Source organism: Alligator mississippiensis, chromosome 9 (assembly GCF_030867095.1).
Source record: "Alligator mississippiensis isolate rAllMis1 chromosome 9, rAllMis1, whole genome shotgun sequence".
Classification (NCBI taxonomy): Eukaryota; Metazoa; Chordata; order Crocodylia; family Alligatoridae; genus Alligator; species Alligator mississippiensis.
Genome location: NC_081832.1, coordinates 4,367,592 through 4,511,770, shown reverse-complemented (window position 1 = coordinate 4,511,770; position 144,179 = coordinate 4,367,592). Strand labels below are relative to the sequence as shown.

At 44.0% G+C, this 144,179-nt stretch overlaps 1 long non-coding RNA gene across 1 annotated transcript; it reads right to left on the bottom strand.

Moving 5' to 3' along the window:
- Positions 1-53,477: 53,477 nt before the first annotated feature.
- LOC106738225 (uncharacterized) lies at positions 53,478-140,167 on the bottom strand. The gene is made up of 3 exons (XR_002089395.2): positions 140,111-140,167; positions 65,828-65,947; positions 53,478-53,659 (listed from the first exon to the last, which is right to left on the bottom strand). It is a non-coding gene; the product is annotated as an uncharacterized LOC106738225 (long non-coding RNA).
- Between the last annotated feature and the right edge of the window lie 4,012 nt (positions 140,168-144,179).

Genomic DNA, 144,179 nt, shown 5'->3' with positions numbered 1-144,179 from the left:
TTTTAAAGAACCACAACTTAATATTTGAGATACAGCAGTTGCCTTCATATTACACGATACAAAAAAAAATCTAGGAACGGTATAGTAGACCCTAAAATGAATATATTCCCAATGTCCTTGGACTGCACGGTCGCCATTTTTATTGTAGACCGCTGATTTCCCAAAATCATGCGTGCAATCGTTTGGTTGAAATTTATAACTAACTTGATTCTTATTTGAGCAAGATCTGAGGCTAGCAAACCACGAAGAAATGTTATATTGCAGAATGCAACAAGCAGAGGTCTCTCTAGCAAAGGCATTGTTTTACAAAATGATGGATGTGCATATTTATTTGCTCGGTGCCTTCTATGTCAGGTTTGTCATACTTCCTCAAATTACTAGTTAAACCAAGGTTTTGTGTTTTGTTTTGTTTTTGTAACTACTGAAGCCTTCAGGCTCAACATACCTTATAAAAATCAAGCTGTAATTTATCTGCTCCATAGATCAAGTGCAACAATAATCGCTCCGGAGTCTGAGCTCAGTTCTGATGTCTGGCTTTGTTGCCGTCAATGTATGAAGTGCGCAAGGAGCGGTCTGATTTTCATACTCTGCAATAAACCTGCAACACAGAGAGAAACCAAACATGTATTTGAATTAAACTGTAGAAACAGGACCTAGGGAGTCACAGGGAGTGTTATGTACACATTATGCGATGGCAGAGGCACTATTTTCCAGCAGATGGACATTGTATCTGCTGTATATTATGCATATAGATCTAGCACAGGGAAGCTGGAGTAGTATAGCACTTCTCAACCTGAACTTATGCCGGTTAAAACTGCTCATATATAAATTTGCACTTTGCAGAGGCAAACATCTGCACGCACACTGGCACATGCAGGTACCAACTAAATAGCTTTGTATCTACCAACACCGAGGACGTCAGTGAAGCAATCGCTCCCACCAAACACATTGCTCTGCGGGTGCGTTGGAGGGGAAGGTTTAACACTCATGTACATACATGAAAAGGCTGAGAGCAAATGCAATAATTTTTGCAAGTGTTTTCCCCTGCATAGTAAGGGCACAGATTGCTGTGTGTACTATTTCATCCACACACAAGTGGAAACTGGATGAAAGCCCTTCTAAAGATAATGCCCAAATCCCCGTATTTAGGGCAACTTAAAAGTATTTCCCTGTCTCTGTCACTAAACTATCATGTGATATAACAAACCTCATCTCGCTAATGTTTATGGAGCACTCTCAGGGCAAGGGGGCTATCTAAAAAGATTGATGGACTTCATGTAAAGTGAGGTGAAGAGGCTTGTCAGTGTGGCATTATTTCCTTTTTTTCCTGAATGAATTAATAAGCACTGAAATGCAGTAAAAAAACTATTACCCTCAGATAATGTTTGCAATAGATAGTCTTTTAGTGCTTATGATATGTAATGGTGATGATGAGTGTGATGTTGAGACCCTCATTTTGCAAAGGAAGTTTCTTTTTTAAATTAGGTATGTTTTTCAGCATTTCCTTTTACTCCACAAACAGTAATGTATAATGGGGTAAACTTTCAGCAAAGCTTTATGTTGTGTCTTCCGTCTGAATCATGGAAGAAACTTTGAATTAGTCCCTCTTTCACCCCACATTTCCTTCTCGCTGATTTAGAGTCTTTAGAGTGAGTTATGACGTTTTAAAAACTGAAAATGCAGTTACACGCGGTCATGAATAGATCCAGAAGTCTGCACAAAGAGATCAGTAGATCCCAGAGCAGAGTAATAAGGCTGCAGGGAAGACGGAAAAACACACAACCTGTGTGCCATGCACCATTAAAAGTACAGGTCGGCAAATGTTCATGACAACTAAATAGTCGCAGAGGGACTCATTCTGAATTTGCTCATGCCAATGTCAAGCCAGTGATTTCAGTGCAGACACCTCGGATGTGCAGCACCCGAATCAGAAATCAAAAGCAATCCACGAAGCTAGTCTTGGACACCTTGCAGACGTATGGTAACAGCGCAGAATGAAAGCTGAAAACATATTTTGGTCAATGGGTCTTTCCCATTGTTTGCTCCAGTCAGCTGAGCTCAGAGCTCAAGTGCCTACAAACACTTCCAGGCTCAGCTCCAAGCATTATCCTGTGCAAAAGGGCTGTTTTCATGTGGAAGGATGGCCATGGCTGTGGCCATGCGGCTGTGGCTGGCTCCAGACCTTTGCATGTCCGAAGCTGGACCAGATTTGTGCAATCTGCATGATGGTGAGATAGTGGAAGGGGTTATTTTTAACGCTTCGCTTTCACATAAAAGAAAAGACACCACCTAACGCACATCTTGTCCTTGCTGTGTGCGGAGCCAGGCAGGCACTAGTATGGTACCAGGATGAAATCCTAGCCCTATTGAAGTCAGCAGCAAAACTTCAGTGGGAGGGGGATTTCCTCTCGGAAACTCGCCCTTCTTGCCATTTAAAATGTGCTGGTTAGCCAAATTGCAGGGAAAGAGCAAAGCCTGGACAAAAGGGCTTTCCGCTGTGCTAAAATGCTGCCAGATTTAAACATGTAATTTTTCAGTCACAGGTAGATGAGTGATCTGCAAAAGCTGGTTGCTGCTGCTCCAAGGGGAGATGGGACTGAAGAGAGCACGCAGTCCCTTCCTCTTCCTCTTCCTCGCTGCAGGCCTTCGGGCCAGGGACTCAGTGTGGTGTGGACATGAGGGCCACCTCCTGGCTATACTCTCCATCCTGGCCCCCCATGTTGCAGTGATTTTCAAAAAGGCGGTGCTGGATTTTCACTACGCAAAGAGCTCTGCATTATTTCTGCAAGGGGTGCAGGGCCAGATTAAATCCTACCTATTAGACAGGGAAGTGAATTTAAATGCATGCATGTGATTCTCTCCCACCCTGCTCCTATCCTTGAAAAACAGTTAATGCAAGACGTGGGTGGGTAGGTGGGTCCTTCTTCTCCTCACTGTTTTTTGTGACTCCAGGGTCAAATAACTGCGTGCTACAAAAGTGGATGCATTAACAGATTTTCAGGATTCGAAGAGGGTGGAGCAGAAGTGTACTTAGGTGCCTAAATACACGTGGACACCTACTAGGTGGAACAGGACCTGACACTGTCTCCAATTTCTGCTTGCCTCCTTGCTGTATCAGGCATTAAGCTGCTTGTAGGCTTTCCAGTCCCCTTCAGCTCCAACACCATTGCGAGGGAGGAGGGAGGCTTGTATCAGTGGTTTATAAATCTAGCACTACTGCTGCATGGTCTGAAACCTAAAGGTCTGAGACAGACGTTGCATAAACCAGTTTGACCCAAATCAGTTAAGTCTGATACTACATTCAACCAGGTTTATCTCAAACCAGGTTTGGCCTTTTTGAAGCTAGCTTATGTGCACCGAATGTCTGTTCGGTTACAGGTTTAAACCAGTTTCTGATCACTTAAACTGGTTCACATGCAATGTCCGTCCCTAGCCAAAAAGGCAACTCTGAACCTGGTCTGCACCTTGACTTGTTTGGAGTCACAGTCAGCGTCCACCCGAGAAACAGCACGGTGCTTCACCCATTTGGCATTTTCCTTCGCTGGGATTAGTGCATCCGACTGCGGGTGTACAACTGTACGACACTAACAGGATGTTGCTACACGATGCATTGCCTTAAGGATTCAAACAATCATTCCCATTTTTCTGCCTGTGGTTAGCAACACCCTCCCCCTCCCAACACCTTCTCCTCACCCCTTTTTTTTTTTTACGTGCATCTGCATATAATTATCACTCTCAAAAATGTAGCATCGTTCCACTAACAAGCTACTGAAGAAACTGTAGAACCAAAAATAAGCCATTTGGACTGAAAATGTCTTAATGCCTCAGATTTCCATTGGCTTGCAATAAGTGAGGCATGAACTGTGAAGTTTTGCACTTGTTTCAGATACAAGATCCCATCGTTCAGACACCCATCTCAAACTGGCCCTTGTTGGTGAACAGCCGAGGTTGGGAAGACCGCGCGAAGAAGGTGTCTCCGAAGATTACCAGGATTTCCTCCTACCGGTAGGGTCAAGAGTACAGTGAGAATAATGTTTCCCCCGCCATACGCTACGCTCCAATTTTCTATCCTGGCTGAAAGCAGAACGGAGGCGCACACCCTCCCTGCGCTGTATTCTTCTGGCTTTTAGAAATGTTGAGGATGACATTGGTGTGGTTCAAATTTTGGAGAAAGGTTTTTGTTATGACGTGGCCAGTTTATTCTTCTGAGTGAAAAGCATGTCAGAGGGAATCAGTCATCGTATAATTGCTTCACTTGGCGCTTGCAGGTTTGCTGGGCAGAGGCAGAGAGATGAGCACTTACATGTAGAAAGGCGGGGATCTGGCCCTATTTTTATACAGCACTCGGAAGAGGGGAAAATTCTTAAGTATTATGATGATTATTATTTCAAAGCATCAAGGGGCTTTAAAGCAGATTTTAATTTTAAAGTTAATGCAGCCTGAGGAGCTAATGATCAGCTAAAAACCAGGGGCAATACATTATCTTTTGGAGTAGGGAACTGAAGAAGTACTTGGTGGCTAAAGGGTTGATTCGGGAAAGCATTTAAGAAAAGGTTTAACTCGTCTGCTAACAAAGACACAAAAGAGCAAGAGCCCAAAGCGAAGCATATTTTTTTTAATTCCCTGCATTAAAAGTAGAAGAGAATAAAATCTGCTAACCTTATCTAGCAACCAAGAGGGAAAACCTGTCCCCATTGAATTCACTGGAAGAAGTCCCATCGCCTCTAATGGGGGTGAAATTCAGCAGGGACTAACCAGAGCTAATTGAGACCTCAGCCCTGTAAATGGATCTGGGTGGGTGAAGCCTAGATGTGGTCACAGCAAAGTCCACGAAGCTCCCTGGACTTCACGCCACGAACCTGCAGGGACCTGCATGCTGGGATCAGCTTGCACCATGGGGATTTTAATCTCTGGTTTGCATAGTTTTATAAGTCTCCGTTTTATATTTGATGTGAAAGTTGACTAGGAACTAAAGCCATGCAAAAGCATAAAAAGCATAAAAATCACCAGAAAAAACAGAAACAAAAGCACTATTCAGGCAAGAATCATTTCTGCGACTAGATGGAAATTCACTTTTTATTACCTTTATTATGTTTATGACATTTTATTTTGCCTGTCATTACAGTGTATATAGACAGTATTCCCCAGCTACAAAACCAGCTGTAATAAGATGTTATTGTTCAAAAGCATGAATGTGCAACAGTTTGAAATTCTCAGTTGAGATCACTATATTAATATTAATTTACATTATTTTCTGCTTAATTTATAAACCTCACACTACAAAATTAACTCTCAAGCTCACCTCTTAACATGCAATTTTCAACAGTGATTAATTCTCATTCACATTCCCCTCTGCTTTCTATATTGTACGGTATAGGAGGACGCTCAATTGCTATTATACATTAGCCAAGATATCAAAGTGATAGAGATGCTGAGGAAACTTAGAGGAGCTGAGCAAATGAGTTACAATGAACATTTTATTCATTCAATTTTTCCAGGTTTTCTATCTGCAAAACAGTTGGGACAGATTATGAAATTTTTGAATTTCTTCTTTATGCAAAATATTTTCAGACTTTTTTTGTGGCTACTTTATCTACCTAAATAACTTCTACATAGTATTATGATCATCCAATATTCAAATTTTAATTTGTCTGCAGTATTGATTAGCTAAATCACGCAGCCATTATTGAATATTTTCTGGAAGAGCCATAAAACTAAAGGTCTGAATGTCAAAAATCACAAGCGGTCTGTGATGTAAAAGCCACGTTGGTAAATATTGGCAGCTGAACTCAACATGCGTCATCTGTGAGTATTCTTCCTAGTAAAGACTGAATGGAAAGGGAATAAAAACAGAATTTGAACAAGGCTGAACTGAAAATTGTATTCAAAATCCAAGGATTCATAGCAAAAATGCTTGCACTACTTGCTCAGCTGTTATAAATAGAACTAATGTTCATACAGCGAGGTTACTTCTACAGCTGCCTGGGAAAGAGAAAAATGCACTTTTTCTTTTTCTTTTTAAATAGTATCATGTTCAGTAAATATTCTGACCTGCTGAATTAGGACAGAAAATGGGGCCAGGACAGAAATGCTAAAGATTTTCCTAAATTTTGCTTTTGCTTTTAATAATAATAGCGCTGTGACAGAACCAGCTCTCTTTATTTCTCAGAGACATTTTGCACTTAATTCTCCAATCTATTACTACAATTGCACCCTCGGGAAACCCCATCGATTCAAGTCGGGTTATGTTGGTGGGAACCTTGAGCCACAAAGTGTAGAATCAAATCCTCCGATGGCAACACAAGGTTTATTTACTTAAGAGAGGGTGCGGGATGCACATTTATTATTATTTAATTGTGATACAGTGGAAGGGCCTCTAGGCCATGATCAGGTGATGCTCCATTATGCTGGGGTTTGTGCAAATGCTTAACAAATTATAGTCACTGCCCCCAAAGACTGCACATATAACTACAAGGTCAGTAGAAAGGATCTGGGATGTGTTCCCTATGAAGAACTGAGGCTTTTACAACATGAAATAACTTTGATGGGACATGAACCTGAGAGATGAGAGTTTGGCTTCTACTTCGTATGTCACTTTTCTGGGAAAATTCCACAAAATGGTACAATTTGCTGTCTGCGGTCACAATTGCAGAGCTGCTGACACTGTCTCAGCATCCCGGCGTCAAAATACTGTGCTCGGCACTGACTGCAAGTCGTTAATCCAGAAATCGAATGCCAGTAAGAGAAGCATTTACAATACGTAATGAAGGCTGTTTTGTTTCCCCGCTACCTCTGAGATTCTTCGGCTCAGTTCATCATGCCTGATTCAAAATCCACTGGAGTCAACAGAAAGACTTTGGCTGACTGGAATGGCTTTCAATCTGTCCCACTGGCAAAGGACAGAAGTTACACGTAAACTGGTATAAGCGATCGGAAATTGGTAACGCAACAGAAGTTCAGTTCGCGTAAACCATTTTCAAAATGGCCCAAACCAGTTTAAGAGAAACCTGGATCAATGTAGTGTCAGACTGAACTGATTTAGGTGAAATCGGTTTATTGAACTTCTGTCCCAGATCCCCTCCAGATTCAAGTTAATTCACAAGCATCCCAAGATGCTTTGCACCACCCCTGCAATGCCCCCTTGCAGGGCGGGCGGGCTAGCCTTGGTCCAAGCTGTCTGCACCAGCCCAGCAGGGAGGTGTGCTCTAGTGCCCCCCGGCTTCTGGCCTGGGCCACTGCAGGCATCTGGCTGCATTTCTGGAATCAAAAGTGAATGTCTGTTCACTTGCTTATGGGTTCAATCTACGCCGCTTAGACTAACATGTGAAAGTTGAATTGATTCATCCCGGGGCTTTTTGACTGTCTGCATTTAGCCTTAGAGTTTGTCTAGAATAGGAAAGAGCTAACACCTTTTAGCCTAGCTAATGCTTACCCTAGCACAGGCACCTGAAAACATCTTTTAGGTGGACCCGGGTTAAAAGATATTAATTTGCATCTATGCTTGGGTGGTTTCACACAGATTTTTAGTTACCCTGACATACCTTCATCCACTTCACCTGCTTGAGACAAGTCCTAAGAGAAGCAATGTGGTCCAGTGGGCTGGGCACTGAAATGGGACTCGAGAAATATTATGAGTAGCTTTGTCCCTGATCTATTGATTGATCTTGGACAAATCATTTCAATTTCCCTTGAACACAGTTCCACACTGATCCTCTGGCTAGTTAGGCTGCAATCTCTAAGGCCGGGTACAGATATTACAAGGGTATAAGTGACTGGAGACTGGTCTCTACCCATAACAGAACAGAAGTTTAGCATACAAAACTGGTTTATATCTATAACAGAAGTTCAGCACACACTGATTGGTTTAAAAATGGTGGAACCCAGTCTAAGATTTGCCCTCCACAACCAAAGAGCGAATGTATGTCCTATTCACCACCGGTCTAAGCTATGCCGTTTGCAGAAACCCGTGCAATTTAGAGTGATTCTGCCTCGGGGGTTTTGAAACGTCTGCACCTAGCCTAAGGGACAAGAACTGGCTCTCACCATGCCTTTGTACAGCACCTAGTACAGTGGGCCTTTATGTTCATCAGGGCATGCATGTGCTACTACCATGCACATTATAACAATACCCCTGCTAATTCCAAGCTGTAACACAGACATCAGGCAAGCTGAATTACTTTAGATACACGTTGTGCATTTTCAAATGTTCCACCCATGTTCAAAGTGAGCCTGAAATATTTGCTCTCAACCCTGCAATTAATACGCACCCTCTTTGGGGCAGAACAGCACCCTCCCCTGCCCCCCAGCTCTGCCTCTCACAGCAATAAGAGCAAAATGCTCACTCTGAGCTGAGCGGTGATTGAATTTGTTCAGATTAGACCCGGAGCTGAGCAAACTTGAAATGCCTTCATTTGACTGAAGCGCTCATTTTTATGGAGATGTTTAGCTGTCTTCATATCTAATTTAAGGTCCAAACATTCCAATTTCCACATAAGAGGGTATTCAAACACCAGCTCCATCTCTATTCTTTTCCCTCTTTGCAGAATTGAGAAGTCATCATGTCTGATGAGAATTCATTATAAAGTTGACAATTTGAGATTTGCCCCTTCCCTTCAATAAACCTCTGCAGAGCTTCATTCCTTTCAGCCCACGCTGGCTTCCCTGCCGCTCCCGTGCAACCTAAAATATCTGAACTGGAGGATTCGAGCTATCCCTCCCCCTGCAAACAAACAAATAAATAACAAAAAAGGGAGGAAATGATCTCTATAGGGGAATGATAAATGTAAAGAGCTTATATGTTAATCATTAGCACAAAATTCTGGACTTGTCTTCTAGTACTATAGGCAGAAGGGGAGACAGGGAGAGATAAAGGAAAAAATATGAGGATCAAAAGGAGCAAGAATGGCAAATAGAGAGCGTTGCCATCAAGAATGCTGTTTTTCGACAGTGCAATATTGATCCCCGAGTCCCGGCGTGTCCGTCCCCGTTCAGACCGATTGACTAGATTATACAACTTCTTACAAACTTATTAGCTCCTATAATGAATGCTACTTCGTTTATAAGCTTCCTTCACACCTGGTCAGAGGCCACCCATCTGCAATCCGTTTCTGAAGCATCTCCTGTTTATTTGCAAATAAATGATCGTGGCAGTCAAGGCAGTAACGGTGGGAGTTAAAAATAGGGGAGCGAGTCCCTGATTTTTGAGATGCATATTTTTGTGCTGGAAATCGGAGCGCCTCTCGCCCTCTCCCCCCCGCACACCCACACACCTTTATGCCTGGTTTGGAAGGAGTTAAGGTAATTATCCCCTTGAATGTCCATAGCAGCAACACATCCCTGCTGTGCTCTATCAGAACTGCTGGGGCAGTTTCAGCAATGACTTCACCTCACTGCATTGCAACACTGCACAGTGCCCGACTGCTGGAGTTTGCTAATTTGTGTGTTTTCACTCGAGGCCTGCTGATTCAATCATTTTAAAGATGCCCATTTCTTCCAAGCCAGGGATTTTATGACTCTAAGGATTAGAAGCTGTTATCCCAACAAACCCTGGAGCTCTATATATTCTGATTTTATGGTAAGCTTCACTAATAAACTGTTTAAAACATATGCTAATTGTGTTTATTGTATTCTTTAATTATCATATGTATCATTAAAGATGTACTATCCTGTTTGGAATCTTAATACCTAATGCCCTTCTTTTTTTGTACCAAGACGCAGTACAGCGTTACCTTCAAAAATAAGAAGGGAAAATATAGAGACATATCTTTTAACAAGGAAGCCTGTTTTCAATTTCCATTGTTTATTTAAAAGTAGAGGCTTTGAATTCAATTTAAAATCCCTCTCCTGAAGGAAGGAAAGCAGAGAATGACACAACAAAACATGCCATCCTGTCTCTCTGCATTTTATTCCTTAATTTATTTTTAAATATGTCTCCCTCACATCGATTGTACTCAGCTTTCTCTGCTTCAAGACTGCTCAAAACACGATAATTTCTGCAGCCAAGATGGATTACAAATGATCAGAATAGCTGTCGCCTGATTTTGGTTACTGCTTTTTAAATAAGAATTACTCAAATTCTACACATATACCTATATACACCCCCCACACAAATGTATGCACCCATCCATGCGTATGTCACATGTCTGCATGTGTATTATATATGACCTCTGCCTCATTTGATGTCAAGTAGCTCACAATTAATTAAGAACTTCCCAAAAGAGGCTACAAGTTGTCATAGGGGCCATTTTTGACATTTTGCAGACTGATCCTTAATGTGACATTATTGCCCCATTAAAATGAGGTTTTCCCTATGTAATAAGATGTTTGTGCTTTGAACTCATGACATATTTCACTCGACTGCCCTACTGCAAACAGGTCACACATCTCCCTGGTGCCCTTTGCGACTGATCACAATTCTCTCCACCAATCTATCCACATATGCTTTGCCTGGGAAAATGAATGTGAACATGGACATTTAGCTCATTGTTTCAAAACACAACCAAAAATCCAGTTGCTCTTCATTTGCAAAAGCTTAGTAAAAATTGTACTTGGAGAAGGTCATCCATGCACTTAAATCAGTCCTTGCTCCTCTATATGGGAGATTAGAATAATAAACACATACAAGCACAAGGCAGCAAAACGTGTGCACACGCATTTATCACAAACTCATTCTTCCTTTTCATTGAGTAGTATGCAGGCATATGCTTTCACCTCTTAAATGGGAAGCCCTTGCACAGAACTAACTGCCAATGGGAGGAACTCTAAACTCGTTATTGGCATACACAGAGAGAAAATGGTTGAAAGTTAAACCAGAAGCTAACGCAGAGGAATATTAATTCTGTGTCTTATAAATAACAGCTGTCTTAAAACTAGTCCTTTATACTACTGGGGTTTTTTTTTTTAACTTACTGGACACCCTAAACAAAAAGACTATCAACCGACGGGTGCTCTGTCCGATTATAAGGAACATGGAAAATAGTGGAGTTTTCTTTCTGAGGACTTCATCAGATTTTTTTAAGTCTTGGGGGAATATTTTCTCTCGGGTGCCAGATGCTAATGCTGCATCATGAATGAAACATCTTCAGCAACTTGAATAACGTTATTTATATTCTCCCACGAAAAATATTATTGAAAAATGAAAATGAAGTTACACAGCTTTGCTAGAACGTATTTATTTATGCTCTATAGGATGGAGACAGTGCCTGCTAGTAGGGTTATGCAATGTTGAAAACAGTGAGGGTTTGATTTTCATTGAGGTTTCTATAATGTTCCTGTTAGATAATAATGCCATTGGCCCAATTAAGCATAATTATCTCTCTCTATATATAGATCTATATCTATATGTATCTATAGATCTATGATCTATATAGATAGAAAGAACTATATAGATCTATAAATATGGAGATATAGAGATAGATCTATATAAATCCATAAGTCTATCTCTATATCTCTATATTTTTAGATCTCTATAGATCTATCTCTATAAATCTATATAGATCTATGTAGGTAGAACAAAAATAAATACATTCTAGCAATGCTGTGTAAGTTCATTTTCATTTTTCAACAATATTTTTAATGGGAGAATAGATATCTATCTATCTATCTATCTATCTATCTATCTATCTATCTATCTATCGTTCTGCTTGGATGGGCCAATTACATTATTAACAGGAATATTATTATAGAAAGCTCAATCAAAATAAACTCTCATTGTTTTCAACACTGCATAAACTTACCAGTAGTCACCATCTCCATCCTACAGAACATATATATACACACATACATATATATATATAGATAGATATATTTATATATATATAAACTCCCAGTCCCATAAGCAGAGAACTTATTTAGTACTCAGATTTTAATTTAAGGGCATACTCCCAATATAGTTGGGGAGACGCTTTAGCGACTGCAGTGAGGTCACTTTAGGTTTATACCAAGATTACTGAGACCACAACCATGATTTTTGCCTAGGCTGGCATTAATCCTTTGAAAACATCTAAAAGTCTACAAGACAGTGGGCTTGTGTTTGCTACAATGAAATGTAAACACGGGGTTTTATTTTCAACTACAAGAAAAGTCCAGGTTATCTGGCCTAAAAACAAATTTAGAAAAGTGCAAAAGCTGTCCGGGCGAGAGAGCGTGTTTTGGACAGCACGGCTTTCATTTCAGAGGAAGGAAAACAAAATCAGGAAGGAACAAAAGTCAAGTCTCTTCAAGACAACACAGCACGTGGTTCTCCACTTCAGTCTGCTGCAACCCCAAGAACAAAATGGCAACTCCCTTTGGACTTGGCCAAGGCTTTTAGAAACGTAAAGGTACACGGTACAGGAAACAGAAGCCTCACATTTTTTCCTAGCTATATAAAAATACACAGGGTGAAACCTTTGCACCGCTGGGGTCAATAGGCATCTCACACTGACCTCAGTGGGGCTGGGTGATTGCCCAGAGGGTCTGGTTATCCTTTTGCTGCGGGGTAGTTACTCAGGATCCACCTGGGGTGTTGTGAGAGATGCACTACAGCACAGACAGGATGGAAGCGCGCACCTCATACAGGTCTGTGTTAGGGCTGTCAAACAATTAGAAAAAATGTGATCGTGATTAGTTGAGCGACTAAAAAAACGAGTCACAATTCATCGCGGTTTTAATTGCACTGCTAAAAACTCAAAATTATGCACAGAAAAATTCAAAATTATGCAGGTACTTTGTATGGTTGGGAGTGGGTGTGCGGTGTGTGCCCACACACTGTATATGGCACTCACTCCCCAGTGAAAGGAGGGTTTTGTGAAGGTGTGGGGGCCTGTGGAGTTTGAAGCCCGGGGGGGGGGGGGGTCCCGCACGCCCTGGCAGGATGCAGGGGGACGGTGGGTCAGGAGTGAGGGGCAGCAGCAGGGCTGAGGGGGTTGTGGCTTGGGAGAGAATGGCAGACCGACACACACATGCACAGACACACACAGCGCCCGGCAGGCCTTGTCCAGGGGAAGGCGGGGTATGGCTTCCTGCTGCTGTGTGCACCCCTGGATTTGTGTGCAGGGCAGAGGCAGGTTGCCCGCTGCAGGATGGGGCTCTGCATCCTGCTGCCATTGCCCCAGGAGGAGCGGCATGACACCACTTTGTGCCTCTCACTATCGGGTGGGCAGAGGACTCACGGCTCCCAGAGCCAAGGCAGCAGGGTGCAGAGCCCCAGCCCGCAGCACACATTAACTGTGATTAATCGACAGTCCTAGCCTGTATGCATGCTTGGGAGGAGAGAATGGGCGCCAACGAGCAGATACCACCATGGGCTCTCTAACGGGGCAGTGGGAAGCAGTGATGCACTGAAAGCACTGCACCGCAGTTCGAATGTCGGGGCAGCTTTGCACACTGGGGAGGACATGGGGACATTAAAGGGTGCACTGTTCTCTCCTGGCGTGGCTATACTGGCATGCTTTGCACTCCCTGAGCGCAGCTGTGGTCTAACGTGCCGGTTTGCCCTTTATGGAGCCGCTGGAAATTACCGTTCTGCACAGCCCCTAGCAAATGCAAGCATCACCCTCTCTCCCTATTATATTAATGGATTTTATGCTACTTTTTAAATTATGCTGTTTTCAAATATGAATACATTTGAATGTCAGATGCTTGCACCCAAATATAAATGTCAGGACCTCTGTGCACCTCTGGCATGTAGGAGCTAATTTAATCATCTCGGCGAAGTGATTTCAGTTCACACAATCATTTTGTTAAAGTGGAAGGGTTAGGAGGAGAGAGCACAGCGAAGGCAGAGCTGTTCTGTGTGGCTAAGGGCCACGTTGCATAAGAAGACCGGGTAGAAAACAGCATTTGCACACAAACACGAGGCTGCCTTTGCCAATGCTGCCGCTGCTAATCTGCAGCTGCCTGTTCAGGCTGACGCAGTGGAGGCACAAACAAAACCAGGTGTAATTTGGCATCCAGCCGAGGCCTCCAATCTCCAAAATTTAAGGTCTCGTTCCTCCTCGTGCACTTCGGACTTCAAATAAGACAGGATGCACAGCCCATGTGTTTTTAAAGGAATAACTCTGTTAGGTGAGAATAGCTTGGCGGTTCCTTTATTCATGTGAGAGAGACTAATTTTCCCAGTTTTACCCAGCCCTTTCCACACTTCTCATTAGGGAAAGCTCATTCTGGGTCTAAGGCTGGTGGAGTTCAAATCTCCATGCAGCCCATCCGTCAATATAGAAATCCTCCTACAAATGATCAGATGGGTTTTGTTAGCACAAAAGCCACTGTCCCCTACCGACTGAGTTCAAGGAATAATTTGGTTCCAGATCCAAAGAGTTATTTAAGTGTTGTTCAGCTCGTATTAGTGCAGCTCTGACCTTAAATCCACACAGGCTATTTTAGCATACTAAAAAATAAATAAAACCCTGAAAAATTGTGGGGGTTTATTTTGTGCAGATCCTAATATTTTTTGTCAGGGTCACTTTTTGCTAGGGTCATTTTCACTGTGGCACAGAGCTGGGTTTCTTCCCCATTTGTGCTGCTTTCTTCCAGTGAACTGGTTTTACCATCTCCCAGTGCATTTGCATCGGTGACTACATAAAATGCTTATGCAGTGGCACTGCACAAGGCTGCAGCCTGTATCATGCACGTCGCAAGAGCGGATGTCTCTTTGGAGCCTCTCTAGGAGGAAAGACATGGCTTATGATGAGTAAGGACACAAGGAGACTAGAAAGACTGTAGAGAACAGGAGAGATGGAGGAAACTGGTGGATGGCCATGGAGAATGTGAAGCAGCAGGAGACAGAAGAGACAATACAGATGGGGATTTGGGAGAAGGCCTCTCTAGGGCTGGCTGTCAGGAGCTGAAGCTCAGTAGGCTGGCGGTCAAGAGGATTGAAAGGACGTGCTCATGTTGAGAAGCCTGTGATGGAAAAGTCCCTGCTTGGTGCATGCCTGCGTGTTGTTCGCACTTCTGCCTGCTGCATGTGCAATTATCCCATCCGCATCTGTGGATCTAATAAATGCACATGCAAAACCAGGTGCATTTCTGTGCACAGAGCGTGGTATTAATCAAGTCTGCTCATGTGTGAGAGGTGTTTGCAATTGCAGGGGAAAGGAAGGGTCCTGTGTCGCTCCTCTCCCAAACTGCAGGATCTCCCAAACACCATATAAGTGATCCGTTTCCCATTCAGTGCATTGTAAGAGTCCTGCGGTGCCTGGACTGGATCGGGCCCATACTAAGTGAAGCTGTTCCCAGCAAACTGTTCACAGTCCACAGAGCTGAACAAAATTAGCAACAATATTTGTCGAATCACTTCAAACATCCCCACAGAAATGTCAAAGGAATTGCAATCTGGTTTGAAGATCGCTGGAGAGCAGGAAAAAAAGAAGCTAAATCCAATGGATTATTTGTGACAATTACAGGCTATAGATGTTATATAAAATTATATTAACAAGCTCTAACGTTTTGTAAGCGTTGGCGCGAACGGTACACGGCGGCGGTAATGAAAACATGCGCAGGCAAGCTTTGTAAAACAATCAAAAAATCAATCTGACATGTCAAGCTGAACATATCAATGAGACAGTTTGCAGTCAGAGGGTTTTCTTATGAAGTGCTGTCAACAGTCAATGCCACATTTGTCTGATCAGTCCGGCTCCTCTAAGTGGAAGGATTTTTTTTTTCCCCTTCCCCAATAGAAGAGAAAGGAAAAACAGGAAAATGCAAGCCACGGTAATTCATCTCAAGTATCCTAAACGACAATTAGTAACAATGGCTAGCAGTGGTAAGCCTGCTCTTTGGTGTGGTTTGGAGATCTGGGCTGTAATTATTGAGCCATCCTGCTGAATAGCACAATCAGTCCTTGATGGCTGCATGGCAGAGCGCCGGTGTGACGGCTTGAGCTCTTGTGTAAATGAAACGTCAGGATCAGGAAAATGGGGCCATTGTGTTTACGCTGGCTTTGATTAGCTTTTAGGGAACAATGCATCTTAAAGCAAATGCAGAGGACCTGAATGGTGATCCCCCTTAATGAGAGGGCCGTGAGGAGGGGAGGGGGAGGGAAAATGCAGGAAATGCAACCCCGAAGAGGACTGAGATTTCCCATAAAACCCCCTGGCTGTGACCTACTCTTGGTAACAGCACTCGTTTTCTACAATGGCCCGGCATGAACATTGCCATCAACACGAGGACGTAGCTGAACCAAAACCAGCCACTCCACAAAGGATCGAGGGGGAAATTTCAGGGCTCTGCCAAGTGGGCTCAACAGAGGTATCGCATCCATCGGAGACGACCAAGACAGCTTTTGCATCCATCTCAGCCTCCATTCACCCAATCGCCCCACTTCCTTTCCTATCAGAGTCCTCCCCATCCTCTATACTTGTAGCCTCGTGTCTCATGCCCTCCTTGCTTCTACTCCCACTGAAACCTGCCACTTTTGCCTCTACCTCTTTCAAAATCCACTCTTGTGTCTCCTTTCGATGAATTCCCCACCTGTGCTTTGGTCATCTTTTGCTTCCCCATCCCGCCCTATGGCTTCCCCACATCCCATCTTACTCTTCAATTGTCTGTACAAAATGATGCTGCAACCATCTAGCACTCGTGCCGCTCTCTCAGTCACTCTCCTCTTCAGATCTCTCAGCAGCCTCTTCTCACCTTCAACCTCAAATTCAAGCTTTTCACCCTTACCTTCAAAGTCCTGCCTAACTCTCTTCTGACTCACATCTCTGCTTTCATTCCCTATTATTTTTCTCTTTTGCTCCATAAATATTTATCAGCCTGCCCTCCTCTCTAGCCTTTGTAGCTTTCTTCCATTCTCATCACTTTTTCTCTTCCTAGGCAGCCCCTTGTATCGCACAAATCCTCCCTTTCCCTTGTGCACCAAATGGCCTCACAGCCTGCATTTAAACTAGAGCTGAGAATAACTTGCAAGGAACAATGTATTCGGGATCTGTCAGCAGCTTGTGATTGCAGCAGATTTTGTTTTCATTATTCAAATGTATTTGACAATCTTCCTTCCAAATCAATTGTGGACGTTCTAAATTCAGACCATGCTGCCTCCCGGTGATTGGGCAGGGAAGTCACATGGCACTGTTTTGGCTCCCGGATTGGGGGAGCTTGCAAGTGTCTCCTGCATAAATACTGAAATGTATTTTCTGCCAACATTTATGCCAGTCAGCAGAATGCTCTTGCATTCATGGAAAGGAAGCACAGAAAGGTGCAGTGCATAAACAAGGCTGAAAGTCAAATCACTTAATTATCGTTATTTATATTACAGCAGTGCCTAGGAACTCTAGCCAGCGAGAGGAGCTCTGTTCTGTTAAGCTTTCTAGCACACATAGCCGAGAAAATAGTTCAGATCCCAAAGAGGTGTTATTTGGGGAAAGGCTTTTGCTCTGTTCACTCGTATCTAATTTGCACACACTTTGGGTTTGTCTGTATGGCACAAGAGATACCTAATCTGAGCTAGTTCTGGAGCCTAAGACATTAGTGTGGTCCTATGCCCAGGTTAATTCTGAGAAGCAACATTTTTAAGCCTGTCTCAATTTAATCCTGTCCTAAAGGCACTGCACTAACAAAGCTATAGTGTTTCCAGGTCAGGACCTGGTGCGTGCAGAGGTCGCTTTGCATGTCGCAGTGAGGTGCTGCCTGGCATTGCAAAGAGATACCTCTTTTGAGTAAAACCTTTCGATTCTAATTCACCGATCAGGAGACAACATCATGTGTCCACCCTGGCCTCTGATCAGAACCAGCAATTCTGCCCTTTAGGTCTGATCAAGGCTTCAGTCTGTAAGAATAGTAGTGCTGTTGGCTTTACTAAACTAGAGGCAATCAGTGAGGAAGAGTTTGCAAGACAAACCTGTAGATTTGTAAGCTTCTTGGGGCAGGTACCACGTCTTGCATTATAAATAACCACAACGTGCTCTGTAAATACAGCGCAAACTCCATAGATGTAATTGATTAGTAACTATCATGTAATTACAGAGTAATCACATGGTTAATTTTTGCTTTGCAAATTAAATTGTTACCATGAGATTGAATAATTATACAGGGTAATTTTCCACTAATTCACATACTAATGCCAAGTAAAATCAGGTAATCCAAAGGTCATGTATCTATATATGGTAAGTGCGAAGCATTATTATTATTTTATTACTATTACTGTATAAAGCTAGAGTGCATATTATATAATCATGCATTAATGACAGGATGTTTGCATCCTATATGATAAAGTAGAGCTGACAGAGAAGAAGTTATTTCAGTTATTTCAGGTTTCCCCCAGTCTTTCTTATACTGCAGTTCTTGTTGGAGCTCTATGCAAAATAGGCTTATGTGAAATACTACTGACCACCAGCTGGTCCAGCTCCATTGCGATGGTTTATCCCAGCTGATGGTCTCATCCTATATCTCCATTTTTAATTATGAAAAATTAGAACAAGACATTATGTCTGTTGAATTTGCTTTGTAACGGTCACCTGAGATCCTGGCTAAAATCAGTGTCTGTTGGGAAACTGTCATGTTCAGCAACTCCCTCAAATACTTCTGGATCAGACAGTACAGCTATGAAACGTCTGTGGGTTCACAGGTTTTCCCTGAATCTTTTCTTTGCAATGGGTTCATGTACTACAATAGTTTAGGTCCAACGTCTTATCACATTCCACTCAAAATGGACCTCAGTTTTTGCAGGACTTTATTTTGCACTGAAAATTGCACCCCTTATATTATATCCTTAACAAACAGCTGGGAAAAAGCATTAGCACACTGTAGGTGTTGAACCACTGCTAAAATTCATTGTAGGTGCAAAAAAGGTACCTCCACAAACAGGGGCCTGGTTTAAAAGCTCACCCTGGGGAGTGACACAAGTGCCTGCAATGGTGTGATGAATAAGCAGCTGATGAATATCTTTTCTTTTTTCTTCCGCCCATTCCTTCTCTTGCTGTCAGCATGCATGAATGCTTCTACTTGGTTGGTGAATCAAGGGCCACATTTTCAATCCAGCCTTAAGCAGATTTCTGATCTTTTTTGCCCAAATCTCAGTGTGTGGGGAAATAACTACACCCTAACACCTGGAGAGGCAGATTTGTTATCAATCTTAACCTTAACCTATACCTGGGATCCTTATTACATTTTCAAACTAACTTAGACATCTAAGATATACAGTCCAAATATGTTGCACATGGATTTGATATTGGATCTGTAAGAATTAGGAGAAATCATTTAATCTGCTGCTCAGCTGATTGCAAAGACACTGTTTCTGAATATCTCTTACCTAGACAAGACAATTAGACATTTCAAATAATGTTAGCGATTCAAGCTAATCAAATGTTTAAGAAGAAAGGGTAAAGCTGAATATTTCCTTTTGTCTTGAGACTTTCAGCGTTGTGGCATCAAGCCTGTGAGCAAATAAAATGCTAATCCACATTAGGCCTAGTTTCTCCAAGTTTCATGGAAATATAAGAGTCTCTATCACTGGGGAGTACTAAAGGCCCATACGTCTTGAACTTCATGCAAAAGGTAGCTGAGTGACTGGCAATAACCACTGGGGGAAGCCATGTTTTTACTTGTCATTACAGAATTAAAAAGGACCTATTATGGAAGAGACTTACAACTCTGAGGAAAAATGCTTTACATTAAGTCCTGGCACTGGAAGACTGTATCTGCATATAAGTAGAGAGTTGGTGGTTGAAAAGCTTTTAGATTTGAAGTAAAAAAAAAAAACTAAGATACATAAACCCCAGGTATAAGTTAATAATGGTAGACGGATGCTCCAGATCCACAGATACATCCGTCCAGATCCAGTCATTTCAATGGAGCTACACCAGTTTCCATCAGCTGAAGATTTGTCCCCCACTTATGCTTGGTGTATGGATGTCATGAGACTCCTAACTAAAGTCACGTGCCAGTTTGAGGGGGGGTGCAAAAAATGTGGCTGCAGCATCGGCTGCATGAAACCAGAGCCTGGCTGGCCAGAGCCACGCTCCAGCTGCTGGTCAGGCTCTGCACGTCCAGATCACTGCCGCTGCAGCCCCGGGAGACACCTAGACCCCCAGGTTAGGCTGCTGGGGCCATCCCAGGTGCTAGCTCCAGTCTCCCTTATCCCACCTGGGGCAATTTGCCATGTGCCAGAGCATGCACGCAGAGGCATTCCCTGGGGTCAAGTATAGCAGGGGCACAGCTATGTGCTGCTGCTGTACGTCCCTGGGGAAATGCACATGCGCCCCATAAGGCTACGCTTTGATTTAACTCTTGCTCTCTTGTTTTATAATGGCATCTAGAACTGACAGCTGAGGATCAGCCAGAGGCCCCAAATCAACTAACAGTATTTCTGTGTTGAACACAGTCCCTCAGAATCAATTAGAGTAGGCTTGCAGGACATTTAAGAGCCCTATTTTCTTTTTTAAAGGAAGCAGCTTCTATATTTATAGGCAAATTTCTGCCTCAACAAATAACTGCGTCCACAAATTTCCTGCCAAAGTTAATCGTGGGTGCAAATGTTAGCATTTATACACCTAATTACCTGCACTTAGTAGCACAAATGGAAATGCTTGGAGATCTTGCTTCAAAATCTGGCCCTCCACATCCTCATATTGTATATTCCAGTATATCCTGGGGCTTGTTTATTCTATATTTTCAGGTTTCCCTGAATTTGAAAATGTAGGTATCATGCAAATGTAACTTTTCTTTGTACCCCTGGGCCCTGAAAATCTCAGTGATTAAGCTGAGAACTGTATTAGAAATAGAAAGGAAAGGTTGAAAACTGTAACTGTAAAAAAAAAGCCCAGGGTCACCTGGTTACAGTCAGACAAAAGGCGCATTTCAAAAATGTACCCTGTAATTTAGTCAAAATGGAAAGGACGGGAAAAAGGTCAATATTGTTTTAAATGAGACTAACAGTTCCTTTTATGTAATGGATGAACTGTAGTATGTTTCTGGATGATTGGCAATTTAGCTGCTAGGGGGAAAAAAAGGTTAAACTTATCAGCACACAAAAGTGGCAGCAATTTATTTCTGTCACTTTTCTGCAAATTAACCTATTTTAAGACATTCTGAACCTCATCAGCAAGCACAGGTGTGGACAGGAATCAGGGTCATCCCTCGGGCCAGGTGCACACATGGTGGACGTGACAGGCAAACTAGAGCAGCGGCAGGCAGACAAAGGAGCTTGGCGTGGTGCGGGGCAAGCGCCGCGAGCCAAGTAAACACTTCCTTTTCCTTCTGAGCCCCTTGTTCCAGCCCCGCAGTGTTTGACGGCTTTGATCTCCAGCAATAGCCATATAGGACCAGTTGGTGTGATAATAACTCGTGTGTGTGTGTGTCTACACCAAGCAGGGAGGCTTAGAGACCAGATGTCAAACTGGCATAAATCAGTTTAGCTCCAGTGTAATTTCAGTGGAGTTATCTTGATTTACACCAACAAGGTAACTGCCCCACTGAATGTATAAGCCTTAACTTGCAGGAGCATGGGAGCTTGGAGGCCGACCAGTACAGAAGAGCAAGTGTCTTCTTCCTCCTCCTCCTCCTCCTGTTTTCTGGAAACCTTGCCTATAGAGCATAAAAAACTGGGCTTCTTGAGCAATGATCCCCTGAAACAGCAAGAAGAAAACACCTCTCCTCTCTGTCTCTGTCTCTCTGGCACTGAATGGTTGCTTATAGCTTTAAAGCCCAGCATGATCCCCAATGATCTGTGGGATGCACAGATGAAGGAGGAGGGACAGGTTTGCCGTGGTTTGCCATGGCCCTACCTAGTGACATGGCTTTACCTACTGTGCTCACACTTGGTACAAAACAGACATGGCTATTACCCACTGTGCTCACACTTCCGGGATTAGGCATTAGGGCATTGGACAGAAATTACATGTAAACTGGTATAAGCGATTGGAAACTGGTTAAAATAAAACCTGTAACACAACAGAAGTTCAATGCACATAAACCGCTTTCAAAATGACGGAAACCAGTTTAAGATAAACCTGGATGGATGTAGTATCAGACTTAACTGATGAAGTTTAAATCAGTTTATTGAGCTTCTGTCCCAGATCTGGATTCAAGTTAATTCACAGTCCTGCAGCATCCCAGGATGCTTTGCACTGCAGGATGGACGGGCTAGCCTTGTCCCAAGCTGTGTCTCCTCCAGCCAAGCAGGGAGGCATGCTCTAATGCCCCCTAGCTTCTGGCCATGGCCACTGCAGGCGCATAGCTATATTTCTGGAATCAAAAGGGAATGTCTGTCCACCTGTTCATCAGTTCAGTCTACGCAACTTAGACTAACCTGCAAAGAATGAATCAATTCAGCCTCTGGCTTTTTGAGTGTCTGTACTCAGCTCGTAGGTCTATCTGGCACTGTGTTTTCACACTAGATGAAGTACACGGCAGGGTCATGTTTTGCTGCAATCACGGTTTGGCTCCTTGGCTTTGAGTGATGGAGCAAATGTGCCCTGCTCTCCTCGTGAAGCAGTGTCTGCCATCTAACATGAGACTCCATAGGACATACCATCTGGTTCAAATTGCCGGAGCTGCCTGAAAGTCCAGGTCCCCCCACGAGTGAAAAATGGAAAGAAACCAGAGAAGACATAGGATTATCTGCTTTGACTTGACCAGTCTGTCAACATTAGAAACATGCAAGAAAAAGCTGGTCTTTTCCTATCAAAGTCATGACCAGCTTTGTGAGAGAAAGGAACTGGGCGAGCTGTGGTGTGTAAGCACGTGGCATCTATGAAGAAGCATGACATGGGAAAGTCCCCATCATAGAGTACTTTGCAGCTTCTATAAAAATTAACACAATTTAATGATCAGAGGCAATATGTTCAAAAGGGCTTAATGCACAGCAGTGGGGATTAGGTTCCTGTGTCATTTATGGCCAGATTTTCAAAGGTTTAGGCACTTCTAAAAATCCCATTATGTGCCTGCCTGCATCTTTAGGTGCCTAAATGCATTTGAAAATCTGGGCCTTAGGCATTTTTGAACATTTTACCCAATGCCTTTGTTCTAGATACACGAAGTGCTTTGATCTAGAATATCTTTGTCAGACAGATGATAAGAGTTGTTTTTAATTACATGAATGATTTCCTTTTTTAAACCTGCATAGTAGAGAGGACAGCATTGTTCATTCTCCGGTTAATTTATGACATAGATTCCAGTGCATAAGGATGCTGGAACTGGCTGTTTTGCACCACAGCCAAAAGTCCTCTATTTATTTCAGGCAGAAACCTTCAACAAATACCTTTTCCAGCAAGTTCTTCGTTAAAAGGTGTTTGAGACTGTTAGTGTCTTGGTCTTGTGATTTTTCACAAGTATCACAAGACTATTTTTAACCTCAATGACCTTTGCAAAATAACATTAACAAATTAACTCCTTCATACCAGGTATATCCTATGCCCGAGCTGACCTCTGATGAGACAGCAAGGAAGTGAAACCTGATTATGAGAGACAAGTGACTATGATTCACACTCCTTAAATCATTGTGTGTTTTGCTTGGTCCCATCAACACCAAATTAACTTGCATACCAAAGAAACGTGGGAGAAAAATGATCTCTGTTAAAGATGTCACTAAACCTGCCATCTTCTCTTTTGGTTGACAAAGTTTACAATTCACATCTAAGACTTATAAGGCAAGATTGGAAAGGTATGCTGTTTCCAAGGGGGGTGAAAAACTTACAAAAGATTGGCAAACCAGTACCAAGCTCAAGAGGCTCAAGGTTTTAGTCACAGCCAAACACAGGGACAAATTCAGATTTGGTGCTACGTGAATACAACTGAATTTAAAATGGCTTACAATAAGGCCAAATTTGGGTCTCAGTCTTTTTCTCCCACTCCAGTAAGAAGCAGGGGTATGGGAGCTTGCAGCAGCAAAACATTACCGTACAGTACACGGTCGTTAATATTGGCTGTCAGCGATGTTATAAATGCTAGAGAGCTCTTTTCTTTATTTCGCAGTCTAGGGTGTTTGAATCAGTTCCTTTTCACATCATTTGTAAGGCATAAATAGCCATTGTACTGGCTGAAATTATTTTGATCAACTTACGCATCCGCCAAGTGGTGTCACTACCACCATTCGAGCCATTACAGTGCTGGAAGAGCGAAGATTTGAGGAACTTGACAGGATAATTAAGTATGATAGCAGACTGGATTTAGCAGGACCCCAGTGAGTCAACAATCCTGATTGTTTCATCATCTTGGCTTTGTGCTGTTCATATCTTATCAGATTAGATAACAATCTGGTAGAGCTATGAGTTGAATTACCATGTTGAACTGCACAGTTAGACCACATGAAAAACATCAATACACATTTAAATAATCCCATTTTCAAACTCAGATAAGAAATGGCCAACCTCTACAAATCAAAGGGATATCCTCAGGCTAAAATAAAGACTGGTCTGATTACCTATTCAGCTATATCAAAGTGCAACAATCAAATGCTATTGCCGATGTAACGCAACGGTTCTTATATCCGAGCGGGGACATGACTCCTTTGTGACAGCAAGTCTCAGATTTGAGAGGAAAACTCGCTGGTGGACATGGTCACAGATGAGGAGAAGTTTTAGCCACGTGACTCTCCAAGATGAAAGCTCTGAAAACTGCCAAGCTCTCTCATACTCAAGCTAGGCTCTCCCTTCTGGGTGCTCATCCAGATGCTGCATTTGGGCCCCAGCACACAGTTGGTTGGGGCCCCCTGTACCAGAACAGACCTCTCGAGGTGTCCCAGCACACCCTTTTCCAAAACCCCAACCTTGTAGGCAATCTGATTCACTCTTTAAGTCTCCAGGGAAAAGTGATGCTTGAAGCATGTAACCTGTGGGCGTTTCAATGGTTCCTGACTCAATTGCTCTTCACTTTACATAGCATAGGAAAAACACAGGTGGAGGTAAAAATAAAACCAAATCAAACAGCGGTAAGTCTTGCCTTGCTGCTCTGTTTTTTCTCATTGCTTGAGTGTTTTTTGCAATTAGGGAGGAAGATCATGGACTCTCTTCTTCTGCAGCCAGGTTCCTGGTGTCAGGGGACTTGTCAGCCCCTGGCTGACTCGCTAGACATGGTGGCATTCATATAACCATTTCACCAAATTAATCTGAACTTGGAACAAAGTTCCACAAAGATAAAATTCTCCAAATGGCCACATCTTAGTTTAAAACTCCCACGCAAGAAATCCCAACCTGCTACTTTCTTTTTAGGTTTTTACACAGCACAACAATAAAACAAAGATAGTTGATCGCTTTCAGAAAACATGTTCTCACTAATGTTGGTTTCCAGATATAACTTCGGTCCAAAACATTTAAAAAAAAAAAGGAGTGGGGGGGAGTTGTGACTTGATTCTTTTTTCTCATTCCTATCTCCTTCCTGCTGGTTAGCAAAAATGGAGTTACTCTTGATTTGTGCTGGTTTGGAAAGAGAACCGGGCCTGGAAAAATGTATGCTAAAGTCAAAAGTGTGGCCCTGTTAGCTACAGCTGCATTTCCCACTGCCCTTCTGCACCTCCGTACTATATGAAGGAAGATCGGTGGTGTTGAAAATTAATATTGAACTAAATGAAAATGAAACGGAAATCAATTTTCTTTAAGTACTTCCAGGGATTCCCCCCACCCTTCTCCCCCTTCACATTATCCTTCTGATCTTTTATGCAGCTATTTGCAAACTAACCATTAGTTGTCAGTCTCCAGCCATGCACCGCACAACTGTCAGTTGAGGGAGTCTTCAGCTGCTTTCTGAACAACCTGCACCACGTTAGATCACTTTACTCCTTACACAGGCGTGGAGAGCAGGGCCAGCTTCCCAGCTGGTGTATAACTGGCATGACCCAGCACAAAAGGGAAACGCTGCAATTAAACACACGACCTGGGACTTGGAAATTGCCCGGTAAGGATTCCAAAATAGGGTCCTTGCTGGTTTGCTTCCCTTTAAAAGCTACAATGCTGAGATGAAGTTTATAAAACCCTTGATGATTTCCAGTTTCAGTTCTTCAGCACCCCCAAACCTTGCTGGAGTAGTGGGATGATGATGTTATTAAAGAATTTAATACTATGAAAGGTTTGCCTCAATAGCTAGGAAACTTGAGCTGGATCTTTTTCCCTGGTAAAAAAAAAGTTTGTTGAAAATTATTGTTTGCCTTTTCATCAACAAATTGTAATCAAGTTGCAGTTTTGATTGGTGACAAATGGACAGATTTCAGCCAGCTGGGGAAATACTTTGGTTTCATAGATTCATGGACTGGAAGGTCAGAAGGGACCTTGGAAGATCATGGGGTCCGGCCTCCTGCACCAGGCAAGAAAGACAACTCGGGGTCAGGCAACCCCAGCAAGGCGACTGTCCAGTCTCCTCTTGAAGATCTCCAGGGTAGGTGGAATTTCTATTTCAGGTGGAATTTATATCCATTTCACTTATATTCCGCCAAAATATGCCATTTTAATTTTTTTTAATTCCCCATATTTCCACCCAGCCAGCTAAAACCCTTTGCTTTTTTACTTAATGAACAAGAAAACATTGTTTTTTATGACATCCTTTGTCTCAATTAGCCAAAAGTAGGCGTATTTCCATTTCAGTAAAATAAAACAGCCATTTTCTGCTGAAAAATCCCTTCAGTGGAAAGCTGACTGTCTCTAGTCCAAAGTCCTCCTTCCGCAGAACAGCCCTGAACATTTCCTCGCGCTGCCTTGGCACTTGCTGCAGGCTGGGAGAGCCGGATTAGTTCCATCTGCAAGGTGCGTGAAGCTCCTTGGTTTCTCTACCGTCAGCTGGCTGCTGTGGGGGCAAGTGGCGGTAATGATAGCGGTGGCCTTTTTTGGACACTTTGAAAGAAATCAAATTTCTCATTGAGCAGCGCCAAGGTTGTTCAGTGAGGCTTGCCCAGCTGGATGGCAGTCACACCAGCAATGCCACAGGGAAAGGCCCAACAAGCTGGTACCAAGTCCTTCAGCTATGAAACCTCCTCCAAGTCCTTCAGCTATGAAACCTCCTCTCCAAACAACGAGAATATGTTGTCAAAAGTGCCTCGTGAGGTCAGTGGGAATGTGGGGTCAGTGCATATGGGCAGCCTACATGATTTAGTGTCCTTTTCCTGCAGGCTGAGAGAAGCCACAGTTTTGCTGTTTTGATCTCAATGCTGCAATGGCGAGTGGTCCCCAAAGGGCTCTCAGAAAGGGAGCTGCTCAGTCCCATGCAACACCGATGGCAGCAGAGTGACCCTAGGCCAAGCTCCACGGGTCACAGAAACTGTGGGTTCCCAGAGAAGGGGAAGTGCTGCTCAGACAGGGTGGTTTCAGTGGGGTGAGAGGGTCAGGATTTGAGATTCACGGCTTCACAGAGGTTTAGGGCTGGAAGGGACCTCATGAGAGCACCGGGTCCCCCCATGCTCTGGGCAGGAACGATGGCAGGGGTCAAATAACCCCAGCACAGTATGCATCCAGTCTCCTTTGGAAGGTCTCCAGGGAGGGTGCCTGCATCACCCCGCTGGGAGTCTATTCCAGTCTGGGCACACGAACTGGGAAGAAGTTTTTCCTTATATCCAAGCTGAAACCTTCTTCTAGGAGTTTGATCAGATTTGAGCTGTGTGAACCATTAAGCTTCTGTTTTGGTCACTGAAGCCTCCACCAAAAAAAAAAAAAATCATTTAGGGTTAACTGAAAAATGTTTTTGGACAAAGAAAAAGCATTTCACAGGAGGACTTTGGGTGTTTGCCCGCCTGCCTGCCTGCTTCCTTCCTTCCTTCCTCCCTTTAAAATTTCATTGAGTCTGATTTCCAAACAAAATGTCATTTTGAAATAAAAATAAAATAAAATCAAACTGTTTAATTTAGAAAATACTGAACTCAAAAAGCTTTTTTTTTTTTTTTTTCCTCTCCTTTTTCATTTGTGACTCGGTGCCAAATTGGGGGAACGGTTCGGGTCAACCCCAAAACAACAAAGCAACAAAGCAAATGAAGAATGAAGTGAATGTGCCCGGCTCTCCTGGCGGTGGGGGCCGGAGAAAACATCTGCCTAATAAGGTAGCAATTTGAATGCATCGCGTTTCGAACAGCGAGAGCGAGGAAGTTCGTTCCAGCGCTGCGTGCCAATCCAAAGGGTTTCCCCTGTGACGTTCTGTTGTGTTACATGGCAGGAGATTCCCAGGAGCCTCGCCTGGCAGTGTGGATACGGCAAGTATGCAAAACTTCTCACCCGTTCGCTGCAGCCTCCTTTATGGGTCTTGGCATCATCAACTAACATTTTCCCTTACGAGTTTCCCGGTGCCGTTACGTGACGCATGCTCGATGTCAAGAGACCAGTCAACTCCCTCCGTCTTTTCCCCCAGGGTCTTCATTTCAGCAGGGCGCTCCACCAAAAAATGCTCCTAGGATCCAGGTTGCTACATTTTTAGAAACCCGTTCTTGAGTTGGAAAATGCATCTGTGCGGTCTGATGTCCTAGAGGACTGTCAGACTTCACTGGGCTCTGGAGATCTTTTAAGTAATAAGGTTAAAAGAGAAATGTCCCAAACAAATAAAAAATAAAAAAGGAGATGAGCTATCAAGGAGGGAATTATGAAACGATGAACAGAATTTTTTTACTTAAAAATGTATTGATATATAAATTGATGAGCTACACTGACAAGCAGGGCTTGAGAAAGAAGTAATCGCATCTTTAATAATATTAAACCTGACACCTGCCTTGGCCGATAACACGCAGTCCTGACACTACTTAGCTAACAATTAGGACACATGAAGAAGATGAAGGGGGAGAAAAAGTCCTAAACTGCATCTGCATTTTAAAGAACATAAAAATAAAAAGGAAGACTGTTAATTGTCTAACACTTTGTTAATTCAATCAGGCATGCAGTGTAAAAATAGCTTTGCCTTTTTTACTGAAAGAGAAATTAATTACAATTTCCTCCTGAATCCGGTGCAGGGGAAAAATATTTAGGACATCCATAGCTCTCTTAGAAAGGCTCCTTATTAATAAAAGCAGAAACCCCCCATGCTAATTGGTATCATAAGCACAATTAGAAAAGATGATGCCCTTAATATGAAAAAAGAACAGAGAGCTACAATGCTGGAGGATATTATTGCAAAATGATAAACTGCTCAAAAGGTACCAGTTTAAAAAAAAAGAAAGGGGGGGAGTTAGTCTTTGAAAGAAAAATGCCATGTTATCCTGTTTAAATAGCATAACTTTGCAAAAGAGGCCAAAACATTTCAACCTTTTTAAAATGCCAATATTAAAAAAGAAACATAATGCAGAAATAGCTTTCTTGATGTCCTCCCCGCCTCCCTTTTTTTTCTGAGAGGCTTAGGCAGAACTTGTGACTTCAAAAGGAAAAAAAAAAAAAAGAAAGGAAATAATAAAGATGGTTCAAGGTCATCTGGCATCTTGCAAAATATAAACAGACGTATAAGCAAATTTCAGCTTTGCAGGGTTCCTGGGTGATTTTTTTTTTTAAAAACCCATAAAAACACCGCATTTATCCTGCCAGCTGGGCTTATATTGCCCCTAACATTCAGGGACTGAAGTGGGAGGTACTTGGTCCACTGAGCTCTTTCCCTTCTTGATTATACTGAGAGATGGGATAATGATACGGGGTATAATGAAGACCTATGGGAAAGTGCCAGGAGGTTGGGTTTATTTATTTATTTTGTGGAAGGGCACCTTAATCATCACCATCACACTGCTCACCCTGGGTTGGGGGGGTTTCGGTTTTTTTATCTTTGCCGTCACACTTAGGTTTCTTCGGGGAAATAAATCTGCTGTAAGTGTAACAACAGAAAATGATTTTTTTTCTCAGTTTGCTGCCTTGCTCTGAAGACAGCAAGACATTTTGCAATCACCTGCTTCTATTCAATGGAGGAAAGAAGGAAGGACAGACCCCATCCAAGTGAGCAAAGTAGGTTGGCGAGCAGAGGCTTTTTTTGGTCCTCCCAAATAGACAAATAAATGAAGAACCAGACAGAAGAGGGTTAGCTAACTCTGGACTGGTACTTTCCTTTGCCGGCTGCAATCCAGTCGAGGTTAGCAGCGACCTAAAGCTTTTAGGAATTTATCTGCGTATCCATGAAATGAACTGCTTGCATGAAATCCTGCTCCCATTGACCCGGGGAGTTTGGACTAAGCCTCTGCGCTCGTTTTGTCATCGTTTCTAGAAAGGATAGAAAAATCAAGTGAAACTGGAGGCTGCCCCAACAGGGATTGGTTTGCCCAGGTCACGGCTGATACACATTACTGGGGAAGATGGAAGAGTGTGGGCTGTACTGGTAATGCCATCCCGGCTCCCTGGGTCAAGAGATGTCTTTCTTGCACATTTTGCTTGCACATAATTCAGCTCTCACTTACAAACAACCAACCAAAAAAAGGGTGGAAAAAAAAACACCAAAAAATAATTTCTTCCCCAAAAGACAACTCCAAAAAGAGTCAGACTGCATGTTCTGATAAAGTAAAATCTGGAATATTGTGTGAACAAACCATTATGATGTGTATACCTAGAGTAATGTAGCTCTATGTGCATAAGTATACATTCCTGTGTTTATCTTGTATGTTATTCTCTCAGATTGCTTCCAAATAATATGATCAGACTAGGCTATATATAAAATCACATATGTCTACACATATCTCACTGAGTGGTATACAGCAACTAATACAATAATGTTATGTTGGGTACGTGCAAACATGTCAGGTTGTATATTGAATATAAGTCAGCCACATCATATTGTTTGCAATATGCCACTATTAAATCATCTCTGATCTGGAACAAGCGCAATGTAAAGGTAAGTATATTTATCTACCCGTATGTAATACACATGTAAAATATTATATCTACATATACAAATAGTTTATTTGCAAAAGAGTCCTCAAAACGCACAGACACTGTTCATATCTGAAAGGAAACTAGTTTGGTTACAATGTCACTATTGAGCCCCTAGGGACTTTTTAATAGATATATTTTTGGCTTCTGCCTTCTGGAAATCTACACGAGGCTTTAGAAGTCCTGAAAAAAATTGATTTCATTTTTTTTTTATTGCTGTTTAGCCAGTACCATGGGACAGACATATTTTAATTGAATCTGCCTCTTATACTGCTCAAGTGCCAGGGCCTCACTTCAATCTCTAGATATTTTGTGAGCTTTCAAACATAGAAACTTATTTAGCATGGTTGGATGTTTCTATTTTGCTCCTTGGAGTTTAGATTTGTGTATTAGCATTGCAGCATCTATCTTTGTTGCATGATATTCCTTGGGAAAAAAAAACCCTGTACCGCACGAGGAATTTTTTTTTTGCTTCTTTCCTGATGCAGCTTATCATCTTAACAAAGACTGTGCTACAGTGGGTTTTGCAAGCTGAGTAAAAGCACTTTAACTGAGAGACACACCAATGGGCAAGAACTGAGGGAAGATAAACATGCACACATCAAGAGGCTCTGTGCTGAATTAAAGCCGAACAGCGAGAAGGGGACACAAAGGCGCTTGAAAACAGCGCAGGAAGTCTCGGGCACCAAAGAGATGAACTTCACCTGTTGTGATAATCGTCCTACGGAAGAAGGTTCACCTTAAAAGGCAAAAGCTGAACTCAAGATTTGAAAAAAATAAAATAAAAATAAAGAATTGCTGGGGGTGGAGGAAGGGGGAGTCCATCACCAACGGCAATACTTGATCTTGACCTCCCAAATGAGGCTGGTGGAAAGCCGGCGATGGGGAACATTTGCAAATCAGCCTATGCAACGAAGTGGACATGTAGGGAACCCGATGAGTCCACGAACTCGAGAACAACAGCCCACCTCCTGCACGCACGAAGGAGAGTTTGCTGTCTGGGACCCTGTTTTAGCACTTGCCCCTGAAAACCCTAAATCACACAAACCGTCTCAGCGATGTGTGAGCTGCTCATGCGAATAAAGGTTCGCAGGACTTGGCTCCTGTGCTGCAAAACCAGAAGCGACCGAGGAAGCTTATTACGCGCTTCCCCAGCAGATCTAGCACTTGTAAATAAAAGCAGGCCATGCACATGGAAGATCCTTCTACCAGTTCATAAATGTTAATGATTTACGCTTCTCACCCAGCTCTTCCGACACAGAATTGTGAGCAAGCGGAGGTGCGTAAAAGATAAGGCACCGTCTACCTTAAATGGATCGGTGTCATTGGTTCAGTTAAGATGGAGCAAATCCTTCATGCAAACACGCTGCAGCAGTGTAAAACAAGGCTAACAGGGGTCCTCGCGTGACAACTTGGGAAGTTACCAAAGTAGCAGCGATCAATTGAAATCCCAGATTTAGGAAAGCAGCAGACACAGCCCGAGCTGAATACCAGCTAAAACAACTGCTTTTGGTTACAGCCCTCCTGCTCTGACTGACAGTTTAGTTCAGGTTGTACCTGCGTCTCAGGAAAGGCATCTCGTGCCCCAACGCTGATCTAACATCTCTCTTACCTTTTCAGATGATCCAACAAGAGACATCAAACAAATGTTGGTTGTCACACATTGCTGGGGGTGTCAGGGCTATCCCACCCTGACAAACCTACTGAGATGAGAATAGGCAGTCAGTGAGATTCCAGTTTTTCTCCATGTCTCTTCACAGGCTACACTGAATGTCTATATAATACTTAACGCCTAAAAGGCTGACATGGAGGCTTATATCAGAGAGGCCAGCAACAAGGAAGCTGCGTCTGCATGGTTTTTGCTTGCTTTTGTTTCCACCTTGGTACACAGAGAAGTTGGGCTGGGGTAAAATATGACTTACAGTGGCTCCATTTACCCTGTTTAACATCAAGGCAAGCTATTTTTAATTTTTTTTTACCCAGGTGCATCTGATCTACACCGGAGGGTTTCTGTGGCTGGAACTACTTTGGTGCAAGCTCCCTCCCCCTGCAGTGCAGAAGAGACCTCGGCCTCAGCGGGATGTCTGATTCGAAACCCAGAACAAAGAGAGACCTGTCGAATCCCATAGGGAGGGAAAATTAGGACGAGCACATTATCTGCATGCCAAAAATAAAAACCAACCCTGGAGTTATCCCGACAGGGCAGTGTCACGTGCCAGCCATATTCTTGGGTGACGAGGGGATGGCCCTTGAGGACGGAGGTATTCATTATTATTGATGAATATTCTCAGGAGAAGTAGAGGGTGTTGCTTAATGGCTTGATCTAATATATATATATATTATTATATATATATATATATATAATGTAGCATCAGGAGGGGAAGAGAGAGTGAAAGATTTCCCGGACCACAAAACTACAAAATCCTCTGAGCTGTAGCTGGTCCTTTAATTACTCATGCTGTGAGAGATGAACACACAGAGAACAAGATGGCTTCAGTGAATGTCTTTTGAGCTGATGTCCTTTTACGGAGGTTTTCGGCTTGTCAGAGAGATAATACCATCACCTGGTGTCTAGCCTCTTTGCTAGGGTTCAGATTTACAGAAATGTTGAATGCACCCCTGTGCATCGAATTTGCCATGCAATTGGCAGGGCTTCACGTGCCAGTTGGGGAAGTGCATGCACGTCTAGGTGCCTGGGTACATTTGCACACGTAATCGCTACATTTTTGCATGTAGTCATGGGGCATATGCCATTGCATACGTCTCTTTGCCAGACACCTGGGCCTAGCATTGCTATAGAGATTGCTGGAGCAGACCCTGAGGAAGGGACTGGGGTGCTTAGGAGAAGCTGACCAAGGACAGCACTAATAAAATGACTCCTCAGTAAGCAAAGCACTGCTCCAGACATATAGGGGTAATTCTGACTCTTTTGAGGTACGCGGCTTCAGTTCGTATAAGACAGCGTGGATCTACATCAGTGCAAAGCGGTGAAGGATCTGGTCCTTGGTGCATTAATTGGGGTACACATAAGTACAACCAATTAACTCTTTCTCTCTGCCATTTCCAGGTTCTTTCTCCGGTTACATTTTGCAGTTAATAGCTTGCTAAGCGGCAGTTCCTGTTATGCAGCTCGCAACACGGGGGCATGCTCTTTTGGTGGAAGTCTGCCATGCTCTAAACTATACTCCCCGTTACTCCTACAGCACCCTGGGACCCGTGCGAATGAGGTGCACGACGTGAGATTTCAGCACGGAAATCTAAACCTATTCTACGGAAGACACGATCCTCGCTCTTTCAGCAAAGCATCACACAAGCAGGCATGAATGCCCTATCCAGATGGTGCTATTCATTTATTACTGCAGTTACAGCAATGTTTTTCCATTGGTCAGGCTAGGTAAATAGATTATATCACCAACCAATATGGCATCTTCGAGATGGGCTAGACCGGTTCAGAGATGCCTGAGGCTACCCACTCATCTGCTGTTTGCTCCCTTCCCCCGAGGAGACTTCAGACTGTGCACTCGGTTGTAAAGGAATTTCAGCGGAAGTCCTGCCTTGCCCAGAGCTCTCAAAATACCTCCCGTCGCTGTGTCGCGGGATCTCTGGATGATACGTTATTTTGCTGCGTCCCAAAGGGAGGGAGCGGCTGCAAAGTATCCTCAATCCTGATGCACCCAGGGCAGTTCCTCGTCTCCCAAGTCACAGAGCAGCATCCCCAGCCACGAGCCTGGGGTCCTCCAAGTACCTTGGCATCTTGCTAATGCAGGACTGTTGTGGCTCCTTGTGTGAAACGAGCCTGTGGAGCCCGATCCAGCTGCTTTGCCACCTGTAAACAAGCCTTCCAACCTCTGCATGCCCATGAAAGCCCTCCCTGCAGCTGCCTAAAGCGGCTGGGGTGTGCGCAAGCCAGCTGGCAGGGAAGGAAAACAACAAGCGAAGCAGGGAGAGGAACCATTAGGAAAATATCTCTGGCATGAAGCCTGGCAAGCCTATGGTGCCAGGCCACAGATAAGCAGGGAAGGAACAGAGGATGAGCAGCGAGGAGGGGCTACAAGATGCTAGGAGGGAACGGGTCACCGTTCCTGGAGCCATCAGCTGCTGCACGGATGGCAAGACCTCGTCGGCCTTTCTCCCCTTTGACTAAACGGTCCGCTACTCCAGAATGGGGGTCCAGCCCCTCCTCCGAAAGTGCTAGTTTTGTATCCCAGGCACCTGCAGTGTGACCCCCTCGTAACATCCATTATTCATTTATCCAGACATGAAGGAAGAGCCTTGGGCCCAGGGTTTCCCAGTACCTGGAAGGTTGAGGGCTGCTGGATGGGTGATATCCTCCCCTACCCAAAAGCTGGAAGGGCCAAGGATGCATTGGGTCAGTGGTGCAGGGTTAAAAAAAGTAGCCCACTTTGCAACTTTAGGAAGGTAAAACACACCCGTCTCTGTTCTAAATGTGCAGGAGATGCTGGTCTACACAGGCGGCAGGGCTAGGGACAGATTGGCTCTTATAAACTGAGACAAACCTGGATTTGTGTGTGGGCTCCTGGAACTGTTGTCCGGCTTGGCCCTCCAGATCGGCCTCTGGGTTGACATGACCTCATGGAAGGCTAGGGACAGACATGACACCTAAACCGGTTTAAGTGATCAGAAACTGGTTTAAACCTGTAACGGAAAAGACATTCAATGCGCATAAACCAGTTTGAAAATGGCTGAGACCGGTTTGAGATGTACCTGGTTGAATGCAGTATCAGACTTAACTGCTTTGTGCCAAATGCAATGTCTGTCGCAGACCCCAAAGGTCTCCCTGCTGTAGGGAATATCCCTTTGTAATATAGATAGTAACTGGCTTTCCACTGCCCGCGCCGGCAGTGCAGAGGGTCAGCTGGGGACCGACGTATCGCGACAGGGGCACGTACACACCGGACTTGAGCAGCAGCAGCAGAGCCCCCAAGGGCCATCCTCAGGGAGCCAGTGCAAGGTGGCAACCTTGAGGTTACTTTAATTTTCCCAGAGACTGAACCAACAGCAGTCTGCTCCAAGGCTTGGGAAAAGGGAGAGCAGATGGGTGGCCCGGCTCTATCCTAGCCCACCGCTGAGATACGCTTGAGCACGGAGCCCGTCGTTCCTGATCAACGGAGAGCACTCACCGTTCATCCTGTACCCGGGAAGTAGGTGCACAAACTCATTCATTCCCCACCTCCTGTGACACCCGCCGCGCAATCAGCAAGGCCAAAGTCCCAAACCTACTGGCGGTCTCTCCTCCTCCCTTGACTGCTGGCTCCCGCTGCCCTAGCCCCGCTGTTTTTGTTAAACGCTGTACATTTCCAAAGGAGCGGATTTTAATTTAAATAAACTCTGTTAGAAATAGATCAGCGCTAAGGAGGGGAGCAACCACAGGAAGTGATTTTAACTGCTCGTCTGCAGAATATTAATAGAATAGCATGTTATTAGAATAATTTTTCATCATTTATTAGAATAATTTTTCATCATGAATAATAAATTAATAGAATAATTTAGTAGCGCCGGGCCTCTGTTGGAAAGTGTATTTATACAGAAGTATCTTCAAGAGTGGCATTTGGCAAAGGAGGGCAAATAGACAGGGGAATACTGTGAAGGGGGTGGCAAAGTCCTGGCTCTGGCAAGCTGATTGTCCAAGGTCATGGGATATGGATGAGCCAAGACTACGAGCTTCAGATGTGGGAGGAGAAAGGGGCTGGGGTTAAATAGGACTTTCAACCACCTTTACGGTCCTCGTCTACTGGGTCACTCAGGCTCCTATTCAGCCTCTGGTATAAATTAGAGCAGTCTCTGGGTTGCTCTAAATGACGTCCCCCTGTCTTCCCAGAAGCCCAGGTGTGAATACTTTCCTCCCACCCAGCCAGCAGAGAAGCTTTTTCGGGGGCAGCAGGTCCTCTCCCCGATTCCCCTTCCAGGGCCTTAACCCCTTGACTGCTTGCTGCACACACACCCATCGCAGTGTTCAAGTGCAAGCCAAGAGGTCTCTTTTTTATTTGCATCTGTGTGGTAGATAATCATTCTTCAAAAGGCTATTCACACCACAAAAGCACAATGACATTATTCTCTCCCTCTCTCTCTCCCTCTATAGTGTTTTAGTCTACAACTGACAATTAATGTTAGAAAGAACATGAAATGGAGGAGAAATTACAGCAATTTATCAACTGAAATTATAGGTGTAGACACATGTCAGCAGTGGAAACAGTTTCTATCAAAATTAAAGTATTTAGAGATTTTCCTCAAATTTCAAATTATGCAAATCCCAGTTTTGTGATACTCTGGTACTGTAGCCTTAATTGCAGGATTACCAGCAAGCTGCAAGATGCACTTGTAATGCAGCCGTTCCCTTTTCTAGCCCGTTTTATTAATTTAACAAAGTTACTGTCTCTTTAACAAATTAAATGCGTTTTGCAGAACAGGCAGTGGTTTTTTTGGCTTCAATCTGTCAAGAAGGACCCTGCTGTTTGCAGAGGTTACTCGACAGCTGGATGAACAGACAGGTTTGAGTCCAAACATGGATTCAAATACATATTTATACATAAAACATATTTATACAACAACATTGCAAGAACAGCTTGTGCTGCTGAAGTTTTCTACAAGTCCCTTTGCAGTAGGGACATTGTTACCATTGCACGAGAGGGGGTTTGGATCTCGGCTTCCTTCTTCCGCTCTGAGAAGTTTTCGCGGCTGAGCGAAGGCCCCTCCAAAATATTGGCATTTTTGTGCTAGAACAATGGTTTTTGCCCTTTTTTCATTTGCAAACTCCTAAAAAATGTTGACTGGCGGTGCGGACCCCTTTGAACTGGAAGTGGGCTATTCACATACTTTTGATTGTTCATAGTCATCTTTCGCGGACCCCTTAAACATAGCCTGCAGACCCGCAGGGGCCTGCGGACTACAGGTTGAAAACCGCCGCGCTAGAAAAAGTACGGTCACCTGCTAGAAGTACCGGTGTGGTTGGGAAGGTCAGTGCAGACAAACCTAGCACGCTCGGCCCCTTAAAACTGCCGTTAGATTATTTCACCCCGGGCTCCAGTTATCAGTTACCATTATTCAACAACTTACTTTCCTCTCCTAATTCACTGCAGGCTCCGATGCCGTTGCGAGGGGAGCAGAGGGCAAAGCAAAGGAATAGGCAGCTATAACTAGAGTGTGTATTGGAGAAACACTGGTGCACTGGAGAGAATATTTGCTCTGGGGAAGCAGAGGAAGGAATATTTGATGTGCCCCAATGTGAGCCACATTAGGCGCTGAGATTTTTTGATTTGCAGAAGGGCTCAAAATGATCAGCAGTTGATAAACCTCACCGTATGGCACGTAGACCTCAACCCTCAAAACCCCCAGGAAGAAGCTGGGGGAGAAGGAAAAAGGGGCAAACGTCCCCCACCCCATAAACGAAGCAAAGAAGACTCCTGAATTTCAGAGAGCGCAGGAGAGAGAGGACACACCACCTCCCAGCAGCTGCAGCAGAAGGGAAGAGAGGCTACGCTTTGTTTCACCTGCAGTCTCCAGGTCGCGGTGCTCATTTGCTTGGGCGATGGCTGGATTCCTGCGTGCAGGCGCCATTAGGCAATTTGCACACGGAGTCACGACAACTGGCCGTGCAGATTAGGCCGGCAGCCAAGTGTGCGTTTTGCACCTGCGGGTGAACGCTTGATATCGCTGACAAAATCCGCCTGCTATTTCCGGAGTGACAGATCATGTGGCAGATATGGCACTGTCACATCCACGCTGCAACCAGTGGGTCTCCCTCGCCAATGGGTTTCTTTTCATATTTTTTAATGCGGCCAGGCCAAGGCACAACCAGATGCCTGAAATCTATTTGCATATGCCAGGCAGCGTAGGCTTTTGACAGTCACTGTATCCAGCTTCAATAACCATGATATGCTCCATCTGCTGACACCCCAGCATAACAACAGTGGGGAGCTGTACTGCTAGAGGCACTACCCTTGAAAAGCTGAATGGTTGAACAGCTGGTAAATCATCGAAGGACACTTTTCATAGAAGAGCAGGGTTACGGGCCCCACTTCCCTTATCGCGCACAGTTCTCACCTAGTAGAACAAGGGCAGAAATGCCGCATAAATGGTAGCATGTTACATGGGTAGATTAGGATTCATTATCCATAAGCTAAACATATATACAAACAAATTAAAATCCTGCTAAAATAATGCATGCTAAAGGAACAGCCTAATTGGAAGAAGAAGTTATCTGCAGACTGCCAAGTGCTCAGATCCAGAAGAATGCTAACTTATTTAAGAATTGGATGAAGACACTTTGGGTATGCCCATCCTTGTCACTGCTGCTGCTCACAAAAACAGTGTTTTCTGAATGGGTGTAGTTTGTTGTGCGCTCTGTCCCTCCACCCAAAGGTGACGAACACTATGACACTGGAGATGATGGCGCTTTGCAGAAGCAAGCTATTCCTGAGTGGGTTTTGCCATGCAGGGGGGATCTTGGATTGCTCCTCAATTGCACAAAGATGGCAGCAGGGCACACTAGGTGGTGAACGTGGCAGTCCAGATGATACAGGTACGTGCATCTCTTATCACCTCTGGAAAGGCCTGGGATTCCCAAACTCCTGAGTAGCCTAGCACGCATGTACCAGACAACAAATTTCAGTAGTTCCTGCTTGTTTTTTGAGAGCTGGGAATGTTTCCCGGGATGCTGAAGGAGAAGGTATCGCAGCTTTGCAATGGGTTGGAAGGAAGAGCATGAAGGAATGCTGCAGAAGAGCATGGAAAACTCAGCCGCTCTTCATTCTTGCAAAGGAAAAAGAAGGAATGGAGGAAAAAAAGAAGAAAAAAGAAAGAAAGAAAAGAACAATCATGGTTGGGGGGATGACCGAATTGATTCAAGCATTTTTTTTTTCCAAAATAATTCAGTGATTCTCATTCAGCTGGTGCTTTTCTTAAGGACCAAAGAGCCTATATGATAAGCATATTTTACAAATTAGGTAGCGATTTATCCCGCTTTTGTTTTAATGATTGAAATGAATGATGTCGTGCCGCTTGCTGCTGCTGCTGCATTCAGCGCCTGCTGTTCTTGGGAGCTGAAGACACTGAGAAATTTGCATACTTAATGCCAGGAACTGGCACAGACTAAATAGCTTCTTTTCTTTCCTCTGTGTTTGTAGATTTACTGTAGTGCTGGGTTTAATCAAAGGCTTTTTAAAGCCGTCCGTGTGCCGTTTCACAATGCTGAACTTGCATGTGACAAAGGCTGCTATTTATTACTTATCAGCTTTATGGCAAGTACCACGGGCTACTCTAATTAAAGGTATAGGGGCTGCATACCCCTGCAGAAAAAGGCACTGGCCAGTTAACATTTCTAATCCCTAATCAAGGCATGGCACGGATTAATTTTTTTTTTGTTTTGTTTCTGTTTAAATATTCATCAATAGAGTTAGTGTGAGTGAGGGAGGCAGGCCAAAATAATCCCCGAAGACAGGGAGATGAACTTCCCTGAGCGTTGTGGGAAGTTTAACACCGTGGTTTTTTGAGCTGGACTCATCCAGGTGGGCCACCCCACCTGCTACCATCGAAGTCAAACTGGCTGAAACATTTTCAATGGAAGGGAGCAAGGGTGTTTTGTCCAAGCCAAAATGTTTCATGGAGATTCACCAGTTTAGGTTCGGTCTTCTTGCATCCTGGGCTCTGGGGTACGCGAGAGACTCTCTCACAGTCTGTTTGGTGCCTGATGGTTGGGGTCTCCATCCTACGATATGAGAGGCCAGGTCCAAAATCCCTGCTCCTGAGCCTGCACCCATCCAGCTCACTGAGAATTTCTAAGCTGGTTGTAGTGAAAGGAGGACAGTGCTGAGAGGGTGTAGGATAATGGGAGGAAATACGGGGGCCGTGATCTCGAACTGAAGAGATCCTGAAAGAAGCAAAGATCCTGAAAAAGGTATGTTGGGATTGAACAGTAACTCGGAGTAATCTGAGACAATGGAATTGGGAAGAAAACAATCTTTTCAGGCTTTCTGAAAATCTAATTCGTTAATGGGAGCATAGACCAGATTGAATCGATAACCTTATAGTTGAGAAGCAAACACACTTAGTAGCAGCTGCAAGGCAGGCACATGTGAATGAATGAGGCTGCTTGCAAAGTGTGACACATTCAGGGTGCACAGGGGCAGCAGAAACTGCTTTTAAATGATCCTGAAGGGCTATGCCTGCTACCAATAATAATAATAATAATAATAATAATAATTTGCACTGCAGTAGCATGTAGGCATCACAGTCTTGGAGCAGAGCCCCACTGGCAAATGGTATGCATGCACAAGTCTAAAGGACCATCCCTACCTCAAAGAGCTAATAATCCCCAACAACTTCTTTTTACTCCAGCCACTTCCCTTTAAATAAATAAATAAATAAATAAACACACACTTTCTTCTCTTTGCTAAATGTAGCAATTTTTTTTTCCCATAAAAACCTGGATGCTTGAAACCTGCAGCCCTGAATGTCACTAATGGAGAATTTCTTTCCCCCCTAAAATAGCTCCTTAAAACAGACACTAGCTAAGAAATAGCAATGTAGAAGGAATGCTGTTAAAATAAAGACTCTGGATGACAGAAAACGCTGCTTATTAAATACCAGCTTAGAGCATCAAGATGGAGAGAGATTGGGTTTTTTTTCTAATGTCCCTCTCTCACCTTAGGTGCTCCTGGTTAAGACTTGCATTTCATTCAGCTTTGAAAGCAATGCTAGACCATGCTGTTTATAGTCAGTGTTAGCTCCTGCCTCTTTTTATGTATTTAAATTAGAAACACCCCCCAAGATGCCTATTGAAGGCTCTCGACACCCTAACACATCACTAATAGAGCAATCAAAGCTCAGCACCATTAGAGCAGTCATGTTAACAGGAACTTGGTCCCCTACAGAAACCTCTCTCTAGCCCTGTATTGCTCTAGGAAGCATAGTCCCCCAAAACTCTGTCCAAGAAGCTCAAAAAACTTTGTCCAAGAGATAGCCTTGGTGGTGATCACCAGATTCAAGAGACTTCAAAGCAAGCAAAGAAGAAGTTCTGGCAGACTGGAGTCCTCACTCCGTCCTCCCTTCTGGCCAGCCTTCACTTTTGGCAGTGAGGGGAGCTACCTATCCCAAGCCACCGTGACCAGAGGGCTGGTGGGGAGACAGGCAGACAAGGTTCTTTGGGTAAATCTGGTCTCTTTTATTACACCAACTCAAATAGTTGGAAAAATTCTTCTTTGCAAGCTTTCGGGTACAAACAAAAGCTTGCAAAGAGGAATTTTTCCAACTATTTGAGTTGGTTTGATAAAAGATATCGGATTTACCAAAAGAGCTTTGTCTGCCTATGTCCTCAGACCAACACGGCTATAACCTGCACCCCAGAAGCATGGGGGGCGGGAGGAAGGTGCTCACGGGGCTTGGTTTCAGTCAGATTCACTTCCTACTTGGAGTCGGTTTCGGTTTCCGGTCCTCGCCCCGGGCTGAGGCAGCAGCTGTTTCATCCGTACCTTTTCCAAGCAGAATGAAGACAGTTCCACTGAAATTAACTTTTGGAAAACTTCTTAAAACGAAGCCTAAATTTGGAACAAAGCGAGCAGAACATCTCTTTCAAAGCTCTTTGGCTTTATAACTAAACTTTGGGATGTTCTCCCCTTCTGAGTGATAAAGTTACCTCCCCACCTCAAACCTTTCCTCTTTGCTTTAATCTACAATACATGCAAAAGCCCAGTCACCTTTCCCTCCTTCAGTTATGCCTCCTTTTTGGAACAAGCCTGAAAGAACATTTATTTTCATCTTTGCTCCTTTTAACACGTGTATTGTTACCACTTTTACATGTGAGCAATCTTTTGCACCCTAATCAGGCCGTAATTTTTTCCTTTCTGCCTAAAGTAGGCTATTTGGACTGTATTGTACCCAGTTCTGCCACATTTCTGCCTGTTTCAGCATAGTATTTTGTGACACATTTTATGAAGGATGTTATATAGACCAAAACAGAATTAATTAAAAGTGCTTTTCATTCAATACTCTTCTCCAATAAATAATAATTAACTAAAGAAGTGAGCTCCACAGGCTACCTATATCTGTAAAAAATATGCAATTAAAAGTTTTTAATTCTTGTATTTCTTTAAAGTGTCCATTTTTATTTTTTTTTTCTTTAATGGAAACTTAGAATTTAATAATCACCTGCTAAGAGACGTTATTTTGCAAAGACAATGCTGCCAAATAAACTGAATCATTTGTTGGAGATGGTAATAAGCTATAAAGATGTTTTTAAATTTAATGTCATGGATATACATTCCTTTTACATTTACAGCCACAAAGAGTCATTGCTGAGTTGCTGCGGTTTAGCTGTTAGCATGAGGTGGTGGATAAATACCCCTCCGATTTGGCAGCGGGCACTCAAATCGTGACAGACTCTAGGAACGGATGGGATGATGGTGACTATTACATTCCCGTATTTGGAGCTGTCTCCTCCAGTCAAGGCCTAGTGTGAGAAAGTTTGGGTGAACTTATATGGATGTAATCCATCCCTCTTCCTGTTTCACCCTCTGTTGAAACCGCTTGGGCATTTCATTTGAAAGTGGCCGTGGAATACAAACCACCTCCCTTGACCGTGGTCCGGCACAAGTCACCTTGCAGAAGCACGGGTGATGGAGGCTGGAGTGCTCCCACACACTAATTCCTACTTGTGTCCAGATTTTGGAGGAACCTGACCAAATTCATGTGATATCTAAAGCCATGGAGAAACATGAGTTAAAGGGAGCCCAGCCCAGTGTCATAGTTATCTGGTGGACAATGTGGTTTCTGGGAACGTGCAATAGGGCATGGCTGCTCTAGACATGTAGTCACAGATCCATCGATGAACAGGGACCAGACCTTTTAAAAATGTGTACTTCAAAGCTCAGATTGCCAAATCAGCTAATGAGTTTAGGTGTCCAACTCTCAATGCCTTCAAGGGGCCTCATTTTCCGAAGGGAGTGCTTAGCATTTTCTGAAAATCTCTAAAGTGTCTGAACTTGGGCACCAGCGCTCCCAGCATCACCAGTCTGACCTGTTCCAAGTTGCACATGCTTTTCTAAATTATCCTTTCTGCACTTTCTTTTTTTTTTCACCTTGCCAGGCTTTAAGCAGCATGAATATCCCTAGCCAAAGATTTCACAAGACTGGTAGTGGCGCTTGGACTCTGTACAAAGCTCCCCCGTAGCATTAGGCCAGCGGTTACAACGTGAACAGACATTTTTTTCCCTCTTCCTAAGTAAATATCTAGGCCAGCGCATTGTGGGTAAGCATATGCAACATCATAATGTTGACAAACCAACAAAAACATTAGCGAGACCACAAAGTTGCCAGGAGGGTTGTGCATTCAGTCCACTATGCTTGAAACCACAGATATGTATAATAATGGCCTTCTTGGGTCTCATCAGGATAGTGCAGCTGTTACTTCAGCTAGTGATAGTGTTAGCCTAAAGGGAAAAGAGACACTTATTTTTGGTTTGTGGTGGCTGCTAGAGCTTCATCAGCCTGATTTATATGCTGATTTGCATATGTTCCCCCACAATGCTGTGAATTGTGCTTTTTCTTGAAGCCATACTATTAATGCTGGCTATGAAAGCAGTGATCAGCAGTGCTGCTACACATATTTGCGTCTCACATATCTTGGATCTGGATGATAGGTATGTTAGCAGGGCCAGCCTTAAAGCTTCTTGTGCCTCCAGTGACAATGGGTTATGACACTCCATATGGGGGGAAGAGACTGAAGATTTTATAGCTGGGATTTTCTCTCACAAAATGAGAGCTTTAACATTTCACATCGGCTGCCAGAAAAGAAGCTACAAGAATAACACCAGCAGTCCAGAGACACTGATGTCCCTGACATACTGCTGCAGCCACCTTTGCAGGACTGAGCGTTTATACTGTTGATTCATTAAGATCAATCAGCAAAGATTCAAAGTGTAAAAAAATAAAACTATCTGGTTATAAGCTAGCTTTTTATAGTCTGACAATTTATGGGAAGAAACTTGGATATTGTCTTTAAGCACCGCACAAACCTCTAAACATTTCTATAATCCCCTGATACCTTCAAGGAAGCGGAGATTATTAAATTCTGCACATAACCACATTAGGAGCTAACCGCATTGCAACACGTGGGCTTGTTGTGGGAAGACCTTCCTTATATCTTGTGAAATCAGAACAGCGGTCACCCTGCCAGCACGCCTTCAACCTGAATTGAACCGAGCTCACCCCTGAGCGGCTGCCTTTTGCAAAGCCGTGTGCAGCAGAATCTCTTCGGCGTCCATTCAAACAACAAACGTTTCCCCGTAGGTGTAACGGGAGGGTTACGCACTTTGCTCCCTGCTCTGTTTTATTCCATTTTGCTCCTATCAGCCTATCCAACATTTTATATCCCGAGACCTTTCAAAGCCAGGGTGCTCAATCCTCAGCCCGCAGACCAAATGTGGCCCTTGATGCCGTGTCATCCAGCTTGCATGCATCCTCCATGCATGCTAATCGGGCACGCAGGGCAGCACCAGACCCAATCCTGGCACATGGGGCTGGGCAGAGGTGGCACAGGGCCCCCCACGGACCAGCCCATGCCCATCATCTGGCTGGGGGGGAGGGGGGGCCCAAAGGTTGAGCATCACTGTTTTAAAGCATCTGATGACTTTCATTTATAAATCACTGATATCTTATTTCCATTTCCTGGATGCTTCACCAGAATAACAGCCTCCCTCCCCACCCCCAGCTGCATTTCAGCCAAGATCACACGACAATTGTTGCTTCTCTTAGAAAAGGCCATTTTGGCTATGGGTATACAAGGAATGGGTTTTTTTGGAATAGGTGTAGACTCAGCTTGCACTGGATAAACTGTTCTCTTGCCGCTATTAGTTCCCTTTTCCCTCCCAATGCCCAAATAAAACCAGCTAGGCCAGTAAAAGCATACTTTGCCAATACAGCTATGTCAACACCCAGAGATTTTGCTGGCACATTTCTGTCATCCCAAGATCACACCTAATCACATTCCCGACTGACAGGGCTATGCCAGCAGAAGTCTACAGGAATCAGGAGAGAAAGTTACTTGCATTTTCAACCAAGGCTTTTCTTGAATTAAAGTTAAAGGCTGCACTGATTTATTGCAGTGGCACATTCAAGCTGCTCTATTTAAGGTGATGTCAGTGTTCCCGGTATAATCCTTCTTATGCACTGAGGATTATAACTCAGTCCATAATAAGTGCTCTGTGCTGAAACTTGGCCTCAAATGTCTCCACTCAGGAGTATGAATTTTATTTCACTAAATTAAAACTATAATGGGCATGAGCATTTTGAAGCTATCAGAGTATACACGGAAAGCCAAATTCTGCTATTCAGTACATCTGTGCAGCTGCCGGGGGAGTCAAGGGCAACTGGTGATGCAGAGACAAGGGCAGGAAATTTGTTTCTGCCCTTATTATTTGCAATCCAGAGCATCAGATTATGTGCTGAAAAATTCAGCTTGGTTGTAAAGCGGTAAACCAACAGGCAGGGGCCGAATCTCTTTAAAGGGACGACCTCCCCCTACCCCCCATATCTATTTCTAACACTTTTATACTGCCACAGTGGGGTAAAGGGACCTTAGTGCAAAATCTGAATAAAGCCACAGAGAGCTGTGCTATTAAAAGCACTCGCTCTCTCCCCTGGTGCACTTGCTTCCTCTCAATCCTCCTTCTGTAATGAATACCGAGGCATTTCCCAAAATGATAACTAAAAGGGTAAGAAGAAACCCATTTTGCTTGTGCAGTGGCGGGGGAGGAAATCACAAAAAAAATTAGCATGCGTCGTGCAGAAGTGTTGTACACACCACGGGATCATTTACGTCATTGGCTAAACTGGCAACGGGGCCAAAATTTCAGCCCATATGTCCCCCTCTATACCTTGGACTGGAGTCACAGTCATGGCCACTCGATGGTGAATGCACAGCTAGATCTAAGACTCCTTCCTCCAAAAGGCTGCCATGCACTCAGCGCCCTTTGCAATTTTAAAAAGAAAGACAGTCCTAGAAGCAGCAGCAGCAGAGCTGCCGTATTCCCCCTGGCCCTTTTCTGCATGAGAAAGGACTGCAAGACATCTCTTCAACATCGCCGGGGTTCGTCTGATAAAGACGGGCTGCATGCCAGGACTTCTCGGAGGTGTGCAGGGACTCTGCCAAAGCCGCGTGCCTCGTTGTGGAGCAATGGCTCACATCAATGCTTGGGCTATTTAATAACTTTGCCGTGTGTTAAGCTCAGCTCTCCACCTGCCTCTTCCTGGTGGCTATTCACATGGCCTGTTTAAAGGATCTCACGATACTGCTCCCGAAAAAGAGTAGGACACGGGCCTGCTTTTCTAGTAAGCATTTCCTCTCTCAATTAATACCTCCACAGATTAATTAGTGCTGATAACAACTGTTCATGGCAGGCCGTGGGAAGTTGCTGAGCACTTAATGACTGCCGTGTTTGCCTGCATAAAGTCACTCCCCAGTCCCCATGTGATAGGCAGAGCACTTGCAGCTACAGCAGGATGGAGAGCAATGCAGAAATGCAGACAAAGAGAAAACAAAGGGCGAGGGGAAGTGCAGCGAACACATCTCACAATCAGTGGCCGAGCTCAGGTGGGTCAGCTTGAAAGACGTGCTTCTGGCCTGGCTTGACTGTGATGCTTACCAAGTATGCCCTCCTTAATGCTAGCTCGTTAATCTGAGAGGTGGTGAGGACAAACTGAATCCTTTAAACTGAGATTATGAAGGAGGGAGGAAAGAGATTCCTTGTGCCGGATAGACCTGAAGTCAAGCATGCCGCTGATTCACACCCTTCTATGGCACTGGCGCTTTTTTCCTCTACCAGTAAAGAAGCCTTCGGAGAGCATGGTCAGGCCAGGAAAAAGGAGAGCTGTGCGGACACACAGATGACACTGGAGTTGAGGCTGATGGCAATAACCTAAAGGCATCAGGGATTTGCTATTGCAGAGGCTATGACATTGTCTTGGGAGTTCTGGGGACAGCACATAGGGACATAGATGATATTAGATGCACAAAACACTGCAAACGGTGGCCAAGTCAAACCCTCCAAAGTTAGGAAATGCTAGCAATAAGGTGGCCCTAATTCAAAAAACCTGGCCTTATACATTATTTTACAGCCTTTGATGACAGGAGGGCATGCTATATTTACTGTGCACTCAATGCACAGAATGAGTGGTGCTCCCATAATGAACAGACTTGGTTTTATCCCCATGGGTCTATGGGAGGCCCTATGCTCTATTTACAGCGTGCTATTGAAACCCTGCTCAGAGACAGCTAGGGATTTCCTCCTGGGTGTTTCCCCGATGCTCATCAGTGTAGCAGTTGAGCCCTTCATCAACATTTATTAATTTTTATCTTCACCACGCTCTTGGAGGAGACGGCGCGATTCCCACTTTGCAGATGGGGCGCTGAGGCACAAAGATCAAAAGCAGAGGTTTCCACTAATTTTGGGTGCCCAGGGGGAGATGACTAGGATCTGTTTGTTCAGTGTCCCGAATCACTCAGCACTTCCATCTCTTACAAAGCATCCTTTAAACTGAGATGATGAAGGAGTGAGTCTTTACTACATACGAAACATCACTGGCAATCCCTTGACATCAGCTGCAGCCTTGACTGCTCCGCTCAGATGAGCGTCCAGGGCATCAAGCTAGGTACCAGAACATGAGGACATGACATTTAATGGCCACCTGTACAAATTTGAACTTAAGTGGCCTGCTCAGCATCCGAAAGAAACCCTAGGTATATACCAGATCTCAAGGAGAAATAGCCAGCAGGCTGCCCTTTATCAACTTAATTCACTACACACTCTCCAATGAGGATTTTATAGGCAACAACATATCTGAAGTACACCCCTGAAAAAGATCCACAAAACGGCGTGTTCGTCCTTTGGGACGAGGGGGTTCCCCCTTAGAACGAGTTGAATGGCTTTGGCTGAAAAGATCGACATGAGGAAGAGCGTCTTGCACTGAAAAGCTTGTCTAATTATACCCCAACAACTTGGTCCAGTAAAAAAGATCACCCTAAGAAATCCTTGCCTCCTGCAAGATTTCCAAAGTAATTCAGATGCACAGCACTGATCATTTCAGCCCATGGTGTTGAAGTTATAAACAGCTGGAACTAGGGTTTTATAATGGGGGGTCAACTTACCTTAAAATAGGTGCTGCTCCCTGATCTGGCCATAACACATGTTAAAGGCAGAGGGTTCATGAGGTCCCTCAAGCGCTGAAGTGACATGCAGGTGTCAGGACACCTGGGTTTCCCCTGAGTTATGGGGTAGCCACCTCCTTGGGTGGACTATTGTCTGAAAACACCTCCAACATCATTGGCAACCCCTCGCAGCCAAGGATGATTATCTTCTCCGTGAGTCTGAAGATGGCTGACGAGGCCTATCCAATTTGGATTGCCCGTGTGTCGTCGGAGGAGACTCACCACTCAGGTCCTCTGCCTACAAATCAGTTGACAGATCCAGAAATACAGAGTGCAAGAGGTAGATATCAGGACTCCTAGTAGAGATGATATCTTTTTTTAAACCAACAAGGTTTTTTGCAAAAAAAAATATTCTTTACTTGAAAGCTTTCGGGCACAGAGATAGATATGGCATTGCACAGTGGTCTCCTCTCTAGGACTGCCTCTCTTTCTCCCTCTTTCCTTGAGGTTTGGAGAAACGGTTGCTTTTCAGCTGCCTTTCCATCCCACAGCCTTTCTCTGTCGGTGGGCAGGCGGTAAGCTAGTTTGGAGGGAGAGGAAGCTGGATTGCTCAGGGGCAGATCTAACAGTGTGTTTCCTTTGTCTGCAGCAGCCTGGTATGTCAATAGGCGATCAGATCAATGAGGTGGAATTTTACCTGGGCTTGGCCTGAGGGGGATAAAGAAACATTACTACAGACGAATAGTTATTTATTCATATGGCATTTAATTTAGCCTAACAAAGGTCAATCTATTCTCACAGCCCTCCTGGTTGCATCTAGGAAAAGAGAGCATGAATGTGTATGTCCTGTTGAATGCTGCTCATTCATGTGTTATATCAAACTCCCCAGGCACGCTGTTTGAAATATAATGGGTTCCAGGTTGGACTTAAATGGACCTGCCCCATAAAGGGATATTTCTCCCTAGGAACAAAAATGTGGACCTACTTTTATCCACCTCCCAACAAGAGAAAGTCTGGATAGCATCTAAGAGCAACACCAGTCAACAACAGTGCTGTGCAAAGCAAGAAAATCAGGAAGGCTTGCTTGAATTGAATCTTTAGAGTTTGCAGGCACATCTGTTCTGCTTACAAGTCCCACCTTCTCACGGGCTCTCCTTGTTAGGTAACCCGTTCTCCTAAATATCCCACTGCCTTGGGTCTTTTCTGCATCCCCGGCTAAAACATATCTCCATCGGTAATGTTTCTTAAGCTGACGGGGGCCTCAGTTCTGATCCTGAGCTCCATCATTTTACACAGACATCTGCCAGCCCACCCAGACCTGTGCACTGACACTTATGCAACACAGGGCTGTGATTTCCCACTCCTGTCCTTCATTTGTCCGAAGAGGTTTTGCATGGGAAGAGACTACTCCTGCTTCTTGCAAATGCACAGAAGGCAGCAGCATCCAGAAGCTCTCAGTATAGGTGTAAACATGGAAAGCCAGGCATGCCCCATTATAAGCTGGGCACTGGCCATGTTAGCTAGAGACCCAAAGATAGCAGGGACACTCAAGACAGTTAAGTCTCATTAACAAAAGCTCTGAAATTAAAGCACATAAGTGAACATGCATTAAACCCTTTATGGATGATTTAGGAGGATTAAGCCACAGTGAACCCAGGTCGCTTTGCTTCTGAAAACAGAGGTTTCGTGTTTTACCTGTAGCTTTCATCACTTTCTGGAGCATCCCTGAGCTCTCCAGCCAATGGGCCATGTCCAACCGCGCCATGCACACCTACTATGAGCCTACCCCTCCCTGTGATTTTCGTATGTTGGATGGAGACATGCAAGCAGGGAAGCTCAGAAGCTGGACGGTACCTAACAACCAATTCTCCAGGCATTTCTTACTGACTTGCAAACCCAATCCCAATGCAAAACCAAATTTTAAAACTGAATTGCTGTAGGCCTTGCAACCCAGCTTGTGAGTGCTGGGACCCCAACCAGAATCATGACCTTTTGTTGAGGAACCGCTGCTATAAACTCCTGAGGCCTTTCCTCAGGTTTTCTTTCAGATTGGTTTAATCTGTGGATGTTTCCCTGCCTCTCTCTGAGATCCACTTAGCCTTTTATAGCCCTGAGCTGGTTGTATGAACCACTAAGATCCACTGGGACTGGCTACCAGGATGAGGAAGCTGATTTATAATAACTGGAGAAGAAGAGCTATTGAATGGGTTTCCTGCAGTGAAATACATATAGTGGGTCAATGAAACAGAAGGTTAATAGCCTATCTGTGTTAATCCCATGCATCCTGAAGGACTATAAAACACTTTACAAATATGGCACATGCAGACAGGAAGGCCCAAGACAGATTTCACATTCTCCAGCTTCCAAATTTAGAGGCTCTCATGACTTAAGTTCAGGCTGTTATAGAGACTAGGTATAGATCTTGGGGAAAATAACAACTCCAAAGCTCGCCATGTTCATACCGGGGGCTTCATTTCACTGTTGGCTATATGAAGGTTTCTGCAGACAGATGGAAGTATTGGGAAATCACGTTAACTATCAAGTGGAGTTAAGATTAAATCATCACAGAAATGGGAAGCATAGAACAGACATAAGAGAATGGGAACAGGTTCCACATTCGATATGTAACACATTACTGAATGTATTACAAAATGCTGCTGCAGCCACCAAGCTCCCCAGCTGCTAGGCTTTCAAATACATGCATCACCACCACAAGTGCTCCAATCTCAGGACTGCCCCTGAAGTATCTGACTCAAGTAATGTAAAGTGCATTTCAACCACAAATGACAGCAGGTTAAATGGCAGCAACACAACAGATATGATGTCAGTCCCTAAGCTTTTTTTTTTACCACTTCCTTTCTCTAAGAGCCTCAGTTACTTACTGTGATGCCACATTTAGATGCCTTTGGTCTACCGGCGTCTGTTCAACCTGTTGCCTGCCCCTCTGTCTGAGCATGTCCGAGCAAGCACTAAGCTGTCCATAAACAACTACAATACTTTTCACCGTGTGCTGTTTGCATGTTTTCCAGTATAGGTTGAAGGTGCCTATGTTACACAGCTTTGTATTTCAAATGACTCAATGGAGAACTTGCATTACTGTGGCAAAATTATAAGCAGTATTACTATAGCATTAAAGTAACAGCTCAGAGGCCTCACTCACCCAGAAACCGAATCGACATACGGTCTCTGCACCTATGCTGACCCCAAGCTCCCTGAAATGCAAATTCAGGAAGTGGCAAAATCCAGGGAAGCAATTGCCCAGATCAGAATCTCTTTTATTGGATCAACCATATGGTTGGCATTGCTAAAGGCAAGCTTTTAGGTACTGGGAAACCTGAAAGTTTGCCTATGTCTATACTGGTCCTGCAGTTGGTCCAATAAAAGATATCACCCACAAACATTTTTGCCTTTTTCATATTTTCTGGACCATCATGGCAACAACATCGCCTCAATGCTACCAGCTCAGAAGAGTCACCCAAGCACATTCCTGGGTCTTACTTGGCACAGGATCAACCCCAAGGCTAAAAAACTCTTGGTTACCATTAACCAGCGGATGTGCATGCTTTCTCAGCAAGACTAAGTTATACCATTCCCTCCATTTTTCACATCGCAGATCCCTTGAATGACCTCTGTAAGCACATGTGCTAAAACAAGGGTTGCACTTTGTGATTATGGCATATCACACATTCACTGCGAAAGGATCAATGGAGCTTTCCCATTTTTAAACATGGTTCTTGGGGGAGTTTAAATTTAGCTGCTTCAGTTCGTTGTGGTTGGAAATTTTTCCCCAGTGGTCTCAGCTAGAGAGAATGGTCTTTCTGTTTTTTCTCCCCCAAACTCTGAAGAGTTTATTTCAGCTAAAACTTACAGGGTGGAAATGAAAACCAAGCAAAAGTCTGTTCTCGTGAGGTCTCCTGGTTGAGCATCAATGCCTACACCTGAGGTTTTTCCTGGACATGTACATTGGTAACTTCTTTTACTGCCCGATGGATGCCAAGTGTGCATCCCTGATAAACATTTGACGGGCAGCAATGCACATTACTTCATAATGACTTTGGTGGAACTGCTACAGAGAGTAACATCAGGGACAGCCAACACTTAAATCAGTATATATTACTGATGTAATATCTATCCAGGCTCCTGCACGGCCCCTTCACCGCCAGAGCAGCTGAGCTCTCTGATGACAGCATGATGACAGTAGAGCGTACCAGAGGACTAGTGGATTTGGGACTACTTCCTATCCCACGCTGGCATGATGCAAGGGGCTGAATCTCTCCATGTCTTTCATTTTTACAGGAGATGACTTCTGTGTTATATACTTATGAAGCAGAAATAATTGGCACTGATTTAGTCTAAAGAAGCCTGCTTGCAATGTTAGTAATGTCCCTATCCCTCTTTTTATTTAAATGATAAGATTGATAGAAACAGGAGGCCTTGTTCAAATAGCACTTGAAGTGCCCTTGACTAGGGGGGTGAGTCCTTACCACAAAATCCCCCTTAATTTCTTGGTTTGTAGAGTAGGGGCCAACAAAGCTTTCCTGAGATTATCCCCGTCTGGGTTGAATTGGGGCCTTATAAATTAAAATGAATCACACTTACCACTGTCACCTGCACGATGCCTCTCTCTACCTCTCTGGAGGTTGGCTGTGACACCCCTTCAAGTTCATCCAGGTGGAAGTCATCTGTCCATCTCCTGACAGTAGAGGAGAGCAGACTCCCATCTGGTTAATGCAGATGCCAGTATTTCGACTTCATCCAGGTGGTCACCCAGCTCATCCTGTTGTGCCTAATTATTTAAGAGGGTTGTGAAACACTAGGTGATTTTATATACCATATGTGCATGAAAACATAAGGATGTGAATGCTGTGAGTTAATGATGTGGCAACCTCAGCTCTGACTCTTCTGTCTTTTATGGCTTTTAATCTGACCTTTTGCTTTATTGTAATGCACGTTCTTGTGTTTAGCATGAGATAAGAGCAAACAGAATTGGAGAATGGAAGGTTATTGGTAGCTTTTAAAGGGCCATTTTCCTAAGTCTATCAAGCTTCAGTGTCCCTTTTTGGACATATATCCTTAAAGAAAAATAGGAACAAGAAACCCATTCAGAACTTTAAATGCACCAAGGATTTCAAGATTTAGACTTTGGAAACTTCCACACATCACTGTGGTTGAACAATTCACGGATCATCTCCTGCAAAGGGCTTAGGGAAGGGGGGAGGTGGAGCTGGAAACCAAAATTTAATGAAAATAAAACAACACCCCCCTCTCCTCACCCCATCCCAACCAGCATCCCAATTTATTTATTTATTTATTCCATGCAGAGTTTGACATCTCAAACAATGGGAAGCTCCAACAAGAGGAGGATAATAAATTGCATGCCCTCCTTTTTTCATCGCAGGAAACCTTGAGGGACTGTTCAGCAGGCTAACTCTCTTATCTGCCTTTGGGCGATCTCATTATCAAACCTTCATTTTGCTCCCCAGCAGGAGCGATGGCCTGCAATGTATGATAACCTCCACTTATGAAACTTGCACTACAGAAAGCTCTGATAATAGGCCATCTAAAATGGGAAACCAAAGAGCATGCACTAGGCTTTTTAGTCACCGGTAAAGATGATGTGTGTCTACATACACACACCATTTTAATTATTTAGTAGTATTCCCATGCACCTACCTAGCTCTCAAAAGCACCTGCTAGAACTGAAACGTCCCTGAACTTAAAAAGACCAACATTTTTCAATATGGTATTTTAAATAACATTTTCAGAAGTGGCCCAGTGAGTGAGGAGTCTGAACCTTGTTTTCAGCAGGATCAGTGAATCAACCAGTGCTCAGGCGCTTTTGTAAGGTGCCTACCTGCCTCTTCCTGCATCTAAGGACCTTTGAAAATCTGATCCCTGACCCAAAAAATGACTTGTGTCATTTTTCTAATAATTGGATTTAGGGTGTTAAGTTGATGGGGCACTTTGAAAAGGTTTAGTATTTGCATCAGTTGCATACTTACTAATTCTTCAATAAACTGGTTTTCTGGCAAAATGAAGCTTACTATGTGCCAAGCAACAAGAGACCCCCCCCTCTGCAGTCACCCTGATGAACCCTTTGCCTTCCTAAATACACGTGAGCTATGCTAGGTTTTGCAACATGCTCCAATTAACCTCTCTGGACTAGGACAGAACAAGAGAGGAACAAAGTGGACTACAAAACTGATGACCATTTTTCAGAGGAAGCTGTGATAACCACTCCTTTTTTCTATCAGAGCACTTCCAGTTTAAGACCTGCCCTTGCACCATCATTCTTTTCCTGGTTTCTCTTTGCTTGCTAAGGAGAAAATTTACTGCTCTCTGATACCAGCTGTTACTTGTTACCCTCATCTCCTCTCTACAGTAGTTTTGCTATTTTGGTCACCGGGTAGAAGGGAGATCCAGTTCTGCCCATTCCTCACACATCCTTCTCACTGTTTTAGGGAGGGAACGAGTAGGTAGTTTCTACTATTCAATTCAGCCAGAGATGTTGGGAGCCTGCAGATGGACATTAAGAAAAGGATGCGGTTCTTCACCCTGTGGGCATACAAAACCGAAGCTGGGATTTTCCAAAGGAAAGCAGGTACTCAAATTCAGTGGGCATCATGCATAGATACTGTGCAACATAGAAGATGCAGTTGTCGTAGGTTGGCAAGGGGCTCTAGCCTTCTCATGGAACAGCACGATATTCCCTTCAGGATCCCACAGGCACTCTCCCCTGTCATCCTGCAGCTGCTTAGGTGATAAACGTTTCCTTTATGAAATCCAAGTGTCCGATAAAAGACTTTGTTAGCCAGGGAAACGGAGGATAAACTGGGTCACCCAAAATGATAGTGCACCTGTCAATACCATTAACATCCCTAGCAGAAGAAATAGGTGAAAGCATACCACGTTCATTAAATAAAAGTGATGTGATTTCCTAACCATCCTGCCATCGCAAACCTTTTCCAACCTCTCTCCTCATTAACTGAGCTGAATGGGCTATGCTGATTGATAAGACTTGGAGCACAGTAGAGATGTGTCCTATTCAGTTTATGACTTCTGAGGTCTAGTGTGGGGAAAATTAATAGGAATATGAAGGTCACTGATTGCCCCCATGCCTTTCACGAACCCCTTGTATGCAAGGAAGTTTTAGATTACATGGAGGCAGCACCTTATCGGGAGCACACACCTCCATCACAACACCGATAACACTCCGGTTGCCCATACCAAGCTGGTGTCAGAGATAACGATGGAAGAAAAAGATTCACACACACACACACACACACACACACACACACAGAGTCAAGGCACTTTGAATTACTCCAACTCATTTGCAACATTGGCCAACAGCTCTGAGAAAACTCCATACAAATCTCTAGAAAGGCGTCTGTTGAAATACTACAGCTACCCTTGGTCACCCCAGGCACGTAGCACAAACTTTTCCCAAAGATTGATCCATGTTTCATGGGCCCAGAAATGGTGCAGCATCAATGAAGCTGATGCAAAGAAACATCCTCCAGAAGCAGGAGGTCCACGATCTCCTTCTCCTTATTGTCCTCCTGCTGGGGCTGCAGGTGAGATACCGGCTGGCACCCAAAAAGAGGTGGGTCACAGGGAACGAATCCGGGAATTTGTGAATGTCAGCCCATGTCCCTATTGATTCCAGCTGGTTTTCACCATATATCAGATAACATACTGTGGGAAAAATCCCTTAAGGCACAGAGGCCATGCAGCATGCCATATTGACTCATAAGGCAGCTGCTAGGTGGGCACAGTGAGAGCACACCATCCAATGCACAACTGTTGGTGTCCTGCAGATGAATGCAAACCCTACCACCTTTTTTTGGCAAACAGATGCTAAATCTTTTAGCTTCCTTTGAAAAACCCCAACTAGCCAGGCCTTACCTTAATTGTTCACTCCTACTTCTGTCCCAGCATAAAGTTGGTGTGGTCAGGATAGCAATGTTTTGAAGGGATGTGGCCACAACCATGTTTCTTTTCATTCCACAGTGGGAAGCTCTAATATCCTTGCACCCCCCACCCCCTTTTTTATTATTTCTCATTCTGTAACCTGGAGATATAAATGACCAGTTAGCCTCCCTTGCAGGTGTGTGCTGCACATGAATGCACCGAAGTTTGTAAAATGCTTTGAAGACACAAGGTGCTATAGGAAACATGATTAAATTCGCTGGATTATATTTTAATACCTCAAAAAAAATCCCTAATTGAAGAAATAAATCCAGGGGAGAAAAATATTGAAAGATGAAATGATTTTTCTTATTAAGAGCTAAACAGGTTTTTTGTTTTTTTTTAAATTACCTTTAGATAAAAAGATACATTGGAAATCAGTTGTTAAAAATAGATGTTGAGGCACCTCACTTACATGAACCGGCCTTAGTTAGGATCTTGTCATGGCTCCTCTATGGCCATGTGCGGGAAGTCTCCATGACCTGAACTTCAATGTAGGGAGATTGTCTAACACTTCCCTGCCGGTGAGAAAACAGGGGCAGACTGAAGAGCTGTGGCCCCATCCGTCCTGCTTGCTGTATAGAGTAGCTGACCAGGTGCACAGTCTTGCAAGAAGTGGCTTGCAAGGGGTTGTCCATTCGTTCATCGGCACAGGCTGTAAAGCAGCAAGCAGCCTAAGCAATGCAAGTATTTGCAATGTTCAAGGGAACAAGACCTGGCACCAGGTCAGGAACTCTGTCACGTCAGCAGACACAGGACACTGGTGGAATATAAAGTGGTCCCCTTTACGATGCAAGCCTAGGAGATCCATTTGGCTTTTATTTTCTGACAATCCCGGGAAACCACCTCGCAAAGACACTGCACTTATTCCGCTGTCCCTTAACTACTCCTGCAAGGCCTACCATTTGCATTTCCTGCAAACTTCCAGCTTCAATTTGGGAATGCTGGAAAGAGACTCAGCTCTGGCTGGTTCCCCTCTCCGTGCTAAGGGGAGGTAATTATCTCTGCATTCCTGGAGGAACGGTACAATAAATATGGCTGTCATTTTTCATTACTGCACAGTGAACAAAGAGAACAAAGGGAACAAAAGGAAGTGTGGTTCTGCAAACCTGTGCATGTGTGTATGGATGTGCATGTGACACAGAAGAGAGGTTTTTTTATTATAATTATTTACTATTAATTGTAAGGACTGCGGGGATATCTAAACATTTCATCAGAATTCACAAACAATTAAAAATCATTCAGTAGGCAAATCTTCTTCTTGTCCCATCAGAAAGCTTGTTGGGCCAGAATGCAAATGATTTGCTGAAGCATATTTTTGCCTGGCTCCTGGATGCTTTGCTGACTAAATTGATAGATCCTTTTATTGTAAAAACTCATATTAAAAATATATGACCTGTACAAACATGGCACGATTGCAAAATTACCTACTAATCACTCCAATGATAGTCTGTACTGACCTGTCCAACAATCATTGTAAAGTGAGACTGCCTAAGTTAAGTTAAAAGTTCCTGTTGGAGACTCTATATGTATAGAAACAAGAAACTCCAGAAAAGACACTAAAATATGCGTTTGGTACGTGGTAATCACATGGACAAATGATCTGGTGAGCCTTGAGAATTGGATGCTCAGGGCACGGACAAATGAACCAACCGTAAGGAGTTAAAAGGAGGTAGGGACTTATGTGTGAGCTGTTCCCTGGTAGCTACCCACGTTGTGCCAGGCCCCGGAGAATTCAGCCCTCAGTGCAACAGGGAGAAACTCCTGTGATTTCACTTCCACTCACAGCAGGGCCAGGATGGGCACACACGGCACTTGTACACGTGTACCAGACAGCTACTGGGGCACAGCTGATGTGCACGCTAAGTATCTGCTCCCAGGAACCTTGCTGTAACTTTTGTTTGCTTGCCGATACCTCCAGTAACACCAAGACCCACTTTGGGGAAGTCTAGCCTGCAAGCCAAGCGTGGCATTAAAACAGCTGGCTCAGGTACCAGTAATGGCACAGCTGCAGGAAGCATGGCGGAGATGGGGTGAGCCTTCTCATAGACCCGCGCTCTGATTCTCAGTATCTACAGCATCCACTCTGAGAAGTAAAGTCTAAGTCAGAATAAACCACAGGCTGATTTAAGTACCGTATGGACCGACCAGGCTCCTGTACAGATTTCAAAATACAGAGACTGCATCTACACGAGACACTGACTGCGCAGTAACAACTGTCATACATTTAGTACTTGCATAACTAAATGACTGCACAGTAACTGGCATTACTGCACAGTAGCATCCCTGCAAGGCTTCCAGGTAACGGTGACTGAGCAGTACCTCATTACTGCTGCACACTAGTAACGAGCTATCATCTTGAGTAGCCGTGGCCAGATAGCACAAAGGAGGTTTAAAGCTCCCTTGATCCCATCCTTGGTGCAACCGCACACAGAGAGACGTAATGGAAAGCAGCAAAGGGTGTTTTCCAAACCACACAATATCTCCCAAGAAAAATGGGTCTTTTCTTCTTGGTCTCCTGTTCCCTCTTCTCCCATCCCATCTCAGCCCCTTCACTCTGAAGCAGCACCTTCTTGCTGGTAGCCGCAATGGCATCAACTGAGTAGGAGTGCAAAGCATCGGTATCATTTGTGAGAACAATTCATTTAGGGGGGAACTTGTTCTGCCGGTCATATTAGAGTCCAAATGTTCCCATGCAAAGGCAGAGGAGTTCACAATTCAATTTACATTGTGAATTCCAAAGAGCGCACTAAGCAAATCGGCGCGGATGGCTGCAAGCTATTCTTATTTAAAGCAGACTAGAAACAGCTGCAGCCCCACATCTGCACAGCTTTGCCAGACAACCAGAACCTCTGGCTGTTTTCTTTCTTGGGTTCTGCTATTTTTTTCTGACCCTGACAAACCTGATGGGTCATTCCCTTTATTCCCATCCAAAGACCCTTACACAATGGCCAAGTTCTTTGTAGAAGGTCTTTCTGAACAGAAAGAAAATCAAGATGGGCCAGGTCTCACCAAAGGGGAGAAGGGCATCTTGTGGGCCTGGTGTTATTTGTAATAATGACAGTAATGTGTCTTTGGTCCAACACCTCTTGTGTATTCGACATGAAGTGTGGTACTGAATAGCTCTCGCAAGAGGGCTCTGGCCTGACTCCCAGCTAATGGATTTGGGCCCAGATTTTCAAGCGTATTTTTGGCACGTAGTGGGATTTTCAAAAGCACCTAAGCAGATTAGATGTCCAATTGCTCTTGTTTTCACTACGTTAGGTAGCAGGCAGCATTCGCCAGGTCTCATGAGCTGCCTCTGTTGGCTGGAGAGAAAAAGATATTGGAAATCAACACTCAAGTGCACAAAATGTACTACCACTGAGAGAGCCGGCTGCACGGCCGTGTGTGCAAAAAGGTAATGAGGCAGGCCTCTGAACACAAGTTCACATATAAACTAAACACCCTGCACCTTTGTGTGCCTTGTTGGTGTAAAATTCAAGGCCTGGGTTTTTAAATAGTTGTGCGGTGGAGTTACGTGGTATTTGTGTTTTGTTTGGAAAATATTCCTGACCAAAACTCCAAAACTGCAAGTAAGTTAACATTGGTTGGATCCAAAAGTGTTTGAGAAAATGTTCCTTGCAAAGCTAATTTTCCTTTGTAAAAATATACCCCACTGAGTTCCATATGATCCCCATGTTACTGTGAATTAAACTGGTCTACCATGTTTTTCTGGACCTGAATTAATAGTGACTAGTTTGACACATACTACTTAGTTTACCTAGGTAGGGTAGTACTTTCTTATCTCACTACATTAATTGATTCTACATCACTTAATAGCTCAATAGCTTATCAGGTTACTTCACTCACTAGACAAGCTAAATGTCTGGAGGCAATTAGAGTGTCATTCTCCGTAATAACAAGTTTCTTTGAGAAGTTGCTGATGAGGTTCTTTATTACAGAGATTATAAAATGGATCTTCATACTGTTATAAATATAGGTACAAATTGAAATTACTTATCAGGAGCAAAGGAGTGCTACTTTCCTAGCAACCAGGCAGATTTTAGGCTCACTTCAGGAGCTGCTGCTTTCCCTCTCCCCCTCTGCGATGCTTTTTTTTGTCCCTTCCCACGACCTGCGTCCAATTTTCTGTCAGTCAAAGGTGATCTACGACCACGGAGATCCTGTGACAAAGTCCCTTGCAGTTTGCCATTTTCAATGTTCAGTTCATTTAGAGGATTTTACCTTAGGGGCACCAGGGCTCAACATCACAGTTTAATTATTGCTGCTCTTCCTCCTGATCGCCCCTTGCATAATAAGTGCGAAGTCGGGAAATAAATGCTTTCCCTTCAATTTTGCATGTGCCGACAGCCAGCTGAGCGTTAGTGGGTTTTTACGGTTCCTGTTCTTCCGCTCACCAGGGACCTGAGCCTGCAGAGGAAGTATAAGATCTGGCTCCAAATGAACAACTGTGTTTTCTGTCTCCTTCCTCTGAGCCACCCAGTCTCAACACACCTACCTGGGTCCAATTCTCATTGGCATAACTGCACCCCTTTGGCCCAAATAGCCCTCGAATCTTGGAGAGGACCCCCTTTTCACTTGGGGATAATTAATCCGAGCAACGCTGAACCGAAAGGTGAACCTGACTTGCTTATGACTCAATCGGGTTGAACAGTAAGGACTCTGCTCTCCTTGAATAAACTGACTGTATTTACAGTGAACTGGACGGTGTTTTAATTTGCTCTCTAAACTTTACAGTGATGAGATCTAAGAGATTATATTAAATATTAGGGGGAAATGTCATACTTACATAACGTGGGGGGGGGGGGGGGGAAACAGTACAACTAAAACAGTTGCTTGCTAAAATATAAGCCTACCAGGGATCTAGAGCCACTGAACAAAAGTTTGCTAATCCTAGTCTACACCCATTCATGGACTGTGGGGAGAAACAGGAATGTGAACCATGGGCTTTGCCTTCTGGCATCTTTTGATAACACTTTCTCACTGCAAAGCTTGCACCTTGCAAATAGGACAGTTGGGAGCCTTAAAAACTGCCAGAGAAGCACAAAAGCAGCTCAGTTTCTCCCCCCGGTTCTGCTCCGACTTGTCTGTTCCTCTCCTCACTGCCCCTTAAAATCAATGTTTTAAGGATAAAATTGGCATTTCAGACTTTGCTGCTGGCGTTGCCTTTTCCTAAATTTATGGAGACTGATTCTAAACTCAAATCAATGCAAACTCCTGGAAATAAAGTGATTTATATCAGCTAGGGCTTTGGCCCGTAGAACTTATGCTCTCAGCAGCTGCATCCGAACCCCTTAAATCAGCCACTCCTTTATCGTCACGGATCATTGTTAATGCTACATGTATTTCAGTGGAGGTCAGTGATGAGGCCCACTGTACTCGGTGCTGTACAAATGCTTTTTTTAAAAAGTAAGTTCCCATGCTGAAGAACATAGCACGTGACCGTAACCGTCCTACGAGACAAGAGCTGTTTCATACTGAAACAATTATCTAAAACCCCAGCGTGACATACGGTGCGACTCTGGAGCCACAACACAGCCATCAGCAATGCAGATCTGAAAGGAAAGATGTTAATTTTCAGCGTGTTTCACAGCCTGGGCTGGGTGCGAAGCGCCTCTCCCCACGTGAACTTTCTGAACGCTGTGCCGTGCAAACCGGGGGCTGCTTTCTCCTCCAACACTCTCAGCTGCCTTCTTCAAGGTCCTTAGCAAATATGTCATTAGCAAAATAAATCGCGGGGACTAATCTTAATCCCATGCATATCAATGGGAAGTTTGATTTTCCCAGTGGCAGAAATGGGCCCAGCAGGAAGATAGTGCATCGATGAGCAGGAGGGGAAGGCCGGATCTCCGTCGCTGCACAGGTGTCCGCTCTGCTCCCCAGATCCTCGTGACAGCAGGGATGGCGGTCACCCTGCACTAGGTTGGTCATATATCCATAATCATGGTATATGGCTTTAAGCCACCCTTTACAGTCCTGATCCTGGAGCTGACCAGGAGCCTATTTCACCTTTGGCACAACACTCCCTATGAAACCGCTCTGCTGGCAGAGGATCTCTGAAGTGGAGCTCTCTCCACCCTGTCACCTGGGCGCAAAGCAGTGGGGCAACAAGTAGGTGCATATTAAAGCCATCCATGATAGCTTTGCATCACCTAGGAATTGCTCTGGGCCAACAAAATTAACTTCTAGGTGCAATATTTCATGCATGTATCTGGGATTTTGCGCCGCTTAAGTGCAAAGGAATCAAGTGTGAAGGAAGACATCAAATACATCCATAAATATCGAAGGGGTAAGCACCAGGGAGGAAGACTCTGAGATTGTTATAAATTGAAGGCAAAAATATCATGCATGTGTAATCCACAGTCATTGCTTTTGTTTCCTCGGTTTGTTCAAAGATGCCTTTGAGGAAATTAAGATTTACGAGTCCAAGTTGCTGCAAGGGAACAACGTAGCATTTACATTTTTTTTCCCCTGGAAAACATGGGAACCCCAGACCAGCCATCCTAGGAGGCTCCAGGGCCATTCCCTGAGGATCACAGCTCGGCTGTAGCCGTGTATCACAGGAGAAGTGGCTCTAGCTTCATGGGAGCTACTTCCATGCTTAAGCACACAAGGCAAGACCTGCTTTGCCACTTTGAAATGTTAGTGTTGGGCAATAAAGTATATGTTTTTTTTGGAAAACTACATTTTGAAAAAGCTTTCCATTTCTGGAAAATCAAAGAAGCATTTTAACAACGGTGAATTTTGTTTTGATCAAAAAATGCAAAATTCTGTTTCTGCAGTTCCAACTTTTGGCATTTTCTTGTTCCAAGACATTTTAAAAATATTTTTTGTATTTTCCTTCTGATCCCGAAATAAAAGTCATTTAAAAGGTCTACGTGTTGTGGAGCAGAAACATAGTGGAAAGCGTTCCCTACTGATCTCCGCTTGTTAGTCTTTAGTTTGTCACAAGCCTTTCACCTAAGGAGCAGAGTAGGAGCTGACTGGCTGGGGAACTTTGGGAATAAGGGACAAAGTTTTAAAGTCATTTATCCTACTCCAGTTTATACCAGCACCCATAAAACTCCAGGAGTGAGCATCCATTTTAAAATTAGAGACCACGTAAAATATATAAAACATCGGCGTGAGCTCCTATTGACTCTCTTTATGGTTCAAAGCGTCCCTGGCAGGTGACACTACAGAATGACGCACTCCTGAGATCTCCAGTGACTTGCAGTGGGTCTGAATGATTTTGTGAATCCTAAAATAAAAGTCTAAAAATGCAGAAAAGTTTCTTTGGGTAAATCTGATATATTTTATTAGACCAACTCAATAACAAAACATATCAAATTTACCCAAGGAACCCTGTCTGCCTAGGTCCGTAGACTAACACGGCTACAACCGTTAAAAATGCAGAAACTCATTCGTGGATAATCAGTGGGGCTACTTGTGTAAGTAAGCACCAGTGTGATGCAGATTGTCCAGCTCAGCTCATTGGATTTACCGAGCGCTCCTCGTACCCCGGCTGTTTAAGGTAGTCAGTGATTTTCCGAGAGCAAACAAAACCCCATTGCAGTTCCCCCTTAACTAGCACACCGGATCCAAGGCTACTTGATATTCACCAACAAGAGATGTCAGCCACCTTGGAACAATTAGTCTAAAATATTTATCAGAAATAAGTGTTATTTTTTTGTCCAAGTTTTTGAAGTTATGAGGCCTCAGATGGGATTAATGGAAATTTTAATTAAGATATGGAAATAAGCTTCTCTCCCCCGTCTTTCCGAGACTGCGGGGAGTTAACGGTATCCTCGACAGTGCGTCTCAACCTGCTTGAGGAACTATTTACAGGATTACTTTGTTTTTAAAGTTCTCCCTGCCTACCTTGCCCTCCTCTTGCTGCCCAGATGGGCGATGTGGGCACCCTGAGCAGGGAGGGAAAGTTGCCCTACGCCCATGGGGGTGTCTGAGAAGGCTCGTGATGGGGCTCCTAACAGCCCTCCTGCCTTCCCCATAACCACTGGGATTACTGGAAATGAGGAATGCTATTGAGGGGTGGTGTTTATAGGGAAGAAGACTGACATCCTTTTATCCTTTTTCAGACAAGCACCCAGACAGTCTCACTGATTGGCCCGGACCCATGGATAAGGGAAAGACAAATATAAGCAACTGAATGGCAGAATCCCTCTTTGCTCTACAGAAACAAACCCGATAACTGGCATGAGGATGTGGGAGAATCAGGCTAAACATCACACTCCCTGGGGAGCCTTCCTCTTACATATTTCTCCAGGCTTGCCACTCTCTAGATGGGATCTGACCAAGTCTGATTAAAGGCAGAAATGAGACATCTGATTATTTGCGGCCTTGTTTTCAGTGAGGACTTACCTTGGGTCCATTCACAATGGAGATGCGCCAGGGCAACCCCCTGGCAGAGATGCAAAGTGTTTCTCAAAACTGGCGTACACCGCACCAATGCAAACGGTGCTTTATTGGAAGTCTGCCCCACGTACACTGCGTGCTGGCAAGTCACAGCTGGAATCAGGGCAATGCGTGTTGTACATGGGGCTTACGTTTCCTTTTGTCTTACCTGTGTGTCAGTGATACAGAGAAAAGCTCTTCCAGAGGAATGCATGACCCATGCTAAAAGTCCCACGTTGGACGTGTGCCCCAGTTCAGCAGCTACATGGGGAAACTGGGGACTTAACCCCAGGTCAGCCTTTTTCATTTGCAGTGTGCAGACAGGCCATAAACCTATGACTGGGAGCGCATGATCACTCTACGCATGCTCCGTTTCTAATACTCTTCCCCAAAGGAATCCAGTTCACACCACGGTGGGAAACAGGAGACTGGATTACATGGACCCATGGTCTGACCCCGTAGGGCCCTGTTTTTATGTTCTTCTACTACCACCGGCCTATAGGGGCTTCATCAGGAGCAAAGCAAAAGAAACAGCACCCTTCAAAGTACAGTCCACCCAAGCAAGATACAGAAACGAGACACCACTCACCGTATCGTGCCAAATTTCAACACCTGTTCTGCTTGGATCCAAGGGTGCCTGCCTTCTTTCCAGAGCCACTGGGACGTGTTTACCATTGCTCTCCTTTCCCTGGGGCACACTCCAACACATCTGAAAATAAAACACAAAGTCATCCCTGCATTATTTCTGTGAGCTGGGATTTGTTCCCTTCTCCCAGCCATCTGCTGGACTAAGCTACTGGTGCCACCTCTCTCTCCATCCTCATTCCTGTAGAGGATCTCAGATGTCACCAGTTAATAGACTCTATGGTTAGAGTGGGATTTTAAAATCACTTTCTATTTCCACAGCATCTTCCATCTGACGTCTTCAAAGCCCTTTGTAAATGCTTTTTAATGATGCCCCGCAACCTTGTCCTCCCAGCAAAGTACAGAGCACCAGGTAAAGCAGGGCTTGAACTGAGGGAGAGGGGGGTTAGCAGGACAGTATACAGAGCTCCCTGGAGCTGCCATCTTGTGCCATGGGATCTCAATTTTCATTAAAACACAGAAGCCCTCATAAGTGCGAAAAGGGCATGCACACATTAAATACGTCACCACATTTAATGTGTAAAACCACACACTAAATACATGTCACCAAAACCTACTAGAAGTGTATGTTGTCCCATTTTGGCATCTCAAGTGACAATTTGGGGTCAAGCCTTAGCATTGCACTGTCCTTATGGAACTTCCCTTTAGGTATTCTTGAAAGAATACCATTTTTTTATGCCTTCTTTTCCCCATTCAGCTCCTGTATTTTCATTTGAGAGATGAGGGAACCAGAGGTGCAGGAAAGCCCACATTTTCTAACCTGGGGGTGCCTCTTTTCCGAGGTACCTGACTTTGGAGCAATAGGGCCTGATGTTCAAAGGGGATGACCATGTGTGTCTCCAGCTGAACTCAAGAGGGACTGCAGTTTTAAAAGAACATTTTAGTTTTCATGACCAAAAAGCTGAATGTTATGAAAGAAAGTTGGACTATTATTATAAACTCTCAAAGGTTATATTTAATTTTTTCTGCATTTGAAAAATATACCCTATTTTTTTTAGAAAACTCTCCTGATATAAACTTTGAAACCAGCGGAAACATTTGAAACGTGTGGCATGCAATATATTTCATACGAGGACCACAAAGCATTAATTAAATATTGAAACCCGAAGGTGAACGCACTAAGCACCACTGTACCCATACCCATCCTACTGGGAAATGGAGACAAAAAAAGGGGTATTAATCACTCGTCTAGGGTCACAGTTAAGTCATGGGCAATGCTCAGAATGAGGAAGTCCTGCTCTTTCTTGGACTCCATTCTATCATATTAGGAGCAAAGAAAAAAGAAAAATAAAAGTCAAAGGAATTGATGTATTATGAATGCCCAGATGTTCTTGACGTTGAGGTCGTAGGTCATATCTGAGATCCTATTTCAAATCTAGAGAAAATTACCTTTCCTATGACTTATGGTGTGACCTTCAACTCCTAATAGTCTAGGAGCAGTTCATTTCTGAGCATTCGTATCGTCCATTCTGCATTCAGAATCTCTAAATCATCTCTATAATTTACCTCCTACTCTCCAATTACAAACTTTATTTTTCTGCCATTTCTTCCTTTCTATCAGTCCCAGACTGGCACCTGCTTCTAAAAAACACACCAAAAATCCCAAAGCATAAAAGTGATATTTAATGCAAGACCTGGATATAGCTGATGATTACAACTTGTGTATTTTGTACAAAGATGGGCAGGCAGGCTTCAGAAATCTGGAAAGCATTAAGCAGAGATGATTTTAAGGGAATCTCAACCAAATTAAACTTTTTCAAGTAAAGCCCACCAGGGGATAACAAAAATTAGGGCTGGATTTACTAAAAATGAAGGACTCCAGTGATTAAAAACTGGTCTGCTACAAAATCCCAAACTGTATTTGATTGTGAGACAGCACCAATCCACGAGAGCGGAGCTTTAATAAATCCTGTTGCTAATTACAAATATCTCATATTATCTCAATTCATGCAATAGGGATGGAACTGTTTAATGACAATTTACTACTGCTTATGCAAAGATTCATACATATTTTCTTTTTTGCCAATCGGGTCTTCCAAATAGAGAAATGATAATCGTTATCTGAGCTCTTGACTTATAGCCTGACTTAATTGCAATCTAAGTCAGCTTCTAATCGGTACAGATCAGGGTCATGCAATTTGGAGTTTAATTTGAACCCCTTGTGAACACATACATAGAAGCTAGTCATCTGTGTGTTTAGCATTTCAAACTTATCTTTCTTTGGGAAACTAACGGAAAATTCTCTCTCTGGCTGTCCCCCAATTGCGTACATAGCATCTGCCTGTTGTAGTACTGCAGCCTTCTGCAGTGATGTGATTTTCTGCAAAGCCATGCTGGAGGTTATAAACAGCACAACCACCCTCAAGGAAGAAAACCAGGATTTGCCAGGGGATCTGGGTACCCAGTTCCCATTAAAATGGGATTCTCAGTGAGAATCGAATATAGATGGACAAACTCTCCCATACTAGGAACCCTTGATCCTTGCAGGAAATCTAGGCGTACACCCCATCCATATAACTATACAGGAAGAGCACGGTGATTGTGACCTCTTATCTCTTTATGAACCCTTCTGTCACCGTGCCCGCTATGGCTTTGAAAATCTCAGCCTATATGTCATCATAGTTCTGCTGAGGGATGGCCAGAAACACCCATTTAGATGAAGTAAAAAAAAAATCCTCCTCCAAAATAAAAATGGAACTATTTTTGAGGTTTAAAAGATTTTGCTCATCTGCTCTTCCCAGATAGTTTGTATTTTTTGAAGCTTCTGTACATCTTGGTTCCAGCTGGATACCAAAGCTGAAATACCTTCCCATCTGGAGAACGTAGCTAAGTAAATGTAAGGTGGAAGACTTATAAGTGTACATCACTAACCTGTCTATAGGATTATTCTCAGGGAATTAGCTCAAGATAGCTCCTGCTGTTGCAGAGTGAATCATCCATACCAGACTCATAGAAAATGTATATTCCTTCACTTATTTTCTTTCCTAACATCATAAAATAAAAGACACGAGGCTTTGCAAATGAATATGTGTAGCTCTAATGTTTCCCCACATACATGATCAAGCTCATTTCCTTACCAAGGGTTTTACAATACATTGACGATGAGAGGCGAGATGTTCAAACCAATCCCCGTGATCGGACCACCTCCCAGACCTAGAGGGATTTTTGAAACTCAGATCTGGATTTTAGTATTGTGACTCAACTCTGTCTGGCCTATATCCTGGTCTTTTTTTCCATTTTGCCATGAGCCCATGTCTGATTTTGGAAAGTGGACCTTTCAAAGACACTGAAGTTTTAAAAATATAGAGTACAAGTCTCTTCTTCCCATTGCATGGGATTCCTAAACAAGATGAATAATGGAGTCAAAATCCACTTCGCAGATGCAAGAGGAGAATTTTGCAAGAAATGGGTTGGCCTAGGTTGGATTTACACTTCTTTGATCATTGACTAAGCTGATCTTGCAAGCTTTGGGCTTCCTTTTCTGCTGCACCCAGACAAAGTGTCAGTAGAGTCGAACTTACTTTAGAAAACAAAGTTATTCAGATTCCTCTCATTGTATTATTCTCTGAGCTGAGCTCATGCTCTGAGAATGCAGATGATGGAGGTAGTTTGCCTCTCCGACCGCTTTTCCACAATATTTTGATCGAGGCCAGAACGCTCCCTGTATTAGCCTCACCTGAAAAGACCCATTATCCAAGCTTTTTCATGACTTCGAGAAGTAGGTTTTTACATGCCCAGAAGTTCTGTTGCCGACTCATTGACAACGATTCCAAATGGGGAACAAAAGACAAGCAATGCAAAATATCCCTGGAAGACGTTGAAAAATATGTGGAGAAAACCCCCCTCTAAGGTGCACTAAGGGTTACTCTAAGGTCCATAGTAATAGCTCGTACTTGTATCTGCAGCGCCACTTCGCATTTCATGCTACAGTGAAGTTTTAGTTTGACCAGGAATGAAGTGCCCAACTTGCAGAACTTTCTTCCTCGATGCCGACGTACTAAAGAAAAAGGCTATGTGGCCCTGTAGGCGAGATGCGGGACTTTGTTGTCAACTGTGATTGTCTACTGACTGTAAAGAAGCAAATAACAGGTTTGGGCTGTATGAGCTTTAGGATACCCGCATCCAAACCACTCACATTGTTTCCAGAGAAGTCTACACAAGTGTCACCTGCTGATGTGTGTGTCACAGGCCTCTTATGTGCCTGAGCCACAGAAAATTTTTGTTATAGCCCCAGCTAAAGAGCTTCTTAGTGCAAGTATGGACAACTCACTCTTTTATGAAGGCCCTGGCTCAATCCCCAATCTATCAGCCACATGACCCATTTTAGCTAGATGTCTACTTGGGCAATGCATTTATTGCAAGAAGCATGCTTCCTTCCTTGCTGAAGGAAACCTTTGAAAGGTTCATACCCAGAATCATGGGCACAGCCATGGTCAGGGGGAGAGCCTGGCACCATGGCCCCACTGGAAGAAATGGGTGAGCTGTGGGGAATACTGGTGCTCCATGGCCAGTTCAGAGGCACGGGGCCTCCATGGCATCCTCCACGGCAGTCCTCAGGGTTTGAACTCACAGCTCCTTGCATGGAAAGATGAGGCGACGATGGATGTAACAACATGGCAGGAACTTTCCTAGGCTCGTGTGGTTTACATCCTTCTCAGCCCATTTTATGGGTCTGAATACAGTGATCGAACGAACAAATACAAAACCATCCATTTATGCACGCACCAAATTAGGGCTGGGGGGTAACTTGGAAGGCCAAGCTACAGAGCCCTGAAAAACCCTGTGGAAGATAGAGCCTCTCAGATGTTGTGCGAGAAGAAAAGTATGATTGTATAGGAGGAGATGGATAGATTAGATGATCCAAAATAGATTAAATGGATCATTTTGTTGACTTATGTTCCATATTCCAGTCTTTTTCATTCTCGAACTGATTGTGCTTGCCACGTGCATGCCCTAATTTTTTTACTTTATATATATACTATGTTTATTAATACCTAGCACCTTATTTAGTAGAACTTAAAGGTTTGGAGCCAATAATGGGGAGAGGCGGAAAAAAAAAAATCAATAAATTGCAACAAAAGTGGAAGAAAAACATTTCTCTGGCAGCCAGGAACAGAGCACCAGCAGGAGAAGCAGCTGCAGTAAAGGGGGGGAGAAAAGACAAGGAAAAAAATAAACAAGATGTCTCATTTTAAAAAAATGGGATTTAAAACAAGGCACATATTTTGATAGAAAAGGATTGCTGAGTGAAAAGGGGAGAGCTACATGGCATAACTACCTTGGAAACACTTATAGAAAGAGAAAAGGAATTTGTTCTAGCTTTCCAGGGTAATAAAGGCAAGTAAAAAGGGGGACCATCACCGTAGTCCTATTTAGTGGGCAGCCCTCCTGCATGAGCATTGGTTTGAAAAACTTAATGGAGAAGTCTCCAAAGTCCTCATTTCTCAGCATAGCAGAGAGAGAAATTGCAACTGTTGTAAAGTCACTCTGCCTTGAATTCTGATCTCATCTGCTGACGTGAGCTCAACTGGGCCATGCCTGTTTAAACGCGGAGGGGAGACTATTGTGAGAAATCCACGTGCGGTCCTGTTAGTTCAATAGGCAGATCTGCAGTCTCTGGGTGAGCTCCAAAGCGGGGCCTCAGCATGGTGCCAGGTGCAATGTAGAGCCAGATGCCAAAAAAAGGAACTAAAATCTACTCTGGATTACTGGAGCCAAAGCTTACTTGCTTCACCCACCCCAAATTGAAGGGATCAACTCGTATGAGCCAGACAAGCTGGATCCAACCCCAAGTTTGCAATCAGTTGGAAGCCTGGATGAAAAGCTCTGTACAAAGAGATCAGTCACTTGCTACTTCTGTAGCCTGTATCTGTTCAAATAAATGCAGAGAAAAAGCTAGTTATGCCGTAATGTGAAAACTTGGCAGTTGGTGCATTGATATCTGATACCATTTTGCAGCTGGCACTTCTTTTGCTTTTGTTCCTGATCTTTACACTTCCTTAAAAGACATGGCTGACCCGCGAAGTTCCCAGGATGGTCATTTTGGTTAAGTACAGACATTCGAAAAGCCCAAGGCAGAATTGAGCTGTTACGTGGCGTAGTTTAGATCGGTAGTGAACAAAACACACGTTCGCCCTCTGATGTGGGTGCAAATCTTAGACTGGGTTCTGCCATTTTTAAACCAGTCTATGTGTGCTGAACTTCTGTTCGGTTAAGGGTATAGACTGGTTTCCATTCACTTTCACAGATTTCATAGACATTCGGGCTGGAAGGGACCTCGGAAGATCATTGAGTCCAGCCCCCATAAAAGTATAATGCCCGTACCTTGTCTTTATTTACTATCTGGTATACGTTAGTTATGTCCACCTAATAGTCTAGTCCTATTGGAGCCAGGATGTCCTAGTACTTACGTGTCTGAACTAATGGCCCCTTTGTTAGTAAGCATCTAGCTGACAAACCATTGTTTGAAACTGAACTGTTAGTAAAAATCTACATAGATTTGAAGCTTGTAAGAAAATATATATATTTTTAGGTTACTTCTCATCTACTTTGTCCATCCATCAGTAATGAGAAGCTACATGAAACAAAGCATTATGGACAGGGATGTACTTTCTATTCCCTGCTCTGGTAGTCATGATAACTGTCTAGGGCACCCACTCACGATGTGCAGCGTCTGTGCAGCTCTGTTACTGCTCCATTTGGCTTTGGAGGGACTCGTTCTAGAAACCTTCTTCTACTTTCAGGACCATCCTCTTTCTATGAGTGTGCCATTTCCATTTGAACACCCACTGTCATTTCCACGGGATATGTAAACTGGCAAGATCACAATCGCAATGTCTGAGAAGGACAAGTCGAATGCATCCAGGAAGAGTGGGTGGCGAATTGGCTAGAGGGTCGCACCCAAAGAGTCGTGGTAGATGGGTCGGTCTCGACCTGGAAGGGTGTGGGCAGTGGGGTCCCGCAGGGCTCGGTCCTTGGACCGATACTCTTTAATGTCTTCATCAGCGACTTGAACGAGGGAGTGAAATGTACTCTGTCCAAGTTTGCAGATGACACAAAGCTATGGGGAGAAGTGGACACGCCGGAGGGCAGGGAACAGCTGCAGGCAGACCTGGATAGGCTGGACAAGTGGGCAGAAAACAACAGGATGCAGTTCAACAAGGAGAAATGCAAAGTGCTGCGCCTAGGGAGGAAAAATGTCCAGCACACCTACAGCCTAGGGAATGACCTGCTGGGTGGCATGGAGGTGGAAAGGGATCTTGGAGTCCTAGTGGACTCCAAGTTGAACATGAGCCGGCAGTGTGACGAAGCCATCAGAAAAGCCAATGGCACTTTATCGTGCATCAGCAGATGCATGACAAATAGGTCCAGGGAAGTGATACTTCCCCTCTATAGGGCGTTGGTCAGACCGCAGTTGGAGTACTGCATGCAATTCTGGGCGCCGCACTTCAAGAAGGATGCGGATAACCTGGAGAGGGTACAGCGAAGGGCAACTCGTATGGTCAAGGGCCTGCAGACCAAGCCCTACGAGGAGAGACTAGAGAAACTGGACCTTTTCAGCCTCCGCAAGAGAAGGTTGAGAGGCGACCTTGTGGCTGCCTATAAGTTCATCACGGGGGCACAGAAGGGAATTGGTGAGGATTTATTCACCAAGGCGCCCCCGGGGGTTACAAGAAACAATGGCCACAAGCTAGCAGAGAGCAGATTTAGACTGGACATTAGGAAGAACTTCTTCACAGTTCGAGTGGCCAAGGTCTGGAACGGGCTCTCAAGAGGAGGTTAGACGAGTATCTAGCTGGGGTCATTTAGACCCAGCACTCTTTCCTGCCTATGCAGGGGGTCGGACTCGATGATCTATTGAGGTCCCTTCCGACCCTAACATCTATGAATCTATGAATCTATGAATCTATAAGAGCACACACCAACTGCTGAAGCTTCCTTAGCCTGACGAAGGGTTTTTGAACCCGAAAGCTTGCTTAATAACTATTCTCCAACCATTTGGGTTGGTCTAATAAAAGATAACAAATTCACCCAAGGAACCTTGTCTACCTTGAACCTGAAAGATATTTTACTTGAAAAAGCATTTTGAAGGAAAAAGGCCCAGAAAAGGGTTGGTGTACCTACGTGGAGAAAAGTCTTCTTGGCTGGAAAGCTTTGGTACCAGCTAGCAGTATAAGAAGTGAATTAAGGGGGAAAAAATATGTTAATATCTGTGTTTCAATCTAGGAGCGATGTTAAAAACGGCATATTGTGAGAACATGACGTGGAGGAAATTTCATATGAGATTCCTGTTATTGGGACCCAAAACCTCGCAAATTTCTGCAAAATGGTGATGAGAAGAAATCATTTAAGCCTAAATGTGAGCTAAAAAATCCTCACGGGTCCAAAGACAACCTTCTCTCCACTGCATAAAGAACTAGGGTCCAACTGATATAACACAGTAGGTCCTGCTCCATTTTGCTCCCTTGACTATCCCTTTAAATACAGAAAGCAAAGCGCTCTCAACACACGCCATGTGTGCTGGCACACATCGACCCCTTCCTCTCGGATCGTGTTTACACTCGACTAATAGCTGCGTTGAAACCGAGGTGCAGCGAACTGATGTCATATGAGGCTTCACTCTGTCCTGTGTTACCAGGAAAAGAAAAGGCATGTCAGAGGAGCATGTTTTCGTCACGGTCATTACCGGGGCTAAAACCACACACAGTCATTTGTATTTGCAATTTTGTCCTTATTCGTTGCGTAATGCTTGCCCCACATGCATGCTGCTCTACAAGAAGAATCGGGACATTTTCCAGTCTAAGGGCAAAGTGTTTTAGCACAAGAAGAGACTTGTAAGATTAAATCCTAAGAGCCTAGTTTTTATATGAAAGTCCCTCCAATGTTGCAGCCACTGGTCCCAATTCAGCAAGACAGCAGAGTGCAGGTCTAACCGTAATGTGCCCAGTAGTCTCAGGGCTTAAGCATCTTGCTGATTTGGGGACAGATATAAGTAATTAGTCATCTAATTGGCAGCGCTGTTGCTTCCCACCTTAGCCCCCGGCTCTAACGATACCATTCACCCGGAGTGACGAGCAGATTTGGGCAGAAGGTGAAATATGGACCCCATCTCTACCAACATGCTGTTAACACTCAGAAGACATATGCACATATACATCTTTCAAATTTGTTCACTTTTAAAGAAAAAAACCCCAGACCAGGAAGGCAATGGATATAGGCCACAGAATGCAACACACAGCAGTGAAAGTACTCCATTATTAAGCCTGTAATTGCCAAGAATTAATTTGCTAATTGCATGCAACTAATCTGCGTCCTTTTTGTTTTATATCAATTAACAGAGTAATTAAAAAAAGCAATCTTCTTGATAGTTCCTCGCTGGCTGACTTAGCCCAGCAGAGCTAATGAAACGGGGCCACCCTTTAACTAACCTCATTAGTATCTCTTCTTTTGTTAAACACCCTACAAAAAATAGTTAATTTTGCTTCATGAAAGTCCTTGATGTTAGACCGCTAATGAGGGGGCCACACAGCTATGATTTGATGTTTGTTTAGAGAGCTGCTCTGCTGGTTGCAGAAGAAGTGCTTGTTTTTCTCTCCGAGATTCAAAATCAGGTGGAAGACACGAGCATCCTTGAGCAGCTTCAGCGCATTGCATTGACTGGACCGTAACAGCCACGGGGTGGTTTCTAGCGGTGAGATTAAGGAATGCTTTGGTTCGGAGCAAATGGACATAGGGACAAGAGAAAAATCAAGTCTAGCTGCAAAAAAAATCTATGGAGTGGATCTGCTCTGTTTCTAGATCACATCCCAGGGAGATTCCGCTACATCCGCAGATCCAGTCAACGATCTGGAGAAACAGGACAAGAGTTTCCACAAACTATGGAGATGAATATAGAGGAGCATCACCAAAAAAAAAGACCTGTTTGGGCTGCAGCTCTTGATGCCTAAGCCTTGACTCATCCATTCCTTGTCATGGGGCTCTTGATCATGAGCATATTTGTGATGTATGTAGAGTCTACGGGTCAGACTATAACTGGTTTGAGGTGCCTGAAGCAGATTTGTGCCTACAGGGATTCCAGAAGCACCTAACTCCCCTTGGTTATGGGTGATTTGGAAAAAAATTACTAGATTTCATAGACGTTAGGGCTGGAAGGGACCTCGAAGATCATCAAGTCCAGCCCCCTGCCCCAGGAGATGCCTCTTTACACCACTGGCCACCTCAATACTGTTACAATTCTGACCCCAGGGCATACAGAGAGGACAGGTGCTAATCACACAAGCACTTCCGAGGTGAGGTTCAAATTGTTAGGGTCTCCCTTTGAGCCTGCTGCACACCTCAACTATGTCTAAGCTATGTCTAAGCTACTATTACGCTGCCCACTAGTGAGGTACCTTAATGCTGACTTAGAGGTGCTCAGTTAAAAAGTCAAAGAGTGACGGAAAATACTGCTCAGCCACTCCCACACCTCGGCCAGTATGGATTAGGGTCCTGGAGGGAAAGCCAGTCTCCAAACAACAGGCAGAAAAAATCTGGAAGGCCTCTAAGCTGGGTCAGCACCTTGTCACTCCTCAGCTCAGGCATCTACAAGTTGCACATCCTCGACACGGATGTACACACATATTGCTTTTAGGCAGGACCTTCGGGTTTTCTCACTACTCTCATTCCAGCGACAGGAGAAATGAACTAGGAAGTCCAGAACACAATAAAAAAATAAGACTGTGGATAGGTTAGGTTGGGACTCCAGAAGAATAACCTCTCAGCAGCACTACAACATCGCTGGGTACATTAATGCCTACGACCACGGCTCTTGATTTACAAGGTCAAGAGACCCTTTCCATGGAATTACAACCTATGATGACATATTTATCTACTATCTGTCTATTATGCAGTACGTAATCTGCTATCATTATAACAGCATGCTCATTACACTGTTATGTCTTCTGGTTATATGGCTACCTTCTTGGCTCTGGCCCCACACCATAAAGGTCAGAAGACTCTTATCTCCTTCTGAAATGCCTTTATGTACATATGAATTATTTAGTTGCAATGCTTCTTTGAAACATTATGGATGTGTCTACACATGCACATTTAATACGCATTAGCTTGATTCAGGGCACATTAAGGACACAGGTCTACACATGCACATCCTTAATGCACCTTAAAAATGGTGGTTGAAGGCTATTCGAGCCTAAATTTGATACCAGCATAAAGCAGGTACCAAATTTATGTGGTAATAAATTACGTGCACTAAACTGCACTAGTGAACTTGTAGACGTGCTAATGCATATTGATGCAGAGTGTGTCCATTGGCTTGGGACTAACTTAAGTCCCAAGTTGGTCCACACACCCATGTTAATGTGCATTAGAGCACAGTAGATGTATGCCTAAATCACCTTAATATGCGTTAGGCTAATGTGCATTAAGTTTAAGCAGGTATAAAAGCATGTGTAGACTTGCCATATTTATTGTAATTGTCCCAGATTTTTTTTTATTATTATGGTTCATACAGTTTCCAAGGGAGGAAACCTCCCTGCTATAATGAGACACTCCACCAGGAGGCAAGAGGCCTTCCCATCAGCCACATAAGAGCGATGCAAAGAAATGACAATCACAAGGAGAGCTGGAGTATTTCTGAAGACTGGGGAAGTCCTGCTTAATAGCTGAGTAGCAAAGAGACCAGAATTTCTCATCTAACATTTGAGAAGAAGAATTTGTTTTTTGGGTTTGGCTTTTCTAATAGTGTTCTTGCAGTAATGCTCTCTCAGCATGAAGCAGTGTAACAATATTCCTTACCAGCTTCATGATGGAGGTCATATTGACAAAGGAAACTCAAATGGCCCTACTCAGTTGCCAGGCTACAAAACCCCCAAAAAGTCCTTATAAAACAGGTGAAGAAAAGGGTGGGCTGGGAAATTTAGACCTAGAGTTGGCCTTCAGTTCCAGACCACTCTGCAACGCACAATGAAGAGCTGGAAACACGGTTTAATGCTATGTCCACTATCGAGTGATATGACAAGATGATGGGTTGGGCCCTTCTGAAAAACTCCAGTTATGAGATTTAGGAGCCTAAGCTCTAGACAAAGACAATGAGACTTATGTTCATACATCCCTTAGATATCTCTTGCAGAAATCTCTTCCATCACATTCCCTTTGACTTTACCTACGCACCTGATCATGGGTTTACCCACCAGCTTCCCATCACAGTTACACCCAGAATTTAGCCTGCTGCTAGTACGATTAGCTCCAGATAGGCTCAAAGTAGATTTTATTTTAATTCCAAAAAGGGAGGAAACAAACCAACACTAGCAATGGCAGCTACTAGAAAGGCCTGGTGACCATTTAAACCAGACCGTGTTGGTCAGTGCATGTGGTAGCATGTGTGGCCCCGGTGTTTGTGCTGCTTCCAGTAGGTGAGAGCAGAGCGCTGGGCTTCACAAGGCAGATTCTCCTGTGCGACGCGTTGGAGCATTAACCAACATTACTGTGTTAAAAACATGATATTTGTTTGACTTTATTTTGACCACAACTCTCAATCAGATACTAATTACACGTAAGGATAGAGATGACTAGCTCCTTGTGCCTCTGCCATACTAAAAGCACCGTATCCGATTTAAACAGCCATATCCCTCCCCTCGCCCCATCTTACAGAGATCTTGCAGGATCTGATGATGCTGTTTTGCCACCCCCCCCCCAAAAAAGGCCCCTGAAGATTTATGTTTCAGCCATTTCCCTCAATAATCAGCTTATGTTGTAGAGTTAAATGAACCGATGGGGAACTCATGCAGGCGGATGGTCTTGTCCGCAGAATACTTGTAAATCATCCGTCAGTGTGAAAAGCCTGCACAAGCGTGCGTGTGAGACGGCGCGAGAGAAGAGAAGGGCCCAGATCTGTCTTGATCTCCGTGGAAGCAGGTGTGTCTGGCCAGGTCCCAGCACTCGCTCATGGTGATTACCCCTCCTGCCAGGCCTGATGTCAAGGAGCAGCTGAGACGAATTGCAATACCTCCCACTCCTTTGCCCATTTGTTTCTTATGAATGCATAATGAATGCTAATGAATTCCTCACTTGGGGCATATGGTTAAGACATATAAAGCCTAACCTTGATACAAAGAAGAAAGACCTTGATAGTACAAGCTGGGGGAGGGGAAATTCAGCCATTCACAATCCCTGTTTGGGTCAGGGGGAGTAATCCTGATTAGTCTAAAGATCTAATTCAAATGAAAAGGGGGAAAAATGATTGATTTCCCTACCAGAGAAAAGGAAAACATATGTCCACAGCTACGTTCTAAAGGCTCGGCTTCGCTGTGAGGTGACAGAAGAGGTTCCTGTCCCTGGAAGCCGGGTGGGATTGAAGAAAAACTATTGCAGCACAGCAGGAAGCCAATACAAAACCGCCCAGAAGCAGCAGCGAGGGAGTGAAGCTGGTCTGCATTTGAAGGAAGATGCACATTCCCCTATTTTAATTTCTTTTAAAGAACCTACAGTTTGGCTTTGCTTTTCTTTTTTTTTTTAAAAAAAAATGAATTTTCATGCCATTTACAAAGTGACAGCTTGACAGCTCTGGAAAAGGAAATCAGGTGTTTATCCCCAGCATGGGTGCAAAGCAGGCGGGAGCAAGGCAGGGTTCCTGACACCCTGCCCCCACCCGGTTCAGGATGCAGAAGAGCCTGTTCAGTAGAGAGGAGGGGAGTTTAGGCCCCGAGCCCACTTGAGCCCTAGCCTTTCTGCTGAGAGCGCAAAATAAATGCGACAGGCTCTGGGCCAAGCCCAAGAGTGCTGTTGAGAAGTACAGGCCACCGCTCGCTCCTGCTCTCTATAAACCAAATCCTGGGAATGATGCTTCGTTACAACCACAGGCCTAGAGCTAATCCCAGGCCCAGGAGGACTTCTCATCACATGCTCGGGGCTGCTCCAAAGTCGATGCCTTGTCTAGTTTCTGGTATCCAGCATACCCACGTCGGGAGCAAGTGAATGGGGTGTGCTGCTTGGCAGCGCTTCCCAGTGAGGGATGGAGGCACTGCAGGTGGGCCTGGGTGATGGTGGCTGTGGGGTTGTGATGCAAACACCTCCGCAAGGCAACTGTGACCACAAATGCATGGGCAAGAAGAGACACTGGGTGTGGATCATGGGTTTGCTTAACCCAACCGTGAATTGTGAGTGCAGCTGGAGCGCTAGTGCCTGAGACTGAGGAAGGAGAGAGGATGGGAGACAACAGCCGAGGTACCGAGAGAGAGCAGCCTTAGCTCTCTATACTGGGAAGGCTTTTTGGGTCTAGGGTGGAGTTTTAAGTGGTAGATAATCCTGAAGACCCCAAGGCTGATGATTAGGCTGAAGCAGGGAAGTGACCCACAAAGCAGCTTACTGGCGTGGAGGTTGGTCTTCCTTTCTCCCCGCAACTTTTCACATAGTAGAATTGCTGCTTTCCAACCAGCCTGACCTCATTTTGCGCCCTTTGGATTCAGGAGAGGCAGAGTTCAGCCAATGCCACAGAGCCCCCTTTGCCGTTAACCTTCTGAGTCCAAGTGGACCTGAATAAAGCCAAACGCCTTGTTTGCAGCATCTCATGGCTGACTAATTCATTGATGTATTTCAGCAAACAAAGCCGGGCAGGTACAGAGCAGAGCAAGAGATGGGAAAGCAGCAGAGGCCAAGCTGGAAAAAATTCAAAGGCCTTCTCAAAATTAAAATACAAACCTTAGCCAAATCCCAGCAGCGGAATGAAGGTGCGAGGCATTTAGTCTCCGGGGTGGGCAAAAGCAGCTGACTGCCGTATGCAATGTGCATCAACACCTCTTGGCACTTATGAATACAGGGCTGGTGCTGATGCCCACTTGGATGAAAGAAAGGAGTGAGATTGGCAACGTCAACGAGAGTGGAGGGGAGGGGTGCTCTGCAGCAAGATGTTAGATATTCTTTAGCCCTCTGCCTCACAAAACCCCCTCATGTTCACCCTTTTATCTAGGGACTTCAAGGCTGGGGAGATTGAAAGAGTCCAGACTTTTTGGTGCAGATTCACAGAGAGATGCGTTTGCATGTGTGCCTGCGTGCATGTGCGTGTGTGCCTGTGCGTGGACGCAGGAGGGACAAACAGCCGCAAGACAGAGATACGAACACGTGGCGTTCGGGGCAGAAAGACACCCATCCTTCCACTCCAGTCCCAATGAACCCAATGGGAGCCATGGCTATTGGATATCCAGCCAATACTTTGCATGCTACAGAATGGCAAAAAATTAAAGCTGCTGACAGCCACTGGCACCTGCAGGCATGGTGTTTCCTAGCCTCCCTGCCTTCCTACTGAAAGCACCCAAAAGATACTCTGTTCTCCTACCATGGCCGTTTTCAAAACAGAGAATGCAGGTTGGGGCAAAGAGCCTGTAATGAAAAAGCAATGGTACATAGAAGTTCACCTTGGAAAACAGGTCTGAAGGTCCTGTGCATAGCTAGTGCTTTTATTTCTGATGGAGGCAGGGGGGGCAGGAATAGGGGAAGGAGCCAGTAAGTGTGTATTTGGATCTTTTATTGAACATGGAGCTCATCAAAGGCTCTCTTGAATTTGTAGGGCTGGTTCTGGGTTTGGCCAAATCATCAGCAAAATCACAATTCCTTCTCTCTCCTCCCACCCGCCCTTCTGCCCTCGTTGGAGTTTTCCCTGGCCAAGGAGCCAGGAATAATGCACTGCAAAGCTATTTCCTAACCAATCCTCAACACCCTTCCCGGGAATTCACTCTGGCATATTCCTCACTCCCAAACATTTGTGTGACAGCGACTCCTTTGCATCCTCCATCTCCTCCCAGAAACTGGCTGGTCCCCCAGACTCTCCCAAGGGGCTCTGCACATCCACCATGGTAGGATGCTCTCTACCCCGACGCCACGCAAAACCCACTCCCTTGCACGCGTGTTGCACGTGACCTTCAGCTCACAGTTGGATTTCAAACAAGGCGGTCCTTTGAGGACCCAAGACTCGCTCTTTAACCTGCAGTGGCCTGGGTGCATGATGGCGGCTTGGGCAATGCCAGGCTTCCTGTGCTGAATGGAGGAAAGAAAACCCGCATCTCTCAGCGAGTCCCGCGGTGGGATAAAGGGCTGAGATGGAGCCCTTACCTCAGCTGCAACATGCACCATGCCTGATACATTGTAATGACATGAAAATGAATAGAATAAGCTGACTGAGTGACATTGTTATTAACCTTTGTTACCTCAATAAATCACACCAAAGAACAGCAATTACTCCCGTTTCTGACAAATACTACTTACACAGCAGATTCCTCTCTTGTTCTCAGTCCCGTGCCCTCTCTCTCCCTGTCTCTTTCACAATGAAATCAGGAACGTACAGTACAGATCAAGTTATTTAAAGGAACTGGAATAATTTAATACTGGCAGATAATGGCACATAGCAGGCATCGTGCGGCTTTTCCCTGAGCTCTGAAGGGGGAGCTGGAAGTTGCGGCTACACGACACTGGATCTCAGATGCAAAGCAGGGTAATGCCGGGGGTGGAGTAGCTCGGGGCACATGTGTGTTGTCTATATTGACATGCGTGTGCTTGTGTTGCGAAGCCATGAAGTGGCCCTTCGTCCTTGTGCTATGTCTGAAACATGGATGCTATATGTATATAGGAACGTATATGCATACCTCAAAATACAGAGAAGAGCGATGCACATATCAACCCAGGAGGTGGGCGGCACACTCCCTGCCCAGAGCTTGAGATTTTGGGCTATGCAATGGTGGACTGTGAAGTCAGGGAGGAAGCGAAGCATGCCACTCTCCATGCTCGGGACTAGGGAAAAGGCAGGATTGCCCCCCAGAGTTTTGAGGGAAAAGTGGTTGCTTGCACAACTAACACAATTTGGCTCTCTGGCTCCCGCTCTGTTGGCTGTGGAGAGGTTTATCATTTTGCTGTTGCCTCTGGGATAAAGGACCTCCACAGCGAGAGCATGCTTTTGGATCCAAAGTGCTGGTAACTTGTCCAGAGGAGTTGTTGTTATACTTGCACGGTCAAGGAACAGCCAAGAAGGCTTAGCTGTGAGCAGAGCCGACCCTAGGGTGGTGCAGCGCCTGGGGCAAATCAGCCTGTGCGGGGTCTCCTTAACACCACGCGGTGCCCATGGGACTCGTGCAAAGGCAGGGCATGGGCTGGGGTCTCCTCCGTGCCCGGCGGGGTGGTCTCCATGATTCTTCTATAGCAGAGGGCAGAGCCACCAGCACCAGGTGGGTCCCATAGGAGGGGCCATGGCTGCGGCCGCTCCGCCCGGCTCCACGGGGCCCCCCAAAGTGCAGGGTCCAGGGCAGTCACCCCAATTTACCATACCTTAGAGACAGCCCTACCTTTGAGACCGAAAAAACCAATCCAGTTTAAGAAAAATTGGCGACGTATTGCTATAGTTTGGGATGGTCTAAAATCACCCAAATTAAGAGCGGATAAAGGACAAGAATCCTTCCACATGTTGTCTCTGTTTGGGGCCTGTCTCTAAAGTACAGCTGGGCTAAGGAAGGCCTAATTAAGGAAGCTTCAGTTAAGGATAGCTGAGTTAAGCATATGCTTGTTCATTAAAAGCCAAATTGGCCTGGAGGTTCAAAGTTATAACTCGAGAAATGTGGGACTTTTCCTGGCAAAACTAATGGAGCTCTTGGTCATTTTCCTTTTCTTACTCTTTCTCTTCAGAAAGCTAGAGAAAGTAAGGCGGAGATCTTCAGTTTTCCCTGTGAAATCTTGAAGCCCAGTTCTCAGTAACATGAAGAGGATTTGGGCATCCAAAATACCACCCTGGTTAAAGAGCTGTGGCACCTGGGTGGTTTAGCTGTGCAAAGGGCGCGTATAGCAAGGTAGCGATGCACGTCACCGCTGTATGGTGCACTATAGCGAGGTAGTGATCACACGGGTCTACACATAATTGCCTGTTTTGCTGTTGTAGAGGCGTGCTCCCCACTTCCAGCATGCCGCTACGGTGATGTAGCAAGGAAATTTACCCCACCGCTGCCCGCATGGCGCAGTACTCATACGGCGACGCGTAGATGTGCCCAATGGGATGGGCTTAGGAAGCATGGCACGAAGCTGGCAGAGCTCAGCCCAGTGAGGAGAGTCCCTGCAAGGCAGGCGAGAGAAGACAGACACGGTCCTGGTGGGGAAGAGCAAGGACCTGAGGGTTTTCCACAGGTTTCTGCCAAGCTTCTCCGGCCAAGCACCAGTGTATAGAGAAGCTGTTCAGCCATCAGACTCTGTGGACCAGGCAGCAAGCCATCCAAGTGGCAGAGAGCAAGACTGCATTTCCCTTGTCCTTCCCGTGCTCAGGCCAGATCCTTTGTTTGGTCCTTTACCGTGCTTCTCCCTTACTATGCCAGTGCAGCGTTCATAACCAAGCGGGTAGCAGGGTCCTTGCTTGCTACAAGACCAGTGCACGCAGGCACCGGATCAGAGCGCTGTACCAACAACGAGCAAAACACAAACCCCCGGCGCAGCGTAAAACGTTACCTTAACACTTTGATGGCCAACCAGTTTGACTATTCAGAAGGGGACAGTACACCCGACCTAGCAAATCCTCCGAGCTCCCATAACTGTCCAGACTTGGCTATTTCTCTTGGTACCGATTCAGCAACTTCCTTGTGACTGCTTTCGCGTCGGAAAGTACAATTCACAAGCCTGAGTTAAAATATTCTGCTCTTTATTAAGTAATTGCTTGTCTCGGTAGCTTTGCTATTGATAGATTTAGAAGAGGAACCAGCCTTTGTTTTAGGTCAGTGCGAATCTAATTTAGGACAGAGTCTTTGTCATGCGTTTGTCTATGTGACTTATGTGCTTGGAGCTGACTTTACTCCCCCAATCTTATTAAGAACTTATTATAGAAGGAACACTACTGCAAAGTATATAAGGTTAGGGGAGAGGCAGCCTTTATTGCTGAGTGAGGGGTATGGCTGCGAGATAGAGAGGAACAAAATGGATATAAATCATTTACAATGTCAACAAGAGTTGACACGAGTTGAAAACCCACGGAAAGTTATTATTGTCTTTCTCCCTTGCAAAGGGATATAAGGTATGATCCAAAGCCTATAAAAGTGCAATGATTTCAATGGGCCTTTATACATGGTTATACATTGCATAGTCCTTTCTTCTGCCTAACCTCACTGGCCTAGATTTTGTCTTTTTTTTTTTTTTTTTTTTAACTTTCACAATCTCAAAAATAACCTTGCCTCCCCCCATTGCTTTTGAGGAAGCGGGGTGGGAGGGGAGGGGGATGTTGTTGTTGGGTCAGCAGCAGAGAAACACAATTCATTTTGGACGGGGTAGATCAAATCCAGTTTTGCTTCCTTGTATTTTTTTGCAGCGGCATACGACGGTTTGAAGGGGGGGTAGGGGGGGCGGGCGCAGGAGCGAAGTTGCAAAAAAAGAAAAAAAAGAAAGAAAGAGTCTTGCATCACAATGGCTTTTCTCAGATGATAAACATAATAATAAAAAAACCCCTCCTAGTAGCCAATATGATGCTAATGCTTCTTAGCTCTGTCAAAAGTGAAAACAGCTCCTTGCTGTCAATTACTGGAGGGACAGCTGGAGTCTCTCCTCTCACTGTCAGGATGCAGACATATTGCATGTCATGGGGAAGGTAACAAATTCACCAGGACAGCATCACCATCTGTCACCAACAGAGACACTGCAGAAACAAAGGGTCAGGCTTCATTGTAGAGAGGAGGCCTGATCTGATACCATCTTACTTACGCTTCGCTTTTAAAATATGGGGCTATACGTGCAGCCTGCTACAACTGAGCGAGTTTCCACACATGTCGACAGCCCGAAAGGGAGTGGTGTTTTGTCCAAGGACCATCAGAGGGAGTTTGGTTTAAAATAACCTAAGAAAAGGGGGATCTGTTTTCTAAACCGTTTTTTAAAGCAAACTGAACGCCGAAACCTCATGCCGTTGTGAATAAGTTTAAGCACGATTTCAAAACTCTTCAGCACTAAAATCTAAGCCTGGCGGCACTTGGGTTTCATCTCCAACCATAGGGGCTTTTAATGGGCCTGATCCTGATAGAAAAAAAAAATCCCATACATCGATAGCATCTCTCTTCTTATGCGAGTGGCCCATTCATGGGCAAAACCTGCTTTCATCTTCATTGACGGGCACAGGGCCAAGCCTGCTCGTCCAGGGCTAAATTCTTTACTTACATTATTGAGGGCTAACTTCCAAAAGTAGCCCCAGTGACTTCAGTGGCGCTGCTCCTGGGATGAAATGCTCACCAGGTAGAGTAAAGAGTTTGAATCTGTTACAAAAAAACACTAAGGCACAACCTGCATTTCATTAAAGGCCGTGAGACTCTAAAAGATATTTTCAAGTTATTTTCCGTATGTAACCAGATGGTCTTTAAAAACCAGTTGATAACAAAAGAATGGCTATTTTCCTAGGTTATTTCTATGTGGTCCCTGTTTTTCTAATAATGTTGGAAATCAAGGAAGGTAAATATTATTAAAAAAAAACATTCATTTTCTCCCCACATTTATGTTTTTATGCTTTTATGAAATAGCCCCTTTTTTCCCACAAATCGTCACCAATTTTCCTTTCAAAGCTGGGGCTTATTTTCAAATGATAATCCACAAAATACTCGAAGTACAGAAGTTATTTGAGGGAGGGAAGAAGAATCTACTTATGCGTGCAAAATGTTGAGGTTGTCAATGCATCTGAAGTAAAAAGTGCTCTTTTCACAGAAATATTGTAAGAGCAAAACACACAAGTGCTGAAATGGCCTCCTGGGAAATGATGAGCATTTCTGCTTGCCAGTTGAGCACGTTGGTGCAACTGAAGGCCACGGGCCTGCAGGCGACGGCATGCAGGGCGCCGTGCCTCGTGCGGCCCCACAGACGTCCATGGGTCTCCGCAAGAGGTTGGTTGCCTTGCCCATGGGCTATTGCATCTACCTCTTGTGTTTTCTGAAGTAGGCATGAACAATATTGGTCCCAGTAAAACAAGAACTCATTCACTCTTCAGCCTATTTCCCAGATCAAACTTTTCACAGGGTTTGGACAAGTTTGCTGGATGGTTTTCCTTTTTTAAAGCCTTGTGCATTCTCAAGCTGAGGATAAAGATCTTCCATTTTTTGTTCACCACTTGCAGAACCCAGGTCGTTGATATTCACCTGCCGATACCTTAGTACCTCCCTCTCTGAACTCCTTAGGGTGGACCCATGGGTGTATTAATCCATCAATTCATAGATGTTAGGGTTGGAAGGGACCTCAGTAGGTCACTGAGTCCAACCCCCTGCCCTGGGCAGGAAAAAGCGCTGGGGTCAGATGACCCCAACTAGGTGCTTGTCCAGTCTCCTCTTGAAGACCCCCAGGGTAGGGGAGAGCACCACCTCCCTTGGAAGCTCATTGCAGATTTTGGCAACCCTTACTGGGAAGAAGTTCTTCCCAATGTCCAACCTAAATCTGCTCTCCATCAGTTTGTGGCCATTGTTCCTAGTTACTCCAAGGGTGCCCTGGTAAATACAGCATCTCCTATTCTTTGCTGCCCTCCCCTGATGAATTTGTAGAGGGGACGCATCACCTCCCTGGACCTGTTGGTCATGCATCTGCTAATGCAGGATAAAGTGTGGTTAGTCTTGTTGATCACTTCGTCACATTGACGACTCACGTTCATTTTGGAGTCAACTAAATCCCTTTGCTTCCTATCCGTGCATGGTCCTTCCATAGCAAAACAGAGCCCCGCTGTTGACAACACACCGACTGCCGTGACCTTTCTGTTGCTACCGCTGCCTTGAAGAGCTTTCCATGGGCCCTTCATATTCAAACAAATTTTACCCTCTACCCAGACATTTCTAGTATGGGTACATTTATGCTCCTCCCCCCAACCACAGTATCTAAGCACCTTACAGTCTTTAATGGGTTTAATGTCACTAGTCCCCCCATTGAGGCCAGGGAACACATTCCCAAAGCATAGATTTTAAGAACACCACAAATCATGAGAGTTGGCAACGTTGGCACTATCATCCTTGTTTTACAGATGAGCACTGAGGCACAGAAAAAGTAACTTCCCCAAGGTTACATATGAAGTCTGTGGCAGAGAGATTTCAGGTTAGCCATCTAGTCATTGGGCCATCCTTCCTCACCTTGACCCTCTGCTTGCATAAATGAACCTAGACTCACACAGGCAAATAAACCACGCCGTTCGGCACCAGCTGAGAATCCGACCTGCACTGTTTAAACATATCTGCATGTAAAACCTTGGAGTAACAATAAATTTGTTTTAAGAGTTAGGTCAAAGCACAGATGGGTGCCAGCTCTACATGTTCTGAGCTGGTTTGAAGGAGCCATCTCTTGTTTTTACTACTGACCATTTGGGTTGCAAGATTAAGTGCGTCACGTGGGTGAAATATGGGGCATATGCTGGGAATGTAGGATAAGGTTTAAATTCCATTGTTTGGCAAGGATTCTGGAAGCTGCAGCAAAGGGCATCCCAGTTTAGCGCTCAGTTTGCACTGCAGTGGGAGCTGGATTTAGTACCGTGGCAGTTCATCGTCATGATAACACAAGGAAAAGATTGAACGATCAAGGGAAATGCTACATGCACCCAGACTTATGTCCATGCTGTTTGGCTGCATTTCCAGCCAGACCTTGCACACTTGAATTAAGCTCTATGCAGGTATTTTGGAACTAGAACTGATCTTTAGGTATTAGTGGGGACTCTGTTTTTAACAGAAAATTCAAACTGCTTTGAGCTGTTGTTCAGCCCATTCTGCTCTTTTATTCTGTAGAGATCTCTCAGCATACCGAAGAACCCTGCAGTCACCACCAAAGTCCCCTAGGGAAGCAAATAATAAATTCTAACTCTTCTCTATTAACGAGAATGGAAGACTTCAATAAATAAATAACTTGGCTTGAATGTAATATCTACTTAGGCATTGCTCAGTAAGTTATTTCAAAATAGAGTCTTGTAAATTCATAGTTTGTGCAGTGGTAATGAGGCTGCATTTGTACAGTGTCCTTCATCGCAAAGGCTCTTAAAGGGCTTTGCAAAATGCAGCGTATACAAAAATCGCTCCCTCCACCCCTGAAATGCAGCCATCTCTGGGGCAGAATTAACAGCTGTTTAACAAAGCAGCTGCTTACTATTTTTGGACAGGGAATGTAGAAGAGTGGAACGCTGCAGGGGAAATCTAGGTGAGATGAATGTCATTTCTTATACAGCCAATTGAGACTTTTCAAATGAAGGGTTCCCCCTCCCCCCTGCAAAATGGCTTTTAAAAAAAATGAATTGTATTATTTTTTGGCAACATCAAATTTTCCAATTTTTTGCAAAAAAAGAAAACCCTTTTGCTTTTCATGAAAGTTTAATATGTTATTGAAGTGATGAGAGCCAAAATGTTTGCTTTACCAAGAATGGGGCACTCTATAAGCAAATATCGCCACTGATAACATGTCTGTATGTGTTTAATAAAAATGGCAATGCACATTTTGTGGAAAAAACTGAGAAAGACAAAAAAAGGGGGGGGGGACTGTTTGGAACCCTTAAAAATGCAAAGAACTCTGAAATTTTAGACTCATGAACTAGCTTTCCATTGCTCAAGCAAGTGCAGTTACCAATGCAATCAGTTCGTGTGAGCTGGGTTAACCAGGTCCTTCCCTGTGCAGAACTGTCCACAAATATTCAGGGTATCAGTAGAAGATGTACACTTGTAGTGACACAGTGAATTTGCTCCTGGGAGGTATTGTCCCAGGACAGACCCTGTCTATTCAAGCAAACTTTATAGTTTGGTCGACAAAGCTGCACCTGTGATGAATTCTGTACAGGAAGTTCATGCTATTGAGGATCTAGTGTAGACACTGTCAGAGGAAAGAGCAACAGCTAACAAACATCAAACCTGTCTCCTTTAGCTCTTTGTCTTGTTGGAAACGAATCAGAGAAGTACCTTTTTTCTTTTCTTTAATTTTAGTTTCTGAAATTACTCATACCAGCCTGCGGCAGTTTCCTCTTCTGCCACACACAAAGCAAAGTTTTGCTGGTCCAATAAAGGATAACACCAACCCCAGCCTCCCCTTGTTTCTCATGTATTTCTTGGACCATCACAGCTACAATACTCCAACCTTACTACTGCTGTGCAAAAGACTTAACTTCCTTTATCAGACTCGAGACAAAATTTTACACTGGCAGAAAGAACAGATGCTTTTTTTTCCAATCATGATATTTTAATCATGATATTTTTTTAAATTCATGATATACAATTTAACCTTTCAATAACAAACCTACAAATAATTACAAAAAGGCTCTCTTAGCAGAACTGCCAGTTTTTGCTCTATTCAAGATATCCCCCAAAGTCAGAAATAGAGTACAGCATGGTTCTAGACCTGCCATCTGTTAGACTCTTATTTCAAGGGTAAAAATTTTCAAAGATGCCTAAGGGCCAAATTTTAAATGGATTTGGGCACTGAAAGATATAGACAGACGCGCAGTAGGATTTTCCAAAGCTCACAGGCATATAAATCAGCAGGAGTGAGATTCCTAGATGGCTTTGACAATCCCGCTCAGCACCCACCTGAATTACGAGACCCCTCCACCCTTAAACACCTTACAAATTTAGGCTTGCATCAATTTTGGAAATGGGATATAGGCACCCAAATCACTTAGGCAATTTTGAAAATATTGCCTCTAGTCTTTGTTATATTTAGTAACTAAAACGCTTTGGTTGAATCATAAAAGAATGGATTTTACAAAATGGCAGTCCACAGGCCTGCTTGAGCTTCTCCACCACGAAACTCCACCAAATTAGTAATTGAAATGGAGTCTGCAATAGTACTTTGCATTTACAGACGTATTGCCCCAGGATAAGAGATGTAATTCCCTGAAATGAAGAAAATTAAATCATTACCCTCTTCACCCAGGCCTCTTTGCTGTTGGAAAGTTAGTTTTGCATTTAATGAATATGGGCTTGTGTCTTCCTAATGAGTATGAGATAGCTGATGTAATTGAAAACTTAAGCAGGGGAAAAAAATCATTACAAGCTTTTTTTTTTTAATTAATGTATTTTGTATATTTGTGTTATGAATGATAAGAAACAAACAGGGTGCTGGGAACTGAATGCCACTATTTACCCAACCGCCGGTCCCGACATGCAAGCTGATGTAGCCCTTTCCCCAGTTTGACCTGCCAAAATTACAGCCACTGAGAAATAACAATGTCTACGACGCCTTCAGATGGCTCTGCGTGAGCCTCCGTGTGCGGCTCAGCACGGCGAGATGTAGTTACAAAAACATTTTGCCGAATGAATGGCTCTTATGAGGATCCAGTACAAGTAGCCATGCAAAGGGAGGGAGAGAGACTGTATTTGGGATGTGAATTATAATGAAAAAAGCAACCTGTGTGTACCGAGTCGGCTGCATTCACCGTATTCGTGTTACCATCTCTCCCTCCCCTGTTTCCTTCTACGGCTCTTCATATCCACTCCTGCAACGGGTCTCAACATTTTCCACGCCAACTTTCCCATCCTCAAGCCCCTTGAACTCCTCCAGGACCTGATCTAGCCCTGATTCCCCTCCCACGAGTCCTGGGGCGGACTCCCTGTGCTACTGAACCACATCCTAAATCGTGTTGTAAGCGCTTTGGGCATTTTGAGGGGACGTTGTCCAAGGAGCAATCCGGAAATGAGAATTAAAACGTCCCCTCCCTTCTCACGGACGATGAAGGGTAAGCTTCATGTAAAGAGCTCCTGGAATCAGCCAGGATATGAGATAGCCGCCCAGATCCCAGGAGGGACTCACCTGTAGGAGGATATCTTTCCGTGATTGCATTTAGTACCACGATCTGAACAAAGGTAATATTTGGGGCTCATCTGTCCATTGTTTGAGCTTCTCACGGGACGTCTTCGGACCTCTGCCAGATAATGGGATCGATTGTCATTGTGTTCCCAAGTATGAAATTGGGCGCTGAAAGATGCATCTTTAATAATGAGCACATGAGTATGAAGGGGGGAGGGGGCGCAAGGGAGATGCAAGCAGAGAGCGAGGCAGTTCATAAGGTCAATGTGATTCATAACAGATCCACAAATTTATACCATTAGTTGACAATGCCTTTCCCCATCTCTCTTGATGTTTCTCCCCAGGCCTGGATAATCCACATCAATCCTCTATACATTTATCTCTGGGGGCAGCACTCACCCACAGACTCATATGTTATCCCACAACAAAGATCTTCCTCTCTAAGCTCCTGATTTCTCACTCTCAGCCTTGCACTAATATTCAAATCTTTCATCTGTCCCTGCTCTTCCATGAATAGCTTCCTCCTGCCGACTACTGTCCATCAGGACAGGGTTGGATTAAGAGGTAATAAAATAATGGCATCCCTTTTTAAAAAAAAATAAAAAATCAGAAGCCTTCTTATAAAAGTTTTCTCCTTTTGAACTCACCGTAAGCTACGTCCCTTCCCACCGCCCTTTCAGAGGCTGCTCTTGAGTCGTTCTCTCTGATCTCAAGAGCAACCTCCAGAAGGAAAAAAAAGGGAAATGATCTTGGTAAAACTGCATACGCCCTCCGAATGCTGCGCACACCCACTTAGGGTGATTTTATATGGCTGGGGCATCGGCCTACCTGAGAATTGGGCCCTGTGCATCTTAACTCACCTCTCTAAGGCACTAGCATTTCATTTCAGGAGAACGGGACTCAAATGCAGCTTAGAGTACAAGATAGACGACGCTGGGGCCTGATCTTGGTCCATAATTTGGTGGCAAAATAGCAGGCTGCATTCAGGAGAGTCCCAGGTCTGGAAAAAGAGACTTTATGGGTTTGAGGGATGTCATAGGACAGAGCCATGAGTATGCCAAGTTCCCTCTTTCAGACCTAGCGTCGGTCAAGGTTTCTTCCTTCCATTTCCACCAGGAGCAAGATTAAAGCAAGCCCTTCACCTTCCAGACGGCTCTTTGCAGAGCGGGCTACACCCGGCCCTGTTCAGCATAGCCCAGCGTGGATCCGGAGCCAAGGAGGAGGTGGGAATGCTCTTATTGCAGAGCAGACTCGCTGGCTAATTAGCACAAAAGGCATGTGGCATGACATCGGTTTGTGGGAGTTTCCTCCGTTCTCAAAATAAAGGAAATAAATGTCAGAGTCACCACCCGATGAAGTCCCTAAGAGCCGAGGCTGCTTGAGATCAGATCAGGCTTTGAGGCAGAGCGCTGAGTCCAGGCCAACATCTATTGCATGTCGGCATTGCAAAAAACCCCCCCCAAAAACTCAAGTTAACTAACTTAGGGCAGCTAAAGCCCCTCAAGGAGCATCTTGAAGACACTGCAGCTCAAATCAGACAGCTCTGTTAAGCAGTACTAGATTCTGGTCTCACACCTAGTCTAGTTGGTCATGTCTCTAAATGTCACCCGAATCAGATCCAGGCCTTTTAACTGGCCGCACGCAAACATGCACATATATCCTAATAGGCAATGTTCAAAAACCAACTTCAGCCAAACCTTGCTTCTAGAGTCATTCCTCTGCTGCCCAAAAGCAAATGAAAAGAAGCAGTCTGTTTGAAATGTTATTGGCAATTCAATAAGATGCTAATGTCACTGCCAGCACTACAACCTGAGTCGATATTTCTCCCAGCCTAAAACTTAGCCCTTTTGAAAACCAGCACTGCATTAAAAGGGGAGGGGGCAGGAAATGAAAAAAATATTGTCATTTTAAATACTCATTAATCATTGTACTGCTGCATCACTGAAGGGTGATTTCTGCTGCACACCTTTTCTCATCATTGTAGGCAATTTAATTGCTTCCAAAAACACCCCCAAAACGGTCCTTTAAGATGCAGGGCCAAATTCTACTCTCCGTAACATCTGTTCTACATCGCTGCAATCAAGGGCACGCAAGGTGCCTTCCCAGGAATGGCTAGCTGAAACATTTCAGAAAAGCCAAATTGACTGTGAACCTCAGACAAACCTAACCTGAACCTTTTCTGAAAGGTCTGGGGCAGGAAAATGCCATCTTCTTTCCATTTCAATCCCCGGTGCCTTTTACACTTCTGTCACACGAGGCGTATGTTTTTTTCCAGGCTGCTTTGTTTCAGGATCTTCTTTGTCTAGGTGAACATTGGTTGCAGGCTTTTTTTTTTAAATCAGAAGGGGATGTAAGACTGGCTTCCCATTTAGCAAAAAGAAAGAGACAGAAAGGAGAGACCCAGATGGAATAAATGGCGCAAAGGTGATCCAAAACTGGGAGTGGAGGGGGGGCCGTTATGGCCTGTCCTTCAAATGAACAAATTAAGCATGATCAGGGGCAGGTTATCGGCAATGGCAGGGACGAGGAGGTGCCGAGCTCCCCTCTGAAATCTGGCTGTGTGTATTGTCATTGTGGGAGCTCTTCTGAAAAGTCAAGTCGTTCTTAAGACATCTCATGGGGAACTGAGCTTTTCTGAAAACAGGACCCAGATTGTGGGTGCTTGAAAATCCGAGTCCTTGTTGGGGTGTTTCTTTTAGTCGGCGAGCTGCAAGATGACATGCATGCAGAAAGCCACGTGCACAATTTTGGGGGGAGAACCTACCCATCGGCGTGAATTGCTATTGTATTTCATGGTGACGACTACTTTTAGGGATCACGTCATTTGTGATATCTCCTGTGATGCATCCAAGGTTTGTACAAATACTCACGAGTACTATGCGGGCATGTATGTAATGCCACACAGGACACACGCGTGAAACGTGCCTGATGTCCATACGAGCGGCTGCTAAAAGCCATACAATTAAATCCTTCCAACGCAAATGACTGATTGACACGATACTTCCCATTTCACTGAATGTTATGGGCCTCTGAATATTACTACACCTAAGGAATTCTTCCCTATTGGTAAGAAGCTTCTCACCTTGCTTTAAAAGATTTGCTTTAAAACCCATTTTTTTATCTTACAGCGTTTCCCTTGGACTCTACTGCAAAAATGTCCACCTTTGTTAAAGCAAAGGGGTGATCTCTTCCCTTACCATTTCCAGGACTAGGACAAGTTTGTGAGCATGGGACGAGAAGAGCGAATGGAAGCAGTGGTATGAAAGGACAGGGAAAGGTTCCCCGAGTTGCATAGGGAAGCCAGTCCCCTGAGAAATGTATTCAGGCTTGGAGGCATATGACTTCAGAGGAGGAAAAACCTTGCTGAGCTTGGAGAGGAGTGTAATTTGTGAGAAGAGAGAAAGGCCTCACTCCACACAGCTTTGCCTCTGGATAAGCAGCTGTGACCATCTTCTCTTCGCCAGAAATATGCACCACAATTTTGCCCAAAGCACACAACATGTTCGGAGTTATAAGCGCAGTCTACTTTCTTAACTGTACCGTCAGCGAAGAGCACGGGAACTTTGCACAGAGTTTATTGCTAGCACCTGAGCAGAAATGTGTCTTGGCCTCCTGCAAAAATGATTTGGCTAGGAAAATGATTTGATCTAGTAAAGCGTGCAATGAACACCTTAGAAAACATTTTCCCACGATTACATTTTCCCACAGATCCAATCACAGGACATCCCACGAAACGACGGGATTTTGTGCGCTAACTGAAAAATTCTAGTGGGAATAATACTTTGTGCATAGACGGCAGGCAGTATTTCCAATGCGACATGTGAATAGAAATGGTTTGTCTTAGAAAATGTAGAGGGAAAAAAAAATAACTCTTTTATTTTTGAAGGATCCAGCTACATGCTGGGGTTTGTGGAAGGAGGTAACCCATTATTGTTTTATGAACCGTTTTCTATGGGTGTCCAGAGGCTCCAGTCAAAATAAAGACACCGATGTACTAGACACCTTCAAGACGCATTGTAAAGGAAAGTCTCTGCTTTGGAGAGCTAACATTTTAAAAAGGCAAAGGATGGGATAGGGAAAGAGAGGCAGGGAAAGGTGAAGTAAGGCCATACAGCAAAGCCAAAATATGGATCTCCAAAGTGCCAGTCTAGGGCCCTGAACACTAAAGGAAAAAAATTCATCTTAAATATGTGAGAAGGCAAGTAGACACGATGCATAGGGTATTCTTGAAATTTCCCCCCCAAAACATCTACTCCATACTATCCTTCTTCCCCTGGTTGAGATTTCATAGGAGGGATTCACGGCTTATTCCTGTCTCATAGCATCTAATTTAATATACATTTATTGTGTATAAATTATCTTTCATCTCAAGCACTTCAATATGTTTGACAGCGAGGGATAAAGTGAGATAACGCATTAGTAGCATTTGGTACGGTGACTCTCATATAGGCAGCGATGGTCTGAAGACCTGTTGAATTCCCACTACAATACTAGAATATTGCTTTCTTGGAGTGTTGCAGTAAGTAAGGGGATTACTTCCTTGTCTCCCACTATGTAGATGTGGTATCAAGAAAAAAAGAAGGTTTTATTTCAGTTGTTCCAATCAATTTACCCAAAAAGCAGCCTCTGGTCTGAAATACTCGGTCCTTTCAACCCAAGCTTTACCCTCTGAGCAGTAACATCTCATTGCCTGGCCCCAGGGATAGAAAGAAGTTAGGGGGAAAAGGTAGGGGCAAAGCAGATTAACATCTTCAGGGACTTTCCAGTGACCTGGGGGTCTTCTCTGTGAGAAAATTTATACCCAGAATAAATCTTTGTTGGGTTTTTTTAACATTCCTCAAAAGTTTCCTTGAAAATAGCCTGGGGAAATAGCTGGGGGAATGCAGCGGGCGAGGCTCCATTCACTTCTTTCGAGAGGAATCTGCAAACTCCTCTCTTTATGGCAACAGAAACAAGACATGCAAGACGGGCTCCAAATTTCAGCAGCTCTTCTCACGCAACAGCCCCCATGCTCACACCTTCTTACTATAACTTCTTTTCAGGCTCATCAGATCGCAGTCCTGTTGACACATCAGCGGCTGTTCTGACACGTGAATGCCTGCAGGATCACGCCCAGAGGATCAGAAAGCAAGCTCGTTATATTCTGACGTTGGGATTGGGTTATGGATGCAACGTGGCTGCAAAGAAGTTGTACGGCATCACCGAGGGGATAATGTCAGCACGTGGAGCTCTTCTCACCTCCCATAGCAGTTACCCATGCAGAAGGCCTCCCAGGACTGGGTCAGAGCGGTGCTATGCCGCTGCTTGCCCCCTGATCCACACGATGCTACAGGCGATGGATATTGCAATGGATAAAGGTAGAAGCCTTGAATTTAGCAGAACAAGACTTGAGTGTCCATGCTCTACTACAGACTTCCTGCGTGACCTCAAGCTACTCACTTCGCCCGCTATACACTTCAGTTCCCATCTCTAACATCAGAATATTAGCTCTTTTGTACTGCATGAGAGCACTGCAAGATACTGCAGCATAGTGCTGTCCTCACGGGTTATGGTAAGCGGGGCCAGACAAGTCCTTTAGACCTATATTAAGGCACTACCAGCCGACAGTCTGAAGCAAATCCTGGTAGTTCTCATACTAGCGGGACCGAGCGCTGCAAATAACATCAGCAAGAAGGTTGTAGGGGCTGAGACTGCAAGGGAAGGAACGACGGCTGGTATTTGGGAGCGCACCGTCTCGCCCCAAAGGCTCCTGGGCCATCGCAGAATGAGGCTCTTGAACCTGTCGTGTGCCACGCACACCAGCGAGTGACCTCACAATTAACATGTCACTCGGCGTCTATTAAATACGGAAACCCTCTCCCCGCTTTGCCCCAAGAATGGCTTCAAAAACCAGAGTGCCACACTGAGTGGCTGTCTCGTGTAACTTCTCCCCCCACCCGCCCTTCAGCTTGCCTTGCTTCCTTTATTTAGTGCCAGCAGAAAACAATATGGTTCCTTTCATTGTCTTCTATTAAGACTTTGGAGAGAGGGGGGAGATTATTACTGTTTCAGCATGTGACATCATAATAGGCTCCTGTCCCAGAAAACAAAAGTCTTTGGAAGACGGTAAAGAGACAAGTCCTACTTATGATGTCACTGAAAAGACAGTAGTAGAAACAAAGAGAGAAAGGGGGAAAAGAAGATAAGAATAAACATCTGTATATTGGGAATAACAATAACATTTGTTCTGCCTTTTACTTCTGAAAGCTGCCTTAAATTGTGCCTTGCACAGCACAGAAAAGACTTGTGTGTGTGTCTGTGTGTGCGCGTGCACAGATGGATTTATAATTACCCCAAAAACCCAAAAAAACCATTGAAATGCAAAGTTTAGGATTTCCCCCGCCCCCTCAAAAAATAAAATGATCAAATAATTCTCAACAAAGAAAAATGTTATGCTTCAATTCCCCCCCCCCAGTCTTTTCAAGCTCTCTCCCATTTTACCAGGTGGAGACAAAGTGTAGGCTTCCTTTTCAGTAGAGAAATAGATGTATTTCTGGAAATATGTTTTAGCTGGAACAATGACTGCGAGATGTGTGCAGGAAATATAGGGACTAATTCTCCTCCTACACCAACATGGCTCTGTCGATTTTAGTGGAGGGACTCCTAGAAGAAGTGCAGTCCAAGAAAAGAGCCAGCTCCTCCTATCGATTAAGCCGACCACCTGAGCTAGAGTCTGGTCTCCGTTACGGTGGTGCCCGTACAATTTCACTGGCTCCAGTGAGGACGTATGACGTTGATACCAGGGTACCTGCCTGCCCATCGCACTTCAAAGAAAACAGAAAACTCAGTCAATTTTGCTAACATCGCTGACTTGAGAAATAGCACGCCCCTTGCTCTCGGCTCATAAATGCTTCTCAGATGCAGACCTCAAGGGAAAGAGCAGTAGCCACATTTTATTGGGAGGTGGGGAAACTGAGGCACAGCAAGGTTAATGCAATGTCTCAAGTTCCAGAGCGGGTCACTGGAAGTATTAGGGACAGGTTGTGACCCTGAATCCAGCGCGTCCCTTTGCAGACCTTACCTTAGACCCCATTACAATGGACCCCATTGCAACAGCTGCATCAACGCCTGTATTTCCTGGCTTTTGGAGGCGGCATTATAACGAAGAGGGAGCGTTACTAGATTACCAGAACCAAACCATGTGTTTACCATTTAATTTACCTCTCACTGTACCATAATTCCTACGCCCCGTATAGTGCTGTTATGTATATTTTTAATAACGACCATCGGGCTTGTAATTATTTGTAAAAGCTCACATCAGAGCTTTGATCGAATTCCCACAATCTGATGCATAGCCAGAGGGAAGGGATGTGCGTGACAGATTTTGGTTTAACCCTTTCCTCTCCCATTTGCAGGGACTGGATTTGCCTCGGATAACAAGGTACGCTGGCTGCTGGGGGTCGTGTGCGCCGGCGGGATCCGAACAGTTAAGTGTGACATTGTCAGGAGATTGGCCATCACAAAAAGAAATAATACATAAACGGAAGGGAAGAATGTATTTGCCCCATCATGTGATGGATTTTACTAGGGGAATTAGGAATTAACTACTAGATTAAAACCACCACTTTAATTCATCAGACAAAGCTGGTTATCTGTACAGCCATCATAAGCAGGTGGCCAGATTGCTAGCTACCATGGACACAATGCCCAGTATAATGCAAAGTGGACTGCAAGGTAATTATTCAGTTGATAACCCCTGACATACTTATTCAGTTACTAATTTGCTCTGCGTGCATGAGCTGTAACCAGCATTTAAGGATGCGCTATGATATTTAAAGCCTAATTTATTCTCTTTATTAAAAATGATATCAAACAATATTTCACTCTCCCTTTTGGTGAAGATTAACTGTTTATGATCCTTGTGTATTACATGGGGCCAATACCATTATTCACTTCAACTGTGGGGCATCCGAGGCATCGTAGAATAATAATTCTGTCTATTATTTGTTATAGCAGGGGAAGGATCATAAGACAAAAGCTTCTGAATCAGCTTATATCAAATGGGGGGTGCGCAGGGAAGCAGACCACATTTTTATTTAGATTTGCTACGTAAAAAAGCACCTACTTGTCTTTATAACATGATAGTGGCCTTTAACCAAAGAGATGGATATTTTCAGACCTCGGCATAACACATAACACCTACCCCAATCCACATCTGCTCATTCAAATAAAATAATTGTATACCTAATTACCATCCACATACAATGCGTTCATTTGTGCGTCAAAATGTCAACCAGGATTTGCAAAACCAGGTTCCTTCGATTATGCCCTCCGAGTCCACGGATTCGGCTGTCTTCTCCCTACCACCCTCTTGCTTGATCATAGCCATAGTAGATCCCCATCCACGGGGCACATGCATCAGTAGGTTGCATCGCAGTTTTGCACTTCACCCTCGCTGATGTGTTTCCTGGGGATGAGGTCTCAATCTTCTACCCGTTCACAGAAACAGAGCTGCCTGTCCTTCGGCCTGACGCTGCCAAGACCTGTGGTGGGCTCCAAAATGCCCCACAGTGACTGAAGCCCACCTCTTCTTCCAGCTCCAGCGGCACAGATGCTCCAGGCAGCACTTGACCTTGTTTGAGACAACATGACGGTGAAAATGATAGTGAATTCTCATCTCAAATGTTCTTCATCCATGGCAAAAGAAAGGGGGTACCCTGAAAAGTCACCTATCCTGGCACTGTGCTTATATGCATGGTGGCACCATGCATATATTATTCAATGGAGGCCTCATCAATAGAGCAACTGATACCACTGAGAAAGCCCTGCTATTATTTTATGGCCATGTTCAGTGCCAGAGTGGATGCTGAATGGCTTGCTGTACAGCTGAGAGGAAAGGGGAGGAATGATAAAATTATATACTCTAAACCTTCCAAAATCACTGAATACCACCCAAGGAAAATTATAAGCATGTTATTTTTCACTTGACCCTTTTTGGGGCTTCCAGTGACTGGGATTACTTTGCTTCTCAGGTAACAAACTGGTACCGCTCCATTTTGGATGCACTGAATTTAGTTCAACTGTCATTATTATAAAATAAAGTGTACATCTGTCTTTATGTATGTATGTATGTTCACTTATAACTCGAGAATGGCTGGTCCTACCTACTCTAAACCTACCAACATCACTGAATACCACCCAAACAAAGTATAGGCGGGTTATTTTTCACTTGACCCTTTTTGGGGTTTCCAGCGACTATTTAAGGGAACAATGCTTTTCACATGGACAGTTATACGTGGCTTGCTCCAGAGTTGGTAGTCGAAGGGGTTGTATATCCTGGTGCCAACAGGAAACACCACGAACACTGTTTACAAAGGAGTTCTACAATAAAGATCGTTCACTTGGCCGTCGTTTGAAAGGTTGCTCCACGTTAAATCTTAACTGTTAAATATATTGTACTGCATTCTTTAAAAAGAAATCATATTTTTGACCTAAATATGTTGTACTAAGTTCTTTGACAACAAACACTGCAATTACAAAAATAATGACCCAGGCAAAGAATGGGTCCTTCCACACACACACACACATTTACATACACATGCACGCACATACACATTTACATACACATGCACACATATTTACACATACGTATACACACGTGCGCACATACACACATGTGTACACACATATACATACACACATATACATACATACACACATATACACATGCATACACACACGCATACACACACATTTACACACACATACATACACACACATATACATACATACGCACATATACACACGCATACACACACATTTACACACACATACATACACACACATATACATATACGCACATATACACACGCATACACACACATTTACATACATACGCACATATACACACGCATACACACACATTTACACACACATACATACACACATATATACATACATATGCACATACACACGCATACACACACATTTACACACACATACATACACACATATATACATACATATGCACATATACACACGCATACACACACATTTACACACACATACATACACACATATATACATACATATGCACATATACACACGCATACACACACATTTACACACACACGTACACACATATATACATACATATGCACATATACACACGCATACACACACATTTACACACACACGTACACACATATATACATACATATGCACATATACACACGCATACACACACATTTACACACACACATACACACATATATACATACATATGCACATATACACACGCATACACACACATTTACACACACATACATACACACATATATACATACATACGCACATATACACACGCATACACACACATTTACACACACACACATACACACATATATACATACATACGCACATATACACACGCATACACACACATTTACACACACACATACACACATATATACATACATACGCACATATACACACGCATACACACACATTTACACACACATACATACACACACATATACATACATACGCACATATACACACGCATACACACACATACACACACACATATACATACATACGCACACATAGACACGCATACACACACACATATACATACGTACGCACATATACACACGCATACACACACATATACATACACACATATACATACATACGCACATATACACACGCATACACACATGTATACATACATACACACATATACACACGCATACACACACATATACATACATACGCACATATACACACGCATACACACACATATACACACACACATATATACATACATACGCACATATACACACGCATACACACGCATTTACACACACACATATATACATACATACGCACATATACACACGCATACACATGCATACACACATATACATACACACATATATACATACATACGCACATATACACACGCATACACATGCATACACACACATATACATACACACACATATACATACATACGCACATATACACACGCATACACACACATATACATACATACGCACATACACGCATACACACACATTTACACACACATATATACATACATACGCACATATACACATGCATACACACACATTTACACACACATATACACACACACATATATACATACATACGCACATATACACATGCATACACACACATTTACACACACATATACACACACGCACATATACACACGCATACACACACATTTACACACATATACACACACACATATATACATACATACGCACATATACACATGCATACACACATTTACACACACATATACACACACGCACATATACACACGCATACACACACATTTACACACATATACACACACACATATATACATACATACGCACATATACACATGCATACACACATTTACACACACGCACATATACACACGCATACACACACATTTACACACATATACACACACACATATATACATACATACGCACATATACACACGCATACACACACATATACACACACACATATATACATACATACGCACATATACACACGCATACACACATGCATACATACATATTCACACACATACGCACACACATGCATACACACACACATATATACATACACACACACACAGTCACACACATATACATACACACACACACGTGTGTATATATATCATTTTATCATTGCACACACCCCACCTAAATGAAAACACTGAAAGAGATGCAAAAGAATTTCTCCTGGCCACTGGTAACGAACATGAATAATTAATTAAGGAGCAGCTCCCACCTGTTGAGCGTGGGCAGTGCTGTACAAAATAAAACCAGAATTAAAATACAACAAACATACCATGAAAACCCCAACCTTTTCGAGACCAAACAAAGGAAAGTAACCCAAGGGTATAAAGCAAGGTATGAAGTGCTGTATTTACTGAAGAGTAAACTCATCTAAAAAATCCTCTAAAAACTTCCCAAGTGGCAGGGCAAGGTGATAACAGAACAACTCCGCAAGGTGGAGTGGTTAAAATAAACCCAGCAGAGGCAGGCAGACTTCGATCAGATACATTTATGGAAAACACAGTGTTTAAGCCTCTTTGTGGCTTGAAGCTGGGCCAACACAATTCAAGAGACTGTTTCCAACCCTATCATCCGTGATTCTAGGGTATGATGACAGTTAAACAGCACGGCCCATCTATGCATCTTCCTCGTGCATTTATGCCGTCGGCTTTCTGAAACTGTAACTCATGGAGAGAGCTTTCATTTTTCCCTGCTCAAGAAAACTCAAGTGTTTTAAAGGGATTCTCGGTGGCTTTGATGTGAAAGACACGGTTTCCTGAGATGCCTAGAGCTTCCTGCGAGATGCAGAGCATGGCCAGTGAAAACACATCACTTGTCTATGCTGGTGTGAATGCAGAGCACCTCTGCTGATTGCAGTGTAATTACCTGGTGTCGTTGGGAGCAGAACGCGTGCTACCGAGTAGAAACACAGAAAGGGGCAGAGGGCATACATATGTAATAGTTTCTTTAACTATAGCCAGAAAGGAGGGCTGCTAGCAAGGCTGAGATCCTCATAGCTCTAAGGGATACACCCATTTAACTAACTGAGGAGCGGGCCAAGAGGAGTTTGCGGGGTTGCTAGCTCTGTTTTCTTTATTCTAATAAAGCTCATTTTGCAGTGGCGGTGGAACCTGTTTCTTTTTCTTCCGGCCGTGGTCTTGACACAGCAGGACACCCTCTCCTCTAGCCTGCACCAACACAAAGGAGTCAATCTACCAAACAACAGTGCTCCACCAGGATATGAACGGCAGTAGTGAGAAGAGCAACCCCGTTATGGTCCGGGACAAATTTTCCAATGCATGTACACCTGCAGAAGTGGACGCACTTCTATTTTGCACTTGCAAATGCCCATTTGGATGTGCACGCCGAGAAGCAGATCAGCTGCCTGCTTGCACTGCCAGAGCAAATGCGGGTTTTGTTTGTACATGGGAAAGGGGCGAGCCTCCCTTCGGTGGGTGCAGACACAACTGGGCAAATATCAAGTGCTGGCTCTCAGTGCCCCTGAATAACTAAAGGAGACTCTGTGCCAAGGGAAAGGGAGTAAGACGGCTATTCTGTTTTCTGTTCTTCAAGTATCCTGCTCCTAGTCTGAGTGGCCAAACACAGGTTTTGAGGAGCCTAGTCCTGTGGTTAAGCCACTGATGAAGGTGAAAGAGATTCAAGATTCAATTCCTAGCTCTTCCAGGAACTCCCCATTCAATTTGGGGCCGGACCTGGATCTTCAAAGGCACGTCGGTGCCAAAGACCCATTGATTTCCATGCCTCAGCTGCCTGCCTGCAAAATGGTGACAATAATACCTCCCCTCCCAAACCAAGGTGTGGTGGAGGCCAACCCATAAATATTCAGGAGATGCTCCAGCAGTCTGAGGAGATGTCTTGCAGACGCCCCGGGATAAATGTGCAACTGCACTACTAGGTACTAGATATAACAGGTCATGCTACAGCCTAATCAAACAGTTTCCATTATTAATATGTGAAGCTGTCATACTTCATAAGATCACATCCAATGTAATCAAGAGGATTTAGTCCACTGATATAGCATCAGTCACACTAGATAAGATTGCTTATAGGATAAGGGGGTAAATTTGTCGCTCCATTTTAATTAAAAAAAAAAAAACTTAATAAAAGGTTGTAATGATAAACTGATAAGCAATTGAGTTCCCCTCTTCTCCCAGTGGGTTACTGCACAAAACCCATACCGTAATTAGAAAAGCTCCTATAAGACACCCTAGGACATATATCAATGTTAGCTCAGCACCGATGGTTGCTACCGGTTTTTACGTTCAATTGCTGTTAACTACATTTTTTTCCCCCCCTCCACCTTGATTCACAAATGATTTTCGCCAGGCAGGGAACAACCCGGAGTGAATTTATTTAACACGTCTTGGTATCGTGCCTATTTGGGAAGGAAATCCGCTCTCCAAAGAAGACTAATTGAAAATGTAAGTATTCCAGCAGGACAACGATGCCGTCTGTTCTGCATTGAGAAGCGCAGCCTCGCTTGATGGCAACGTTGATAAACATTCCTCCTTGTTAACTTAGGTGTTAAAGTGCAGCTCTTCTCCTTTTTAAGGATGACTTATAAAATGGTGTGATCCCATGCTCCGGCCTGATTGGCTGACGAGCGCGTGTCGATTTACACTACTGAGCATATATATTCATGTGGTAGCATGAAGAGACATGCTGCTATTTAAATTTCAGATCGTTTTGCAGCTGCAAACTGTAATAGCAGTAATAATAAACGAGAAGCTGTGCTATCCATTAAAAAGAGCCCCAGACACTGTAGCGTGTTTGTTTTGCCTCCGATCGGAGACGTTCAGCACCAGCTGAACTTGTTATTCACCATTCATTAAAAATGTCCTGAGCATCTTCACCATGCACATGCATGCAGGGCAGTACCTGTGCGGTCCAAAGGACGGAGCGTGAGGCTGGGCGTGAGGAGAGGCCGTGGCTCTGCCCCTGACTTGGCACTGCGAGACTCTCCAAACCTCAGTTTCTCATGCTGGGGAGCATGATTTTACTCTCTTCCAGACACACCGATTTCGATGAATAAAAATGGACATGAAGGTATTTTAATTTTAGACCACGTAATCCCATTTTATTCAATGGGACTGCACAGGAGTAACTGGGAATACAGCACACCTTTGCGGAGCAGAGAGGTGCTGGGCTTCACAGTGTTTGGGATCGGAGGATCTGGCATCTATTCTCCCTCCGCTATGCAGGGGAACTTATGGCTGCACAGATTTAGCCAAAGGATTACTTTTTCCCAGGAGCTCTCACTGATCTCCCAAACACACAACAAGGTTACTGGAACCAGCAGGATTTGAGCTTGACCCAAAAAACCCCCTTGTCCTTTCCCTGGACTTCAGTGGATTTGTGCCTGAGAGCCATTTGCTCTAGGTCACCCAGGAAGGTTGGCTGGGAAAGAAAACCCCTTTAGTCTTGATTCCTCGCCCGTGCTGCGACCACCATCGTGGAAAAGGGAAGAAAAAGCCACATTGTCATAACAGCAATTTAAAAATCCATTTGCACATCTCAACAGCAACCCATTGGAACAGCTTTGATGGGGAAAGGAAGATTGCAGCAGGATTTCCAACATGCAGCAGTGAAATAATCCAGTCTGTAGGCTCAATGGCTTCCTGGGGTTCTTGATGACATCTTTTATAATACAATGCAATTAAGCCAAAATGGACAACAAGAACAGACATTTTGGGTCTAGTGAAAGCAAGAAGAGAACTGTTTTCTCTCGGAGGAGGGGAACATTTATTCATCAGTTATATTTTCTCACTTGTCTTTTTTTTTTTTTTTTAAGTGTGCCAAATTAACACAATGTTGATTTTTTTTTTAATCTATAATTTCAAGCAAAGATGAACGCTCAACTCTGGCAGGGCTTAACTTTGTGTATGAAGAGGGGGAAAAAAATCCTGGTAAATATGTTGTTACTGATTTAAAAATCTATTTGTTCAGTAATTTCTGCTGGAGCCATCATTATCTTGCCAAAGCAGCTGTTGGAATATTAACTAGACACAGCAGTAACAAGTGGAATATAATTAGCACTCCTTGTTCCAGTGAATTTTCAGTTTTAACTAGGAACAATTTGCAATGAATCTCTGTGCTGTTGTAATTAACTTAACTAATGCACCACACATACCGACGACTGTACAGAGTACTGTAGGAGATCACGAGGGTTTTGTGGATGGGGCAAAGCTATTGCCTAATTTTGGCAGGCTATTACACGCTAAGGATATTCTTCCTTCTTGCTTCACAGAATGTCATTTGCAGTTAAAGGCTTGTGTGTCATTCGTAGAACATGAAAAGGAAATTGCAAAGGGTCAGTTCCACACGCTCAGGGTTTCTGGTGTGTTTTTGTAGTGTACATGCTCAGGTCACACATCCATTCCAAAGTGCCTGACTTCGACAATCCAAGCTGAGCGCTGCCATCTTGCACAACTGGAAAAAAAAATGATGCAAGAAGCAAGTTGTTGCAAGGAAGCCTTTTACCTGGGACTCTGAAGTCCCATTCTTGCAAAGCCTCATTAATGCACTCATGTGGGGAGTCCCATGCATTTCTTTGCTCAAGCTAGAGCAGCCCCAAGAGCTGTCATTATAGCCACTCAGAGCTGCCAGATCACAAAATGCTCTGAGCACCTTTTCAATTCTCTTCTGAGCACCCCTAGACTCTTTCCTAAGTTGCAAGCACATGGTTCCTAGGCGTTTAGCTCCAATTGCAAGATAAAGTTTGGACCCATATAATCTTGCCAACTCATATGACTTTATTGTACTTCTCATCATGCTCCTGGAATCCCATTTTTATGGGAGAGTCAGAGCTTTCAGGATTTTCTTTTAAAAAAAGCTCTGTTGGCTGTGGAGAAAACCTAGAAAGGGGACCTAAAAACACTCTAAAGGCTTAACAAACAAGGAACCACAAGTATCGAGATTGTATACCTCTTATGAGCCCCGGCCCGTGATTTCTGAAGGGCTGCACTAAGGAATCCTGCTACAAGAGTCTCAGGGTTGGAGCATGCAGGTTGCAAACACCAGCTCTCCCATCAAGATGAGCTCCTGGTTCACAAGCATGACTTCATGAGAAAGACAGAGGAGTAGGTGTTACTGCCGCAGGATGCATCACTTTTCACTCCCTGGCACTAACAGGAGATGGACAGCTATTAATGCTGAACAGTAAAAAGCCATGTTATTCTGTATTTGGCAGATGGATTTACCTACTGCCACGATCTAAAAAACTAACCACCATCATTAGTGGTTATTCCCTCCATCTCCCGACTGCTTCCCTCTATGTAGCCATCCCAAATTCTATGTTAAAGCCACATCCTGTATCACCATGAGTGACATGGGGGTCCTCTGTATCTTCCAAAGGTGGAAAACACTGGGGTACACATCCCCGTCCACTCTGTGCCCTTGCTTGACCTACTGCACCTTCATGGGAATGATTGTGCAAGACTTAACTAGTGTAAAGCTTGCTGGATTGTTGGGCTCAATGCATAGCGATCAATGGTTTAAGGTCTATTTGGCATCTGGTATCAAGCAGAGTGCCTTGGGGTCAGTCTGGGGGCCAGTTTGGGTCAATATCTTCATTAACAATCTGGGAGATGGGATGGATGGCATCCTCTTAAGCAAGACTGCAGATGACACCAAGCTGGGGGGTGTAGTAGATATGCTGGAGAGTAGGGCTAGGATTCAGAGCGACCTAGACAAATTGGAGGATTGGGTCAAAAGAAATCTCATGAGGTTTGATAAGGAGAAGTGCAAAGTCCTGCACTTAGGACAGAAGAACCCCATGCATTGGTGCAGGCTGGGGACAAACTGGCTGGGCAGCAGCTCTGCAGAGAAGGACCTGGGGGTGACAGTGGACAATAAACTGCATAGGAGCCCACAGCGTGCCCTTGGTGCCAAGAAGGCTACCGGCATCCTGGGCTGCATTGGGAGGAGTGCTGCCAGCAGGGAAGTGATTAATCCCCTCTATTCAGCACTGGGGAGGCCACATCTGGAGCCCTGTGTCCAGTTGTGGGACCCCCACTACAGAAAAGATGTGGACACATTGAAGAGAGTCCAGTGGAGGGCAATGAAAATGGTTCAGGGGCTAGGGGACAGGACTGGTGAGGAGAGGCTGAGGGAACTGGGCTGATTTAGTCTGGAGAACAGAAGACCAAGGGGGATTTGATAGCCGCCTTCAGCTCCCTGCAGGGGGGTTGCACAGAGGATGGAGCTGGGCTGCTCTCAGTGGGGGCAGATAACAGGACAAGGAGCAATGGGCTCAAGTTGCAGCATTAGGTTGGATATTAGGAAAAACTCTCTCACAAGGAGGATGGTGAAGCACTGGACCAGGCTCCCCAGAGAGGTGTTGGACTCTCCATCCTTGGAGGTTTTTAAGACCTGGCTAGACAAAGCCTTGGCTGGGATGATGTAGTTGGAGCTGGTCCTACTTGGAGCAGGGGATTGAACTAGATGTGACCTCCTGAGCTCCCTTCCCACCCTCATCGTCTGGGATTCAGAGATTGTAACTACTGAAAAAATATTCTGAAGACTTGTGTGCGACCTTCTCTCCTATTCCTCCATCCTGCCTGGTGAGCAGAGGGCAGGACTGTATTCAACCTTATGCGCCTCACTGATTTTGACAAATTTTAGTCCTAATGCAGATCTCTTAGGGACACTGGAGAAAGGAGCGTGGACATCCAGACCACGCCAGGAAGAGAATCCCTGCTTGACCTTGGCTAGTTAGAATCAGGCCTCACCGCTGCGGTAGCAAAGTTGATTATACTCCTGCATAAACAAGTGCTAAACCAGAACTAGTAAAAAAAAAAAAAAGACCAATTCCCAAAATGTTTTTCTGGAGAAATGTTAAATTTCCCACAATGGTGTAACTTTTCTAGGGAGAAAGAGAAAATTTAGGGCATTTGATTTCAGAAGCTTCATGCATGTATTTTAATTTTCACTTTCCCCCTCCCTTTATTTCCCCTATTATCACTCTGCTTTTTTTTTTTTGCCACTGGGGGCAAGGCAGGAGAAGGAGCGGAGACCGTAAAGACTGAAAACGCTGCATAAAATCACAACCAGAAACACTGGCATCTTTCAATCACATCACTTCTAACCTAAATATTATTCCATGGGTGGATCGCTATTGACTGAATCGCACACTTTGTTTGACCCTAAGGCCTTTCTGACTCTGTTGAGAGTGGAAAGCAGAACCAGGAAGCTGTTTTGTTCTGGGGGGGGTTTTCTGGTTTTGTTTGCAATAATTAGTTTCTTCCAAGAACAGCCCTGAAATCATATCAAAGGCTCTGATCCTGGGGCAAGCTCCTACTCGCGTATACCTTGTTACAAGACAAGGGCCTGACGTGGAAATCTACCTACGGTTTGACTTTTGAATCAATTCAAGAAAGAGGGTGTCTTTGAAGAGTCGCAATGACTAGCAATTAAGCAGGCTGGATTGGGGAGAGGCTGTTCAAAACAAGCTCGATTCAATGGCAAAAAATAAACGCATAATAAAAATAGAAAAAGCACCAAGTAAACAAGGGCTTGGGATATTTTTATGTGCTATGATGAATAACGCTCAGAAGCTGTTATGCAGACTCGCAGCCATCAATATGGAGAAAAAAACAACAGGGAAAGCAGGAACGGTGAAGAAATCCCCTTCACCTCTATTCCCACCCATGTGTGCCCCCATAACGGAGGGGAGAGCAGGGGATGTGCTGTCTTTTGGACGCCCTGACAGCCTACAGAACGGAAGAAATGAGCTGATACCGTCTATCAGAGCTTTTGTATCACGTGGACCGCTGGCCAGAGGAGCAATAGCTCAATAAGAGCTGGCAGAGCCTTCTTCAAATCAGATGTGCCGCTTCCACATCCGAAAGAAAAAAAATCAGGCAACTGTGTCAAGTAAAAACTCCTTTGGTAGCATGGGAGACATCATCACAGAGGAAGGCAGAGTGAAGTTTATTAAGTCGTGTTGTTGCAAAACACTGTTCTTGACATCGAGTTCCTAGAATGCAAGAGGTGGGGGGGGTTCCCCCCTTTTGGTATTGCTTCATGCTTTCTTGTCTTCTTCCATTAAGATCCCACATGCGTGGCTATTCTTTCCCTCGGCGCACAGGAGCCAGATTGTTTGCTGAAGTGAGAGATGAAAAATTCATTCTGTTTTGAGGATGTTTAGACATTCAAAGCAGGAGTGTAACTGGCTGCTGCGTAGCCAGTTTAACAACCTCACCGGTGCTCTCCAGCTCCGAGTCTCTAAGGCTCAGGTTACAAATACCAAATCATATTCATGGGCAAATAAAATCATCAGACATTCGACTTGGATATTTTTGTTTTGTTTTGAATATTGATTCCCGACACCATTGACAGATCAATTTGCATTGTAGCATTTAACAGTTAATTCTCCTGGGCTGGACCGCGGCAGCTAGCTCACCGTGCATAAATGAATGAAAATCTCAGATTCCAAAAGCACAGTGTGTGTATGTGTGTGCGCGCGCACGCCCGCGCGTGCATGTGTAGTATTTTGGGAAATGAATTGACAGGCATCCTTAGGAGATCACGTTTGCAGCCTGAATTTCCTATCGCAAAATATTTTTTCCACGAGAATGAACCGAGATGTTTACGTTACCAAGGCAGACGATTTGAATATCTAACCCTTCCCCGCCCAGTATGTGCTTGAAGCAAAGGCAGGAAAATCAGACTGCCTTCCCGGCAGATATGTATTTCACCCTTGCAAAAAATTGAATAAAAAGGGTATAATCTGTTTGTCCTGTAAGCAGAATTCATGATGTCAGGGGTGCGCTGGCAGTGTCAAGAAATCAGCTGAGCCTGTGATAATGGAGTTTACACATTTGACTTTTGCGCATAATGATTTCAAATTCACAGTTTCATCCAGACCTAATGCTTCATGTTCAAAATATAAAGCACCCACGACCCTGCGGCAGAAATAGCTCGTGTCTGTAGTCAGCCATTGGTGTCCGAAGCCCAAAAAAAAGACAAGAAAAAAAAAAAGAAAAGAAAAAGAGGTCACCTATAATAATAAGGTCACCCATCACCATGGTATCTGAGTGCCGTTTGATTTAAAGAATGCTGTGAGAGTCCACAGAAAACAGTGGAGGAACCGATAGAAAGCACTCAAAGTAACTTCAAGAATAACTGCACCGCAATTAAGATGTGCTACCAAAATGAACGTTCCCAATCGGCAGAGAAGTTGCTAGTCTTATAAAAGTTAGAGTCATTTCGCCTCGATGAGGTCCTCACTTATACAGAAGTCAGCAGTCAACTACGGTCTAGTCAACGATATCACAACGGTATAAACCCTGCGTGGGAGAAAAGAGGATCCTGCCTATAAAGGCACCATCCTAAAAGCTGCTGATTCAGTATTTATCGCTTCCATCCAGGTCTCGCCGAGGTGCAGGTGCTCTGCGATAGTCGGGGTCGGATTTGAAAGGAGACACGCAGGAACGTCAGGGTAAATCTGAGCTACCCTACGGAGGTTTCGGAGCTGTGCTTCCCACAACTGGCCTTGCATTTGAGACAGGCGACACGTGCACTTCCAGGTCAGGTGCCGCAACGCACACGGGAAATTATTGTGCAGCAGATCACGTCACCCTTTTTTTAATTGCTGTTTTATGAAAGAGGAGCTTCATTTCTACTCTGATAAAACAGGCATGGGGTTTTAGCATCAGGGTCTAACCAGTCCAACCAGTCCATGAGCTCGACTGGGACAGTAGCCAATACCAGGTGCTTCAAAGCAAGGTACAAGGACTACTGGAGTGGCCAGTTATGAAATAAGTCTGAGGAAGTTTGTAATGAATCCCTCTCCATATCCCGACACGAAAGGTTGTCCTCCCTCTAACAAGAAAGAAGCAAAGAACAAGATTACCAGTATGCCAACCCCATTTCATCCTTATTATCCAGCACCCCAGTTCAGCAAGGCTTTTAAACCCGTGTTGATTTAACTCTGTGAGTCATCTTAAACCAAAGGATTTAAAATGAAAGCATCTGAAGAACCCCAGTGAAGCCAGTGGGGTTTAATCACATGCGTGAACATTAAAAACATTCAAATTAAGGCTGCGCTTAAGTGTTTCCTTGAATTGAGAGCAGCATCAGCACTTTGGCACCCTGATAAATGCAACTCTGAGGACACCAGGCAGGCTTACTCAGCAAGAGTTAAAACAAAAGAAACCCATTTGAAATGACCACATTGAAAACTGCTTGTCAAGCTTGATTTCCCCAGAGCTGGCCCTGCAATTCTTATCAAATGGGGTTGTTGCTAGCAATAATTTCCCTTTCCGCTCTGGAGTGTATTTGGGTTTTTCATCTTTTTGAGGGCGTGCTAGGGACTGAGCCCCTAAAAAGCCGACTTTGCTTTGAAGCATGGCTGTTAACCCGGCTTTGCCAGGTGTGGCTATAACCCGCGTTACAGAGGTTCGAAGTGGTAATCACGTTTAAGATGCCCATCATAAAATATCCCAACAGCACTCCTCTACCTAGACTAATCTCCCCCTGCGGTCATCTAAGGTAAAGACTAGTGCAAACTCTGGGCAGCTTTGTTGCCTTTTTACAATCCCCACCGTACAGTAGCCTTTGATGTTTATTATGAAATATTATGATTTAAGTGACTACAGTAGTTCATGAAAAATGACCCCAGTAAATGCTGCCTGGGAAACTAGATGCAGTAAATTAGCACATTTCTTAACGTGCTCATTCTAGTTGTATAGTGTATGTTAACTTAAATGTGCCTAAATGGACAGTTCAGTAGCCCATACATAAAATCTTTAAATGATTAGCCTATTAAGGGCCATCATTGGAATGGTTTTGGCTTATGCTGCAGATGTGCAGATGAAAGAAAAACTGAAGTTACTGTTACTTTTAGACAAAGTGCAAATAAGCTTTTCATTGCATATTAATGAACTGCTAATACCATAGCTCTTCCGGACCCATCTTTATGCAGATTATAGTAATGCTATTTGCACAGTTGTATAATTTGAACTTTCTCATTTGGAAGCACCTAGACTAAGATTTTTTTTTAAAGCACAATGCCCGAGAAATTGAAACAAACAACAAAAAATTCCTCTGTTCGCATAAATGGAAGTGAACATAAATTTGAATCTTAATACATTTAGCTAATTGTGTTTTACATTAAAAGTATGGCAACTATTTCTTAATGGGGCTAGTTGGAGATTCAGCAGATCTAAACCTCAATGCAAGAAAGAATTTAAGCATGTTTAAGCCCCATCCTATTCAAGGCAGTGCTTAACTTTAAGCATGCACTTAAATCCTATTGACTTTAATACAACGTAAGTGCAGTCTTAAATGCTTCTCTGAATAGAAATACTTTCTTGGTTCAGGGTTATATAGAACGGTGTAGTTCTTTACGCCCAATCCTGCCAAACTGCTACTCACATGAATAGTCCTTGTGAAATTAGTTCCTGTGAGTAACAACTACGCGTCTGAATTTATGTTGCTTATACCACAATTGAAGCTTTGAGCTAAATCCAAACTCTCACTGGCTTGGCAAAAAGGAAGACGATATAAAAAAGAGCTGGTGGATGTGAATGATAAAGACAGATCAATAGTTAAAATATAGATTTCTTCCACCGAAGAAAGTTTTTCCAGGAGAGAAACATTGAATAAGAATTATGTACACGATGCTGCCCAACTAATCATTCCTTTTTCTGTCCATTCAACAAACACTAAAATAAATGACTACATTCAGAATCATTTATTAAATTAAGTAAACTTTTGTTTTTAGGGTTTTGCTTGTTTAATTTAGTGTTTGCTCGTGTCGTAACCATACAGCCACCCAAAATGTTGTTCCTATAAAAACACCGCATTTTTTAGAATATATATTTTTGGGTTTGCTGATAAAATTGTGTTTTTTTCTGCTGCCCTTTTGGCTCAGAGCTTTTGATGAAATATCAGTGCTGTTAGAAAAACATGCAAATAGTGGGTTAGAAAACATGTCTTTTGTTCAAAATCAAGTGTGAAATTATTTGGCTCAAATGCAGCAACATCATCAACCAGGCTCTTAAGAAGTAGTCGGATTTTTCCACTAGATCCTCTTATCCGCAGAAGACAGTGGTGAATCCTTCTTTGTTAAAGGACAGGGCAGGCTGCTGGAGGGAGCCCTAAACTGGTAGCCAGAAGATGTGGTTTAAATTCCCAGTTCTGCCATTAACCTGCTGTGTGACCGAGCAAGTCGCTTCCTTCTTCTGCACTGCATTTCCCCCTCTGTCACAGGGAATGATGGTATTTGACAGCGATCTTATCTTTATGAAGCACTCCAGGATCCCTGGGAGAAAAGCACCACATATTGAGGAAAGTGTTGTGCGGTGGTTTAAAGGCCCAGTCAGCACTGACAGCTTCAAAAGCATTTCAGTTTTTGGTAAAATGGGAGCCGCTAGTCATGATGCGCAAGGAAGGGAAAGAGATGAAAAATGAACCGGGTCCTTCAGCCTCAGAGAGGCGACATGCGCTGCATGTCGGTATTCACCCAGCCACGCCGTACATTGGGATGGCGCAGACATAGGAGAGGGCAGAATTTGGCTTACAAATGATTACAAATGATCCCTGATCCAAAGCCCTCGTAAAGTCAAATCTTCCCACGACTTATGGATCGTGCTTTAACGGGAAAAATTCGCCAAGGGGAGTAAGACCTGATGACAACTATTTGGTGGCTAGGCCGAGCGTGTGCGCGTGCACACACGTGCTTCCCTTGGAGTATGCAGACTGAAATACATATTTATTTACCCTACATCATCACAACCGCTTCAGAGCCATTATGATCTATTGAGTAAATAATATGTGCCCTGTCTAAATGCATAACATACAAATGCTCAAATACATAATTAATGCAGGTCTACCCTTGAGAGCCGTTGATGGTCTCTTGGGTAAGTAATAGGCCTTTTATTAGGTAGACTTAAAGATCTCTTGAGCCTCTTTCAGAAACATTATGTTCCTATGATCATCTAAGAACAGAAAAGATTTTTTTCCCCTTGAAATCCAGTGTGGAGGCAATACCTATGACACAACAGGTTGGTGAAAATATCCGAGAGGAACCAGTTGCATCCATTTTGCTTTCCCAAAACATTTACTTGAGACAAAAAAAACCTGCTTAAACTCTAGAACAATGATTAAACAGTTATTTCTATTTCCAGTCATTAATCCAACAATGAAACAGCAAGGAAGCTGGTTTACAAGGCTCACTATCAGGGCCCCTGATGGCAAGTGGGGAGAGAGACATGAACATTTACTTTCCAGTGGCACAAGAGCTACACGTAGGATGCTAAGAGAAGCAGTTTTTAATTAAAATATTGAATTCCAAACATAATGCCACTCGGAGTTCACGAAAGCCAAGACATGCTGCTTGCAAGGCAAGGACTTCGAACGTTACGCTGAGCGAAGCCACCGTGCAAACCAGCCTCTCGCAGAACGGCCCTTGTTATTTTACGTTACACAAGAACATGAGCTAGGGGTGACAGCTTGCGCGGTGACTTTGTGTGCTCCCGTCTGCCCTGACACAGGCCGAGACGACGAACTCATTTCACCAAGCTGCTGTTAAAACCCATTCATTACAAAGACCGTGGACTTCACAGGAAAGATGTTAGGGAAAAGGGAACGTGGCACCTACATGTGAGAGCCTGACAACGAAATACCTTTGAGAACCTTAGGGGTGTTGGTTGTAGCGGGGTTGGTCTATGGACATAGGCAGGCAAGGTCCTTTGGGTAAATCCGATATCTTTTATTAGACCAACTCCATAGTTGGAAAAATTGTTCTTTGCAAGCTTTCGGGCACAACCAACCTTCTTCAGGCATATAGAAGGGTGTTTGTGCCCAAAAGCTTGCAAAGAACAATTTTTCCAACTATGGAGTTGGTTTAATAAAAGGTATCACATCAACCCAAAGGACCTTGTCTGGCTTTGACCTAAGCCGTGCCCGTGCTCCCATTGAAGTCGGTAGAGCAACTGATCCCTCATTGCTTTTGTAGCAGGATCTTGATAACACCTAAGCAACCCCATTTCCTACCAGGTCTCCTAAACACTTCCTACATACAAAGCAGCGGACTTGCACAAGTATCATACCTGGGAGCAGAATTTGGCCTGGAAACTAAACTTGAACTCGAGGCCTGGAGATGAAAAACTATTTAGATCAAATTCCCGATCCCCAAAGCTAACCAGATCCCCAGCTCCTCGCTGACTACCCTGACTGGTGAAAGAAACTTTCCCTGAAGCACAAAAATAACTGGGTCTGAGCTCCCAGTTAGCATATTAAATTATTTTTAATAATATTAGCAGCAATTATTTGGCAGGACACTACCAGCATAACAAATGTTTTGCAAAAGGCAGAGAAAACGTGCACTCCTGGTCCCCAGAAGAGTTTGCAATCTAATATTTCCATTTGACACGACAGGCAGGGCTGACAACCAGTGAGGCGCAGATGGAGAAAAGGGCCAGGGTTAGAGCACTATAAACAGCAGCGCCTCTCAGGTGAGGCTTTTTTAACATCATGGCCGCGAATTTGTACTATCTAGGTCTGATTCATATTTACATTTAAAGCCAGTGTAGCCTGCTCTTGCGGTGGAAAGGAGCCTTCAAGTTGGCGTAAATTGTCATATACATTTAAGGCCACTTTAACATGTTTTGACATGAGTAGAGGGGGGTCACGCTCTCTGAATGGGCTCACAGCTGCCCAAGGGACTTGGGTGCACAACCCGTAATAATGTCAGTGAGAGTTGTGCATCTGTAGCCCTCTATTTAGGCTTGACTATCTCATGCATTAAATAGTGACTATAACCCACTCCAATAACTGTGGACATTTCAGAGGAAGTGACTGACAACTTTTGCATATTCAAATATAAAGCTCAGATTCCCGTAGCTAATAGCTCACTCGCAGTATACATATGTACAATAATTACCATTACTATTAATAAATGTTATGCGAGAACCCCAGTGGGAATATGCCCCTTAGTCTGTATTTATCACCAAGTCATAATATGAAATATTGCATTGCATACAAATACCCAATGAAAATAAAATTCAGGCCTTTTATAATTCAGATGAGGTCAGTTATATATTTTTTTTCAAATAGACAGTGTTTGTTTTTGAATTTCCTTTTATGAATGAACAATTTTAAAGTGTGCTATTACTTTATTTGGGTTTAAAATGAAACCTTATTTATTAGAGACTTGCTTAAGTAACTAAGAACAATACATGCATCATAATGATCGGCAGCATTTTACACTGCATAATAAAAGAAATGTGTGTCCATATCAATGCAAAACATACAAATGGCAATAATTTAACACTGAATATTTTTCTGCCTTTAATTAAAATAAACTAATAAAGATTTCAGAGATGCACTTGCTTTAATAGAATGCAGAGTTATAATTGGTGACCTATTTTAAGCAATTTAATTTCCCATGACCTGCTTTCCAAATTAACATAGTAATAGAAGAATGTTTATTGTGTTTGGGAATATAAGTTTCTCCTTCAAAGATGTCAGATGCCTTTGTGATTTGATTTAAAGGTGTATTCTTTTATTAAAATGTTCATATAAAGATCTTGTAAATTATGCAAATGTAGCTTTTTATGGCATTTAATGAGCCTAGAATTTTAAATCAAAGCACAATCAAAGAAAACAAACAAGGACATCTTGAAGATCCAGATCAGTATAAAAATATCCATCGGTGCAGTCCCACCACATTCATTTGAAATCCTTTTTTCTAAAAGAAAAATCTGTATAAAGAAACTTCCCCCAACTCCTCATAGACTCGCACACACACATTATAGTGTATGCATGCCATTCTCTCTCTCTCCCCCACAAATACACATTGCACACACAACGTGGAAATGCTCTGCACCTTTTTTCATTTGTACTAATGCTCCCTTGTATTAGACAGCAAAGGTAGTATAACAATCCCCCCTGGGGCAGGTTGGGATACCGTATTTATTCACTGGTGTCACAGTAACACTATTTTGTCCTCTCACTTCTCCAGTATGAACTTATACACTCCAGTATGGAGACAGGATTTCCAAATATTCAGGACTGCGTTTTGAACGTGAAACTCCGCTCTCTACAGGCCTCTGGATCCAGGCACGCTTTTATAGTGGCAAGCAATACGTACGCTTACATGAAACTCAACTCTGGATACTTTTGCAGGCTCAGTCTGAGTTTGAACTGAAGCCCACAAATAGTTTCAAATCTTATGGAAGCAATTTTTTTTTCTATGCAGGCTGAAATAGGTTTCAATGGGGGGGCTGTTATTTTTAATAGCGCTACAATATGAGTGGGTACGTAGTGACAAATTTGACCCTTGCTTACTTAGAAGAACTGATAATCATGTTATTTGGATCGGTCCCATTTCATTAAAAAAGGGTGCTGGGGGCGTTGAGCAAAAATCTCTATGCATTTACTTGTTTTAAACGTATTTTTGGTACTTCGAAAGGGTTTGCCTGAAACCAAGAGAAAAGGGAGCTCTATTCAAATTTCCCCCCATTCATACTTCTTAAAAGACCAAACATTTGGCAAAACAGAGGAATAAAAGTGTTGGAGTCAACAGGACATGGAGGACAGAGAAAAGTGAGCAGACTGGGCATGCAGGGAGTGACAACAAAAAAAAGCAGGATGCTTTCCATCGCAAGGGGCACGACAGCTGAATCTTTCAAACGAACAGCAGCACCAACCTCCCAGCTCAAGAGCAGATGTGTATGCTGAGATCCTACAGCACAGGTAATCCTGCAGTTCAATACAGGATTAAAAATACGACAGGGCAGTGATTTACAGGGCCATTAGCGGAGGGGTTTGGGTGCGCTCAAAGGGACAGGCTGAAGGCCGGATGCCTTGAACCGCCTGAGAAACACATTTACCGTCTGGTAAAATACACTCTGGAGTTGGGGAGTGCTGTTTTAACAGGCAAGGATCATTTTATATGCAATTTATTGAGGGGAAGGTTATTAAATAGATCTTGCCACTTAAAGCAGTTCTAGTTTGACTTGTGACATTCGAACAGTACAAAATATATATAAAATAACTCAATGTCCTGTTCACAGATGGACAGAAATGTTCATTCTAGCCCGCTTCTCATATGTGCATGTATGTGTGCCCATGCATGTGCATTTTCTCATATGCTTCGGTGTGTGCATCTGTACATTCCCTATGAATGTATAGAGGGAACTGTTTTCAGTGCATGATTCCAATTTAACCAAAAAGAAATCATTATCATATCATGTATGCAATCTAATTCACTCTAAAGAGGACCCCTCCATATTAAAAGAACATTATATAGAAAGGTTTGCCTGGACAGAAAGATCTGCATGTATCAGGAGTCCTCTCTACTTTCTTAAATGTTATACTAGCTCGTACGTTTAACAAGAGGAAATGTTCTCCGTCATCATCCTCTTTCGGTGCATGAGATGGCTACTTGGGTAGTTTTAAAGAGGAGTAAGCTGTGGAAAACTAGATCTCTCTGTGATGGGCATGGCATCAGCACCTAGATCAGGAGCCGGCCCTCTACGCTGGTTCCTCCCCACTTTAACCACCTGAGAAATGCATTTACTACCTGGTAAAAAACACCGGGGAGTTTAGGACACAGGCAGACACACCGCATGACTTTAACAGTGTATCCCCACGATTCAAGAGAGGTACTCGAACAGCTTGCTAGAGCCCCATCTGTTAAGAATCGATGACTAATGTCTCTTATAACAGTTTATCAAGTAACAAAGAAGTGTTTGCCCAGCTAGGGGTCTTCACACAGCTTTGCTAGCAATCCTGCCGTAAAGCCCTGGCATGGTATGCCCATAGCCCCAGGAACGCCCAGTATGAGGGAAATCAGACCCCAACCTGAATGTTGCACTTCAACATGATTTATATTCATGTGATTTATAATAATCCACTTCTGCATCTCTTGAAAACTTCCCCCCTCCAAAAAAACATAAAGGGGAGGGTGAGAGGAGGGGCAGTATCTCAACACCACTAAACCAAGCCTTTTTCCAGAGTAAGGATTCAAGTGCAGAATTTGATCGTTCAGCAAGCCGCCGAGCACGATGATTATGGAAGCATTAAAAAGAGATATACAGCTCCCAGTATAGGAAACTTAAAAAACATTAAACGTGGCCTTAGTGAATCCTGTGATTTATGGGGGTGTTTCTGTTGTACTATTTGCTCTTTACGGCCTTATTAAAAGATGACGTGGTGAGAGGACTCTGCTGCGGCAACCGAACCACCCAAGTGAATGCATGAGATCAGCGGTGGTGGAGAAAACGGGGCAAGAAATGCCCCTTTCTTACCGAGCTGCATCTGACCACATCCACGTTGCCATCTGTCTGCCCAGTCCAAGACTTCCATCCAACCGTCCGCATTTCTGACATGCCCACCGCCATAGGCTTACATTGTGCCATCCAACTCTTCTCTTCACCAGCTCATGAGTAACTTGAAAGTCGAGGCTTGACTCAACACGACATCCATGACCCAGGATCTGGCTAGTCCAGACAAAGGGGACAGGTGCCCAATTCTCTACTGCTCAGCTAAACAACACAAAAAGCATCCTCGGACTCCGCGACTCAGGGGGTCCTTTTCAGTTCTCTGTTTTATGTCCCGCCATCTGGCCCCTTGCTATGATAGCACAGCCAGGTGCTAGAAGAAGATGGAAGATAAATATCTGTCTTGATTGTATATTTTAGGGGATTGGATGCATCTTTAAATGTCAAGTCTGTTATTTGATAAGTTGGCTTCATTAATAAAGAAAAGGGAAGGGAAAAAAAAGCATTTACTTTTGGCGTGCTGAGAGACAGAATGCAACACAATGCTTAGAAAAGCAGAAGCCCCAAACTGGAGACTTTAGCTGCCTAAAAGTCCCGCTGACCTCAGTGCTGAAGGATCAGAGTCCATTAGTTCAATTCAATGTGCAAGTGGGTTGCATCTAACCCACACCGTCACACTCAGTGAAGGCGCCGTTACAAGAGCACTCGTCCTTCCAGCCACTGAAGGGTTGATATTTAAAGCCAAGAAGTCTGGTTCTGCTCTGATACTAGTTTTGCCTCTTTGCAACTCGATGGACTCCGGTCAAATGACTCCTGATTGATGCTGCGCTAAGTGACAGCAAAAACCAGGCCCCAGATTTCCACCTTGAAAAAGATCTTAACCAAAAATAGTAGAAGGTGGAATCAGCAGATCTCTGTGTGTTTGCTTTATTCAAGGGGTAACAGTGAAAAGCGTTTTGCTGCTCAGAGGGTGCACAGTCAGTGATCTTAACAATGCATTATATAACACTGCAGAATAAATGATAGGCAGCTGTGATTTACAAGGGAAACAGAACACATCAAAGTGCTCTGGTGACGACATTAGCCACGAGAACACAGCTTGAGAGCCCTGTGCTGTCGCTAGCATCTTGAAAGGCATCCTTCTTTCAGCTTGCCTCTTTCTATTTATTCTTTGCATTGAATTAATCTTGCCCTCCACCTCCCCCACTGAAGGACTATTGCTTTTCCGCTCCTGCCTCTCCACCTCAGATACCCGCTGCTCCTCTGATATCCTATCTCCAGCTATTACTCAGGCACCCTTTTCACCGTGGGTTTGGTCTTATTCTTACCCATTTTCATCTCTTGGCAGCACCTGCATTCAAGATTAAAAACACAGACAAAGCCAAATAGAATCGAGGCCCTATCTAGAGCAAAATGTGATTTCCGTGGTTCCCGGCCTGAACCACCCCCATGGCTGCCTGCTTTGACCTTACATGCCTTTGGTTAAAGGGATGTTCCATACTTAATCCAGCTCAGAGCTGGATTAACTTTTAAAGATACAGAAATGCCCGCAAGCCAAGTAAGGTGATATATTTGCGGCTGGTTGGAAGGGGCAAGCTGCCATGCTGAGTTGGGGAACGTCTGGAGCTTAGGAGAGGGGCTTTTGGACACAAATCTTGAGGAATAAAATCATGGAAATAAATCGTGTAAACACTAACACCCCGCAGGTCACGTAGAAGAGTTAAAATCCCCCGGCCATGTTTCGGCATCAGTCTGTACCAAAGACATGCCCCTTGCAGATCAAACCTGCCCAACGTGGAAAAGCAGACGTATGCTGTCGCACAGCAGTTTTTTATCCCCTTATTCAGTTCAGGATCAAAGAGAAAGAGAGAGGGGGGAAAACATTCAGAAGGGGGAAACAAGCACATCCCATGGGAATTGATGTTTAAGGGCTGATCCGAGGCTCACTGCCACCGATGGAAGAAAACTCCAGGTGACTTCAATAGGTGCTGGACCTGGCCCTTGCAGAAAGGTTTCCAATTCTGTATGCTGTAATGAACCATTCAGAGACAAAATCTGGGTCCTGAATAAAAAAAATCCCACTCACTGCAAGCTCATCAGGTAGGGACCATGCCTTTTTTGTGATCTAACCGCACCTCTCACATGATGGGCACTACTGGAAGGCAGAGCTAACGAACTAAAATAATAATGATACTATAAGTGGAATGATAGTGATGATTAATGAAAGAGGGATTTTCACATTTACCTGCAAAGGGAAGATTTAGATGTCCTATTAAGGTAGCTAGCCCCATTTGAAAATTGATTAATAAATTATTTGGCCGCAAAAGAGAAATACATTTGACAATATATATCTTGTTAAATTTGCCTTTAAATATTTTATCACCTTTAGTTGATATCTCTCAGGACAAATTTGGTGCTGACGGACCCACTAGGAGTTTCAAAAATGTTCATTTTCATACACGTATTGTTTCGTCCGGCCACTAACTTAACAGGGCAAGGCATTTATGAGGACATACAGACTTAAATATATATCTCTAATAAGATATATATATATATAGAGAGAGAGAGAGAGAGATTGATAGGTAGATCTATCTATATCTATCTAAGATATATATGATATATCTATAGATAGATATATCTATAGATCTATATCTATCGATAGATATATCTATATCTATCTATATCTATTATCTATAGATATAGATATAATAAGCAGAAAGAGAAGATCCAAAAAAGTAGGTCTGCAGTCACTGAGAGGGAGAGAGAGAGACTTTGGGGTTGGTAACATTTTCCTTATTCTAATAAATTTGTTAAAAAGAAAAAAAAATGTTCTGATTTGGTGTTAAAAGGAAGTCGCTCTTCCTGCAAGTTTTCCCCCATTGTCACCTAACAAAAAACAGAAACAGAGCTGGTCAGATAATGAGGAAAAATATTTGTAAATAAGCATCAGATGAAAAGAAATTGTTAGAATCTGCCATGAATTATTCAAGCAGCTCTAAATATAAATTGCCGCAAAATGTGAGACAAGAGGCTCTCGTATCCTTTTGTGTTGCATGTATCCTGTGATTCACGAGGAAGCATATGCTGCTATTTGGGAACCTCTGTTTGGATAACCATGCTGCTCCAAGGAAATCCAGCAGGAGCCAGTTGGGTTTGCCAGGGCAGATTTTGGTCCTTCTCCCTGTACAGACTTTGCATATAATTTTGGAGCAGTTTGGCACTGTTGTGATCTTTCAGTACAGGATGCTCTTACTGAAACCTTGCTCAATGCAATGGGTTTTTACAGGGTCAGTATTACTGTTATTCTGGAAATAAAAACCTATGGCATGTGCGGTTCCCAAGGTGGGATTGCAGGGCCACTGAAGAGTAGAATGACAGGCAGCCTTAGAATAATTAGAAGTTATTGGTCACCAATATGGCAATTTCTTTGCTGCAAGAGGGACAGCTCTGTATTATTTAAAGGCATTGGAAATAATTTGGCTCTTGCTGTACCTGCATAATTCCACTGAAGTCAATGGGGGAGCACCATGCACGTCGAGCGGGAAAATTTGGCACAAAGGCAGCAGCCCTGAGCTACTGCTGCATTTTCCAGAAAACCGTGCCAAGCCAAGTCACATGATGCAATTTCCCTTGTTCTGAATTGTGGGGAATAAAAAGGGTGCAAGTGTGAACGTGCCTTTTCTCTGCATAACCACAGTCTAGCTGGACAGGGTGTGACAAACGCTGTATAGCTTTACAAATGCCCGGTCAGATTAAAGTGACCCAAATCATTAGCGCAGACTAAGTTCTTTGGATGTGCAATCACAGTTTAATTCTATTCAGTCTATTTACCGGGCACAGCACAACCATCTTCTCTCTGCACAGCCCCTTATCCCCATCCACAGCTCCTGGTCTCATCTGCATCTTCCCTTCTTGTTCCTCTTCCTGCATCATTTCTGCATAGAAAGTCTGCCATCCCATTTCTTATAAAGACACAGGTCGCCGTCTGATCCATCTACAAGCCCCCCAAGGACAAAGTGCATACATTACACCCTACGGAGAACAGATTCATTGGGGTACACAGCATAGGGAGTGGTTGGATAAAACATTCCTTCTGCAGGCACCGAAGCTGTCTCCTGCTTAGAAGTCATTGAGCAGTGATTTTTAGAACAAATTAGTTCACTCAATATCCTTCTTCAAAATTTAAATCCTATAGAAAGTGCTTCCTATGGAACAAACTTCTGTTTTCACCAGATTGTGTAGCTAAATGAGCTAGGAAAGAGAAGATATTGCATTCCACTTGATGATATGTTGTAATCATCCCTTCTATCATGCAGTCTTCAACATGGGTTACACATACATTGAGTTGACATTCAAGAAAGTCTGTGCATCTTGCCTGAAAAAGATGCCTAGTATGACTCTATCATGGGTGGTAGAGCCAGTTGGATAAGGTTACTTCCATGTGGCTAGCTCTACCACCCATGGCAGAGAGTCATACTAGGCATCTTCTTCTTTTAAATAAAATCAAAATATGTTCTAGTAGATATCTAATTTTTAGTATATGATTTTTTTTCCAGTTCTGAGATGGCAATTCCTGCACCCCCCAAAAGGGGTACTTTTGGGGGCAAGGGGAGGAACTTCTGGTGGCAAAGCTCAGGGGGTAGGAGCAGGTCCCAAAATGGCAACCTGTGGGCAGGGCACCTGTCGAGAGGTGGGGCTACCCTTGCAGCCCTCGACAACTTGATGATCTACAAGGTCCCTTCTGACCCTACTTCTATGACTCTATGGCTGGGGTCATTTGAGCCCGGTTTTCTCTCCTGCCCAGGGCTGGGGTCGGACTTGATGATCTCCAAGGTCCCTTCCGACCCTACTTTTATGAATCTATGAAACTCGCTGAAACTCATTAAGTGGTCCTTTGGCCAAAATAATTGCCCACCCCTGCCTTGTCCCCTTCCATAAGCAGATCTTTTTCCTAAGCGGGGAATGAGAGCTATAAAGAGGAATGAAAGAGAAGCCGGCTCGTTCTCATGGCACTGAGCGTGCCAGGGTTACAACGTGCAAAGACCTGTCATGCAAACAGCAGCGATCCTGCAAACCTCCAGGCACAGAAGTCACCTGGTTCCACGACAGAAACATGTGCCAGCTAATTTTTTCACTTTGCTTTTTCAAACAAGGATTTGGAATAATTTCAGAAGCGGGAAAGGGAAACTTTAAAAAAAAAACAGGTCTGAATCAGGGATTGTTGGGGGGCAAAGCAGCAGTCAGAGAGGATGCAGAGACGTGGGAACTGGAAGTGGCTTGCATGCATCATAGAGCAAGCTGCATTGCAGGTGGTCATGTCGAGAGGTGGTCTGCACGGTGGCATGTCTTGCAGGGTAGGACGGGATGGAGGAAGGACATTTCAGGGGGAAGAAGGGAAGGGCCAGAGGATTGCTGCTGCAGCGTGTTAAGGGTTTCTAGGTTTACTTCAGCCATGACGATGAAGTAGCTTCCCTGGGGCAGCTCCACAGCTACTATGTGGGCTTAATGAGAAGATCATTTCTCCCCAAATGTGTCAGCAGCTCTTATCCAAGCTCTCCAGGGCACATGCAGAGCCGAACACCTGCCCTGAGTACATCAACCCTTCCTTCCCTGCACTGAACAGTCCGATTTTAAAACGCCTACAGCTCTAAAACAATAAAGAGGACACGCTAGCCCTGAAATATCTCATCTTCCTTTCTAGATTATAGGATCTCCTTCTATATTGCAATTAACACCTGACTGGAGGCTTCAGCCAGTACTTTGTAGCAGTTGCTTTTAATCATTTCAAAGGATAAAAAAAAAATATATATTATTTCAATGAGTGTGTTCTGTCCTATAATAGCATTGCATGGAGTAGTAACACCTGTGGGTGAACTCATGCGACTGACATCGTATAAAAATAAAGAAAATATTAAAAGTGAAGTTATTAAAAACAATGAAGACATTTTTAAAAAATCAAAGTCAAATTGTGAACTAGAAATTTCAAAAATACATTTGTTTTAGGAATACCAATTCCATAGGAAAATCTTGCCCTGCCCTAACTGGTTTTGTTATGATTGAAACCAATGCCCATAAAAAAAAAAAATCCCCATATAAGAGAAATTCAAAATTTTGACCAGCTCGATATTTGCTTGGCAATTTCTCAATTGTGTCAAAGTCCCTTGGATATTGTTTAATTGGGAAAACATCCACAATGCCTTAGTTGTGGAACTGCTGCTTGATCAGGAAGGCCGTTCAAGAGGAGAGGTGTGATGCCTCTGGCCAACAAGCCCAGGCCCTCTGAAATGGTGAAAGGAGCAGAACTAGCTCCACTCAGGTTTTAAAATGTTTATAAAGGATCAAACAATTACCAGGACTGTTCTCACCTCCTTAAATAGCAGGCATTTGCTGCTGCTGGAGATAAAGCAGCGATTAAAGAGACTAAGGGACTGATTCACCAGTTTCCAATTGCATTACCTGATGTCACCTTGGGGTATCACTATGAAGTCAGCCAGGGTCTGAACCTGCAGCCGTCAGCTGCCCCGCAGTATCTTCCCATGCGCACTCTCTTGCTCTATAGCAAGTGCACAGTGCTTGGCTTTCAATGAATGTAATGCAGCAGTGAATTAACCCTTGAGCCTTATAGTTCATAATCATTTCCAAGCTGGGATCTATCCTTCCCATCTAGACAGCAGAGGCCTAAAAAAGCACCTGTTGTACCCTGTGCAACCTGCCATTCTTGTACCCCTCCAAAACTTGGTGCCCAGTGCTGGGTCCTTGGTCTTCCACCCCTAGTTATGCTACTGCACGATGGGTTCTTGCCGTGGTGGCCTTAGGGTTGTTGGGGACCTGGGTAAGAGAGTCGTTTGGAGCCCCTTAAAGGCTTAATTTTGATGACGTATAAGCAAGTTGGACATTTGTTGCAAAATTTTGGGGCCCTCTAAAGTGTGGGGTCCCAGGTAGTCACCCAGCTTGTCCTCCCCTAAGGCCACCACTTGTTCTTGACAGCACCTCCCGTTTCCTCTTTCACTAGACGGACCAAGAAAAGATGGTCGCTATCCCTCGGCATCTATTTACAAGCCCAGCGGCTTAACCTCTTCAGCACGGTATATCTGATGTGCCCATGACTGCGCAGCTTGAGCATGCCCGATACCGATGCTTGTGGAGTTGGCTGCAAAGCACACGAACAAATGGCTGTGGCACATCTCTGGACGCCCGCGTGTGCACGCATGCACGTGCTCCACCCGCTTTAATTTCCCTACTCACAACATTTCCAAATCAAGTCCCCATTTCCCTCCCCCTTACAGCTCCTGCTTCCTATTTCCCCTCCTTGGCCTGGGGTCTTGATAAAAAGTAGCAGCCTTAAGCTAGTGTTTCCTTTGTCCTTGCTCTTTAAAAGCTGTGGTTGCCGCTCCGATGAGGTAACAAACCTCATAACACAAGCTGTACATTTTCAGAACTTAATGTCCTCTGCCGCAGATGTCATCTCTGCCAGAGGCTCATTAACACCTCGCAATAGCAAAGCCATGCCCACAAAGGGAAGGGAATCTAAAGAAGATACACAAACAAAGGAGGTGATTGTTAAAAGCAGCTAATGAGAAAAAACTCCACCTTCCGATCACAGCACTTCAGAACAAGTAGCATTGCCAAATGCTAAGAACCCAGGGATTAAAGAGACAATTTAGAAAGACTTGATGCAGAGAATGGAAATCTCCTGGAAGGTATTAAAGAACACAGAGGGTCTGAACATGCATTTGGGGAAAAGAAATACCAATATCGTGGAAAACTTTGCAAGGACTAAAAGAAAGGCGAGTCGGAAATAAACCAGGCATATATTTTGTTTCCCGTAAAGCAAATCTAAATTAAAAAAAAGAAAGGAATGAAGTACTAAGGGAGCGGGTAAACATACACTGGTGGTATTTGGCAGGGGTGGACTCCATCATTCAAAGGGGCTCTTGTACGGACAAGTGCATTCACAAAACTTTTTAAATGCCCTGAATTCTTTGAAAAGCTTTCATTGGAGATAAAGCTTCACCGGCCAATCCTGCTCTCTGAGCTCCTTGGGTTTCAGTTTGGAAATAAATATTTGCACTTTTAATCTTTTCCCCAGTTTTGTGCATCCATTCAAAAAGAGTCAGTCTCTGATGAGGTCACGCCTCCAAAATATTTCACTGCCCCTTCTCATCCCAGAAGAACAGAGCACTTTACCGACTGGGCGTTATTTCCCCATTTGCAGAGGAGGAAACTGGGCTAGTAGGTGTCTAGATCCCCCAACACAGCTCAGTTAGGGGAAAATTTTGGAAAGGGCTCAGCTTCCACTTAGGTACCTAAGTAAGGACCAACTGTAAAGAAAAACCTCCGCACCCACTTAAATGAATGGCCTGAAAAAAATCACACGGTCAATCAGTGGCAGAACTAAAGCAAACGGAGATCTCTTGACACACACACACCATTTTTCACACACAAAAATTTAGTGCACTAAAACTATATCAGGAGAGTTAGCGCTATTATCCCTAACTGCATGTGAGTACATGCAGATATTCACTGCATCGAGCAGGTCCATGGGAGGGGGTGGCAGGTCCAGGGTGTGGGGGTATTAGTTGGTCCGCAGGAGGTTTGTCCATCCGAGGGCAAAGGGGATGGAGGGTAAAAGTAGCCCAATCAAGGGAGGGGGTAGGAAGAGCAGAGACTGTGGGCCCAACTCTCCCCCGTCTTGCCTCTTGGTCACTTAGTTCAAAGTGCATGAAAATTGCTATCAAACCATCAGGGCAGCACCGCATTTCCCAGTGAAATGGGGAGGAAAACAATGGGAAATGTCTGAAGCCCACATCAGGAACATGCAAGAGCTTGCATGTCATACACTTCTGATTTGCTAGGGGCCTTTCTCACAGAAAGTTCACTGAAAACCTAATGCTTTTGGCACAGACAGAAAGTGTGCATTTTGTGTAGGTCCCAACTTTTTAATGAAAATCTTTGCCATCCACTTGATGTCAAGCCACGTAGGTTAAAATGCAATATTATGCTTGTTTTAAGGTTCGGAGTCAAGACGAACTGCATTTATAGCTTTTATAGCTCTTTATGTATGACAGCAGCACATATTGCAAAACAGAGCTCGCTAGATAGAGCTAGGCTATCATTTTGCACTGCTCGGCTTCTATACCATCCACCTGTATCCCCAGAGCTGGCGCATTATATTTTCTATTTTCTTTCATGACAGCGGAAATTAGAGGCGATTAGTCATGGGGTATGTATAGTTGGCTTTGTTATATCAAAGTCAACCAAATCACTGGGCTCCGTATTTCTGTTAGTGAGGCTATTTTTTCTAATGCTGAATATTTTAGACAGTCCTGTGGATGCAATGCAGAATACCATCAGAGTCCCAATATGTCGTATGCGTGGAATAGCAATGTAAGGACAATGCTTCAGATTATTTCCCCCCCCCCCCCCCTTATAAATCGTGACAAGTGACTTATTAGGCAGACAAGGTGCTTTGGGTGAATTAGACCAATATCTTTTATTAGACTAATATCTTGTACAGGACCAACTAAATAGTTGGGAAAATTGTTCTTTGCAAGCTTTTGGGCACAAACGCCCTTCTTCAGGCAGAGGGGAGTCTGCTGGTGTTGTGTTCTCCGTGGTGAAATAGAAGCCAACATGCAAAATGAATTATGCATGGCTCGTGGCATAGTAACAAATCAGGGCCTCCTCATTCTGCTCAAACCTATGCATATACATGGCAGCAAACTCAAAAGAAAAAAATAACTATTATTTGCATTGATTTCTTCTGGAGCCTTTTCTCACCCATCTCATTCAGCAGAGGTGGCTTTTGCCCATAGCTATATTGCCCCTTCTTCAATCACAGCTTTACCTGCTGCAGGACACCGGAGCCAAGTCCCCTTTCACGTGTTAGCTGTTCTATATCCAGACATTAACAGCCATCGCCGCTGACATTTCCTACATGCTTGTGTCTACTTGACACAGGTCCCTATGTCTCGAAAGAATGCCGTTTGCCCTTTTCCATTTAACCCCTTCAAGATAGGCTTGAACTGAATTCAATCCTGCCCTTTCATTCTTCAGCCGTCCTCACGTAGGGAGCAACAATCCACCCTGAAGAATATAGTTGAGATCATTTCACAAGGGCAGGAGGATGTACTCCGGTGTGTTTTAGACAGTGTGGGCTTGAAATTTAGTCCAGGAACTGAATCTTGTCAGGAGATTAACAGACTCTGCAGGTGCAGGAAAAGAACAGGCTCTTCCAACACAGGAGAACAAAAAGGCCCAGCAAGCCAGCGTGCCCGCTGCCTGATTTGCTAGCAAAACTGTTAAACAACCAAGTGGGTTTTTTGGAAGCAGGACAGGAGAACCAAAGGCATGGAAGGTGTGAAAGCAGCAGCCACAAATGCCCCCGAAGAAAAAGCATCTCAGTTGTTGCCAGGAGGAAAAATTGTGTTCTTTGCTGGAAGCAACACAAAGCAGAGCTGACGTGGTTGTACAATACCAGCGGGGAGGATGGTAATGCTCGCCTTACTCCAGGGGGGTTTCATGGAGCAGGTATAATTCATCTCTGGTCTGCTCGGCGTTGCTGCAAAAAGCCGACTCCTCCTGGTCAGGCACCCGGTGTTATTTAATGCAACGCCACCCAGAAGACAACTTGAAAGTGAACTGAGCTTTATAAAACACGGCCTCTCGTTTAGTCGAGGTGAACCCCACACGCCGCTCCTAAAAACCTTACCGCTCCCGTGGTCTACTTTTTGGCTGCATTTGTCATCTCTGACATGGAGGGGAATGGGGACGGGGAGAAACCCGAGGCAATCCCTGGAGCTTCTTAGACAAGACCATAAGTAAAGTAAAAGGAGTAAGTGGCTATGGCAGCAAACACGATGTGGTAGGAAGGAAGAAGAGCTGCTGAACTGATCGATTCCAGACGTTACATCCCCAAAATACTCCCGAGGCCTCACAGCTTCCATATGGCTCAGACGCATCCAACAACACGATCGTTTAGCACATTCAGTCCTATATACAGGCAGGCAGAAAACGTACACATACACACAACTGGAACCGCGGGCGTAGTAGTGAGGCCTGGTTTTGAGTCAGTCCTCTCACAGCTTTGCCACAAGAGAAGTTTGCTCCAAAACAGCAAACCTTTGGAAGGGTCTTTCACGTGTTGCTTCCACACCTGGCCGTGAACCTAATGAGCAATCAGTCCCTCCAATGATGCATAGCTGTATAGACAAGCCACTTACAGGCACAGCACGCAGCCTATCTGAGTACTAGGAAACAAAGATATCACACTGTCCTGAGCTCGCTGGGGTGGACTTTGATTATCTGTGCAGCTAATCGATACGTGGGGCATCTGAAGTTTTACGGAGCACAACAGAAAATGCTATTGCAAGACGAAGGACTGTCCGTGGCTGGAAAAAATGTTGCGTGCCTGCCATGTTTGAATGCTCATCTACCAGGATGCTACGTGCACAAATGGATGGATTTCCGGCCTATTCAGCAATGATGTAGTGAAGGAGGAGACTAAAAACTAGAGCGCTCCACCTCTACGGAAACATGTGTTACTGCTTCGACTCCCAGGAAAGCAGGGCTGGGCTCAGGACCAAATCCATTTGAGCCATCGGCCAGCAGAAGTCAAAACCCTCCATGTACTCCTTGTGTGCTTTTGGGGCAGCCCTGGCTGGCCCCAAAGTCCATTAAAGGAATGAAGAAACTCTCATTAAGGTGCTTTTTTTTTCTTTTGAACCAGACCCTTGCACTTTAAGCAAGATCCCTCATTTATGTCTTGCAATCATGCACGCTTTTTTTTGTTCTAGTCTGCTTAAACAGATCGAGATTTAGTTTCACCTTCTATCATTTTCTCCAAGGTTGGTAAACTGGCTGCCATATTGTTTGGCAGCAGGCATTTACTCGCCAACCATCAATAAATTTGTTCAGTTCCAGAAGCCTAACCTGCCATCTTTTCCTTTCTTTGTAGCTATAAAACCCCTGAACAAACCACCTCTTTTATTCCTTTACCGAATAGGAATCTCTTCAAGTACAATGCAAAGCCACACTCTGCCCCCAAACCCTCAGTCCTAAATCCTGCTCCACTATGGCACTCTCCATGTGGAAAGGTTGTATTGATAAAAATGAATTGGTTTAGGAACTGACTTAGCTAAACTGTTTCGACTCCCTCATGTGGACACATTTAAACCAATTCAGTTCATTTGCTCAATCGTTTTCTATATATTTATACAGCACAATGGGGTCAGACCAGATTGAGGACTTCAGGTGCTGCAGAACTATTAACACTAGCTGAACCTGATTCCATAAGACTTTCTTAAATCACTTTAAGCATGTCTATGCAATTAAATCTGTTCCTGAAACCGTTCTGTTAAATCAGTGCAATGTCTGGGTATTGACAAAGCCCATTTTGAACCATTAGCACTCGTTTTTCCCTACCCCGCCCTCACTTGTAGTCAGTACACAAGACACCTCTGTGACTCCTTCCTCACTTCCCACCAACAAAGAGTTTTCATGCAGGACTAAATCTTGGTTTCTTGTTTAAATTCCTGCTCAAGATTTCTGTGCAGAATAAAAAAGGTTTGCTCACATGGGAAGTTCATGAAAAGTGTCCAGGCAGTGCATGGAGACACCTGGGTCAGCTGGAGAATATTTGGAAGCTAGCCTGACTCCTCCAAAGCGCTCCCATGGGCAGCAGTCCTTTATTTGTAATTTGCTCTCTATTCCACTGGTTGCAGCTACTACAGCCCAAATTCATCCCATCACATCACTTTCTGAGCTCATGTGACAGGTGCATTGGCTATTTTGTGAACGAGACGCTCTATGCCACTACACACGTGGTCCTGGCAACTGACTGGGTATTTAAAGGCTCCTGGTAGTAAGTGCAAATTTTGAGTACTGCTCCCGCTTGCAGTAACACTGGGTGCCCAGATAAGCGATGACTAGTTATGCCACCTTACGTTGGATGTGAGCATCTTGTCATATCCTAATTAGCTGGATCAGCTTGCCACCTCATTCGGCTCGCCGTCTGAGAGCGCTCTTCCTGTGCCCGTCGAGGATTCGCTCCCCCTCGCTGTTCTCCCACTTCACCCTGGGAAGCGGTTTGCGATACTTTGTGTCTCTTGTAACCCGTATTCTTCGATTTGGGCGTTCTTTCAACTTCATGAAAGTTGCACGTTGTTTTCATTTCTTCTCAAGTACCCCAGGTCAAAGAAAGACCAATGTCAGTGGCTTTAAAAGCCTAATAAACTCTTTCATCCATAGACCTGCTTGCTGGCGGGAAGTCAGGGAAAACAAACTAAGTCATCGAGTGTTGTTCAAACTGTCAGATCCTTTTCAGCATGCTCTTCCTGCCAGCCTGTTCGTGTGTGTTTGGGGGGCGGAGGGGAGGAGGAAAAAAAAAATCCTCATGGCAAAAAGCCCACAGAGCATTGGCATCCGTCCAAGGCAGCCTTCTTCCCCTCCCTTCATGGGCACAGGCGTCTGCCAATCTGTTCCACACACACACACCCTCCCCACACAACACAAGCAAGGGCTGCCATGCCAAGGCCAACAAAATGACTTTCCAACAACTTTGCACACAAGTGCCACTCTACCCAAAGTTTGGCACCTAGTCCTGTCCCCGCACTCCCTCCCTTCCCTGCCCCCCCACCCCCCTTGTCTCCAACAAGCTGGACAGGTTCCAGTGTTTAAAAGCCCATTTCCCACTCCCTTTTGTTTAGAAACGCTAAGCCTTGATCTGATTTTATTGACTCTGCCATGCCAAAAGGAGGATGCTGAGGTTTTCAGCTCATGGCAGGATGTTCTGAAAAGCTCCACGAGCCCTACAAGTTTCAAGAAGGGCCATTGCACACTTTACAACAGACGTGGTCCTTTGAGAAATGCAGAATGAGGACGCGCATAGCTCACTAGACCACAGGAGGCTTAGTTTTGCTTGCTCCGCTCTTGCTTTTGTGCGTGTCCTTTCAACTTGACAATTTGCATGGCTAGGAGTTGGAAGTCAGGGTTTGCACCCATGCATCGCTTGTGAATGGCTGGATGGAGGTTTAGGCAACGCCTTCTCCTCCAGCTCAACACTGCACCCGCCGGAAGCAGTAGAGAGACTGTGGGTGGCTCGGAAAGGAGACTCAAATAATTATCAGAAACTATTGCCATTTTGCTAGCAACAGCGATGGGACTCAATATCATACTGGGAGATGGCTCTACATGTGATGAACAAAAATGCCACAAATCAAGCTTTGAGGAATATTTTCTGCTTTTTCTTAAAACAATTAAAGTCAAGGGGACTGCATTTAAAATTGCAGAGAAGGCTGACGCAACTGAGTTTAGGCAAGTTTGATTCACCTGCCTTTTTTTTTTTTAATCTTTTGGGGCAATGATCCAGATCCATTATTCCACAGTCCAAGATAGACTCTTGACACCAGTGCTAGAGAAGGCCATGTTGGTTATGGATCGGAGAAAAAGACTTGGAGATTCACTGATGAAACTTCTTCTCTTCCCACATCCCTTGTACTGCTTCTAGAAAGCAGGTTTGGACAGATGGGAGAGTCCTTCAGCTGGTCACATTTGCACATTGGGACAGATTTGAGGGATGACAACCGATGGTCTGCCTCAGCGTGTTAGTAGATGGCACAGAAGGAAGAAACCAGCTCCTGAGAGGCAGCTTCAAACCTTTCTGACTTGCTTCCATCCCTCTTTGCTTTTCACTTCCCATAGCAGTGAAGAGTAAAGGAGGTAAGGATGAATGACCATCCTCACTTAGCAGAAGGACTGGTTTGATGCTGTACAGAAAGTTTTATACCGAGACGGATCTGAGTGGGATCAAGAAGAACATAGTCCAGAACAACGTCACTGAAAACAAAACTTAGCAAAATGGTATCCACGGACCCTTCCCAAGTTATTTTCTTTGGTCCAAGCAATTGGATACTTCTGACAGCCTGCAGCTCCAAGTGGGATAATAGGCAGTTGTGTCCAAGTGCTGAAGATCATGTTGGCGCTGCTGGATTATTCTGGTCAGGCTACACAACAAATGCAATGGATTAAAAGAATCCCCGTTCCTGCTGTGCGATTTTAAGAATCGGCAAGTTATACTGGGAGCTTGATGATGCTATGTACACTGCATGTTTTGTATAGTGCTTTATAGTCAGAAAGACCCAGCGAGGGGCATCTGCCTTCCTAAAATTCCCATTGACCCACTCCTGCTCAGGAACATTGAGAAACGGATAGGCTCGCCCGGCAGCTCTGCGCAAATCTCTTTGCCAAGCCATGCAGAACTTACTTTTGTGTCGGCAGTGTATTGGCATTGTATTACCATGACAAAACCAAATTACCACCATTGATGGCAGCCTTTCCTAATACAACAGTCCCTCTATAGTAATACACTAGTGTGCACAAATGATAACACAATGAAGCGGATGTGTAACCACTGTCGTATCTCTGTGGTAGGGGTGCACAGTTTTTTAGTTTCAGCCTTGTTTTACCAGAGTTGTTAGCTATTCGGGCATTAGTATAAAGTTCAGTGGTGCAAAGCATGCCTAATATTGTTGTAACGCCCTTGTCTGGCGGTTAATGTACTGTTCCTACTGTTGTTACTGGGCAAAGGCATGCTGGCCTTAGCTGTTGCAAAACACTTCTGCAGGGACTAGGGCTATCCATCCCGTCATCAAGAGTCACTGCCATCGGAAGCCTTCCCAAATAACACTTGAAACCAATTTGGTACTGGTGTGATTATATGTGGAAGCCACCCAGATTAATTCAGGTTGCAGTACATTTTGGAGGCAAAAAGGAGATTTTGCAATACCCACTGCATTGGAAACTGAGACAGATGGGCATTATATTATTCAGAATACATGGCTGCCCACAGCTGGGAACAGCTGCTCACTGCAATTTGATACGATTCCCACAAAGTACTCTCACTTAAAAGACACTGCTGCCAAGAACAGTAACTTTGCCCAAAAGTTTCTTAGCATCAGCTTCTCCCTCTCAGGCAGAGATCAGACTGTGGTGTAGAACGGTTCTTTCCTGAGCAGGCTGAGACAGAGATCAGCTTCTTTAGTAACAAACTGACCGGTGCTTTGTGGATATATCCCCAGTTTTACTGAGATCTGCTTATATGGCAAAAAAAAGAGAGAGCATTGTACTTGGGGACAATATTTCTGAGGCTATACAATACAAAGGTTAGGTGCAGAAGTCCTACGGAAGTGGAAGTCAAGCATCACTTCACCAGTGTCACATAGTTTCTCCCCTAATTCATGGAGTTACGGACTCAAGTCCTATGCAAGCACTCAGATTCACATCCAAGACACTAATTTGGGTAAAGCTGCTATAATTTGGGTGAGATGGCAAGCCAAGCTCACTTCTGTCCCCTGTCTCATGGATGTTTATGTGAAAGGTAAAAAAAATCACACAACATCCCTGAAGTGAACAAGGGATTGGTCTCATTGTAATCACCCCATTTTCTATAAAGAAAAAAAAATCTGTAGGGGTCTCAGTCTTGAGCTTGGCACTGGACCTATCCTCAGACCTTGCCCAACATGGTCACCTTGGACAAATTACTTCTCTCTGTGCCTCTGCTTCCTCATAGCAGTTGAGACTGCAAGCTCTTCCTAAAGGTTTGTACAACCCCTAGCCACCTGGGACCTGCAGACACTACTGTACTGCAAGTCACCCTCGGCTTTCAAAGGATATTGCTGGGCACAAAGCAAATGCACATTGGCATACTGTGTCACCCTGCAGCTTATTGTTGTGTAAATGTAATTGTAACCAGACTTTTGGAAAGCACTTTATTAAGAAGATAGTTGCACGTCATTGTGGTACAGCAGTAGTAGTACGAATAGCGCAGTGTACCAGTGATTTAATGATAGTTTTTCACCAATGTTTGCAGACATTCCTGCTCTTGCTTCAGCTAAAAAAAAGAAAATAATTTAGATTCCCCATAAAGGGTTTCTTGAAGGCATGAAAAGATAAAACAGAACATGCATTACCAGTGGGTCAGTAACTGGAGATGGAGAAGCAGTGGTGGGAGGCTGCTTCGAGTTTGCCATTTCTTTAAGTCACTGATGGATTCGCACATGATGCAACTAGACACAACACAGCACTTATGTCTTCCTGCATCAATGCTTCTGCAGATGTAGATCACCCTGTCCTCCTCTTCCCCTTCCCAGCCCAGGCATGGTGTTTTTTTGGAGTCCCCCCCGACATTTTTATATGCCATTAGGTCCAATCACATTGTGTCATCCAGCCCAGCTAAACAGAAAAGCTAACCTCCATTTCATGGCATAAATATTTGTTGCTTGTGGCGGCGGTTGTTTGGTGGGGGTTTCTTTGTCATTGTTTTACAAAGTCATAGCTTGGCAAATTAATTCAGCAGAATTTATTCAATCATGAATTTAAGCACAAAGCAGTGAAGAGAAGGCTTGGTTTTGATTAAATAAGAGCCAGAAGAAAAATCTCCCCCAAAGCCCTCTCATTTCTAAATTATATATATCTATAGATATCTATAGATATCTATAGATATATATATAGATATCTATATATAGATATAGATACACACACACATTATAGTAACAGAAAGAAAAAAAATCCCTCTTGAATAGAAAATGTTAAATGCAAAGCCCCCAAATTACCACCACACTTGGTAAGCAGAAGAAACAAGGTTTTCCTTTGGCCTTCTTACTTAAGCCATCATATGGCTGATAGAAAGGATAATGGACTAGATGGGTCCATTCTTCCCTCCCAGCCTGAACCCCACTTGCTAATTGTCATCACTATTATTAGCAGCAATACCCAACCGTGGGCCCTGTTTTATGGAAAATGTCAGAACATACCACAGCCTTCTCCCGAGCCTGGCAGGTGATGCTTTGTAGGAGGGTACCTTGCGTGCCCATCTCCGGACACTACGGAGGGTGCCAATGGGTGGCACGGATGTGGCTACCACATTTACGAGCTCAGAGGGGAAAGAGAAAATGCTGCCATGTTCCTGGGCATTATGACCCTGCAGCTCAGGTAGCGTTTGAATTTTGGTAGCTGGTTGCATTCGTAGTTTCAGAAATCACCTGCTTCTTTCCTCAGTTCAGCCCTTTTATTTGCACTGTCTGGAGGATGGACGCCTTTCTCCTGACATTATTGTTCCCCCTCTTCTCCCCACCCAACTTTTTGGGTTGACTCATGCCTTGCGGCAGAAGAACAGGGTGCGGTAAAGAGGAAATGTATGAAAGGAAGGATTTTGATCACCCAAACTGGTCAGGGAATTGTTTCATTGTGTCTTCCTGGTCACCCTTTGTCACTCCATCCCTCTGCCCCCATCCCGTCTCCTGTCTCGGCGTGCAAATGTTTCTGACCACACGAGCAAGATCCAGCGGCAGGTCTTGCAACTCGCCCAGCTGGATCCATCCCTTGACCTCCAGCTCCCTGCCAGAAAACAGTACCAGGCACCTTTGGAAGCAACTTTATCATAAAGTAGTAGCAATATCAGATTTACACTCTGTTTAGCAGCTATTTGCCTTGAAGGGAAGTACCTGGATAAGGAAATATTTCCATGGCTCTGTGTCTTCAGGGGAAAGTATGCATCAAAGCAAATGCTGACCCATGGGATCGGCAAGCACAGCGCTGTAGTACTCCAAAGCTAAAATGTCTTTAAGGGACTTATATTTATCAAACAACATAAAACTGCAGTGAAAGCTGCCCAGCACTTACCTTCCCTCTACCACGGGGACTGCTTCACAGGGTTTCAGTCTCCAGCAAAACACACTGTAAGACAAATCAAAGTAAGAAATGATATTAAATCCATCACTTAAACCTACTGATATGTATAAACATTTGATGTTATTTTACTTAGGACTAGAGCAGGAGACCCATGTCTTATGAAAACCATCTGCTTATAAATGGATCCGCTTTTTGGTTAGAAAAGCAAACAATTCAATCTGGATTGTATTTTTTCATTCATTGGGATGTTTTTTGGGGGGGAGGGGGTAACTTTTTTTTTTTTTTTTTTTTTTTTTAACTAAATGTACAGTTGGGAGAGATCCCAGACAAGCTTTCAGGCACGCGGTACCCTTCATAACCATTCAGCCTAAGGGTGAATTATTTGAGGCTAAGGGTTGTCCCTGGACTGTGCACTGCCTATTCACTGTTCACAGCCTCTTATTTGTCTTGCACGCTCTATTTCCCAAATCACGTGGTATTTTTTTCTGTCCCCTGACTGGATAATTGAAACAATGTAGAGAAGACATTAATGAAGAAGAGATTTCCAGTAGCAAACACCATTTCTGATCACAGTTATTTCTGCTAATATTTGTGGACATGTTCAATACACACAAACGTGACAAAAGACTCAACTCTCAGCCTGTGGTGAGCAATAGGATCCCATGAACTCAGCTTGGTGGTTTTCATTTTTTTATTCTTAAACCTGCTTTTTTTTTTCGGGCCTGTATCGATTCACAGGACTCAGGGCCTGACTTTTCATAGCTGAAACCACCCTTGAAAGTCATTGCATACATTAGCACACAATGAATGCAAGGTGGCAGGACGATGCCACGAGAACGGGGTGATTAAGGCCAAAGGACAGCCATGTTAAGCTTGGTGTGGATACTTGAACACTACATATCTCACACAGATTTAATGGATGATATCTGCTGAATGGACCCCTTCAAGGTTTTAGCAATTATAACCAGGTTGGCTATTCAGAAATTTTAATCAATAAAGTCTGATCACAAGAACAAATAAATTTATAATGCTGTGGGGTATGGGGTTTTTTTTAATGAGAATGCTAGAGACTTGAGCTGTTTGAATGATTTCCATCAAAACCAGTTTTGAGGGGATTTGGGGGTGGGGGTAAGGCTTTTTGTTCTCTATTGGCAAAATAACGGCTTTGAATTTTTTATTTTTTTTTAAAGGTGGGGGTTTTATTCCCCCAATATTTCTGCTGTTGTTTTCATTTAATTGAAATGAAATGTAGGGGAGGAATTAAAAATCTGTTCTCAAATCCGGAATCACAAAACAGGATTCCTGATTTTTCTTCTGTTTGCTATCAGCTGTAGCCAGGAACGCCTTGCCGTCACCCTGCTGATCCCTTTGCTTTCTGGCAACCTTGCCATATTGCAGGACTCTATTTTCACAGGGATAAAACATTCCTGCACCTTTTCTCCAATAGATTAAAGGAAAATTGGCCTACTTGATACATGTGCGTCTCACAAGACATCTTTCTCCACTTATTTCTCTTTACAACCATATTTGTTATTGATTTTGCTAAGAAAAAAAAATAATGAAAAAGAAACCCTATTTCCCCTCACCATAAATGTTCTACAACAAACTGGAGCCCGCACAGCAGGAGCCAGGTGGATGCTCTGGGCAGGGAGGCCTTAAATCTAATCTGTATGTCTGACATCTGGTTGCGGGTGGAGGATGCTCCCTTTTTCACTTAAAAGCCACAACCTGTCCATTAGACAGACCGATCAAGGCCAATACCTTGTCTTGGTATGTGGTGATTCAGATGCAGAGGAATAATTGCTTATTCCCACATTTGATTACTCTTCTTCAATCTGAGTTGGCTAGAATACCCTTTGCACCATTCCCCTATGCATTAACCAAGCAGCTCAAGGCTCCTTTCATTTAAATAGAGCGTGCTGGCACTTGGCCCTTCACAGCAGGGTCATGGGTGGTTTTTTTTCCCTCCAGCCAAGCTCTTGCTGATGTAAAAGAGAGCGTTGCCTGTGTAAAAGCAGCAGAATCCAACCAAGAGATGGTGCTTCTAAGGTAGTGAGACCCTAGTAAGAAACCAGTGAAAACTTTCCAGGGCAAGGGGAAGGTGCAAGAAAAAATGTATCCTAATGGGTGTGCTTAAGGACTTCAGCCAGTCCAATGCTTCATTGGATTGCATTGATTTCTACTCCTCTGTGCAATTCAGCATGCAGGGAACCAGCTGTAAATCAGCCCCTTTCCCTATGTGCTATCATGGTTTTTTAAATCACCCAGATCTCAAACCTCCCTAGATTTAAACAGTGCCATGCTAATGCTAGGCCTTGCCACGGGAAGGTAGGACTCCTTCTTGCACCTGGTTGGAAGGAAGCCAAGCCTGGAGCCCACCAGCCAAAGGTTTCTTTGAGCGATGGGGAAGTGGGTATCACGAAGCCTGGCTGTCAGGAGCCCTGGGTGGGGACAACTGTCCTTTTCCCCCCGCTTGCAATAATTAAAGAGAAGCTTTGAGTGCCCGAATTAAATCACGTGTGTGGAGCCTGAGCTGGAAATGGCACTTTTTATAATTCAGGATAATACAACAGAAGTGCTTAGTGGCCAATTCTTCTTTCAGGGTTGTTTTATTTAGCTAATTTTTGACTTGCAGCCACTTTTTCTGCTTTAAATTGAGGTCCAGAAGGCAGGGGGAAAAAACCATTAAGACATGACTAATGCATTTTGAAAGCACCTAATGCCTGCCCCTCTAAAATACTCCGTCTTTCTGGGTTCCCTTGTCATCACACTCTCCAAGTACATTGCAAAGTGTACAATGCTCTCATACAGCCCTCTAGTCTGCAGGCCCCAGAGTCGTTTTATCCATTTCCCTCTGCAACTCCCTAGCGCCAAGGAAGCCAGCCGCTCATGGGATCAGGCTCTTCCTCTTTATAAAGCGATGAGGATTATGTTTAATTCAGCTAGGAGGCCTCCAGCCCCCATATCCTTGGCGGAGGTACAAAATGGGTTTTAAGGTCCAAGCCAGAATCCGATCCCACATCCTGGGCCACGATGGTGTTTGAAATCAGAACTCAAGTCCAGGTCTGGGTTTGACCGATCGCTCCCATTTCCATAAAGACTTGACCCAAAACCCTGGATCGGGAGCACTCCTTCCACCACCTGTATCTGGAACGGGATCGGCGTCGGGTGCGCGCGACCCGTCCCTATCAGGGACCTCGCTCTCTTTACAAGCAGAGGGAAGCCGCGCGGTCCAGGGGCCTGACTCCCCACTGCATGGCTCCAGTTTCATGCCCGCCCGACTCCACCGATTTATGGCGCAGCGTATTTCCAGATCCCCTCCTTTAGGAGGTAGGACTTTGTTCTCTCTGAATAATCTGGCCCTATCCCTCTTCAAGCAGTAGCTTCTTCTCCCTCTTGGGGATAATGTGGATAGAAGTAAATTCCTCCTCCTTTTGGATGAGGTTTGGAAATGAGCTGCGTAGCTAGCGACCGGGTGTATTTTGCACCTATTTAAAAAAAAAAAAAAATCACAACACCTGATCCTATTGGAAGGCGATCAGGCACTCACGACAGTCGAGTTACACAGGAGATGTGCACGCTTTCGACCCATTCAATCTCTCTCCCTCTCTCTTACATGATATATCTATATATCTATACACACGCACATGCATGCACGCACACAATCACAAAGGCATATTTTCTACACTAAGCCTATGGATTACTGGCTCAGGCCTTTGCAAAAAAAAAAAAAAAAAAAAAAGGAAAAAAAGAAAAAAAATGTTGCTAGGCAACCAGCCAGGGGTTGCTATGGCATTTTCAAGTAGAGCAGCTGGGCCAATCAGTGCTAACTGCAAGCTAGTGAAGGCGTAAAGCCTCTAAATTTAATGTCAGTGCAGACAGGAAGGGAAGCTGTTGAGGCATGCATGATGCGAAGCGTGCGCTTACTAAATGCGGACAACATGGCCCCCATGATTAGGACCAGCACACTAATGAATATTCATTGGGCTGATTAAAGCAAAGTCAATTAACTACTTGACTGCTTGATTTTTTACTGGATTTTATTCTTCTCTTTTAACCA